Source organism: Phacochoerus africanus, chromosome 5, assembly GCF_016906955.1.
Source record: "Phacochoerus africanus isolate WHEZ1 chromosome 5, ROS_Pafr_v1, whole genome shotgun sequence".
Lineage (NCBI taxonomy): Eukaryota > Metazoa > Chordata > Mammalia > Artiodactyla > Suidae > Phacochoerus > Phacochoerus africanus.
The window spans coordinates 46,755,952-46,900,130 of NC_062548.1; the positions used below are offsets into that span (position 1 = coordinate 46,755,952).

Sequence of the window (144,179 nt, forward strand, 5' to 3'; positions counted from 1 at the left end):
AAAAACTATAACAGAGAAATTATGGGGAAATGAGGTATGAAGCTAGTAGAGGCTTTGGCATGTTGGCTGCCCAGATCCAGTGGGTCCCAGAGTTAAGACATCTGTCTGGCATGAGTCAGGACATGGCCACTCTGGTTGCTTCCAGTCGGTGGCACAAGAAGACAGACTACACCCATGTGTTTTGCAGAACCCCTCACTGTTGTCCAGAGGTTCAAAATAGCAAGTCCTCTTTTTAGTTGATGCTAAGGAGGACCTGGGGTTGGAAAAGTACTTGGAATCCACCACCAAACACGAAGCTGCCTCATTGTTAATAGGAAAAGTTGAAAATGTTCACATGGAAATGTAATATCTTAATGATACTAATCAAATTTAGATTTAAACCAGCAGCATTTTAAGAGGTGTTTAATTAATTTCAGTGAGGACATGATTCCTAGTGATAGAAATTAGCGACAGACTCCATGGGACTATTAACCATTCCAATTTAAATTTTGGCAAAAAAAAAAAAGGTTTCAAAGCTGGAATTCCCTTGACAGCATGCAAACCCATCTCTGATTTAGAGCTTAAAACTAACTTCTGCAGGGAATGAAAATCTGAGAGAAAAGAAAAACTGCGGTGAACAGAAAGCCAGAGAAGAGGGCATGTCTGTCCTCCCATCAGAGTCATCTCCCCTTCTGTCAGCTGCCAGGTCTTTTTGTTTGTTTGGGTGGGTGGGTGGTTTAAAAATCTTACAAAACAAATGACTACCTGGGAAGGATTTCTAGCCTCCATAGAGGAAGAGAGGTTAGAGGTAACCATGTCTTTTTTAAAGTTTTTAAAAATATTATAACTATTTCTTAAAAATTGAAGTACAGTTAATTTACCATGTTGTATTAGTTTTAGGTACACAGCAAAGTGATCCAGTTATATTTATACATTCTTTTTCAGATTCTTTTCCTTTATGGGATATTACAGGATGTTGAATATAGTTCCCTATGCTATACGGTCCGTCCTTGTTTTATCTATTTTATATGCAGTAGTGTGCATCTGTTAATCTCAAACTCCTAATTTATCCCTCCCCTTTTAAAACTTTAAAAATATGTTTTTGAGAGCAATATTTTTGTTTGCTTCTTGTTGACAGCTTTCTTCATCTCAGTTTCTTCTTCTCACTGAAAAGGCAAATGACATTTGTGTTCTTTCATTTCAGAGGATGTCCCTAGAAAGGGCTGGGACAAGCATTTTCAGTTTTGGATTTTCTATCCTATGAGCTTCACTGGGTCTCAGTCCACAGAGTAGAGTCTCGCCCTCTGTTAATTAGTCCATCCACTCAATAAGTGTGCACAGTTCACACCAGATTTGACATTTCACCCATAGTCTTCTTAACTAGGAGATTTTCCACTCAGTCTTTCACCCTTTTCAGAAATTAATGGTGGTTTCTTTTTAGACTCGTGTCAGATGAGATTAGCACTTGCCTAAGCCCAGTGTCTCTTTCCCTGTTTCACAGATATTACTGTCCTGACTAAACATAACATAACTCTGGGGAACAGCAGCACCAAACCCTTTGTATGGACCACCAGAATATGGACCATGGGAGGCACAGCATTTGCTCTCAGTCTGCAGCCATGCCTCATGTGGTTAACAGGTCACCTGGCTGGCCAGGCATGCAGCTCCCCTGGCTGTAGGCTACTCCTGTCCATTCTTGCAAGCACACATGAAAGACAAGACAGTGGGGGTCTTGGTGCTTATGCTTCCCCAGGAGCAGATTTCATCACTTCCTGTTTGAGAGTGAGGCCTCTGGGGCTTTCTTACTGAGCAGATGTGCTCAGAATCTGGGATGAATGGCTCTGTAAAACTAGGCTAAGGATCATCCCCAAGCAGGATGGTATCATCCTGGGAGCCCTGAATGAGAGCAGGAGAGAAGAAAGCTTACATTGTCTCTTCTGCTGTTTGTTGGGGGCTGAGAGCTGCATACACCAGGCCCCAGCTTCTCAAGATGGAATGTATTATGTTACAGGAACCTGGGGACCATCTTCCCATAAAGGTGTAAGGACATTAGGAAACTGCACCTTGTGGGTGGGAAACCCAGTCATGGGAAGTAGACAGAGACAGGCACAGGTTGTTGGGGGTGGGGAGATCTGAGGAAAACTACAGGAACCAGTCACACTGCCTGAACGATTATGGAGTAAAAAAGCCCCTCTGGCTGCAAAAGAAGACCCATACAGCATGGGCAGCAATGCCTCTGAGCCTTTCCCAGAATCCAGCAGCAGTGGTGAGTGACCCACGTGCTACAGACCCACCTGCCACTTAAGGTTGGGTTTATACCTACCATAGTGGTAACTAAGTATGATTCAGGGAAATGGAGGGCCATATCCTTGGTCAAAGGTCAATTAGTGGTCAAGGTAGGACTGAAATGCATGCCCATCTTGTTAGCTCCAGAACAGCAGAGTGTAGTGGTGACTACGGCAGGTTTCTGCCTGTGCAGACTCCCTCACATTTTAAATCCCTTTATAAAGCAGCATCCAGCCTGAGAGTCTGCTAAGAGGAGAAAAGACTCTTGGAACACTGCTGTGATTAGTCTCCATCTCTTGGCCTGGTCTAGAAACACAGATACCACAGCAGATGGGGACACACTGGGAAGACGTGAGTTATGAGCAGTCAGCTGGTCTGCTTAGACCTCTGCATCATCACTTCTTCTGGAAGTGCTCTTGGAAATCCATACACCTGCTGTTCCTTTCCACAGAGACCTTCCTCATGCAGGGGTCCAGAGTGGAGGCCTGAGTACATCAGCCTCTCAGACATGAACAGCATTTCAAAAGCACCCTCTCCCCTCCTTTTACATTCGCTGCTTTACTTTGACTTGCCTAAGGAACTCTAAGCAATATTTTGTTTTGATATAAAGAAATTGCTAAGTCACTAGGACATACTCATTGTCCTGATTCAAAGGTGCAAGCAATCACACAAGTTTAAACTCACTTCAAACCAAATCAACATTATGTTTCTACTTTTTAATTATTGGTATATACTTTGTTACAGAGCTGTGGGGGTAAATGTTTCTAGAGCTGAAGGTTTGAGCTTTGCATATTTTCCCCCATTAAAGACCAAAATTAAAGCTTGTCTAAAAGACAGTTATTTCTGCTTTGGGCATTCTATCAGCTGTCTCTTAGGGTCTTAAATAAGATGGTCTGTCCCACAGGGACCCAGTTGGTAAGAAAGATGGGGGTTCATGATGCTAACAATGGAACAGGGTGTGCAGAGAGTGTATGAAGGTGTTTCTCACAGTCACTGATAATTTTGTTGAATAAAAGCATTTGTACTACCTGAGCCCCAGACTTAAAGACAATAACAGACAGCACAGGACAACCACTGCCAGCACTCAGGTGAGTCTTCTCTCCCCTCTGCACTTAAATTTCTCAAGGCCCATCTGCTCACCCCCAGCCAGCAGTCTCTCCTGACCTTCCCATTAGCATCCTGCTGTGAGGTTCTTTTTTTTTCTGCCATAACTTTCACTCCACACTCCACAACAAGAAATGGCTTCCCTCTGCCTTCTCTATTGGATCTGACCCCCAACCCAAGGGTGAACTCATATATCCATCATGTCATATGTTGGACCTGGCTCCAGGGTCATTTGGACTGAAATGCCATTAATTGAGTTCTTTTACCAGGCCCTGCAGTGCAACTCAGATGATAAGGTAAAATCTCAGCTTCTGGGAGAGTCTGGCATTCAAATATGTTAATGACAACTCAGCCTGGGAAGAGCTCACACAAAGGGCTGACAGGGACTGATCCACAAGTAGGGCCTGGAGCTTACAAAATCATAGGGATCACCTTTAGGAAAAATATTATAGAATCATGACTCCAAAATTCTAGCCAAGCTTTACAAGGGAGTTGTGCAGATGAGGCCTGGGCCCAAAAGCTCAGCTTGAAAGACACCTACTTCCAGGTGTGTTTCTGGTGGGGGGGACTGCAATGCAGTGTCTATCCCATGCACCACCATCCTTGCACTTTTGCTCAAAAAAGTTTGATCCACACCATGGAGAGTCCTCAAAAAATTAAGAATAGAACTACCACATGATGCAGGTATCCCACTTTTGGGTATTTATTCAAATACTACAAAAATACTAATCTGAGAAGATACCCTCATGTTCTTTGAGTCATTATTTACAGGAGCCAAGATATGGAAGCAAACTAAGTGCCCATCAACAATGAATGGATAAAAAAAGATGTGGTGTATATACTTAGTGGAATGCTATTTAGCCACATAAAAAGATGAAATCTCCCACTTGTGACAAGATGGACGTAGCTTGAGGGGATAGTGCTAAGTTATTTAAGTCAGAGGGAGAAAAACAAATACTGTATGCATTCACTTGTATGTGGCATGTAAAAACTAATAAACAAACAGAAACAAACTAAATGAACAAACCAAACAAAAACAAATAAGAAGACACAGAGAATGGAGTAGTGGTTACCAGGAGGGAAGAGTGGAGGGGCTGGGAAAGAGGTGAAGGGGATCAATGTATGATGATGACAAAAACTAAACTTGGTGGTGAGCATGCTATTGTTATACACAGAAGTAGAAATACAATGTACACATTAAGTGTATAATGTTATAAATGTTATAAATCAGTGTAACCACAAGAAAATTGAAGAAGGACTTTGATTCAGTAGGTTCTATCTGGAATCCCCTCTTCCTTACCTAAATTCTACCAACTTGACCTGGTCTCATTTGTCTCAATTTCTCCATAAAGACATTCCATTTTTTTATTTTCTTTCTAGGAGAGGAAAATTTTCTTAAAGATTTTGTTATAGTGAATGCTTTAGTTTGTTGGTTTGTGGTTTTTTTTTTTTTAGTTTCTCTTTTTAAAAAGATTATTGGAGTATAGTTGACTTATAATGTTAGTTTCAGGTATACAAAAGTGAATCAGTTATACATATATTCATTCTTTCTCAGATTCTTTTCCCATATAGTGTTGGAGGCTTGCCAGATATGCATGTATAGAGGCCATAGCGAATCAAAGAAACTAGATGGTTCTTGAGGAATGATGCTAATCTAGGCTTGCAAAATATATGACTTTCCTAGACCCCTGGGGGAAAGGGAGTGAGACAGGAAATGTACATCATATGAGTGGCTGCTTGAAAGCCAATTTCCAAATACTCCAGATGTCATCGATGGAAATCCAATGACATTCTTGTTCTCATGACCAGGACCCTAAGGGAGTTGGAGGAAAGGGCATAATAGCCTTAAGCATAAACAGTATAATCTTCCTCTGGAGGGTTAATCATTTATAGCATCTATAAATACAAAGGGTCTGTGCCTTGCATATCTGTAGCCTTGATCAGTAACATTGTAAATGACATAATGTGATTTTGTATGTACAAGAAAGTAGAAATTAGCAAATAAAAATCATGACTTGGCTCAGAGGGTTGCTATTGCCTCTCACAGGTGGTGGCCCCCTGATCCCCACTCTATTTCTTTGTCTCTTCTTTCTTAAATCTGTGGCACCACTGGCTTTGGGACCTGGGTTGACAAGCAAGTCTTGTCAATATAGGTTATTATAGAATATTGAGTAGATTTCCCTGTGCTATACAGCATGTCCTTGTTGATTATCTATTTTATACATAGCGGTAGGTATATGCTAATCCCAAACTCCTAATTTCTCCTCCTATCCCTACATTTCCCCTTTGGTAACTGTAAGTTTGATTTTGAAATCTGTGAGTCTGTTCCTGTTTTGTAAATAAGTTCTTTTGTATCATTTTTATTAGATTCCACATATAGGTGATGTCATATGATATTTCTCTTTCTCTGTCTGACTTAATTCACTTTGTATGATAATCTCTAGGTCCATCCATGTTGCTGCAAATGGCATTGTTTCATGCTTTTTTTTTTTTCCTATAAAGTCATTCCTGATTGCATTGTGGTTTTCACTTAATCATGTTCAGTGTCTTGTTGTACTGCTTTGGTGACCCTCATTCTGGCATCTCATAGCATCTTTCAGTTGTTTCAGGTTAGATTTATGTTGGCAAATAAACAGTAAGTCCCAAGAGGGCAGGGCTTTGTTTTATGGCACAGATAACTGTAGTGTCTGGCACAGTGTGGAATATATGATGGATGTTTATGACTTGCTTGAGTCACAAGTGGAAGGAATGACTGAACCTGATAATTCCACCTTTTGAAATGAATGTTTAGTAGCACCAAGGGGCATGTTTTTTATGGTGCATCCCATATAACCAGATGATTCACCTCTGACTATAAATTGGTATCCTCCTCAAATTCATCTTTCAAGGCACTTAAAATCTCTGAAATTACATCCTTATTCTCTTGTCATTACACATATTCTTCCTGGGTCATCTCAATTCCTCTGATGATGGTAACTTTTTCTTATGTGTAAGGACTTACAAATGTGTGTTTCTGGCCCAGAATTTTCACCCTGAGCTCCAAATGTATATATCTAACTTCACCATCATCTCTCTGTGTTCCTGTAGAACTTGTACAAATCACATCCACTATTAAATACAGGAGTGTACATGTGGGAAAGAAAAAACTCCAAATACATTTAAAACCATTTTCATGTCTATGTCCCTGTACTAGACAAGGCTCTCCTTGAAGGAAGAAATGAGTCTTGTTCATCTTTAAATGCTCAGCATACAACATAAGCTGAAACAAAGTAGGAATTTAATAAATCTGAATGAATAAGTAATGTACAAAAATATGAGCTGGTTCCTGCTGTAAATGGCTAAAAATCAACATGGTATGTAGAATGTTTACAGAACATTCTCACTGGGCCATAGTTCTACACAATCCCTTCACAGGCATCTCTGGATGGGTGCTTGCTATCTCCCTCCCACCATGCTTGCCATCTCCCTCCCACCATGCATACTCCATACACACAGGTGCAGTTATCAGAATGAGGGCTCACCTTGCTACCTGGTGTGGTGGGAGGAGACAAACCTGAACTTGGTCTGCACCCTGATATGCTCCCCCACTGAAGAGCTGGGTCCTCTCAGTGTACCCCCATCTGCCTCATATGTGACTTCTTCTGCCCTCTACTTTTCTCTCCTTTTCTAAATGAAAAAACCATCATTTCTGACACCAAGAATGGAAAAGAAGATGCTTTCGAAGAAGGAATTTAAAAAATGAACTAGGGAAAAACCTACATTTAACCAACTGGCATATTTTTCAATTTAATTTGGCTTTATGGGTAAAGACATTGGTTTTAAAATTTAAATACTAAGAAATCAGGAAATAGGTGTGTTTGGAGGGTGCACTGATGGGGCAGATTGATAGGAAAGGTTTAACAGGAAATATTTTATCAAAACAATGACTCATCCTGTATTCCTAGGTCCTCAAATTGTAATAGTTTCTTCTAAATCCACATTAAATGTTGACAACTGCTATGGGAATGTGCTTCAAATTCCATCCTGATATTCTAATTTTCTCACTTTCAATCATTTATTTGTCTTCAGTTACTTTGTTTTTTGTTTTTGGTCCCTGCACTGACAAAGAAGACAGGAATGTTTACACTATTTTATCAAAAGCTGGGTGGGGGGCACAGCTCTTCTGACCATTAGAAATGCAACCAGGTGATGGAGGCCAGCACAGGAAGATGGGCTCCTTGACCAAATGGTCAAGGTTTATTTCCACTGGATGGCCAAGAAGGCCACTGAGAACCTAGGGTGCAGTGCATAGGGAGTAGGGGGCAAGGATGCTGACTGGTAGGAGACCCAGTGAGCAGCAGGAGAATGGGGGGAGGGAGCCAGGAGCACTGCAGTGTGAGGGTGGGAGGGATATGGGGCAATCCCTGAGAGGTGGAGCTCAGCAGCCTTTGTTGTGCAGCCTGGTGGTGGGGAGGGTCATGGTAAGGGGCAGGGCCTGCAGCCAAGGGTAAGCTCCTGTGCTGCAGAGACAGCTGAACCTCACAAGTCTCCCCAAAGTGCTAGGTCTAGGTGGGTTTCTGACTTATTCTATAAAAAGTGGGATCTCTTCTGTCTATTTTTTTTTTGTCTTTTGTCTTTCTTTTGTTGTTGTTGTTGCTATTTCTTGGGCTGCTCCCTTGGCATATGGAGGTTCCCAGGCTAGGGGTTGAATCGGAGCTGTAGCCACCGGCCTACGCCAGAGCCACAGCAATGCGGGATCCAAGCCACGTCTGCAACCTACACCACAGCTCACGGCAACGCCGGATGGTTAACCCACTGAGCAAGGGCAGGGACCAAACCCGCAACCTCATGGTTCCTAGTTGGATTCGTTAACCACTACGCCACGACGGGAACTCCTCTTCTGTCTATTAACATTCAGACTCTCACTTCTCCAATTGTTCCTGATTGTGTCTGTTACACTTACATTAAATAAATGACTACACTAAGTGGCTTCATTACAGTAATTCTCCTTCTGATCTTTGGCCTCAACTCTTCGTCATCTTTTTAAGTTTGTTTCTTCTAGAATACAACAAACAAGTACCCAAATGATAATACAGTGGGGATATCAACAAGTCAACACCTGACCATGTTGAAACAAGCCAACAGAGCATTCAATGGGGCCACACCTCCCTCTTGAGGAAGGCCCTGAGAGCAGGCAGAAGGAATCCAGAGCCCTGAGACACCCATGTTCAGCAGGAAGCAGCCAGAGTCATTGACGCCACTTTTCCCTTATAATCTGGGTTCCCAGATGCCATAGATGGAAATAGTAGTTAGACATCAGCAGGGTGTTCAAAGGGGCCAAAGACTTGGTGCTCAAAAGAAAGAAGGAGGAATGTTGACTTCAAGTCCCCTTCAAAAAGATCACACTCAAAACCTCTGGCCAAGACAAGAATTTTCAGATCCTTATCATTGCCCCACAGGTGGCATTGTAATGCCCCACCCTGACCTTACTAGCAAAGGTATGTGGCTCACTCCTCATCTTATTGTTGAGGCAATAAGAACACAGGAACTTCCCTATAACCCGTCCCACATGCAAATATGGTATCTTGCCTGAAACCAATCAGATCAAATATGCCCCATGAGAGACCAATCAACACTCAGTTCTTACACTTGTGGTGGGCCAGGGTGGGATGAATCACTGGGCTGGGGTGGGAGAAGCAGGCCCCCACTCAGGTCCCTAGCATGGGGATACAAGGAAAACCCACCTGTGAATCAGGGCCATTCCCTACTGGCCCAGCAGCCCCCACTCTCGCTCTGAGTGTACTTGTGATTTAATAAACTTGCTGTAACGTTCCACCATTTCAAGTCTTTGCTGCTGAGGAAACAAAGCAAGCCTAACATTCTGGTGTCCTGCCTGTTAAAGGAGAGAGCTCTGAACCACAGAGCATTTCCATTGATCCAAGCATGAAAAAGACCCATCTGTCCTGGAGGATAACTTCCCAAAGAGAAGCTCTTGGCACAGTGGCTGTGAGGACCTGGACAGATTCACCTGGTCCATGGGTCCCAGGGGTAATACCCCGCTCCAGCCACCCTCCCTGTGGGCGTCTCCTCCCCACCTCACTTTAGAGCCTAGCAGGCTTGCCTCTGCTCCCCACAGGGTACAAGAGGGAGGTGAAGAGGGTCAAAGAGCCAGGGACAAATGAAGACAAATGAGTGTTTGAAAGTGGGAAAGTACCCCCTGGGTGTGGGGGTGGGGTGAAAGAGGCAACCCATCCCCAAGGATGATAGCAGAGAGGGTAGGCCTTTCTTCTGGGTCACCTCCCCTTCAAAGGATTCATTCTGCATTTCCAGACCTTGTCCCCTCTCGCTCCAATCCTCCAGCCCATAACCTCCTTGGCTCTGAATCTATTTTAACTCTATATACAAGTATATTTAAATATTTTTAAGGGGACAGGTGAGAAGAGAAGGGGTCCTGAGAGGCCTGAAATGGAAACTGCAGCAGGGCCCTGACCTGGCTCTCTCCTCTACATCTTATTCTTAGCTCCTCAACTTGAACTCCCAGGGCAAGTGAACAATCCTTACTGTTCCTATTCAGTTAGATACTATTTGGCAGGGTAAAGTTTGTCCTTTTTGGAATGTACAATCTCTATCATACTTAAATGTTTAAAGAATTGATTTTAATGGTAGAGTCTGTGAAGCAACCCACAGGAAGTGAGGAACCTGGGCCTGGCTGCCTGTAGGCACCATAATATGGAGTCAGAACCCTGGGCCCAGTTCCCAAGCTCTGCATACACTGCTCACATGATTTAATCTCTTAGCCAAGTCCCTTATCCCCTAGAATAATAATAGCATTGTGTAGCTCAGGCTACTTCAAAGAGTTCAATGAAAAGGCACATTTCCCATGTTCACCATGGAATTTAATACATATCAGGATTTGTAGTGTTAGCTCTTCCACTGTTCCCTCCAACCACAAGGCTTTCTGTGGAGTCTTGTTTGATGGCCTGACAAAGATGGATCACCCCTTCTAAGAATCCTTTAGAGAGCAGGAATTCTCAAACATCCACACTCCTTAGACTCTTCTGGAATCCATGCACCTGGTCCCATCTGAAAAATGAATGAAACTGTTTCCAACTTAAAAGGTGTCAGCCTGCTTCCAGAACACTGAGATGTGATTAGAAGGAAATCCTTGCTGCAACTCTGAGAGCCTGGCCATCACCCTGGCCATCTGCCCCATCAGCTTGCCCATGCTCCAGAGCAGAGCACTGCCTGCTTCAGCTTGTCCAAAGGGAGGGGAAGCCCTGACACTTTTTGGTCACTTTGGTTGTTCTTGTTCATCTGGTGGGAACGTTTCATTAACACATCCAAAGATCTGTGAGAGGATAAGCCAGCTGGACTCTCTGCTGTCATTGGTTGTTTCCTCCTAGGCTTGTCTGAGTCCTTCCTAGGGTCACAGAGACAGAGCATAGCAATGTACAAGGAGAATGTGGGTCACCTCCCCAGGGATCTGCTCCTCTGGATGCCCACAGGAGGCCCTTCTGCTGCCCCAAGGGCATGCTTAATCTTGGCTGTCACCTTCATTGTATTCACATGTTGGGAGATTAGCAGGTGCTGACTGGGAGATTACGGGTGCTCACGTCAGCAGGTCTGCTGTCAACCCTAGTGAAGTGGCCTAGTGACCCTTCTCATCCAGTCCCACTGGACTGGGGAGACATGTTTACTAAACTTGGAAATTTGGGCAGCATACTCATGTTCATTCAACTGATCTGAAAATAAATTTTAGGATTAATTTTAGGTCTTTGATTTGCTTCAGTGGTCAGTAACCATTACTAAAACATTTTTCAATTTAGAATATAAACATCAATGGGGGCCTAATTAATTGCTGATTTCTGACAGATTACAGATTTTATGCATCATCTACAGATGGCCATCCTTTGCTACCCCCAGGGGTTACTTCTTGAAATGTTTCATGCCTGGCAAAACCCATGCTGCTGGCACAATGGATCATAAAACATAGCATGTCAGAGAAAAATAATAAAAATAGCATCAAGGATATTTTTATGAAAAGCAAATCATATTTCCAGAGATGGCAATTTCCAAAAGAAAACCGATTTTTCAGGAATAAAAACTGACCCCAGTAAATAACATTTCTCCTGAAACATAGCTGAGGTATTCTGATTGAGGCTGATTGTCCTTGTCCTTGCAAACTGTATATGAAATATACCACATTTGATTCAGCCGTTGTTGGACTGAAATGTAATATCTTTACAATTTTCACGATCCCCTGTTAAAGAGTTAAAGGCTTGTCAAAAATGATTGTGTAACTGTTTGGCCTTTAAAAAGAGGATCAAATGAATAAGAACATCTTTTTTTCCAGGCTTGCTTTCTATCTGTGTATTCCAGGGCTAGCGTTTAAATAGGCAGTTTTCTTCCTTCCTCCCTCCTTATCCCCCCTCCCTGCTGGCTTTCCCTATCTTTTCTTTCCTTTTCTTCTCAGTGCTTCTCGAAACAGTTCAGACACTGCTGTTCACTGATGTTTCTTTGGACACTTGGTGGACATGACATGTGGCTGCCTCAGCTCCCAAGACCTTCCTGAGACTCAGTGGGGATTCTTCTTAGTGGGGCTCCCTGCTGCCAGGGCCTTCCCTTAAACACTGTACGCACAGCCTGCTGGGCCATGGTCATACATTGATGGCAAATGTACCTCAGAGTCAGAATCAACTGCTTTAGATTTGGGGTTTTATTCAGTAAATTTAAAAGGCATGTTGATTATAAAACAACAGGAATCCTTATCATCAACAGGCTTAAACAGTCCTCTTATGATCTCATTTCTTTGCACTTAATAAGTGCACCTACATGGACTACCTCTCCCATCAGGAGGTCTGTTTTCCAATAAACCCCACAGCTTCCCAGGCTTTCTATGGCCTAGAGTTCCTTAGGACCTGCACATACTCTTGCTGCTGAAGTCATGACCCTGTCCAAATGTAAAAGAAAGCTTGAGATGAGGAACTGGAAGACAGCCTTCAGTTGACTATTAATTTTTTTTTAATGTGTGCATTAGCTTCTCTCTCAAAAACAGAAGATTTTCCACAACATTCGTAAGTTAAATATACAAATGTTTTCATGCCTGCCTGTTATCCTTCTTTGATATCAGTAGCATGTGTGTTGATGGTTCAGGAAGTTGATTCATTGGCTGGGATCTCCACTTAATAAACAAAGGCAATCACTTTCCGTCTATACCCAAGCATCTCCCTTTGCACAAAGTAGTGTTGAGCCCCAAGTACACACTCTTGTTCCACACTTCACTCCTTATTTCACTCCCATCAGCTGCCTTTCTGCCCCTCCCACAGCACAGCAGGCCTGGATTACAACCTGTTCTCTTGGCAGGAAAACAGTGATAACAGAAGAAAGAGGGGGGTTGTGGGGGTGACTTGGGGCCAATGCTTGAGGGAGACTGGGGACCAGGGTGGCACGAGGTCAAGTGAGTCCTGTGATCACAGAAATGTTGACAGTAGATTGGAAGAAGAAAAGGGCAAATTCAACATCAACCTCCAGTTATTTAGAGCTTTTACACATTTAAAAAGATTGTGCTTTGACTCCCCAAAGTCCTCTTAGAAATTGAAATTAAAGCTGAAGATACAAAAGCAATTGCATTGCTGGCAGATGATCTCCTCAGGCAGTGGAAGCAGTGATGGTCACATTTTCAGTTTGGCCGGAGTTTGATTGTTCTTGAAGTTTGGTATGCCTTGGCTGGTTTCCATATGTGTCTGTCAAGCTACATTCCTGTTTTTTCCTGCCACTAACTCCAATGCAGGAGTTAGGAAGATGCTGAGAACTGAGAATTTCTGCAGGACTGAGCAAGGACGAAGGACACAATATAAAGAAAAGGATTCATATTTCTAAAGCCAATTGTGAAGACTTTCAGGAAGGCAGAGGGCCCCCTCAAGTGCACAGCCAAATTCCCACAGCCTCATTTTCACTGCCTTTGTTTTCGTTTCTCCCTTCTGCTTGTAGTTGTATTGCTGAATCATTCCATAACTCCAGATTCCCTTCTTAGCTCTTTCTCAGGAAGCATTCATCTCTTGTTACTTGTCATGGCTTATGCTGTTGTTTGTTGTTGGGAACTTACTATTCTGTACAAGTCTAGATAAACACAGGTACTCAAATTTCCTGGCAAAACAGAGATGCCTTTCACATGTACTTGCCTAGGGCAATCACGGCATAAAGCCACCACTTAGGTCAACTGATTTATTCTATGGCCTTTGCATGGGTCAACATGGAAAGTACTTTTTAAATCCAGTTGAGAAAGCATTCTTCTCCATTTACAATGATGAAGGTTGTGTATTAAAATGACAGGCTACAATTTTCTTTCATGTGAAGTAAAAGACATCATTGCTTGGTAATATTCTTTGACGTAATACTGGCAATGTGGACATTAAATATAATCAGTTAAGGAAGTAATTAACTCCTGTCAGCAAATCAGCCTCAGTTTTAGGACACCACAGACTTGAAACAAGTGATTTCACTCTTAGGATTATCTGCTAATCAGGACTAAATTATCTGCTAATTATCTGCTAAACAGGACTAAAATGCAAGTATAGCCGGCTCATGTAGCAGAGAACCACAGGTTCTACATCCTGAGTCCTAAAATCTGCCTGTCCATCGAGAAAAGGAGAGGCCAGTTGAAAGGTCACATGGGATGCTTTACCCTCTGCAGATCTGGGCTTACAAGCCCTCAGTGCCTCCATTGGGCCCTGGCCCCATCCCATCCAATCTACCCCCAACCTGCTGCTCTCTTGTTTTTGTGATTCCTTGCAGCTTTCAGAGTCCAGTTCAACAGCCCTAGTTTAGGAAGCCAGGCATCTCCTTCACTGTCCTTTAACCCTCTATATCTCTTACCCACTTCACAGACTAGGCCCCTGAGTTCCAAGCTGCTGCTCTAGCCCCTGCAGGAGCATCTCCATACAGCCCCCACAGACCACATGCCTGACCCCCACTTAGTGCTTCTCCCCATGGCCCTCAGGACCAGCACAAATCCCCAGAGCCCCTCACACTGCAGGAGCAGTTCAACTGTGCCCACAAGCAGACATGCATTTCTGGCTGGAGCAGGCAGGTCCCACACTGCATCTGGTTCCCAGTGAGCCTACTGATTGCTTAATAGACAAACCTAACACATAGAAAATGATGCCTCAGGTCCACGTTTTAATATTTGTAGGAAACAAGGCTGAACTGCTTGGTTCCTACAGGCCCTACCAGCAGGTGAAGTGCTGTGGGCATACTGGGATCAACCCTGTCATCTGTCACAGGGTGCAGGTGGGGAGCAGGGAACTCCACAGAAAGAAGGAATTATACCACTTGGGGAGCTGAAAGCACAAAAATGCCTCCCTCTGAAAATCAGACTTGATTATTTTCCACAGAAGATAAATAAATTCACTTCATGAGATATGATTGAATTTGTTGGTGGCCCTATCAGAGGCTTGGCCATGTGGCCTTCCTAGCAGCTCCTCCTGGGGCCCAGGGTATGTCCAGAACCTGCCCCAAGGGGGAGGCCAAGGAGTTCCATGTCCGCACTTCAAGCCTCAGAATTGACAGGGCAGGTGGTTCAGGAGAGGTGAGCTGGAATTACTCACTCTTGACCCTCTGTTTCAACATTAAATCCTGACAGACCAGCAGAGAGAGAGAGAGGACAGACTGGCTCTGGAACCAGCATCTGACCATCCACTGACATCCCTTCTGGCGACTCTATAAGCAAATGCCCAAAGTTTACTTGAACCTGACTATGTAGTGTGGGGTCTGAGAGCTCAGAATAGTTGAAGAACCCTGCTGGTCACTGAGGACACAGGGCAGGGGGGAGGCTCCCCCTCCCTGCAGCCATCTTCACCCTGTGATCTTAAAAGCTACCCATGGCCCAAAGTCTTGTGCTTGCCTTTTATCCACTCCAGGTCACTTCCTTGGAATGCTTTCCTGTAACTGACCAACTATAACTTTCACATCAATAATTCCTAAACTATACTACCCATTGCTCTCTGTGGCCCAGAACACCTGCATCTGCCTCCAGGATTCTAGTGGATGACTGAGCTCCATCCCATCAAAGTCGACCCTCTTCCACAAAAGTCTTTCCTTTCCTCAAAAAAGGACTCCCTTTTCTCTCATCTGGTGGAAGCATGGCCTCCTATTTATCCTCCTCTTTCCGGCTTCTGGCTTCTCCTGTCCATAACCATTGGGGGAGCACTCCTCACATCTACAACGCCCCTCACAACTCACTCCCTTCTCTTCACTGGACTGAAGCTGGGTTTTGGGCCCAAGTGCCTTTCCTACATCTCAGAACTGCTACTAGATTAATCGTTTTAAGACACTGTCTTCATTTAACATTGTTTTCTGGTTAAAGGGGAAAAAATAAAAAGCCAGCAGGGAATGGCCCAGAAACTACAGTTCAAGCTGCTTAGGCTGGACTCAAAGTCACTGATGCTTGCAGCTAAAATCACCTTTTTGGCCCTTCCTCTCACTTCACCACTCACCTCCTTTCAGGCCAAGCTGGCCCATCTAGAATTTCAGGAAGTACCTGTTTCTGTCCCCAGATCCTCACTCAAATAAACCATTTTCCTAGAAGGTCTGCTCAGCTAGTTCTCCCCTCCTCTGAGTTCATATCCTGGGCCCTGTCTCCATGGTCTCCAGTCTGGGTCTGGTGAAGGTGATGGGCTGGGGCCTGCCTCCTCTGGGAGGAGGATGCACCCTCTTTGCATTTAACCCACCGCTCTTAGCTCTCTGCCCTACTGCTGGGAGCCTGGGGCAGAGAGAGCACTGATAATGTCTGTCCCAACTTGAAATCTCTGCACAAACTGCACCCTTTACCACCTCTATGTGATTTGCCCACTTGTAATTTTGTCTTACGCCAATGGTATTTGATCTTAATGGGACAATGTTTTGATTGTAAACAACTTCAAGTTCTCTTGGGAAATGGTAAAAGTATGAACATATTTTCTGTCATCCACTTATTTTCTATCCTCTTAGATATCATGTTACAAATATTTTTGAGAAGATAGTAATATTTTGAATACAAGAAATAAGTTACTACTAATTTCTAATTTCCAAGTTCAATAGTTTTTTTTTTGGTTTGTTTTTGTTTATATTTTTATTTTTTAGGGCCACATCTGTGGCATATGGAAGTTCCCAGGCTAGGGGATGAATCAGAGCTGCAGCTGCTGGCGTACACCACAGCCACAGCAATGCCAGATCCTTAATCCACTGAGCAAGGCCATGGATCAGGATCAAACCCACATCCTCATGGACACTATGTAGAGTTCTTAACATTCCATATTGGGAACTCCTCCAAATTCAGTGTTTAAAAAAATATTTTTAATAACACCAGCTAAATTGACCAGTGGTCAATCAAGGAACATTGAAATTCTGGAGGAGAAAAGTGCCCTCTCACTAAATGAATATCCTACCAGTCTAGGTGAAATAGGAAAGCTGACTTTTTTCATACAGCCAGCCAAGCTATTTTAAATGTGAACAATGGCTTTTTCAGAAGTTTCAAGTTGCTTTAATAAAGTTTTAAGATAACAAATCATAATTAATGGTTAGTGAAACACAAGTTAGCCAGATCAAAAATTTAACAAGGAAGCATGTTTGAAACTATAGGTTTTCTCTAAATATTACTACCTATTGAGGTACAATTTATTGATCTCTTTGAGATTCTTTGTATTCATTTCTTCTGGCTACATAACACCCTGCAAAGAGGGCACAGTGATGTTGGCCTTTCAAAGAAGAAATTTAATTTGAGAAAGGTCAAATAACTTCTTACTAAGATTAGTTCTTATACGCTCTCTATATGGATCAGGTTGGCATAAATCCCACAGAAATTTAATTTTAAATTGATGCTCACATGAGGTACTAGGTCCATCTAACAAGATACATACAAGTTCTATATGAGGAAAGCTAAAAAATTCTGATAGGTGAAAGCAAAGAAGAACTAAATAAATGGAGAGATATTCCATGTTCATGAATAAGGAGATTCAATATCATCAAGATATCAGTGCTTCCCAAATCGATCTATAGATTCCATGCAATCCCAACCAAAATTCCAGCAAGTTATTTTGTGCTTATTGACAACCTGATTCTACAGTTTATATAGAGAAGCAAAAGACCCAACACAGTATTGAAGAAGAACAAATCTGGGGAACTGACACTGCCTGACTCCAAGACTTACAGTAAAACTACAGTAATTAAGACAGTGTGTATTGGTGAAATAATCAACAAATCAATCAATGGAAGAGAATACAGGCTCAGAAATTGACACAGAAGTAAAGGCAGCACAATGGAGCAAAAATATTCTTTGACATAAATGGTAGTTACAATACCTGGAAATTCATAGGCAAACAAAGAAACCTAGACAGAGATCTTATATCCTTCACAAAAATTAACTCAAAGTGGATGACAGATCTAAATGTAAAATGCAAAAATATAGAATTTCTAGAAGACAACATAGGAAAGAACCTTGGTGACTTTCAGTCTGAGGATGGTGTTTAGGTACAACACCAAAGACATGACCCATGAAGGAAATAATTGATAGGCTGGAGTGCATTAAAACAGAAACATATGCTTTATGAAAGACAATGTAAAGAGAATGAGAAGACAAGCTGCAGACTGTGAGGAAATATTCACAAAACATATCTGATAAAGGACTTTTTCCAAGATCTACAAAGAACACTTAAATCTCAACAATAATAAAACAAACAACATAATTTTAAAATAGGCAAAACAACTGAACAGAGAACTCACCAGGGATGATATTCAGATAGAAAATAAGCACATGAAAACATGTTCAATATCATATGCCATTAGGAAAATGGAAATTAAAACAACAAGGATATGATAAGTGTGTCACTACACATCAATTAGAATGGCCAGGAGTTCCTGTTGTGGCTCAGGGAAAATGAACCCAACTAGTATCCATGAGGATGCGGGTTTGATCCCTGGCCTTGCTCAGTGGGTTAAGGATCCAGCATTGCCATGAGCTGTGGTGTAGGCTGCAGATGCAGCTCAGATCCTGCATTGCTGTGGCTGTGGGGTAGGCTGGCAGCTGTAGCTCCGATTTGACCCCTAGCCAGGGCACTTCCATATGCTGCAGGTGTGGCCCTCAAAAGACAAAACAAAAACAAACAAACAAACAAACAAACAAAAAGAATGGCCAAAATCTGGAACACTGACAACTCCAAATGCTGACGAGGATGTGAAGCAGCAGAAACCTCATTCACTGCTGGTGGGAAAGTACAATGGTACAGCTACTTTGGAAGGTAGTGCAGCAGTTTCTTTTAAAACTAAACATCAGCTTAGGTTATGCACCAATCACACTCTTTGGTAGTTTCCCAAATGAGTGAAACACTTGTGTCCACACAAGGACCTGCACACAGCCGCTTTATTCACAATTGCCAAAACATGGAAGCAACAAAGATGCCCTTAAGTAGGTGATGGATAAGTGAACTATGGAACATTTAGACAAAGGAATATTCCTCAACACTAAAAAGAAATGAGCTCTCAAGCCATGAAAAGGCACAAAGGACCCTCAAATTAATACTAAGTGAAAGAAGTCAAATCTGGAAAGACTACATGGCTGTGGTAAGTTGACTTGAATGGACCCAAGGGTGCCAAGGGTGTTATGAAATATATGGTATATTTATTGATTTTTTAAAAAAATCTTGGAGCTCCCACTGTGGTCCAATGGGATCAGCAGCATCTTGGGAGTGCTGGAACTCATATTTCATCACAAGCACAGTGGGTTAAGATCTGACATTGCTGCAGCTGTGGTTTAGTTTGTGGCTGTGGCTCAGATCTGATCCCTGGCCTGAGAGCTCCATTTGCTGCAGGATGGCCAAAAAAAGAAATCTAAAATTCTGAACTTGGAAGTACATTGAACCTGTAACAGCGGGATCTGAGCCAGCATTGGAAAGAACACAAAGGTGGTTAGGTTACCTGGTTTCTCACCGTACTGCTTGCTACCCAGGTGGCTTCTCAGGCCACCGGGCAGCTCCAAACCTCCCTCCACTGACCATGTAGTGGCATGAAATGACCCCAGCCTTGCCTTCCACATAGGATTGACTATCATATAAAATACTAGATAAAAGCCTATGAAATGATTCATACATTTTTGAAAAGATTTTATCCTAAAGTCAAATTATTGGACTAATGGAGAAAAACAGGGAGTCATATTTATTTTTGATAAATTACTTCACAACAATTTCCTCCATGATTTCCATATTCATTAATTTTTTTCTTTCCTTTTTAGGGCCACTCCTGAGGCATATGGAATTTCCCAGGCTAAGGGTCAAATTGGTGCTGCAGCTGCCAGCCTACACCACAGTCACAGCAATGCCAGATCCAAGCTATGACTGTGACCTACACCACAGCCTGTGGCAACACCAGATCCTTAACCCACTGAGTGAGGCCAGGGATCAAACCTTCATCCTCATGGATACTAGTCAGGGTTATTAACCTGCTGATCCACAAATGGAACTCCACTCGTTCTTTAAAATCTTATTCACTTAATATGATTTGAAAATTCCTACTTCATTATAACACAAGAATACAATAAAGTAGAAATCAAAATCCAAAATTTCTAAAAAACTGTTCAAATAGTCATATTTTTCAGTTTGGTGGCTTTTTTTTTGCTATATCCAAAACCAAAGTACCCCAGAAAAGAGCCAAACCCATGTGTAGAAAATGATTGTAGCTTGACAAAAAATAAGCTGGCCCATGATGAACAGCAAATAGCCAAAGATCTTCTGTCATCTGGACAAGGCTAGCTGGGCATCAGTTCTGCTCCTCTGCCTGTGCCCCAGTAAACCTGAAATTAGAAGGCAACTGACACCTCAAATATTGAGGCTTGGGTGCTGTTTCTGCAGGTGGTCCTTGGTGCCAGAAAGATGAGTGAGTCACATGGTGGAAAGGGCCCCTCTATGTGCACCTATGATTCTGAAAGCAGACTGGGAGTTTAAAAAATGCATATGATTTTATCTCCCATTGTCTGTTCAAACAATAGAATAAACACAGTCAGGGTCATTGTTCCATGCAGAAACAGATAAAATAAGCAGGGAACGAATCTTTCTTATCACTGTACACTCCAGTGCCCAGTGCCTAGCTCCTTCAATGCTGAATGTGCTCCATGAATATCAGTGGCAACAGAGAAGGAGAAGGAGAAGGAGGAGAAGGAGAAGAAGGAGAAGAATGAGAAGGAGAAGAAGGAGAAGAAAGAGAAGAAGGAGAAGAAAGAGAAGAAGGAGAAGAAAGAGAAGAAGGAGAAGATTCCAACAACAGTAATGGAAACCTCAAATGCAGAAATAACAACAACAATAACCCTGGGTAGCATCGGCTGTGTAAAATTGTCACCTTGGCCAGAATTCCTTCCATGGATGTTTCTGGGCAGAGTGGGCTACCAGAGTCCTATCTGTGCACGATTTGCAGGTGGAGTGCAGCACTTTGGTTTTCACACTTGGAAAATCGGAGCAGGGGCTTCTGCAGCTCACACTAGCGCTGATGATGTGCTGCTCGCCTTGGTGTGCCATGGCTCCCCCTCCCTCCGATCATTCCTCCTCTCCATCTCCAGGGCCAGGTGGCTGTTCAGCTCCTTGGCGAAGGGGACCAGCTTTTCCCTATTTCATCAAGGCTGGAGGCAGTGAGATGGACCTGGGTTTGAGCCTAGTCTTGTGGGTTTGGCTTGTGCTCATGGGTTCCAGCTCCCTCACTTTATATCCATCTTTACTTCCTGACTGTTGGCCCTGCAGACTTCAAGCTCCAGCATAAGACACAAAGATGACAGCCTTGCAGACTGTGTAGCCTGCTTCCACAATTGCATAAGACCAACTCTCTGTAACAAACCTCTTATTAAATACATGTTCCTTCTATTGGTTTTACTTCTCTGAGGGCACCATGACAGATACAAGGGCTTTCTATGTGCTCGATGATGCCACAAGCCAACTGCTAACAACTCATGCAGTCTACACAGGGATGCTATCAGGTGGGTATGGACAGGTACAGAGGATAAGAAACTTACCCAAGATGATGCAGCTACTAAGTGGCTAATAAGATGCCCATGTTATATTGTTCGTTAGAAAAATGCAAACTCCCAAGCAAATGATTCATAAAATGATTCAACTTTTTAAAAACAAAACAAAAATAATAAAAGATACAAATGCATACATGGAAAAAGTTTGAGAAATATGGAGCAACCACTTAAAGTGATTATTGCTGAAGGGTCAAATTCTGAAGCCTTTTATTTTCATAGCTCTTTACTATTTGAAGGTTAAAATAAGCAGTTATAATTATACTTGCTGGAATTTATCCCAAGGAAATAAAGGATATGCACAAAAATTTGGCTACGAGGTTATATACTATGCTATTCTTTGCTATAGCAAGAATCGGAGAAGAAACGTAAATGTCCAGCAATAAAGGATTGAGCAAACAAATTATGGCATATTATTACAATAATGTTCTAGAATAAGATTTAATGGCAGGTAAACAGATGATACTATTTTAAGTGAAAAAAGTAGGTTACAACCTAAATATCCCCATGGGGTTGCTCTCCTCAGGTTACAAAACAGTGTGTCCTAGTCTCCTTGTTTTGTGGAAAATAACTTTCCTACCAATTGCTTTTCATCCATTATTCACAGACGATGTATAGAACTGGCATCCCTACTCCCACATCGGTCATAAGAAACCAGGTTTAGGGAAAGTTAAATAGCCACTTTCCTGTTTAATTCTTGGACGGCATCTTTTGTTTCTTTTTAAAATCTGGCGTTTGTTTTTTCTACTGACTTTCATTCATGGTAACCAGATGCCTTGTGTTATCTGGTGATTTTTGTTTTTAAGCTTTTATCTGATGTACGGGAGTCCTTAATATCTAAACTGAAGTTGCTTTCTTTCAGAGATAATGTAGATCTTCTTAGAAAGCTGGGGCTGAATTTGAGGAACACCCCAGCTCCTTCGAGGTTCCCAGCCTGACACTAGCGTCTCTCCTTCAGCTGTCTTACCTTGTGGCAAATTTCCTTAGCGTCTCTCGAACCTGGGGTTGCTAGCGTTATCTGCCCATTGACCGAGGAGTTTGTTTAACATGCATTGCTTTTGTTTTGCCACACTGCATGTTTGCCCAAGGGCTTTCTCTTGCTTTGTGAGCAATGCTTCAAGAGCCATACTTATTATATAGGTATAAACTACTTCTCATAGATTATTTGGGATCTAGTTGTGTTAAGACAGGAGGAGCATGTCATCTGGGAGAAGAAGCAGTGAGACAACTGTTTTTTATTGCACCCGAGTGAATCCATTATTCATTCATATATTCTTTCATTCACTCACTTACTCAAACATTCATTTATTCAGTATGTATTTGCTGAACACCTACTGAATGCTGGGCCCTATGCTAGAGCTTTCTACTAGAGCAGAAAGTAAATTTCTGAGCTTAATAGTTTGCATGAATGTTTGTATATCTTTTCAGTGGTTAGCACCACCACCTTTTTCTTAAGACCCATGTGAAACATTCTGAGTGACACAGAAATAAGAAGCATTGGTTACTGAAGTTTAGGGTATGTAAGAAGATCATTTAAGTAAGAATCTTAATAATAATCAGAATAATTTTAGAAAAAAATATGACAGCTCATGTCCAGTAGCAGCCTGTTAATAATTAAGATGCCTGTAAGTACTTGGATCTTCTTTGAAGAAAATCAGCTGATAAATACAAAACACCAACCTCATTTTAGTTTGCATTTTGTGCCAGTCATGCTCAAGTTAGAAAAGGAAATCCCATGTATATTTCACAGGCATAATTCATAGGCAATCCATTCACTCGAGAAGCTTTTCAGGGGCACCACGTGTTCCAGAACAACCAATAATCCCTGCCCTTAGGGATTCCACACTCTAGGAGTTCCTGTCATGGCTCAGTGGTTAACGAACCCAACTAGTATCCATGAGGATGTGGGTTCGATCCCTGGCTGTGCTCCGTGGGTTAAAGGATCTGGCGTTGCTGTAACCTGTAGTATAGGTCATGCAGGTGTGGCTTGGATCTGGCATTACTGTGGCTGTGGCACAGGCTGGCAGCTACAGCTCCAATTTGACCTCTAGCCTGGGAACCTCCATGTGCTGCAAGTGCAGCCCTAAAAAGACCAAAAAAGAAAAAAAATCCACACTCCAGCATGAAAGGCAAACAAGAAGATAAACGATTAGAATACAGTGTGGTACCATACATGACCTTTTGAGATGGAGTTTACTTGAGTGGGGATAGAGAGGACACCCAGTGGTAAACAAACCTGCTGATACACTCAGTGCTGGTTAGCTCAGGAGGAGATGACCTCTCTGCTCCTCTTACCTCTTCTGTTGTTCTTCCTGATAGTTTTGCTTTATTTTAGCTTCATTTTCCATTGCTTCTTTTATCCTTTCCTCTAACTGCTTCTTCCCCAAAATACAAGTGTTTGTGAGACAGACTTTATGAGCATGTTCTAATTTCTGCTGCAGATCCGAAATCCTAAATGAAAAAAAAATTTACAAATAAAACGTTTAAGTGTGACCTATTTTTCCAATTAGGGGAATACCATATAAATAGCAAACAATAATGCTAACATAAAAATCTCATCTAGGAGTTCCTGCTGTGGCTCAGCAGGTTAAAAATCCAACTAGTATCCATGAGGATGCCAGTTCGATCCCTGGCCTCACTCAGTGGGTTAAAAGCTCTGGCATTGCGGCAAGCTGTGGTGTAGGTCAAAGACACGGCTTGGATCCGGAGTTGCTGTGGCTGTGGCATAGGCCAGCAGCTGCAGCTCCAAAATGACCCCTAGCCTGGGAAGTTACATGTGCCACAGATATGGTCCTAAGAAAACAAAAAAATAAAAAAAAAAAATAAGAAGAAGAAAAATTAAAAGAAAAAATATCATCTAAAGCACAGAATGTGACTAGATTTTTTTTTTTTTTGGCAGCGCCCATGGCATATAGAAATCCCTGGGCTACCGACCAGCTGGAGCTGCAACCTATGCTACAGCTGTGGCAACACCAGCTCGTTTAACCCACTATAGCATGCTCGAGATCAAATCTGTGTCTCCACAGCGACCTGAGCTGCTGCAGTTGGATTCTTTTTCGTTGTTTTTTTTCCGACAGGGGTCAAATTGGAGCTGCGGCTGCTGGCCTATACCATAGCTACAGTAACTCAGGATCTGAGCTGCATCTGCAGTGTACTTGCAGCTCAAGGCAATGCCAGATCAATAACCCAGTGAGCAGGGCCGGAGATGGAACCCGAATCCTCATGGATACTAGTCAGTTCAATATCACTGAGCCACAATGGGAATTCCTGCAGTTGGATTCTTATCCCACTGCAACACGGTGGGAACTCCTTGACTAGATAGATTTTAATTTTAAAATTAAATTACTTAATTTTTGCAATATATAATACATTCACATAGCTTAGTGTGTGTATAAGGTAAGCTACATAATGCAATGTCTCTTTCCTGTCTGTATCAAGTCTTCTTCCCAGTTTTCCTCCATCAAATAGGTAATCACTGGTATTAGCTTCTTGTGCACCCTTCTAGAGACTTATTCATGCATATATAAACAAATACTGCTACACAGTTCTCCAGCATACACACATTTTTTACACAAATGATGGCATATTATGTATACTTTTGCAACTTGCTTTTTTTAAAAAAACAATATATTTGGTGATTTCTTCATATTACACATAAAACATATAGAATTGTCTTCTCTTACAGCTGCAGTGAAGGATATACTATAACTTCTTTAAAACTCTACTGAAGGACATGTAGTTGATTCCAATCTTTGGGTAATATAAACAATACTATTACAAACCATGTCTTTAGAACAACTTATGAGATGTGACTTTGCTAGGACAAAGGTCATTATTTATTTAATAATAATGTCAAGCTGTCTCCACAGGTTTTAGACCAATTCACACGTCTAATAGGGATGTGTGAGAGTGGCTATTTTCTCCACAATAGGACTAGATTCATGAATAATATCTCAGAACAAAACAGAAGAGTCTCTTACAAACCAAGTGCCTACTGGCATAATGCCCAGTGCCAGCAGTGCCGTCTTCACTGCTCTGTTAAAACTGAAAATAAGGGAGTTCCCATCATGGTGCAGTGGTTAAGGAATCCCACTAGGAACCATGAGGTTGTGGATTCAATCCCTGGCCTTGCTCAGTGGGTTAAGGATCCGGCGTTGCCGTGAGCTGTGGTGTGGGTTGCAGATGTGGCTTGGATCCCACGTTGCTGTGCCTGTGGCGTAGGCCAGCGGCTGCAGCTCTGATTCGACCCCTAGCCTGGGAACCTCCACATGCCTCAAGTGCAGCCCCAGAAAAGGCAAAAGTACAAAACAAACAAACAAAAAAACAACTAAAAAAAACCCCCTAAAAATAAGATTTATGAATCTTAAAAAGAGATACATAGTTTTATTTTAGAATTTATGTGTTAAACCAAAAGTGTCGGAGTTCTCGTTGCAGCTCAGCGGGAATGAGTCTGACTAAGATCCACGAGGATGAAGCTTTGATCCCTGGCCTTGCTCAGGGGTTAAGGATCCAGCTTTTCCATGAGCTGTGGTGTAGGTCACACATGTGGCTTGGATCTGGCATTGCTGTGGCTGTGGCGTAGGCCGGCAGCTACAGCTCCTGTTTGACCCCTAGCCTGGGAACCTCCATATGCTGCGGGTGTGGCCCTAAAAAGACAAAAAAGAAAGGAAAAAAAGACTAAAGGTGTCATTAAACTTTTTTTATTAGCTCTCCCTTTAATTTGTTTATATAGTTTTATAAACCCTTGTGTCACCTAACATTGTGACTAATATGCAGTATGTGCTCAATAAATACTTCTCAGATGCATAGTTTGCAGCAAAATAGTTGTTCTCCCTCTACTGTATTCAGGACACAACACCACATTCTTTACAATGGTCTGGCACCACATTCCCCACGAATGCTCAGTGGATGCCAGTGAAGAGCAGTCCTTTTCTAGGAGAAGGGCCACCTGCATCAGCCGTAGGTCCCTGCAGAGCCTACTCACTACAGGAGCGGCCAAGATGCAGTGATTCAAGGGCAAGGGCAAGGGCAAGGGTGGCCAGTTAGCTGAGGCTCAAGTTCCTTCAAGCTGCCCCCTTTAGTTCTGCTGAGGGCAAATGCTTCCTTAAAGATGCTCAGTCCTAATTGCACAGGTCAAAGTATTACCCCGTTGGCTTCTCTGTCAAGGGCAAATGAAAAACTTTTGAACCCACCATCCAGTTTAGGAAAGAGAAGCTTTCCAAGTTCCCTGACGGTCAGCAGGTTAAGGATTTGGTATTGTCACAGTTGTGCCTCAGGTTGCTGCTGTGGCGTGGGTTCAATCCCTGGTCTGGAAACTTCCGTATGCCACAGGCACAGCAAAAAAAAAAAAAAAAAAAAAAAAAAAAAAAAAAAAAAAAAACAAGGAAAAGAAGGAAAGAAAGAGAATGTTTCCAGGATGAAGGCTACTCTACTCTGTGGCCCTCTTTGACCATCGCTCCCGTTCCCTCCTCACCTGAGAAAACAAGCATCTCTAATTTTATATTAATCATTTTTGTGCTTTTTCTTACAATAAGATCTATCTTCATATGACACGGTTGTTATTTTGTATTATTCTGACCCTCGATATCAGTAAAATCATACTGTGTTTATGGTGACTAGGTTTTTTATTTAACGCTGCACTGGAGTACAGCCAGCACCTAGGGTTCATGCATTTTCATCATCATGTGCTGTTCTGCATAAATACGCAATTTATCTACTCCACCTCATGGGAGCAGACATTTGGACTGGTTACAATTTTCTGCTATTTGGAACAATGTGACTATGAAAATGATGGCATTTCTGTTTTCTGATGCATATGTGCAGTATAATAGCTCCCTCAGTGTTCACACCTAGCAGTAGAAGTGCTGTGTTGTGTAGTATATATATATATATACATATGTATATATGTATATATATATACACACACACGCCAAATTGCTTTCTGAAGTGTTTACCCTAATTTACTCTTCCAACTGCAGTCAGAATATGCGTTCCTGTTGCACAAAATCCAGCTCCAATATTTAGTACTATCTAAATTTAAAAATTTTTGGAGTTCCCATTGTGGCTCAGCAGTGACAAACCCGACTAGCATCCGTGAGGATGAGGCTTTGACCTCCCCGGGCCTCGCACAATGTGTCAAGGTTCTGGCAATGCTGTGAGCTGTGGTGTAGGCGGCAGACATGGCTCAGATTCTACGTGGTTGTGGCATAGGCCGCTGGCAGCTCCAGCTCTGATTTGACCCCCAGGCTGAGAACTTCCATGTGCCACAGATGTGGGACTAAAAGGACAAAAAAAAAATTTTAAATGACACCAGTCTTTATCAACTTTACCAATTTCCTTTTGTAAGTGGAGGAATGACACACATACAGTCAAGTACACACATCTCACCTGTCGATGAAGCCAACAAAGTTTTACTTATATAACCAACTTCTCCAGACTAAAAGAACGAGTACTTTCAGCACCACGGAAGCTTCCCTCATGTTCCCATTGATTTTATTTTATTATTATTATTTTTTATTTTTGGCCACACCTGAAGCATGCAGAAGTTCCTGGGCCAGAGACTGAACTTGAGCCACAGCAGTGACACCAGAGAACCCTGAACCACTAGGCCACCACGGAACTCCTCCTCCTCCATGTAACACCCTCATAAAGACACCCACTTGCTTATCACCATAGGTTAGTTTTGTTTATTCTTGAGCCTCAGATAAACGAAAATACATAGTGTGAACTCTTCTTTGCTGGCTTCTTTATTTAAAACCGTAATTAGGAGTTCCCGTTGTGGCTCAGCAGAAGCAAATCTGACTAGCATTCATGAGGACAGAGGTTCGATCCCTGGCTTCACTCAGTGGGTTAAGGATCCAGCATTGCTGTGAGCTGTGGTATAGGTCACAGAGGTGGCTCGGATCTGCTATTGCTATGGCTCTGGCATAGGCTGGCGGCTACAGCTCCAACTTGACCCCTAGCCTGGGAACCTCCATATGCTGCAGGTGCAGCCTTAAAAGGCACACACACACACACACACACACACACACACACACACACACACACACAGCTATAGTACCTACATCGAGCTCCATATTCCCTGTGTGACAAAGGTACCAAGTTGTAACATCTTGACATGTATTGGAATAAACAACTCCAAAATTGTTTTTATCAGCAGCTGTAGCTCTGATTTGTCCCCTAGCCTGGGAACCTCCATATGCCACAGGTGTGGCCCTAAAAAAGACAAAAAAACCCCAAAAAACAAACAAAAAAACAAACAAAAAACAAAGCAAAAAAATAAATCTGTAATTATTATTTTAAATTTTATATTTAATTTAATTTTTATTTTATATTATATTTGATTTACAATATTGTGTTAGTTTCAGGTATTAAGCAAAGTGATTCAGTCATATATGTATATATACATATTTCCATTCTTTTTAAAAATGGAATTATTTTAATTTTTTATTATTTTTATTTATTTATTTATTTTATTTTTTGTCTTTCTGTCTTTTCTAGGGCCCCACCCATGGCATGAGATCCCAGGCTAGGGGTCTAATTGGAGCTGCAGCCACCAGCCTACACCACAGCCACACCAACGCCACAGCCACAGCAATGCCAGATCTGAGCTGCATCTTGGACTTAGACCACAGCTCATGGCAACGCCAGATCCTTAATTCACTGAGTGAGGTCAGGGATTGAACCCTTGTCCTCATGGTTCCTAGTTGGATTGGTTAACCACTGTGCCATGACGGGAACTCCACATATTTCCATTCTTATTCAGATTCTTTTCCTACACAAGTTATTTTAGAATATCGAATGGAGTTCCCTGTGCTATACAGTAGGTCTTTGTTGATTATCTCTTACACAAAACAGTGCAGACATGTTAACCCTAAACTTCTAAATTTATCCCCCCCGCCCCTCTCCACTTTGGTAATCACAGGTTTGTTTTTGAAGTCTTTTTTTTTGGGGGGGGTGTCTTTTTGCCATTTCTTGGGCTGCTCTCGCGGCACATGGAGGTTCCCAGACTAGGGGGTCAATTGGAGCCATAGCCATTGGGATCCAATGGTTCTTAGTCAGATTTGTTAACCGCTAAGCCATGACGGGGACTCCTGTTTTCAAAATCTTTGAGTCTGTTTCTGTTTTGTAAGTAAGTTCGCTTGTATCATTTTCTTAATATTCCACATATAAATGATATCATACGGTATTTGTCTTTCTTTTTCTGTCTTACTTAGTATGATAATCTCTAGGTCCATCGATGTTGCTGCAAATAGCATTATTTTATTCTTTTTAATGACCGAGTAATATTCCATTGTATAAATGTACCACATCTTTATCCATTTCTCGGTCGATGGACCTCAGTCGATGGACATTTAAGTTGCTTCTGTTGACAGTTGGCTACTGTCAACAGTGTTGCCATGAACAAAGAATGCATGTATCTTTTCAAATTACAGTTTTATGCAGATATATGCCCAGGAGTGGGATTGCTGGATGTTATGGTAGTCCATTTTCAGGATTTTTTTTTTTGTCTTTTTAGGGTTGCACCCATGGCATATGGAAGTTCCCAGGCTAGGGGTCCCATCAGAGCTGTAGCCATTGGTGTATGCCAGAGCCACAGCAATGTGAGATCTGTGCTGAGTCTGCGACCTACACCATGGCTCACAGCAACGCCAGATTCTTAACACACTGAGTGAGGCCAGGGATTGAACCCTTGTCCTCATGGATTCTAGTCAGGTTTGTTAACAACTGAACCACAAAGGGAACTCGTATTTTTAGTTTTTTAAGGAAGCTCCATATTGTTCTTCACAGTGGTTGTACCGATTTACATTCCCACCAACAGTGAAGGAGGGTTCCCTTTTTTTCCACACTCTCTCCAGCATATACTCTTTGTAGACATTTTGATGGTGGCCATTCTGACTTGTGTGAGATGATATCCTCATTTTAATTTTGATTTGCATTTCTCTAATAATTAGGGATATTGAGCATCTTTTCATGTGTTTTTTTGTGCTGGCTTCTTTAGCTCAACATCAGGTTTTTGCACTTAAGCCAGATTGCTATCATCTAATTTTAATGTTTGTTTTATCTTTACATAATGCGATTATATAATTTTTATGTAATATTTGACTCTCAGGCAAACCTGCAGATCAAAATGTGCAAGTGTTACATACTACTGCCACCTGGTGTTAGGCAGCCTAAAATGCAGGGTCAGGGAGTTCCCTGGTTGCTCTGCTGGTTAAGGCTACTACCTTGTTACTGCTGTGGTACAGGCTCGATCCCTGGCCCAGGAACTTCCACATGCCACAGGTGTGGCCCCAAAACGCATTCAGGAACTATATTTCAAATGGTTCATTTCACAACATCCATCCCTCCAAAAGTTATGAAATAAAAATGTCAATCCAAATGAGAGAATAAGCCCTTTACAATTTGAAACTCATTTGGCCTCAGTGAGCTCTTTAAGTTTATACTATAGCTTTAATGAAACTTACCTTTTTGAGTTAATGTAGTCTTAAAAAACACACCAGATTTACTGGAGCTCTTGGAGCAAGTGGCGTCAAAAGAGAGGAAAGCGTGGGAGGGTAAAAAAACAAAAACTAGGGAGTTCCCGTAGTGGCGCAGTGGTTAACGAATCCGACTAGGAACCATGAGGTTGCGGGTTCGGTCCCTGCCCTTGCTCAGTGGGTTAATGATCCGGCGTTGCCGTGAGCTGTGGTGTAGGTTGCAGATGCAGCTCGGATCCTGCGTTGCTGTGGCTCTGGTGTAAGCCGGTGGCTACAGCTTCGATTAGACCCCTAGCCTGGGAACCTCCGTGTGCTGTGGGAGCGGCCCAAGAAATAGCAAAAAAGACAAAAACAAACAAACAACAACAAAAAAAAAACTAAACCCCTGGAATGCTATCAAGTTTGCACTGTACCTATTTCTTAAAATCCTTAGAGAAATGGTATTTCGGTCACAGTATCCCAGACGTGCTGTTTATTGAATAATCACCTTTTCCTCTGCTGCAGTAATGTTAGATTTCTTCCGAGCCAGCTCTTCCTTGAGGCTGCTCAGTGATTTACCGCTCTGAGCCTGTGTAAGGACTTCCAGCTCCAGTTCTTTGATTTTCTGCTGACAGTGCTTCCACTCAGCTGTGAGTGAAGAGCACATTTTTGCGCTGTCCAATAACTTCTGCTGGGCGTGCTTTAGTTCAGTTTTGATCTAGAGATGGGGCATAGATAAAAGTGACAAAAATAAGCACAGGATGAAGGTGAACATGAGCCAGAATAAGCAGCTTGCGAAGGAGTGGAGTCCCCCAAGAGCTGACAAATACCAGCGTCACGTGGCTGCCTACCTCTCTGCAGCTGCTCTGGGCTGGTAAGGTTTGCCAAGGTCTAGCTATAGCCAGACGGTGGCTGGACGAAGGAATTTTCCTATGAGTTGCTATACGTGCACAGTCTAAATGGTTTCTATTCTCTCTTTTTTCCCCGGTCTACTCCAAGCTGGCTTTCATTCCTACTTCCTGACACTGTTTTTGCCAAGGGCACGACTGACCTCCCCAAGGCCAGAATTTAAGTCCAGTGGACACCTGATCTGTGAGCAGCAGTCATGCCTTCCATCTCCGAAAGTTCTCCCCTTGGAGCCTGTGATGTCATTCCCTCCCGGTTACTAACCTCTGCTGTCACTTCTTGGTTTCTTGGGGAGACGATTCCAGAATACCAGCTCTAACGCTACTATTGGACTGTCGGACGCCTTCCCTTCTAATCTGCTCTCCGCACTGCAACCACAGTGTTCCTTTAAAAACACATGTGGCACTACCTCACCCCCTGCTCCTTAGATCTCTGAGTGGCTTTGCCATCACTCAGGGAACGTATCCCAGCAGCATGCCTGGCTTTGAAGGATCTGGCCTTTGCGAGATTAAAATCATCTTGTCATTCCTCTTGCTTCCACGGGTCTCCTGTCATGCTGGTTCCTATTTAAGAGTTTATAACAAGTAGAGGCCAAAACAAAGAAATCAAAGAGAAGAAGAGACTGAGTGTTGGGGCTTTGGCACACTGAGTTGGTTCAGGACTGTGAAAATTAAACTTATTGTACATGGAACGGGGACACAGGCTTCATATATATTATCCACTTGCCCCACAGACCAAGAAGGCTAAAGGTCTCTGAGACCTGTGGTCATTGGTCTCTTAGACACAATGCCCAGCATTTTGGCAGTGCTGGTAATGATGAAATGAGACAACACTGGGGCAAACACTGCCACGGCCAATGATGTGTGCATCTAGGGTGGCTTCTTCAGCTTCAGGTCGGGACGTTTAAGGACCAGGAAGAGAATTCAGTACAGTGTCTCAGTGTTGGTGGTGGCAGAACTGCTCTCGGCCTCAAGCTCTGCAAGCCTATAGCACTCTTCTTTATATTCTGAACCAGAAACATGCAAGATGCCCATAAATCATAAAAAATACATAAATTGTAATATTTTCTCACAGTGGAATACTCTACTGCTAAAAAAAAAAAGAACAATGGTCACACATCACATGGATGAAGCTTCCAAACAAAGTAGGTTGTTTTTGTTTTTTGGGTTTTTTTTTGGTCTTTTGTCTTTTTAGGGCCACACCCACAGCATATGGAGGTTCCCAGGCTAGGCGTCTAATTGGAGCTGTAGCTGCCGGCCTAGGCCAGGGGCACAGCAACGCGGGATCTGAGCCATGTCTGCGACCTACACCACAGCTCACGGCAACGCTGGATCCTTAACCTACTGAGCAAAGCCAGGGATTGAACCAGCAACCTCAAGGTTCCTAGTTGGATTCAGTTCCGCTTCACCAAGATGGGAACTCCCAAATTAGATTGTTCAGAAGATCGCTTCTTGGCCTTTTGGCTAAGATCAAGTGTAGATTGTTCAGAAGACAGAAGGTGTGTATTTTGATTATATGTGTAAAATATTCAAAAACAGGCAAAACTGAACTATGCTGTGTGGGATTCATACATAGGTGATGAAACTATAAAGTAAAGCAAGAGAGTAATTACTTAAATGAGTGGTTCCTGCTAAGATGGAAGGAGATGGGATTTTGATGGGAAAGAAATCTGCAGGGGTTGGTGGTACCCAGGCCGTGCGTGATTTCTTTCCCTAGTGGTGGCTACATGGGTAATCACTGTACAACAATTCCTTGAACCATAAATTTATGTTTTATGTACTTTCTGAATGCTTCACAATAAATGGTTTAAAAGCCACCAAGTAGGACTCCTGTTTCTTAACCAGTCTTATAAGTGCGCCTAACATTAGCCAGAGACCCAGAGTTTGATCATCTCTGAGTGGATTTTAAAAAGTCAGCTCCCAGTTTGCAAAGGTGAGGTTCCAAAATAGCCCCCAATTGGAGTTCCCGTTGTGGCTCAGTAGTAACGAACCTGACTAGTGTCCATGAGGATGGGGATTCCATCCCTGGCCTTGCTCAGTGGGTTAAGGATCCAGTGTTGTTGTGAGTTGCCGTGTAAGTCACAGACGCGGCTTAGAACTGGCATTTCTGTGGCTGTGGTGTTAGGCCAGCAGCTGTAGCTGTGATTTGATCCCGAGCCTGGGAAGTTCCCTATGCTGCAGGTGAGGCCCTTAAAAAAAATTTCCCAAATTGAGGAGAAGATTAATATGGAAAGATAACTCTACAGGAAAGAGAGCAACAGACCTGGGTTTAAATTCTGACTCCACAAAAGCTAACAAGCTCTGCCAGCTTGAACTGTTATGTCACCCAGAAGATGATGGCCCTTCAGGGCTGAGTGGTTCATAAAAGGTGAAGAGGACACACTGCCACTCTAAGGCAGTTGGCGATGGCACCTGACTCTGCTGAGGTGCCTGGCCTAGGGGGTCAGTCCAAACACTGATGTTACGTTCCTGAAACGGCCAATGGTTTACCTCACCACCAAGGAGAGTCACAACAGAACAAAACATATCTTCTCCTTTTATCAAGTTATCATTTACCCACCCCTTAAGGACTTGTTCGTTAATTCAACAAATGTTTATATAGTGCCAACCACATATAAGATATCATGATCTGCTGCCATTCTGGTCACTGTACCTTGATGAAGATCAGGTACTGCCTGAGGATGCTCAGAGTGGACAGTTAAAGTGATCTAAGAAAGGTGTTCGAAGGGAAAGGTAAAAGCCTGTCCTAAAAGGAGATGTGAGAAAGATTTGGAATTTCATTTAAAACTGCAAAGGCTCAGACCTCCCGCTGTGGCACAGGGGGTTGGGATCTCGCGTTGTCTCTGCAGCAGCTCAGGTCACTGCTGCAGCTTGGATTTGATCCCTGGCCCAGGAACTACCTTCCTCCCCGCCCTCCAAAAAATCTACAAAGACTTGAGGGAATATGTTCAATATTCAAAAAATCATGAAGGGTGAGCAGAGGGAAAAAGTTTATCCAAAGAATCCAGGAATGCTGCAACTGCCTAGAAGGGCTTCCCTTAGAGTTTGAGATAAATGACTATTTGTTTTTCTCTATATCGCCCCTATTAGACTGTGAGCTCGTAAAATGTAGAGACCTTTCTTAATACATTTTTATGTCACTTCTTGAATAAGGTCATTGATCCTGCTATTCCAGGGATGGCAAACTTTACCTCTAAAAGGCCAGAGAGTAAATTCTGTAGCCTTTGTGGGCCATATGGTCTCTGCTGTGGTGCAAAAGCAGCATCAACAAGATGTAAACAAACAGGTATGGCTGTGTGTCGATAAAACTTTATTTACAAAAATAGGAGTTCCTATTGTGGCTCAGCAGGTTAAGAACCCAGCATTGTCTCTGTGAGGATGTGGGTTCGATCCCTGGCCTCTCTCAGAGGGTTAAGGATCCAGCACTGCCACAAGCTTCCAAGGAGGTTGAAGATGTGGCTTAGATCTGGTGCTGCTGTGGCTGTGGCACAGGCCTACAGCTGCAGTTACAATTTGATTATCTAGCAAGTGTGGCCATTTAAAAAAAAAAACAAAAAAACAATAGAAGGCAGGATTTGACCCATAGGCCAAAGTTTGCTGATTGTATCTGTTTTGTTTAAACTCTCAGTATTGATGAGATTGTCTGCCTAGTATAGGACTGATAAGTATTTGTTGAGTCAAATTCCGGAACATTAGGGCAGGGTTTATAAAAACTAGGTTCCTAATATATGTTTACAGAATTGAACCACATTAAAAGAAAGTACAATTCCACATGGTTTGGAAACTTGTGCCACAGCAGCCACCCGAGTTGCAGCAGTGACAAAACTGGATCCTTAACCTGATGAACCACAAAGAAACTCTTACATAGATTATTTTAAAATAAGCATGTTTAGGGGATGTTTCCCTAACTTGTTGATGCTCTGATGCTCTCCTGCCAGGAAGAGCAGCTTTGCTCTCTCAGGCTTTGTATCTTGGCACAGTTGATATTTCATCTCGCCAATAACAATGAATGCATCTAAGATGGATGAATCTTTCCAGAGCGAGAATGAGGGCAATACTCCCATATATCTGGCTCAGGTCACTGAAATTTAGTTAAGCGCTGAAAGTTCTTGGTAATGATTTCAAATTACTGAATAACTTCTAAGCTTTTTACATTTGGAGTTCCCATTGTGGCTCAGTGGTTAACGAACCTGACTAGCATCCATGAAGACGTGGGTTTGATCCCTGGCCTCGCTCAGTGGGTTAAGGATCCGGCGTAGCTGTGAGCTGTGGTGTAGGTCACAGATGCAGCTTGGATCTAGCGTTGCTGTGGCTGTGGTGTAGGCCAGCGGCTACAGCTCTGAGTGGACCCCTAGCCTGGGAACCTCCATACGCCGCAGGTGGGGCCCTAAAAAGACAAAAAAAAAAAAAAAACTTTTTACATTTATAGGTTGACAGCACACACCTCCATGTGGGAGCAAATCACTGAGCTGTGATTTCTCAACTTGGCAGAGGGAGAAATTAAAGGAGGGACCCACCAGATGTCTCACACTCTCTACCCATTTCGGGGACTCTGTAATGAATGATCCGACTGAGGAATTTTGAGTCTTTTATCCCTGGCTCAAATAAGGCTCCTCAGGAAAGGCCATGCCCACTGGCTTACCTTAAGGCTTTCTCCCTGCAGTAAGCTGTTGTGCTGCTTTAAGTCCAAGTTCTTTCCTCGCTCGTAGCGAATCTCTTTTTCTGTTGAGCTACACAGAACCTGGAGCCAGTGCAAATCCTGGTGAAGTTGTTGTAGTTCCTCTTGCTTGCGGCTGGGACTTTGTTTTGTCTCCAGATGATCGATACTAAAGCAAGCAAACATTTTACAAGAGACACATGGGCACTTTGAAAGAATGTTGACAAAACATGCGTTCTGGCTGCAAGAGAGTGATTATTCCCATGCACATTTTTTGGAGTTAGCTTAGTTACAAACCAATCCCTCTTTCACCTTTATGGCAGGTTGTACATGTTTATGGTGTTATATATATTTTCTCTCCTGTTACAGTGGAGAGAGAATACTGAAGAAATTATGTGAACAGCAGCAGTTGAGCATAGAAAATTAACTTTCTTGTTTTTCATATCAGTGACGTATGGACAGTTTTAAAGTAATATGGGCTTTAAGCAGAGTGTTCAAAGAGTCAATATGTGAAGAAGTGGAATGTAAATGTGTACCTGGCATGTGTGTGGGGGGGGGGGAGGTGTGTGGGGGGGTTTGGGTGAGTGTGGGTGTGCGTGGTGTCTGTAGGCAAAGGTAAAGGGATCGTTTAGCCAGTGATACTAAATTCCCAGCCTCCCTCATCACTTTCCCTTCCCTACCTGAGGATTCTTTAGTTACTCAGCAGCACAATTTCCTGCCAAGTCTCTCCAGCACAATGAAGCTACCAGGACACAAGGAGTTAGATTTTCTAAAAGGTACGCATACACAGGTGCGCTGAGTAGATAAAGCATTCAACCTTATCCGCTTCAACAGACGAGACACTTTGAGTTTCCTGAGTCCTGGTCCAGATGCTTCCTGTCCATGACCTTCTCAAAAGCCCCCGTCATTACTCTAGTTTATCTTGCTTACAACAGAATTGCCACAGAGAATTCCCCGAGTCCTGCTAGCCCTTCAATTCCTATCTTGGTTTTGTCAGACAGGCCATCTAAACCCAATGTGCAAGTGTCTAAGATCCCTACAGAAAATTCTTGAATGTAATTTTGTTACACTTCTTAAGAACCCTAGCTTTGGAATTAGATACATCTGGGTTTCTGTTCTGAATCTGTCACTTACTTAATTGGGTGATCTTGGAAAAATTACCTCACCTTTTTGCGTTTCATTTTTCTCATCTTAAAATGGAAATAATAATGATAACTACTGGATAGAGTAAAGGGTACGTAAGATAAGCCATGTAAGCACTGAGCACAATGCCTAAAAATACATAGTAAGCATATGCCAAAATATTACCATCACTGCTGAGCCTATCTGACTTTCCCTCCTTTGTTTGCTTCCATTTGAAGACAAGACTCCTCCTCGGGTCTGGAAAGTCTTGATCAACTCTCTAGCTCCTTATTTAACCATTATAGAGAAACTTTTTAACTGTGAATAAGCACCAGTCTATACAGCCATTTCATACACCCAAACAGATCTACAGAGAAGCCCCTATTTATACCAATGAGACAAAGGTACAGAAGTTTTTAGCCTGTTTCGAAGGTGAGAAAAGTCAGAATGGTAGTTCTTTCTGCCTACATTTTCCAATGAAGTCACTTTGCCAGTGTAGAAATGTAAATTACTTTTCAAGAAAAGCAACTATTAAAGAAGCTACCAGTTCACCAGTCAAGCTGTGAACGCAAAGTCTCTGTTTTTTTCCTACCGTGTAAACTACTTCCCTCATGGAAGTTACCACAGAAGTGTGAAGACATACAGGCTACTAGGAACCAGATCAGAGCACAAAGCAGAGTACACAGGATCCTTTTTGGGCCATTTATCAGATTTATTAAGCCAGTCATCCTGAGTCTCAGTTTACTCAACTGCAAATTTCAGGCATAAGAGCAAGTAATAGATAACATAATTTCCATCTTAAGGACTTTTTTTTTTGTCTTTTTGCCATTTCTTGGGCTGCTCCCACAGCATATGGAGGTTCCCAGGCCAGGGGTCGAATCAGAGCTGTAGCCACCAGCCTACGCCACAGCCACAGCAACGTGGGATCCTTAACCCACTGAACAAGGCCAGGGATCAAACCCGCAACCTCACGGTTCCCAGTCAGATTCGTTAACCACTGAGCCACGATGGGAACTCCTTAAGAATTCTTCAATAATTAAAATGAAAGAGTTATTATCTTAAATTTATAGGCTTAAAAACTAACTTTTAATATTTAAAATATTATTGTAATAAAAGACAAATTAATATGAACCAAGTGGCATATAGTGGCCCCACGTTCATATACTGACATGATTTCGCTCCTATTGCAGAAAGAGTAAGGGACCTGCTGACTTTGGATATTCTTGTCAGGTCAACATGGGTGCAACAGGCTGTCACACTCTGTGATCATCTACAGTCATGCAGATTTTGACTTGTTTCTTAGCTCTCTCCTGGTAAACGCACTGTGCATCTTAGCATGTTCAGGTGATATTAATTACTATAGAAGACCAAATAATTGACATTCTGATTTTATTGAAGAGTCTTGAATGTGTGGTTTAATGTAGATGTATTCCCAAGACTATTCTAGGGGGCTAGTAAATCAAAGCTTTGGAGCCTGCGAGCCTAAGGGCCAGACCCCCGAAAAGTTCACCAAGAAAATCTATGACAGACACACTGGGAGGGCTAATGAGAGGCAGCTTGTCAGCCTCCTTAGAAAATTATCCTGACATGAGAACTGCCTTCCTTCCTGCCTGCCTTCCTTTCTTTCTGTTTCTTTTTTTGTTTTTTTTTTTTCTTAAGTTTTATCAGGTGTTTTGTTTGTTTGTTTCTGGCTGTGCTCATGGTATGTAGAGATTCCTGGGCCAGTGATCAAACCCGGAGCCACAGCAGTACCAATGCTGAATCCAAGAGAAACCAGAGACTCCAAGAACTACATGCTTTCTCTGCATTTCTCAGTAAATGGAATGCAGATGACAAAGCAGTTAAAAAGATCAGGCTGTAAATGAGACAGACCCAACCCAGGTTCCACCAACAAAGCATTAACTAGACCAATTATTTTAACCTCTCCGAAGCCTCAGTTTTCTCATCTATAAAGTGGCAATATTCCTGCCTCACTGTATTGCTTCATAGCCACAGGGTATTTAGTATAGTGCCTAGAGCATAGCTAACATTCAATAATGTTATGCAAAATGCTAACCTACATTTCAAACAGATAAAGTTAAGATAATTAACGGTAATTCAAACTTGTTTCAAGAATGGTGGGAAAGTAATGTCTAGAATTCAGCTATTGAAGCCTCACCTGGAATACTGCTGAACAGCAGAAATTAAGCCTGCAAAGGCCATCGGCAGCCACACATCATGTGACAAAATACTTATGAGTACTAAAGCTTACATACTTACTCATGAGAGATGTTTTCAGAGTTCTTTTCTATGTGTTGCCATTTATAAGCATTCTTTAAAGTCTGCTATCTGCTCTCAGCCTGCAGTCACCCACCTTGGCACGTTATGAGATTAAAAGACACGGTACACAGGGATAGCAGCCAAGTACCAGCGCTGTGTTCTGACAACAGAGGTGAGGACGAAAAACCATGCACACCAGAACCAGGAAATGGAACCACCTACAGCCATCACTATATCAAAGAGCCCTACACACAGAAAGAGGTTCTGAAATCACCACTTCAGAGCACACAGCATAAAAAAAAATCTGTCTAAAACGTGTTTTCTTCCTTGCTTGGTTAAAGAAGCAGATGAAATAGTGTTTAAGTGTTTCGGGAAACGTGAATTTTAAGATGCAAGTCTGTCATTTCCCCATGAAAGCCCACATCTACCTTGTTTAACTGCCGTAGGTACCTTAAAACAGGGCCTAGCACATCATAGATATGTAGTTAATACGGGCTACATAAGTGAGTAAGAATAATGTACATTTCTTTCAATAATTCAAAGTCATTATTACGGAACAAAGTTACTGGCTATGTGGCTATGTGGTGTGTATATATATATATATATATATATATACATATATATATATATTTGTCCTTTCACAGAATGGCTCTTCTCTCGATTTCCCATAGAATTTTTATATATTTCATCATTTTCACCTTCCCACCCCGAGGACTCTTCAATGATTCTTCAAATAATGGGAAGAGGTAAATCAGATAAAATTAATCAATTAACCAGGGCATTACTTCTCATACTCTGAATTTTATTATTCTAAAAGCACAGTGATCATTTTACTCTCATAAGCAAAGGTTTTATCATTTTTGTGATTGGTGTTCAGCCTCTGCCCAAGTCTCCTACAGTGGCCCACTGTTCAATAAAGGGATTGTCTGAGAGACACAAAATTAACCTTTTTTTGAATATTTGCTGTCCTACTTCCTTTTGGTCTTCTGAATAAATCCATTGACTCCTTAGTCAAATGTATCTGAATCTTCTTTCAGGTATATATTTTCCTTATTTATTATTACTGGCCTAGTTTTCATACTCTGTGCAACCTCTCTTCAGATATGTTTGATTTCTTTTACTAACACCTTCCTTGCTTTCTAAACATATACCTGAAGCACTTCTCGAAGGTATATTATCAGTCTTTTGAGGTTGGTTTCCTTACCAGTACAAAGCCTCCCGCTGTGGGTCTCAAAATAATTCCTAGAAAGGGGTGCCTAGGGAAATCTTAACCTGTACAAGAGGGAACCTGCAAAATTGAGGTAAAAGAACTGAGGTGTGGATGGCAGTCTCTCCCTTTATTTCTCCTGCAGGCAGATTTCTAGTATTTAAAGCAATTCCAAGTAGGGGGCCTCTTCCCCATCAAAACAAAGCATGCTGTACCTGTAGGCCGGGTTCCGGGACTAGAAAACATTCCCTATCCCACCTGCCCAAGAGAGACGCTGACAATCAGTCAGCATCCTTTTCGGCTGAGCCTGATGGAGCCTAGGAACACTTTATAAATAAGCAAGCATGCCAACCGCTGGGCTTAGCTGAGATTGTGGTTGCTATTTTACTTCCATTCAGGCCATGGTTATGAAATTGCTCAACAAATATATCATTTTAGTCATGGTATAAAATGAAGCTCTATCCACAGCTGGTTAGAGGAGATGGAGCCACCTACCAGGGCACTACCATCATTGGAGCTATCTCTAAAGCTCTGAGAAGGAAGGAGGCTCTGAATCACAGGGCTCAGCTCTTCCCTAAGCCCCACAACTTCCTTAGGCTTCAAGGTCATCTGCTCTCCTTCCCCTTTCACGTCTTGGTTCTGCTGCAAGTCCTTCTCCTCCTGTCCCCCTCCTGGAAAAGCGCCCTCCTTTGCGGCCTCCTCTGGACTTTCTTTCTGCTTACTTTCTCCTAATTCGGCACTTGGCACAAATATAATAATACAAAACTCTCAAAATGCTCATTGTAGTCATAGAATATGCAAGAAAAAAATACCTGTAAAGCAAGTACAGGAAGCAAGATTTTCAACTTGAATTCTACAGCATAAGAGCCGTTATCGTTTTCTTAGAAATAAACTTTAAAAACAAATGAGTCATGTCACATTCACGGAGATGATCCAGCATTTTGATCTACAGGTGTAGGCAGACAACCAGTGTGAGGGAGTTTTCCACTTTTCCAACTTTTAGTATGGCCTTGGGCAGACACAGCTTACAAAGATTTTCCAAAAAATCACTCAGTAAGCAGCCGGGTGCCTCTTCGGCAGGCATGAGGGCTACAATAGGACATAATCCCTGCCCATAAAGAGCATACAATATTGTGAGATATAAGGATAAATTAACAAGTGATTATATTGAACTAGGCATAAGTCCCAGGAGGCCTGATGGATGAGTAGGCACAAGGGAGGCAGTGTAAAGGCAGGGTGTGTGTATACTTGCTCATGTGTGTGTATGTTGCAGGAGAGGGTGATGTTTGACTTAAGATGGGCAAAGCCCAGAGGCAAAAGGGAAGAGTGTGCCTTAAAGTTGTTTGGAATCTGTGTGGCTGGGAAACCACAGACTGAGAGATGATGGCAGTGATCCATGTGCTTAACAACAGGATGAGAGCAGCGTGGTGGGGATGGAAAGGAGGAATGGATGCGAGAGAGATTCACAAGGCTCCGTGAATAAGATTTGTCATTTATGGGATGGGGCAGGTGAGGGAGAAAAAGGAATAATGAACAACACCTTGGTTTCTGACCAGGGCAAGGGGGTGGTGGCTCAAGAAGGCCTGGAGAGCTCCTGCGAAACTTGAAACCACTTTTTTTTTTGTCTTTTTAGGGCCGCACTTGAGGCATATGGAGGTTCCCAGGCTAGGGGTTGATCTGGAGTTATAGCCACTTGCCTACACCACAGCCCAGCAACCTCAGATCCGAGCCTCGTCTGTGACCTACATGACAGCTCATGGCAACGCCTGATCCTTAACCCACTGAGTGAGGCCAAGGATGGAACCTGCATCCTAATGGATGTTAGTCAGATTTGTTTCCACTAAGCCAGGACAGAAACTCCTAAAACTACTTTTTAAGAGAGTATAAAATTCAGGGGCCCCAAAGCCACAAAACAACCTCTTCTATTTTAGAACATTTACAAAGATAAAAGTTTGGCTACACCTAGGCCATACTGTTTCAATTCACTGATGATGTATCCTTTGGTATGCTATATAAGCAAAAATTGGCATCTATTGTTTCCTTTTTTTTTTGTCTTTTCTGTCTTTTTTTTAGGGCCACACCCACACCCACAGCATATGGAGGTTCTCAGGCCAGGGGTCTAACCAGAGCTGTAGCCATTGGCCTATAGCAGAGCCACAGCAATGCCACATCTGAGCCGCGTCTGTGACTTACACCTCAGCTCACAGCAATGCCGGACCCTTAACCCACTGACCGAGGCCAGGGATAGAACACGCAACCTCGTGGTTCTTAGGTTTGTTAACCACTGAGCCACAAAGGGAACTCTCTATTGTTTCCTTTTGATACCTAGTCAGGCAAAATTCAATTACATCAATTAGTATTTGTGCCACAACAGAGTAATGCATTGGTCTAAGTATCAAAAGTTTCTGTGAAAGATACATTTGGTGGAAAAGTAGAAAATATAAGAGTTGGGGGCAAGATTGACAACAACAGCAAGAAAAGAGAGGAAGAAAAAACACATTCTCAAAATAATGATCAGATACAATGTTAAATAAAAGCCTCTGTGTATAGTCTTAATTATGTAAAAAACACATACATGTATACCGAAAAAAGGTAAGAAAGAAAAATCAGGAAGATTACTATCTCTGCCCGGTAGGAATCATGGGTTTTGATAATCTTGTATTTTTCCATGCTTTCCTGGTTTTCTAGAAAAGCATACAGGTACGTTTAACAGCAGGATCAAAAGTTTAAAAATGTAATTACATATCAAAAACAAAATCTTTGGGGAATACTCATGACTAATTTGCATACGCTCATCATTTGAAAATGAATGTCAAATTCTTATAATAATCACGCCAAATAAAATGTACCCCCTCCCCTGAATAATTAATGTAACGGGGTTTTCTCAATTTACCAGAGTTCTTTTCTCTCTTCCTTTGGGTTTTGAATCTCTACTTCCAAAACTGGAACTTTAGACACAAGATCTTTAGAGATATTCTCACTTGGAATTAAATTAGCATCTGCAGTTTTTCTCCCTAAAGTAATACGATTTAATTGTTCAAATTCTTGTGAAAGCTTCAAGACCTGCAAAGTTAAGTGAAAAGACAAATATTCTATTTTGCATACGCTTATGCACGACTGTGAAAAAAGTGTATTGATTCCATTAAATGCTTAAAAAATTATTGGCCTAAGTAATAGAAACTGACATCCAAACCAAAGTCTTATTCCAGTTTAGTTTAACAATTTGCAGTTGCTACACATATACTCTAATCCATTTTTACCACAGGCATAAGGGTGCATAAGTCCATTTTTCTTTTTAAAGAAGCTATTTTTGGTCTCTGGGATTGGCTTCTCAAGGCATATTAAGGGTTTTGTTCTCTCTGTTTATAAGCAAAAAAGATGTGATACACTAACATTAGAAAGAAAACATTAGAAAGAACATTAGATCAACATTACAGAGAACATATTTCCTCCAGTCTGCTCCTATTTGTCTGGAAACGCTTGAGCATGCAAAGGCTCCCAGATAATTGTAGTGATTCTAAAACCTTAGTGGATGTGAGCATCTCCTTGGAGTTTAAAAAGGCAGTCTCGGAGTTCCCGTTGTGGCTCAGCGGAAATGAATCTGATTAATATCCATGATGGAACCTACGTCCTCACTCAGTGGGTTCAGGATCCAGCACTGCCATGAGCTGTGATGTAGGTTACAGACGAAGCTGGGATCCTTCGTTGCAGTGGCTGTGGTGTAGGCCGGCGGCTACAGCTCCAGTTCGACCCCTAGCCTGGGAACCTCCATATGTCATGAGTATGGCCCTAAAAAGCAAAAAAAAAAAAAAAAAAAAAAAGGTAGTCTCGCATTGCCACCCCATTCCTGAGATTCAGGATCAGTGGTCTGGGCTGGAAAATGGGAATTTGTACTTTAAGTAAGTCTGACAGGTCATTCTGAGGCAAATGGATGCTTTAGGAGTCACTGCTCTGCTGTGTGGTTTGGCAAAACCTTTGTGGAGGATTTTGTTGTTTTGTTTTGTTCTTTGACAAACAGACTCCCTTCCTTGAAGACTCTTCTTTGTATCTTTGCATAAAATGAAAGAACACCTACGAAAGCAGTAAAAAGGGTGGATGGGGCACCATGCCAAGACTGGGAGATGAATCGCTGTGAAAGCACTTTGCATGCAGATAGACAGCGATCTGCCTGATCCACTCTGAGCCTCTCTGAAAATGCCCTGTTCCTCTAATTACTGCGTTTGATTCTTCGAACACAATGGACTGAATCCTAAAGCTCAGCCTAAGGTACTTGAAGGACTCTTTCTGGTTTCCTAGGCCTTTTCAAATTTCTGAAGAAAAACTCCTGTGTGTGATATGGGTCTAAATCTCATGAATGCACATCATTTTATGCAGACTGTCACCTCTCCAGGGGCCCCGGGAGGTGGGAAGATATGTACGGGTGAAGAAGAGACTATAGCATCTTGTCAGTGAGATCAACACGGTCAAAGGCAGAGTGTGGAGCTGAGTACCGAGTATTTGTGCAGAAGTGAGGGGAAAGGTCGAGACGAGATGCTGAGGAAACAAGACAAGATAGAAGAGGCGTCAGACTATGAGGGACCTGAAACACGATGCTTTCATTAATGAGCTTGCATGACTTTTTGTAAGCAGGAAGACAGACTCCGAAATGCTGCTTATTCACTGATTTCTTATAGTCACGGTAAACATTTAGGCATTACAAATAGTACACGTTAGTTTCTTAAGAAGTAAAGGAAGCCACATGGAATTTCCACTTGACGTTCTAGCAAATTGGGAGCTGCTGAAGGTTTCTGAGGAGGAAGACGACTTTGACACCAAGAGCTCTCAGGGTTTTCTGGAGTCTTATGTGACAAAGTTGCTGGATGTCAAGAGGGAAGAAAAGCCAGAGCCCCTTTCATGACACAGGTGATGTGGACCGGCTCTGTTCCACAGGCTCCTCCCTCCCCAAATCTTATCCTCATGACAAAGCTCAATCACATCATCAGCCGCGTTTAAGCACCATGACATGTTCAGCTAATTGTTCCATGTTCCGCTTGAGGCCCGGGAGCAGGGAGGACAAAGCTTAGGCTAAGAGTCACCAGGCGGCTTGGCAGGTGTTTCATATCCCTGAGGCTGGCGTTCCTATCTGTGAACTGGGGAAGCTGGCCTACCCCTTCTGGCTCTAAAACTTTGTGGCCAAAATAAAATGACAGCCTATAAAATAGGGCTTTAGTATGTAGTCAGTCTTGCCAGGACTATCATTAAGTCTAAAGCACTCTATGTTTTAAAGAGAAACTGAGACATAATTAAAGCGCCACAGCTTCAAAACAGAAACCTTTAATCAGTAAAAATTTTATGAGAAACGGAATACATACAGTCTCAAAGTACCTCCCTGTAAGATATTTATAAATTTCAGAGGCAACAGTGATAACTTCATCGTGGCGAACAAAATGATATCCAGGAGTTCCTGCTGTGGCTCAGTGGTAACAAACCCGACTAGTGTCCATGAGGATGTGAGTTTGATCCCTCGGCCTGCTCAGTGGGTTAAGGGTCCAGCATTGTCACATGCTGTAGGTCTCATATATGGTTCAGATCCCCTGTTGCTCTTGCTGTGGACAGTAGCTGCAGCTCTGATTCAACCCTTCGCCTGGGAATTTCCATATGCTGTGGGTGAGGCCCTAAAAAAAGAAAAGAAGAAAAAGAAAAAAAAAATAAAGTTATCCAGGAGTTCCCTTTGTGGCACAGTGGAAACGAACCAACTAGGAACCATGAGGTTTTGGGCTCCATCCCTGACCCTGCTCAATGGGTTAAGGATCCAGTGTTGCTGTGAGCTGTGGTGCAGGTCACAGTCCCGGCTCGGGTCTGATGTTGCTGTGGCTGTGGCATAGGCCGGTGGCTACAGTTCAGAGTCGACCCTTAGCCTGGGAACCTCCATATGCAGTGGGTGTGGCCCTAAAAAGAAAAAAAAAATCCACTGTCTTTTGATGGAATGCACCGAGAAGGCGACACCACTTTTGTAGTGTTCCTGCCAAAATTGTGTAACTGACGTTACATTATGAGGAAACATGAGAAAAACCCAAATCGAGGGACATTCTTTAAAATAAATTATCTGGACTCTTCAAAAATAGCAAAGTCATGAACAGCAAAGACAGAATGAGGAAGTGCTGCAGATTCAAGGAGCTACAAGATGTGGCAACTCAATGCAATGTACAGTCCTGGACTGGACCTTGAACTAGAAAAAAAAATTGTCCCTTTTTATGGAGTAGAACGATTAGTGAAATTTGAGGATAAGCTGTAGATTAGATACTCGTACGATATTCATGCTAATTTCCTGATTTTGAGGCTTGCCCTGTGACAGAGCCATGTCACTGTTTTCAGCAAACATACACGGTAACACTCAGGAGGAAAGGGGGATTGCGTCTCCCACTTATGCTCCCAGGGTTCAGAAAAAAAGGTGAGTCTGTGTGTGTGTGTGTGTGTGTGTGTGTGTGTGTGTGTGTGTGTGTGTGTGTGTGTGTAGTGAGAGGGGGCAGAGGATGATACCGCATGTGTGGCACCACATTGACATGTGCAGGGTAGAGATATATGGAAAGTCTGTATACTGCTTTGCAACTTTTCTCTACGTTTGAAATCGTTTCAAAATAAAGAGTTTTTTGTTTGTTTTGTTTGCTCTAAAGAGAGAGGGAAAGCCAGATTACGAGGATAGCGATCTGGATCTCTTTTGCATTCTTCTCACTTCATTTCGCTCTCCACGCTGTTTTCTGATGGTATTTAGTGGCACACTGTGATGAAAACGCACCTTGTTTGTTGACAAGGTCCCCCAAGCAAACCTCAGATGTCGGCTGTGTCCCACACACCCACCTTCCCAGGCAGGAAGCCCCGTTTGCTGGACCTTCCCTTCCCTACGTCACATACTCTTTGATCTGCGCCCCACTCCCTCAGCAACTCACTCTCTGATTTCAGGGCAGCAGCTTCTTGTGGAATAAATTAGGCCCTGATGTGGTCCTGCACATCACATTAAAACTTAAGTCCAGGCATTTTCATTCAAGCATTTGCTCCTTCCTGCCGCCTTATCAACATCAAGAGAATGATCAAGGAAGGGAATTTTCATCCAGGAGTTGGTGATAACCTAAAAGGTAGGACTCTAGAAATTACACACCTGGAAACCTCTCCATTTAATGTTGGATTGACTCTGGTCAGGCAGTACCATGTTTATATTTGGGGAAAGAATTGGGGCTGGGACATTTAAATATTTTCCTAATTCTAAGTATGAGCCTAATTTTCAGCATATTTGGAAAGATGCTTTGATTCTAAATTTTGAACTTGAAGACATTTAAGTAAACATTTGTTTTTGCTTTTTTTTTTTGGTCTTTTTAGGGTTGCACCCTCAGCATATGAAAGTTCCCAGGCTAGGGGTCAAATTGGAGCTGCAGCTGCCAGCCTAAACCGCATCCACAGCAATGCAAGATCCAAGCTGCATCTGTGACCTACATCACAGCTCAAGGCAATGCTGGATCCTTAACCCACTGAGTGAGTCCAGGGATCAAACCTTCGTCCTCATGGATACTAACTGCATTCATTACTAATGAGCCAGGACAGGAACTAAGTCCACCTTTTTTTTTTTTGTCTTTTTAGGGCTACACCCTTGGCATATGGGGAGCTTCCCAGGCTAGGGGTCTAATCAGAGCTGCAGCTGTTGGCCTACATCAGAGCCACAGCAACCCAGGATCCGAGCTGCATCTGTGACCTACACCACAGCTCAGGGCAATGCTGGATTCTTAACCCACTGAGGGAGGGCAGGGATCAAACCTGCAACCTCATGGTTCCTACTCGGATTTAATAACCACTGAGCCACGACAGGAACTCCAAGTCCACCTTTTACATCACAACTTGTGCTCTAAAAAGTAAGCCATTGGGAAGCTTATTTAAAGCAAAAAATTCATAGATTAATCCAAGTGAAATATTGGCTGAGGGCTGAATGTTTATCCTGAAATACATCTTGATTTATAATCTACACTGTAAGGCAATTTATTTTATAATAATAAAGGAAACTTAGAAAAAATAATAAAGGAAACTCCAATTTCCAATATGTCACTTAGTTTCCTTTTTATCTTCATAAAAGATATGTTATACATTGAACACTTAAATGCATAATAATTCAGTCTCACCTTTGTTTCTAATTCAGAATTCTCTCTTTGTAGCAGGTCATATGCCATTAAAAAAGGGTCTCTGTCTTCTGCTTCCCCTGGAAGACTTTGAATTTCATTATAAAGGCATGTAAGTTCTGACTTTAACTTTTGCAAATCCTGATTAAGAGATGATGACAATATTTAGGAGAAAAAAATGGAAGCATATGGAAGTTCCCAGCCTAGGGGTTGAATCAGAGCTACAGCTTCCAGCCTACACCACAGTCACAGCAACGCCAGACCTAAGCCACATCTGCAACCTACACTGCATCTTGCAGCAATGCCGGATCCTTAACCCACTGAGTGAGGCCATGGATCAAACCCGAATCCTCATGGATACTAGTTGGATTCTTAAACCTCTGAGCCACAATGGGAACTCCAGAAGCGGTGTTGGTCTGTCTTGTCAAAGATCTCCTTCCTGAAGGCATCCAGGAACTGGGCTCCATGTGCCCCAAAGGAGGCCAAGCCCAGGCGCTGGCTCACTCTGGACAAGATGCTCAGGCAGCAGAAAGCAACCCCTGGACTGGCCATGGCTGTGGCTGTGAATGGTCACGAGCCATTAGTATTCTTAATATCTATCATTTATAGTTTAAAAGGCAGTTTCTAGACATCCCAACTTTATATAAAGCTTGGATAGAGAGAAGTTCTTCAGCAACTCCTGCATCAGTTATAGTACCTATTTTAAAATGCATCTTTTTAAAGTTACATCTTATAGGACAGGTGCTACGTGGTGTACCTTTAATCTTGTCACAACCTCATATAGTGTTATTGAAACCGCAGCCCAGAGAACTTAAGTGAACTGCCCACATTCACATAGCCAGGAAGTGGCAAAGCTGAGATCCAAACTTTCTGACTGACTTTAAACAGTCTATTCTTTCCTACAGATTAGCTATCTCACTTCATAATGTATGTGCAAAGCAATGAGATCCTGCTACATGGCCCAGGGAACTCTAGCTAGTCACTTGTGATGGGACATGATGGAGGATAATTTGAGAAAAAGAACATGTATGTATATGTATGACTGGGTCACTGCTATACAGTAGAAACTGACACAACACTGTAAGTCAACTGTAACAGGAAAAATAAAAATAAAAAATAACGTATATTCAGTGACTTCATCAACTCATTTCCTCTGGCTTGTTTGTTTGTTTTTGCTTTTTAGGGCCACACACTCAGCATATGAGGTTCCCAGGCTAGGTGTTGAATCAGAGCTACAGCTGCTGGCCTACACCACAGCCACAGCAACACCAGATCCTTAACCCACTGAGCGAGGCCGGGGATCAAACCTGCAACTTCATGGTTCCTAGTCGGATTCATTCCTGCTGTGCCACAAAGGGAACTCCATACACTAATTTTTTTCTATATCAATAAGAGAAAACACTTTAGTTAGATGTAGGTTTTTAAATCAAACTTGTGCATTGATGATATGGAATATGCAGTGTTTGGTGGAGGACAGGGGCCTGAGAGTCAGGTTGCAGTGCCTTATGAAGGGAACAAGTGATAAAAAATTTACTAAAGGAAAGGAGATGCCTGGTATTAGCAGAGGCTTAAGAGCAGAGAGGGAGGGGCGTGTGGATGAGGAAGGCAGCGCAAAAAGGAGAACAGGTAGGGAGTGGTCCCCCAAACCATGGTCAGGTGGCAAAAGCTGCATCAGTGTCCTACCCTGTTTCATGGAAAAGTCCTGAAGCTCATCAGGATGGGATTTGGCATTTGCACTGGCTTTCACCTACCCTGCAAACTGGTTGTCCCCTCCTCTAAATCAGCAATCTAGACTTCCATGAACTCACCTCCAGGTCACTCTTCCACATCTCCTGAAGGACCTTTCCAAGACGGTAGGACCAGGGGTTAAAGGAGAGACAAGTCCAGGACTCTATGACCATGACAATAATTAAACCCCTGCTCTCTAAAGGATTCTCTGTTGAGTATCGGAACTCATTATTATTAATGAGAAATAACAGTCATCTCATTATTAGTAATAGAAATACATATCCTTTAGCTACAATTTATTTCAAAATCAAAAATAAACAAATAGCATGAAATCCCTAAATTACGAATGTTTAAAAGAGGAAAATAACATCCTAAATGGCAAAATACCTCACTTTCAACTTTCAAAGAGTTTTGTCCAGTAGTAAGATCAGGTGTCAAGGGCTTTTTCCTTTCTCTCTCTTCTGTCAACTCGCTTTCAAAATATTTCAATTTTTTCTTGGCTCATTTTCAGTATCTGCAAAAGTATTTTACACTATTAATACCAGATACAATCCTCAAGTTCCCTATAAATTCTGATAATGCTTTTCTGTCTAACTCAACTGTAAAGTCATCCTGGGGAGGGACGGACCTGAGTAAACTTGGTCATGGGACCATAGCTCTAAGACAGGCTTTTCTCTCTAAGCCTGTTTTCTCAACTGTAAGACAGAACTGATACTTGTCCTGCCTGCATTATAGCCATTCAAATAGGAGCCCAACGTGGTTTTGAAAGTATTTTGAAAGTATTTTAAGCACTTACTAAATATAAGGTATTGTTATTATCCTACCAAATTGGTGAGGAGGCAGAGAACTTCAAAAATAATACTGAGAGCAGCTACTATTTACTGGGTGCTTACCATAGGTCAGACTTTATAGTAAAGGCTTTACATGCATTATCTAATTCCGTTTTCCCAGGATCCCTATGAGGTTAGAGCTATTATTTTATTCTTTTTACAGAGAACATAGTAAGGCTCAGCTAGATTAGGTAATTTGCCCAAAGCCACACAGTCAGCATTAGGATTCAGACCAAGTCTAACTTGCAACCCCTTGCTTTTACTTTTATTTCATTTTTTATTTTTATTTTATTTTTTTGTCTTTTTGCCTTTTCTTTTTTTTTAATAATTTTTTTTACTTTCCCACTGTACAGCAAGGGGGTCAGGTTATCCTTACATGTATACATTACAATTACATTTTTTCCCCCACCCTTTCTTCTGTTGCAACATGAGTATCTAGACAAAGTTCTCAGGCTGCTCCCATGGCATATGGATGTTCCATGGCTAGGGGTCTAATCGGAGCTGTAGCCACGGGCCTACGCCAGAGCCACAGCAACGTGGGATCCGAGCCGCGTCTGTGACCTACACCACAGCTCACAGCAATGCCAGGTCCTTAACCCACTGAACAAGGCCAGAGATCGATCCTGCAACCTCATGGTTCCCAGTCGGGTTCATTAACCACTGTGCCACGATGGGAACTCCTATTTCATTTTTTAAAAATTGAGGTATAATTGATACAGAACATTGTATTAGTCTCAGATATACAACATAGGAGTTCCCGTCGTGGTGCAGTGGTTAACGAATCCGACTAGGAAAGGTGAGGTTTCAGGTTCGATACCTGGCCTCGCTCAGTGGGTTAAGGATCCAGTGTTGCCATGAGCTTTGGTGTAGGTTGCAGACAAGGCTTGGATCCTGAGTTGCTGTGGCTGTGGTGTAGGCCGGCAGCTGCAGCTTCAATTAGACCCCTAGCCTGGGAACCTCCATGTGCCGTGGGAGCGGCCCTAGAAAAGGCAAAAAGACAATAAATAAGTAAATAAAAACATAAAGTAGGAAACAGGTATGCAACATAATGACTCAATGTTTGTATGTTCTGCAAAATGGCCACCACAATCATGCAGTTATCAGCCCTCATCACTCATAGTTGTGATTTTTCCTCTTGTAATGAGAATTTTCAGGATCCGCTCTCCGAGCTACTTTCAAAGATGCAGTGTAGTCCATTACAGTCACTGTGTTGTACGTTGCAGCCCCATGATGTGTTCATTCTACAACGATGTGTTTGTACCTTTGGTGGACTTCCTTCCCCCGTTCCACACACGTGCAAACCCCTGCCTCGAGCAACACCCATCTGTTCTCTACAGCCATGATTTTTTGTTGTTTTAGAGTCTACACGTACGTGAGAGCACATGGTATTTCTCTCTTTTTGTCTGGCTTATTTCATTTAGCATAATGACCTCAAAGTCCATCCATGCTGTTGCAAATGGCAAGAGGTCACTATTTGTTAATGGCCGAATGACATCCCACTGTGTGTAACACCCTGTTTACTTTACACACTCATCCACTGATGGACCCTTGGGGTAATCCCAGGTATTGATGACTGGCAACAGTGCTTCAGTGAACATGGGGGTACATAGATCTCTTTGAATTAGTGGGGCTTTTTTTTCGTCTTTGGTCTTTTGTCTTTTTAGAGCTGCACATCTGGCATATGGAGGTTCCCAGGCTAGGGGTCAAATCGGAGCTGTAGCCGCCGGCCTACACCACAGCCGCAGCAACATGGGATCCGAGCCACATCTGCGACCTACACCACAGCTCATGGCAACGCTGGATCCCTAACCCACTAAGCAAGGCCAGGGATCAAACCTGCATCCTCATGGATGCTAGTCCGACTTGTTTCTGCTGAGCCATAATGGAAACTCCGATACTACTTATTACTTCTATTCAGAATTAGTTTTTAATGGAAATTTCAATTTGAAGTTTTTAATTTAATTAAGAGATTAAAAACATTCCTTTATTTAGGCTGAAAAAGGAAAGAGCTCATTTACCAAAGATTTTTATCTAATTAAATTTGCAGGAAAGTATTTCGGAGCTTTGCTTATTTTCTTGGTTCACGACCTATTGCCAGATGTGTATTAATTTAACCTACAGATTAAAGAAAATAAATTTGTTAGTAAAGTTGGTTATCAATAATTTACCTTTTTCATTTTTTTTGGGGGGGTGCACCCACGGCATATGGAAGTTCCCAGGCTAGGGGTTAAATCTGAGATATAGCTGCCAGCCTACACCACAGCAACGTAGGATCTGAGCCATGACTGCAACCTACATCACAGCTCACAGCAACACCAGATCCTTTAACCCACTGAGTGAGGCCAGGGATCGAACCATGACCTCATGGATCCTAGTCAGGTTCACTACCGCTGGGAACTCCAACCTCTCTCTTGTTTAATATCAATAAAACATAAACAGCAACACCAATTGATGAGTTGGAAAGAATGGGGAATGCTAGTGGAAAAACAGATGCTAAAACCCGAGCATCCTTCTGTCCAGCAGGATGGACAAAAACTTACTTAAGAACCATGTTTTTATAGTTGTACAACTATACATGTAATAAAATTCACTGAGTTAAAAAAAAGAACCATGTTGACTTCTTAGCAGCAGTGCACAAGGATATAGGGAACGATGTATTTTGCCCCCAGAGTAGCTTCTCCCTCTTCACCAGCTGCCATCTGCACTGGTGGATGTTTCTGCACACCCACATCCGACACACTGGTGCGTTCAGCACTCAAGGCAGGAGTCTGCTCAGCCCACCCTTACACCACCTGAGACGCCCCAGTGCAGAAATGTCCCAACTCTTAAAAATGAAAACTCCCCTCATTTCTTTTGTTTACTCAGTACAAGAACGTCATGTATTTTAATGCTGTAACGTTTTTAAAAATTCAGTGAATTTTATTATATTTATAGTTGTACTGCCATCATCACAATCCCAATCCCCCCCCCCTTTTTTTTTTTGTTTTTTAGGGCTGCACCCATGGCATATGGAAGTTCCCAGGCTAGGGGTCCCATTGGAGCTACAGCTGCCAGCCTACACCACAGCCACAGCAACGTGGGATCTGAGCCTAGTCTGTGACATACACCACAGCTCATGGCAATGCCAGATCCTTAACCTACTGAGGGAGGCCAGGGATCAAACCCAAGTTCTCACGGATACTAGTTGGATTCATTTCCCCTATGCCACATGGGGAGCTCCCACTACTTAGAACATTTCCATCCCAAATCCCCAGCCCTCCCCCGCCTGCAACCTCTCCCCTTTAGTAACCATAAGTTTTTCAAAGTCTGTGTGTCTGTTTCGGTTCTGCACATAAGTTCATTTGTGTCCTTTTTTTAGAGTCCATATATAAGTGATAGCATATGATGTTGGTGTCTCACGGTCTGACCAACTTCACTTAGTATGATAATTTCTAGGTCCATCCATGGTGCAGCAAATGCACCCCCATGACCACTGAAGCACCATATACAACAGTCAGGACGTGGAGGCAACCTGCATGCCCATCGACAGAGGAATGGATCAAAAAGACCTGGGACACAGACACAATGGAATGGTACTCAGCCATAAAATGCTAACACTTTTAAGAGCAAGTTTTTCAAAAGAATGTATGTTTAAAATCTACCCTAATCATACCAAATACACTCATACATTTAGATGATTCATATATTTCTTGAGGTCGATGATCAAAATTCAGAGCAGAGAAACACAGGATAGGGGCCTCAATATTGTGAGAAATGAGCAATGGGACATAGAGACCTCTGGGCACTGAACAGAGCCTACCTCACCAGTCAGCCAGCAGCCGGCAAAGAGGAGAACGAAAGAACTGCCAGGGAATCGCCTGCCTGGCACAGGGCGGCCACCAACAGCTCTGCAAAACAGTTTAACAGTTCAGAATTTTCTACTTTCAGCATTCTACTCTCTGAACGGCGGGCCCATTTTCTCTCTGAGCCAGAATGAGCCTCCCAGGCCCTGTCCGACAGAGCTACTGCCATCCACCCATGTCTCGTGTGGTGCCATCCTCTCTCACGGGCACAGTCGAATGAGGTAGCTGATGTGGGCCTTGGAGAGAGTAAGACATTCACTGCCGGGTCGTCACCTCCCCGTGGAGACAGTTCACACGCTCGTCCTGGGCATGCTGTTACCCGCACGAACTGGCACATACGGCCTCTCGAAATCCTCACGAGAGTTTGTCTGGTGCAGAAAATGAGCTCTGGCTCCAGACAAAACTGCTTCAGTTACTGACTCTGCCTCTGCCTCTGGTCTAGTCCCTTAGTTCCTTCAGATACGAAACAGAACACACCTGCTCCCCTTGGGGAGGGCTGCACAGAGGTTATACAAGATTTTTGTTTGTAAAACACCTCGACCAGATGGCAGCCCAGGACAGATGCTCAACATAGCATGACGACTGTCACTCCTGACGGGAACCCAGCATTTCTTCTGTTTCAAGCATTTTCTCTGAGAACATGCCTACTAGCAGCACTGAGATGCCCTATTTAATGGTAAATCTGTCTGCATATAATGATGGATAAAGAACACCATCATGGAAGCTCCCGTCGTGGCTCAGGGGGATATGAACCCAGCTAATATCCATGAGGACTCAGGTTCGATCCCTGGCCTCTCTCAGTGGGTTAAGGATCTAGTGTTGCCATGAGCTGCAGTGTAGGTCGCAGATGCGGCTCAGATCTGGCATTGCTGTGGTGTAGGCTGGCAGCTGTAGTTCCAATTTGACCCCCAGCCTGGGAACCTCCATATGCTGCAGGTACGGCCCTAAAAAGCAAAAAAAGAAAGAAAAAAAAAAGAAAGAACACACTTGTACACTGAGAAGTCTGCTTGATTTAAGGGAGCGGCTTTCTAAATTTGTCATTTAGAAGTCACAGGACTCTGACCTCCCTTTTATTTTCAAAAGCATATTCTTATGGGGAAACAGTGCCCACAAGTGGAGGCTTCTCTGATTGACGTGGAGGCAGAAGGCCTAGAAATCTGCATCTGTGGATCAGCACAAATCCCTGAAACATGGTTTGGAAATCACAGTGGCAAAAACATAGTAGTCAGTTGAAATTTGAAATCTTTTTTCTTCTTTTTTTAGGGCCACACCCAAGTCACATAGAAGTTCCCAGGCATGGGGTCGAATTGGAGCTACAGGTGCCGGCCTACACCACAGCCACAGCAACGCCAGATTCGAGTCTTGTCTGTGACCTACACCACAGCTCACAGCAATGCCAGATCCTTTAATCCCTGAGCGAGGCCAGGGATCGAACCCTCATCTTCGTGGATATGAGTCAGGTTCGTTACCATGGAGCCATGACGGGAACTCTCAAGATTTGAAACTTTGACTCACACGTTTGTGCATCTGCGATCTTGGTTTCCTCATGTGTAAAGAAAATTTACACCTTCTCCAAATTTCTGTCACATTAAATGAGTTAAGTCAACTCATGACCACATTACAGGCACTCAAATCTTAGTTGTTATCCTTTTACTTACTTTTTGTAGGATACAGAAAAAAAAATGTGGGACATCAAGGCCTCTCTAAGGAGATAAAAAAGCCTCTGTCTGAGATAAAAATTTCCAGACCCTTCTCACCCTTTCCGTTCCCTTGCAGGGGCTGCAGAGTTCTCAAGCTCCTCCAGTGAGTCCTGGCCCACTCCTTCCTGCCCCTGCTAGGAAAGGTATTTGGCCCACACCTGACCCCACCCCTATAGGGACAACATAACCCCCACCCAACCAGCAGGTGTATCCTAAAACCCCTCCTTTCTCCTTCGTCTCCAGGCAATAAAAACACACTGGAACAGCGCTCTGGATCAGGTCAGCTCCCCCTGACTATCAGGAAGCTCTCCCGCTGCACTGGAAGTGTCCCTTATCTCAATAACTTCTTTCTTTCTACCTTGCTATGCCAGAAAATAGCGACCCACGTGCACAGGTTATGACATAAAGTAGTTAGAGATCAGGCATAATTACATGAGGCAGCCGAGGACCTGTCTAACAGCTGAAACGTGAAAGCAACCCTAGTGCCCAAGGATAAATGAACAGGTAGCCAAGATGTGGTGAATACATACAAGGGAATATTACCCAGCCTGAAAAGAGAAGGCAATTCTGACATATGCTACAACACAGATGAAAGGACATGAAGCAAGTCACAAAAGGACAAATAGTGTATGATTCCACTACGTGAGGCACACAAAGTCATCAAAATTGCAGAGCTAGAAAGGAGAGTGGCAGTTGCCGGGGCTGGGAGAGAAGGGCAGAAAGAGCAGTTAGTGTTTAATGGGTAAGTGTTGCAGGTTTGCAAGATGAAGAGAGGATGGTGAGAATTAATAGTTGCACAATAATGTGAATTGCTTAATATCACTGAACTGTATGTTTATATAACTGTATACTTAAACATAGTTTCTGTTCTGTGTATTTTACCACAGGAAAAAAAATTGAAAAAATTAAGTAAAACAAAGACTTCGGCAGATAAACACAACCAGAGAACTCATCACTAGTAGATCTTCACTGGAATGAATTAATCGTGTTCTTTAGGCTACAGAGGATGGTACCAAATGGATCATGGATCTGTACAAAGTGGTGATGAGCTTGGAAAATGGCCAGTGAGTATATGCAAAGATGTTCCATATCATTAGCCATTTAGGAAGTGCAAATTAAAAATATATTGAGGAGTTCCCTGGTGGCCTAGAGGTTAAAGATCCAGTATTGTCAATGCTGTGGTGTGGATTTGATTCCTGGCCCGGGAACTTCTGCATGCCACAGGCACAGCCAAAAAAAAAAAAAAAAAAAGCAAAACACTCACCAACTATACGGAGATACTCTTCATATGCTCTGGGACAACAATAAACAGACAAAATACCAGGAATGTTGGAAAGGATGTTGGAGAAACTGGAACTCTCATACACTGCTGATGGGAATACAAAATGCTGTAGCTGCTTCTTGCAAAACAGGCTGGCAGTTCTCCAGAAGGTTAAACACAGAAATAACACATGACCCAGCAATTTCACTCATATGTACACATCCAAGAAAAATGGAAATGTCTTCACACACACATTTGTACACGAATGATCATAGCGGCATTATTCCTTACGTCCACAAAGTGGAATACAGTCTGGCAGTTTCTTATAAAACTAAACAAGCATTTCCTATGTGATTCAGTAATTCCACTGCTAGGTGTTTATCCAAGAGGAAAAAAAACCCAGACTGGTATGTAAATACCAATAGCAGCTTTATTCATAATAGCTCAAAATCTCCTGACAGGATGTTAACCAATAGATAGACAATTTACAGTATATCCATATACGCAGGAATCTTACTCATTAATATAAAGAAGAAGTACTAACACAGACAACAACATGGATAAATCTCAAAAGCATTATTCTAAGCTAAAGCAACCAAACACGAAAGAGTATATACTAGACGACTCTATTTATTTGAAATTCTAGAAATGGTGTGGTCATAGGAAGTCATGAGGGGTATTGATGGCAAAACTGCAGGGCATTTTTTAGCCTAATGAGTATAATGCTTGCTTTCTTGATTACCGTGGTTATGGTTGCACAAATGCATGCATTTGTCAAGACTCCTTGAACTCGCCTCTTAAAATATGTGTGTTCATATTGCACTAAATATTTCAATAAAGTTAATTTTATAAATGAAATATAATTAACTTTTAAACATTTAGAATAGATTTACAAGGAGATCCTGCTGAATAGCATTGAGAACTTTGTCTAGATACTCATGTTGCAACAGAAGAAAGGCTGGGGGAAAAAATGTAATTGTAATGTATACATGTAAGGATAATCTGACCCCCTTGCTGTACAGTGGGAAAATTAAAAAAAAAAAGCATTTGAAAAATGCTCAATATCCCTATAAATAAATGATTGACAATGAAAACTACAGAGATACTCATTCTCACCTATCATTTAGTGAAAATACAAAAGTTTAACAATACATGTAGTTGGTGCATTTTTAGTAAACTAGCTTTCTCATACATTCCTGATGGAAGGGGAAAGTGATACAATTTCTACTGAATAGTAGCTGGCAGTATGGACCAAAGTTACAGATGCATCTACACTCTAAACTCACCCTTCCACTTCTGTGACTCTATCCTTCAGAAATACCTGCATAAACATGCAAAAGACTGGGAACTGCCCAAGTGTCCATCAACAGCGGACTGGTCAGGAGTCCCCGTTGTGGCACAGGGAAAACAAATCTGACTAGTATCCAGGAGGATTCGGGTTCGATCCCTGGCCCCACTCAGCAGGTTAAAGATCGGCCATTGTGTGAGCTGTGGTGTAGGTTGCAGGCACGGCTCAGATCCTGCATTGCTGTGGCTGTGGCGTAGGCTGCCAGCTGTAGCTCCAATTCAACCCCTAGCCTGGGAACTTCCATATGCTGCAGGCATAGCCCTAAAAAGGAAAAACAAACAAAACCCAGCAGACTGGTTAAATAAATTATAGTGCATCCACACAACAGAATGCCAGCTGCTCTAAAGACTGCGGATGATCTCTTTCCATGACCTGGAAGGATCTCTAGGAACATTTTAATTAAAGAAAAAAAAAAAAGGAAAACAAATACTGGAAGGATACATAGGAAACTAATAATAATAGTTGCTAAGAAGTCAGCTTCTTTAAATTAGAGCACCACTGGGTTCTTTGGGATTAATTTTGGTAAAAGGTATTGAAATCCTGCCTAGAAATTTTCTTTCCCCCACCCCATCCTTTCCCCCCACCCCACACTTCCTTCTTTCCTTCCTGCCTTCTCTCCTTCCCATCCTCCCTTCTTTCCTTGCTGCAAAACGCATTATTTACCTGCAAAAGGGTTTGGGAAGGCAAGAAGGATGCTGGCTCCTTGGGTGGGGAACAAAGAAACCCGATGGCTATAGTTTCCTTGAAACCTAAGAGGTCGGGGGTATAGGGCCCAGGGAATGACAGTAGAAACGAGCTCTGGCGAAGGAAGTTTCTCAGCAGAAAGGGATGCCACGCATCTTAGGGGCGCGAGAGGAAAGGCAAAGCAGTCAGAACTGAACGCCTGACTTTGCTCTATCGACAACACACTGGAACTTGCTTCAGTCTTCCTTGTGTCTGACTACCTCGCTCTCCACTGCAGAGGCTGCTTATGCTGAAAAGATTAGATGCTGTACACACTGGAACCAAAACCATCTTAGTTCTCTACGATATTTTATTGCATTCACTGTGGTTCCAACGACACACTCCCTACTGCTGGTTGATTTTATAAATCAACTTCATCTTGATGACTAAAATGCCCAAATTGGTTGTATCTGTACATTTTTTTTTTGGGGGGGGGGGCCACCCACAGTATGCGGAAGCCCTAGGCCAGGGACTGAACACCCTTCACAGCAGTGATCTGGGCCGATACAATGACAGCTCCGGATCCTTAACCTGCTGAGCCACAGGGAAACTCCAGGATCCTTCATTTTTCTTTTCTTCTCTCTCTCTCTCTTTTTTTTTGTTTTGTTGTTGTTGTTGTTGTTGTTGTTGTTGTTGCTATTTCTTGGGCCGCTCCCGCGGCATATGGAGGTTCCCAGGCTAGGGGTTGAATCAGAGCTGTAGCCACCAGCCTACGCCAGAGCCACAGAAACGCGGGATCCAAGCCGCGTCTACAACCTACACCACAGCTCACGGCAACACCGGATCCTTAACCCACTGAGCAAGGGCAGGGACGGAACCCACAACCTCATGGTTCCTAGTCGGATTCATTAACCACTGCGACACGATGGGAACTCCTCTCTCTTTTTTTTTTTTAATTTTTGTGCCCACACTTAGAGCATATGGAAGTTCCTGGGCTAGGTGTTGAGTTAGAGATGCAGCTGCAGGCCACAGCCACAGCAACTCAGGATCGGAGCCGCATCTGTGACTTATGCCACAGCTTTTTTTTGCTGCAATGCTGATCCTAAACCCACTGAACAGGCCAGGGATCAAACTCACATCTTTGCAGACACTATGTCAGGTTCTTAACCAGCTGAGCCGCAACAGGAACTCCTCTTTATGTTCTTTAAAGAAACAATGCGTTATATTTTTCATATTAATTGTTCCTTCCATACCCCAATTTCTTCTCCCATGCTCATTGGCAAAGCCCTAGAAAAGAGGCAGGTGATAAGAGCAGCAAAACACTCAGCCTCGGTTACTCTGGTGTATTCGGAGATGGAACACGCCTAAAAATGGGAAATCAGAAAGAACTGAACTTTCTGTTCCGCACCTACCATTTTTCCGGGAGAGTAGTTTCCAAGGTGCTTCCTCTCTGGAGATTCACAAATTTCTCCTCTAAGCCGTTCAACCTCAAATACAAAAGCATTTTCGATACAAAAGTGAGGGGCACTGCTTTGTTTTAAAAATATACACATAATACATGAATATTACACAATACCTTCTTAGTGTAAAAAATTTAAACAACATATAGGTACACAGAGTGAAAAGTGATCTTCTCCTCCACATAAACTTCCCACGATCCTGCTCCCCTTTCCAGAAGCACAACTATTCGGAATATACACTACCTGGACTTTATCTCACATACACACATGCATGTTGGCTGATAGTTTATCTCATAGATGCATTTTATATGTATGCTTATATATATGTTTTATATCACATATGTGAAATAAAACGCATTTGAGGTATATGAGATATATATGAGACAAAACGTTTTTATCAGTATTAGATATATAAATTTAGAGATTTAGACAACTTTGACAGTTTTATTCTTTACGACTGCATTTAAAAATTATGATAATATATACATAACACAAAATTTACCGTTTAACCATTTTCAGGTATTCAGTTTAGTAGCACTAAGCACAGTCTCGTTATTGTGCAACCACCACCAGCATCCATCTGTAGAATTCTTTTCAATGCAAAACTGAGACTCTACACCTATTAAACAGTAACGCTTCATCCCGCCCTTCCTCATGGCCCCTAGAAACCACCGTTCTACTTCCCAAATCTAGGATTTTTGACTGCTCTAGCTGCCTCGTATACATGGAATCATATACCAGTTGTGTTGTTGTGACCCAGTATTTATTTCAATTAGCATAGTGTCTTCAAGTTTCACCCATGTTGTAGCCTATGTTAGGATTTCCTTTCTTTTTAAGGCTGAACAGTACTCATCGTATGCATATAACACATTTTGTTCCATTTATTTGCCAACTGCTACTTGGGTTGCTTCAACATTTTGGCTGTTGTGGAAAACACTGCTATGAACACGAGTGAATAAACACCTGTCAGAGTCCCTGCTTTCAATTTTTTGGGTATGTATACCTAGAAGCAGAATTGCCATCACATGGTAACTATGTTTACTCTTTTAAGAAAGGACCATACTGTTTTCTTTTTTCTTTTTTTTTTCTTTTTTTTTTTGGTCTTTTTTGCCTTTTCTAGGGCTGTACCTGTGGCACATGGAGGTTCCCAGGCTAGGGGTCTAATTGGAGGTGTAGCTGCCAGCCTACACCACAGCCACAGCAACTAGGGATCCGAGCCACGTCTTTGACCTACACCACAGCTCATGGCAACGCTAGATGCTTAACCCACTGAGTGAGGCCAGGGATCAAACCTGCAACCTCATGGCTCCTAGTTAGATATGTTAACTACTGAGCCACAACGGGAACTCCCGCATACTGTTTTCAACAGAGGCTGTACCATTTTCCATTTTTTTTTTTTTGGCTATGCCCATGGCATGCAGAAGTTCCAGGGCCAGAGACCGAACTCATGCCACAGCTGAAACTAGAGCCACAGAAATGACAACACTGTATCCTTAACCCACTGAGCCACGAGGCAGTTCCTTCATTTTACATTCCTAACAACCATGCACAAAGGGTTTCAATTTCTCCACATCCTCGACATTTGCTATTTTTATTGTTTCGATGATACAGCCATCTTAGTGAATAGTAACGCCTTCTTGCAACAGCATTTCCTGGGCACTTAGTGTGTCCCAGACCTCACATTAGACGCTAGAGATGGGACTGTGAAATGAACACAACGTAAGCTGAGTGACATGTCGTATATATAGAACCTGGAAGCACCTATGAAAAAATCAGTAAATTCCTAAGAAGAAATGGCTCAAAAACCTAACATAAGAAAGGGTTTAGTATTAATAATCTCAAGCGTATCCGATAGAGTAATAATTTCTACTTGCAGTAACTATAAACTATTATCTAAATCCTCATAAAAAGAAGAGAGCCTAAATGGACACAATGACAATGTTACTGCTCAGCCTGTGTAGTTACAATGCATAAAATATGAAAGAGAAATGTTGACAGAATGCAGCCAGGAAAAGCATACGATCTACCTGTGATGCCACAGCCCCCAGAATCAGCCTTCACCAATGACAATGGACAATGGACATCCAGGTTGCTCTAGCTGCTGACTGTTACTCTACACACATTTAAATCAGTTCCAAGAACAAATTAGACAACTTACCTCTTCTCCAAGTACTTTTTTTTTCTGAGTCAAGTGATCGAACCCGATTTCTTAAAGCCAGAATTTCCTCATCCAGTCTCCGGTTATGTTCCTTCGCTTTCCGTAAGTCAACTCAGCCTAAAACAGAGAGATCCAACTGGATCAAGGTTTTAATTTGGGGGCACTAACTCTGAAACTAAGTTTCCTGACCTTCTTGTCAACCCTACCCTGTTTCCACCTTTGTGATTCTTTGTGAAGAAGAGCTGCCAAACTCTCTAAGTCCAGCCCGACAATGTTCTACCAGCTAATGAAATGGAACGGAATAGTTTTTCGTCTCACATCAGACTAATGAGCTGGACTTTTTTTTTTTTCTTTTTAGGACCTCATCCGTGGCATGTGGAAGTTCCTGGGCTAGGGATCGAATCAGAACTGCATCTGCCAGCCACAACCACAGCCACAACAATGCCAGATCCAAGCCTCGTCTGTGAACTATACCACAGTTCATGGCAACGCTGGATCTCCAACCTACTGAGAGAGGCCAGGGATCGAACCCATATCCTCATGGATATTAGTTGGGTTCATAACCACTGACCACATTGGGAATGCTAGGCTTGCTTTGGATTTAATTTGCTCTTATACTGGGTTTTTAAAGTAGAAGCTTAGATTATTTTGTGTCCTTTTTTGATTTCTGGAATAAGCATTAAATGGCATACATTTCCTTCTTAAGCACTGGCTTACATGCATCCCACAAAAGCTGATATGTTTAGTGTTTTCATTTTCATTCAAGTAAATTCATAGAAAATATTTTGCAATATCCCTTGTAGTTTTTTCTCTGAAGGCACGGCAATTTAGAAGTATTTTATTTAACTTGCTACTTGGCAATTTGCTAAACATCCTTCCATTATTGCTTTTTGGCTTAATTCTATTAGAACATAATTTGTATAATTTCATTTCTTCTGCAGAAATCTGTTTGATGGCAATGACCTCTTTTTGTGACTGTTGCTTATGCGTGGAAAGAGTATAACCCTTCTGGTGGCGTTCTCTATCAATCCCCCCATGCTGGTTAGTGGTGTTACTGGGTCTTCCACATGCTTACTGATTTTGTTTACATGCTCTATCCATTACTGTGCAAGCAGTGCTCTTTTTTAATTATACCCACATATTTTTTAAACAATCCTGATCATCAGTTATGAGGGATGGAGGTTCCCCCACACACACATCCCAACAATTCTCCATCACCGGCTGGGTGTCCAGTTCAACTCAACTCTGATACTGTCCCTCTGGGGTTGGCATCATTCCACAGGCCAAGGGCTCAGATACACAAGAATGTCACTTCAGACACCAATCACTAGGGCAGGTTGTTGTCTGTGCTTCTGACTGACTGGCTATAAACCAGAGATTCCTATGACCTCCTCCTCCAGTTTGATTATTTGTTAAAGCAGCTCACAGAACTCAGAAACATTTCATTTACAAGATGAGCCAGTCTATTATAAATGAACATAACTCAGGAACAGCTAGATAGAAGAGATGCATAGGGCAAGGCATGGGAAAGAGGTGCAGGGTTTGCACACCCTCCCTGAGTGCACCCTGCTTCCCAAATCTCCACGTGTTCACCAGTCCGGGAGCTCTCTGAACCCTGTCCTTCTGGGTTTTTATATAGGCACAACTGATTAAATCACTGGTCACTGGTAACTGAACTTAATCTATAGCCTCTCTTCCCTCCTGGGAGGTGGAGTGGGGACATGGGAGGATTGGGGTTACCGATATGGAGGGGGTGGAGTTGGAATTGAAAGTTTCAACCCAGAGTTCCCTTGTGATGCAGCAGGTAAAGGATCTGGTGTTGACACTGCAGTGGCTCAGGGTTGCTGCTGTGGCAAGGTTTGATCCCTGGCCCCGGGAATTTCCACATCTGCTGCAGGTGCAGCCAAAAGAATAAAAACAAAAACAAACACAAAAAGAAAGCTCCAACCCTCTAAGCATGCACTTGGCTCCCCTGGCAACCAGTACCAATCCTATGGTTACCTAGGGGCTTTCCAAAAGTCCTTGTCATCATAACCAAAGCCACCCTTATTCTTATCCTTAGGAAACTCCAAGGGTTTGGGGCTTAGCGCCAAAAACAGGGTCAAAGACCAAATATATGCTTCTTACTGTAAATCATAATATTACAGGATAAATAAGCCTCTTTTTATAACCACTTAAAACCACTAAACGTATTTTAAATTATTTTTGTAGTTACTACCACTGTAACACTCAAATTTCACTACATTTTTTACAGCTGATATCTTTACAAGGTCAATCAGGGGTCAGATAATTCACCACTTCTTCCAAGCCTATCAGCTTCGCAGTAAACAAAAACTGAGGTGTTGTTAAATGCATTACAAGGTATCTTGATCCCAGCGGCCCCAGTAAAATATGTATTGTTTGTATTGACCCAAGGTTTTGGAGTCAGATATACATGGGTTCAAACATCAGTTCTAACACTTAATGTAGCTATTGGATAATGCATTTAACCTTATCATGACTCAGTCTCTTTACCTATGAAATGGGAATAATAATAGTCACAACTTGGAATTGTTGTTAGAGTTAGCGATAACAGTATGGCAAGTGCCTGGCAGAGTACCTGTTAGTAAGAAACAAATGGCAATAATAGTAACAGCAGTAGAAATAGTAATAGTAGGAGTAATGTTATTATTAAATTATTAAATAACATTATCATTTAAAAACATTATATAAATTATATTATTGTTTAATATTTTACTATTAAATATTGCTATATCTGTTAAAATGTCTCACCATTTTCTTTCAGCTTTTTCAAAAGTTCTTTTAATTTCTCAACTTCTAGTTGAGACTCCTCAAATGCAGAATCTAAAAGAAAAAGAGAACAAAATACTTGCGTAAAGAGCAAATGGTTAGTAAAATAATCAGGTTTCAAAGAGCTCTTTCTCTTTGGAACATTTTCTGGTGGCTGTCCTTGGAGTTTCTGCATAAATGTCACCTCCTCCAGGAAGCTTTTCCAGATTGCCCCCACTTTGTCTTTTTAGGGCTGCACCCATGGCATATGGAAGTTTCTAAGCTAGAGGTCAAACTGGATCTGGAGCTGCAGGGCTACCCCACAGCCACAGAAATGCCAGATCTGAGCCGCATCTGCGACCTACACCACGGCTCATGCAAGGCCGAATCCTTAACCCACAGAGCAAGGCCAGGGATGGAACCCGCATCCTCATGGATATTAGACAGGTTCGTTAGGTTCGTTATCACTGAGCCACAACAGGAATTCCCCATATTTCCCTCTTCATGTTTCTATGCACCTCGTGTTTAACCACCCCCCGCCCCGACATCTGGTCGTGTGACCTTTCCCAGTTTCCCTAAGCAGATGCTGTGCACTTAGGGCCTGTAAACAGCAGGAACAGATGGAAGTTTTTCATCATGGTCTACCAGTCTAGTAGAAAGAAATATTACACACTGAAAATACTTAAAATTAACTCCTATAATTAATACTATCTAGAATTTTGCCAGCAGTTGTTTGAAATATCAAAACAGCAAAATTCTAGGCAGTAGCTTTTGGTACTATTCTAGAGTTGTATGAGGGTAATAGGATGGCCCAGGGAAGGAATATGGGGCATTGGAATCTTTTGGATTTGAGTCTATAATCCAGGCTTTATAACTTTGCCTCCTGTGGTCTACTCATCACCAATGCTATGGCTGAAAGGCCTCCTGTGATAGCAAGTCGAGGAATCTTCCAGAAGTGACAGTCTAATGGGAATCTTACAAATGAGCATTCCTAATCACATAGAAAAGATATTGGAGGTAAAGGCCAGGGGAAATCAGGCACGAACTTCCAAGCATCTTCTCCCACTGGAGTCACATAGGATGTGCTTAATTTCTCCAGCAACAAATGGACAATATGAAAGGTCCACCAGGAAAAGTCATTGCAGACTTGATGCCCAAGGTGTTTACTGGGAGCTGGTTACATAGATGCCGTCTTCTGCCTGGGATGCACCAGAGTGCCAGACTCTCAGAGGGAAAGCAGGTTTTCCACATAAACCACGTGATCTGTACAAAGAGCTCAGGCACAGAGTCACTATTATAAACCGGGGCATGGTGGGACCCTTCCCACATTCACATTCCCAGATGTCATGCAGAGCTAACCTGATAAGCAGGACTTTCCAAGGACAGCAGGGTCAGGGCTTCTATGTTAACTCTTTTCTGGGCAGGATGGATGTACCATGTTGTGTTTATCGATTTGCCAAATGAAGGGCATTTGATTTTTTTTTATTTTTATTTTTTATTTTCCCACTGTACAGCAAGGGGATCAAGTTATCCTTACATGTATATATTACAATTACATTTTTCCCCGACCCTTTCTTCTGTTGCAACATGAGTATCTAGACAAAGTTCTCAATGCTATTCAGCAGGATCTCCTTGTAAATCTATTCTAAGTTGTGTCTGATAACCCCAAGCTCCCCATCCCTCCCACTCCCTCCTCTTCCCATCAGGCAGCCACAAGTCTCTTCTCCAAGTCCATAAGTTTTCTTTTCTAAGGAGATGTTCATTTGTGCTGGATATTAGATTCCAGTTATAAGTGATATCATATGGTATTTGTCTTTGTCTTTCTGGCTCATTTCACTCAGTATGACAGTCTCTAGTTCCATCCATGTTGCTGCAAATGGCATTATGTCATTCTTTTTTATGGCTGAGTAGTATTCCATTGTGTATATAGACCACCTCTTCCGAATCCAATCATCTGCTGATGGACATTTGGGTTGTTTCCATGTCCTGGCTATTGTGAACAGTGCTGCAATGAACATGCAGGTGCACGTGTCTCTTTTAAGTAGAGTTTGCTCCAGATAGATGCCCAAGAGTGGGATTGTGGGGTTATATGGAAGTTCTATGTGTAGATTTCTAAGGTATCTCCAAACTGTTCTCCATAGTGGCTGTACCAGTTGACATTCCCACCAACAGTGAAGGAGGGTTCCCTTTTCTCCACACCCCCTCCAGCACTTGTTATTTGTGGATTTATGAATGATGGCCCTTCTGACTGGTGTGAGGTGGTATCTCATGGTAGTTTTGATTTGCATTTCTCGTATAATCAGCGATGTTGAGCATTTTTTCATGTGTTTGCTGTCCATCTGTATATCTTCTTTGGAGAAATGTCTATTCAGGTCTTTTGCCCATTTTTCCATTGATTGATTGGCTTTTTTGCTGTTGGCTTGTATAAGTTGTTTATATATTCTAGAGATTAAGCCCTTGTCGGTTGCATCATTTGAAACGATTTTCTCCCATTCTGAAAGTTGTCTTTTTGTTTTCTTTTGGGTTTCCTTTGCTGTGCAAAAGCTTTTCAGTTTGCTTAGGTCCCATGGGTTTATTTTCGCTCTAATTTCTATTGCTTTGGGAGAATGACTTGAGAAAATATTCATGATGTGGATGTCAGAGAGTGTTTTGCCTATGTTCTCTTCTAGGAGTTTGATGGTGTCCTGTTGTATATTTAAGTCTTTCAGCCATTTGGAGTTTATTTTTGTGCATGGTGTGAGGGTGTGTTCTCGTTTCATTGCTTTGCATGGAGCTGTCCAGGTTTCCCAGCAATGCTTGCTGAATAGACTTTCTTTTTCCCATTGTATGTTCTTGCCTCCCTTGTCAAAGATTAATTGACCATAGGTGTCAGGGTTTATTTCCGGGTTCTCTATTCTGTTCCATTGGTCTGTCTGTCTGTTTTGATACCAGTACTCACTGTTTTGATGACTGTGGCTTTGTAATATTTCTTGAAGTCTGGGAGAGTTATGCCTCCTGCTTGGTTTTTGTTTCTCAGGATTGCTTTGGCGATTCTGGGTCTTTTATTGTTCCATATAAATGTTTGGGCATTTGAATTGTCTCTATGCTTTGGCTCCTGTAAACATCAGTGCTCTGAACATTCACATGTGAGTTTTTAGTGGACTTGCATTTTCATTTTGCTTGGGTCACTTAGGAGCGGAATGGCTCAGTCACGTGATCATGTTACACTGAACACCCTGAGAAGCCACCAAATTGTTTTCCAAAGTGTCTTCATCATTTTACACTCCAGTCGGCAATGTTCCAATTTCTCCACATTCTTATCAGCACTTGTCACAGACTTTTTTATTACATCCACACTAGCAGGTGTGAAGTGGGATGTCACCGCAGTTTCACCTGCACTCTCCGAATGACCAGTGATGTCGAGATCTTTCCTTACACCTACTGGCCATTCACATACCTTCTCTAAAGAAATCTCTACTCGAATATTTTGTTCATTTTAAATTGGGCTGTATTTTTAAATAATATAATCGAATATATGACTTCTATTCTAGATATGAGTCCCATATCGAACATATGATTTGCAAATATTTTCTCAGCCTGGGGTTTGCGTTTTCAGTTTCTTGTTGGTATCTTTTGAAGTACAGAAATTTTAAATTTTGATTAGGTACAACTTACTAGGTTTTCTCTTATCACGTTTGCTTTTGGTGTTATAGTTCACATATGATTGCCTAACCCCAGATCATCAGGATTTACTCCTATATGGTCTTCTAAGCATATTACAGATCTAACTCTTACATGTATTAGCTCTGTGGTCCATTTTAAGTTAATTTTTGTGTAGGTGTGAAGTAGGGGCCTGTATAATTTTGAAACATCTTCCAGACATCATATCACACATCTCTAAATATTTCACTATGTATCTCTCAAAGGTAAAAACTCTTTTAAGCTATAAACCTGGAGTCCCCACTGTGGTGCAATGGGATTAGCAGTGGCTCTCCAGTGCCAGGATGATTCAAGAAGTAACACATAAGTCACACAGTGACACTACAGGTGCTATTTTCTTTTTTCTCTCTTTTTTTTTCTTTTTTGCTTTTTTAGGGCCACACCTGTGGCATATGGCGTTCCCAGGCTAGGGGTTGAATCAGAGCTGCAGCTGCCGGCCTACACCACAGCCACAGCAATGGCGGGATCTGAGCTGCACCTGCAACCTACACCAAAGCTCAAGGAAATGCCAGATCCCCAACCCACTAAGCAAGACTAGGGATCAAACTCGCATCCTCATGGACTCTATTCAGATTTGTTTCCGCTGCCCCACAACGGGAACTCCACATATGCTATTTTAAAAGGACTTGCTAACTCAGCTTCCCAGCAGTCCCCAGGGGTATATTCACCATGTAGACAGTTTTCAGTAAGCAGTATGGGACCTACCAGATGGACCTTGTGCTGCTGCCCAGGGTGTGCCACTGAGTTCTGCTGCATCCAGGGGTAATGAAAGGGAATGGGTGCCCCGCTTTTTCCTTTCTCCTTCTGTATTGCTAGCAGCAGACTGCTTCTCATCAGACTCACATGGCCAAAATTCCTTTTTTTTTTCTAATTGGGTTTATCAAGGTAAAATTTGCAGACAGTAAAATTCATCCTTTTAAGTATGTAGTTTGATGAATTTTGACAAACACAGCCAGGTGTGTACCCATTAGTCCAATTTTCCACCGTTCTTATGTATAGATGAGAACAAGAATATTCACAGCAACACAATGCAGAACAGCCCACAACTGGAAACAGCATAAATGTCTATCGACAGTCACATGGACAAACAGAACACACCAGATGTGTTTATTCAATGAAACACAAGAGTACAAACAGCAAGAACGAACAAACCGCTATCACGTGAATGAAATGAAACAGACGAAACAAACGAAAGAATGCATGTTCTCTGTGGTCAAAACTAAGAAATAGCCTCAAAAGTTAGGATACTCACTCCTTTGGGGAGGAGACAGTGGGTACACACAGGAAGAAGAAATGGGGCTTCCAGGGCAGTAGACATTCCCTGCACAGGGTGGTGTGCACGGAGGAGTTTTGCACTTCTGGGTAGGTGTGTTATGTTACACTTCCAATACAAATTTTTAGACACCATAGAAAATGAGGCAGTATATCAGACTACTATGCGTTTTTCTTAAAAGATTTGTTTTTCTCAGGGTGCTCAGTTCCACCCTGAGTAGGATTATTATACTTCACACCCGGTCAGAGGTGGGCCTCAGTGGGCATCAGCGGCCTCGCATTTACCTAATTTGCGTTGCTCTTCACCCTGGCCTTGCAGTTCCTCGGTGGTGAACCTGTGAATCTCATCGTGGGCCATCCCCAGGCTCTTTGCAGCATGTTCCAAATCTCTCTCCAAGCAGTTTTGTGACGTTTTATCTTTTTCTAGGTCTTCATCGTGCATCTAAAATAAGCCCAACAAAAATCAAATGGACTCTTAGGCCACTGCGCTATTTCCTATAAACGTCTGGAAGCCAATGAAGAGTGGCAAACAGAACATTTCACTTGTGTGCCTTTCATTTATTAGGTGAAACCACATAAAATTGGTGGTATTTGATTGTTTTTTAACCCATAAACATGTAATTTCACAAGGTTCAACGAGATTATGGTTATATCCATTTTAAAGAATAGAAATTTAGGCGCTCTCATCGTGGCTCAGCGGAAACGAATCTGATGAGCATCCATGTGGATGCAGCTTTGATGCCTGGGCTTGCTCAGTGGGTTAAGAATCTGGGAGTTCCCGTGGTGGCGCAGTGGTTAACAAATCTGACTGGGAACCATGAGGTTGCAGGTTCTATCTCTGCCCTTGCTCAGTGGGTTAAGGATCAGGCATTGCCGTGAGCTGTGGTGTAGGTCGCAGACGTGGCTCGGATCCTGCACTGCTGTGGCTCTGGCATAGGCCAGTGGCTACAGCTCTGGTTTGACCCCTAGCCTGGGAACCTCCATATGCCGCAGGAGCGGCCAGAGAACAGGCAGAAAGACAAAAAAAGAACAAAAAAAACCCCCAATAATTCTTAAAAAAAAAAAAAAAAGAATCCGGTGCTTTGATCCCTGGCCTTGCTCAGTGGGTTAAGAATCCGGGAGTTCCCGTGGTGGCGCAGTGGTTAACAAATCTGTTCTTGCATTGGAATAATCAATATTGTTAAGATAACCACATTACCCAAGGAAATCTACAGATTCAATGCAATCCCTATCAAACTATCAATGGCATTTTTCACAAAACTAGGGCAAATAACTTTAAAATGTGTATGGAAACATGGAAGACTCTGGATAACCAAAACAATCTTGAGAAAGAAGAACAGAGCTGGAGGGATCAGGCTCCTTGACTTCAGGCTATACTACAAAGCTACAACAATTAAAAAAGTATGGTATTGGGGAGCTCCTGTTGTGGCTTAGTGGTTAGAATCTGACTAGTATCCACGAGGATATGGGTTTTGAGCCCTGGCCTCACTCAGTGGGTTAAGGATCTGGCATTGCCACAAGCTGTTGTGTTAGGTCATAGACACTGCTCAGATCCTGCATTGCTGTGACTGTGGCATAGGCTGCAGCTGTAGGTCTGATTAGACCCCTAGCCTGTGAACTTCCATATGCTGTGGGTGCAGCCCTAAAGAGACAAAAACAAAAACAAAAAACTCCAGCATGGTATTGGCACTAAAAAAGACACATAGATCAAAGGAAGAGGTTAGAAAGCCCAGAAATAAACCCACATACTTATGGTCAATTAACCTATGACATAGGAGGCAAGAATATACAATGGAGAAAAGACAGTCTCTTCAATAAGTGGTGCTGTGAAAACTGATCAGCTACATGTAAAAGAATGAAATTAGGACATTATCTAAAACCATACAGAAAAATTAACTCAAAATGGATTAAATACTGAATAACATAATAAAACTCCTAGAGGAAAACATAGGCAGAACACTCTGACAGAAATCACAACAATATTTTTCTGGATCCATTTTCTAGAGTAATGGGAAAAAAAGCAAAAATAAACCAATGAGACCTAATTAAACTTAAAAGCATTTGCACAGCAAAGGAAATCATAAACAAAATGAAGACGCAACCTGCACAATAGGAGAAAATGTTTGCAAAGTATGTGACTGTCAAGGGATTCATTTCTAAAATATGCAAACAAGTCATATAAGATTCAGCATCAAAAAACCAAACATCCTAATAAAAAAAATGGGTAGAAGACTTAAAAAGACATTTCTTAAAAGAAGGCATACAGATGGCCAACAGGCACATGAAAAGAATGTTCAATATCACTAATTATTAGAGAAATGCAAGTCAAAACTACCATGAGATACCACCTCACACCAGTTACAACTGCCATCATCAAAAAGTCTACAAATAATAAGCACTGGAGAGGATGTAGAGAAAAGGGAACACTCCTCCACTGTTGGTGGGAATGTAACTTGGTACAGCCACCATGGAGAACAGCATGGAGTTTCTTTAAAAAAACTAAAAATAAAAATACCATATGATCAAGTAACCCCACTCCTTCTGGGCATATACCTGGAGAAAACCATATTTGAAAAGATACATGCACCCTAACATTCATAGCAGCACTATTTATGACAGCCAAGACATGGAAGCAACCTAAGTGTCCTTTGACAGAGAAATGTAAAGACAATGTGTTATATACAATGGAATATTACTCAGCTATAAAAAGAATGAAATATTTTGCCATTTGCAGCAACATGGATGGACCTAATGATTATTACACTAAGTGAAGTCAGACAGAAAGACAAATAGCATATGATATCACTTATATGTGGAATATAAAGAATGATATAAATGAGCTTATTTACACAACAAAAATAGACTCAGACATAGAAAAAAGACATAATTCTCAAAGGTGAAAGAGGGGAGGGATAAATTAGGAGGTTTGGATTAACAGGAAAACACTACTATGTATAAAATAGATAACCAACCAGTACCTACTGTACAGCATAGGGATCTATATTCAATATCTTTTAATAGCTTGTAATGGAAAAGCATCTGAAAAAGAACATGTATATACCTGAAACACCCTGCTGTATACCTGAAACACCCTGCTGTACACCTGAAACTAACACATTATAAATGAACTATACTTTAATTTTTTTAAAAGGTATTAAGTAATTTCAGAGATGTGTACTAAGTTGTCTCAGTGTTATTTAACCTACCCGTTTAATACTGTATTCAGTAACCTAAAGCAGTATTTTAAAAAATATTTTTTTTGTTGTCCCAAGGCACATGGAGTTTCTGGGCCAGGGATCAGATCCAAGCCACAGTTGCAACCTAGCCTCAGCTGTGACAATGCTGAATTCTTTAACCCACTGTGTTGGGCTGTGATCAAATCTGCATCCTGGAGCTGCAGAGACACCGTCAATCCCATTGTGCCACCGTGGAAACTCCTAAAAAATCTTTTTTTAACCGTCCATACTCAAATTATAATATAAAATTCAACAGGGAATTTTTTAAATAAATATCTTTTGAATCTTACAAATTATACTTGACAAAATGTATGTCTGTTATTACAAACACAATTATTAAAACAGTATAGAAAATATTTGATATATTAGATACAAAATAGATAAGTATGTATGTTTTCATTTATTTATATATATATCTCACAAAAACCTATAGTAAAAGTTTCTAACATGATTATTGGCACCAATGTAGGATTAAGTATGCTTTTTCAATTTTAATATTTACTTATATTTCAAAAATGTCCTATAATGCATGTTAATTTTTATAGAAGACAAAAATAGGAATCTTTTGTAAGCTTCTGCCACAAATCATCAGGATCACTTCAAAAGTTCATCATAAATAATCATGTGTTTCCTCTCCTTTATCCTCTTACTTCCTGAGGTGTATATTTCTCTTTATGTTTCCTACAAGTGAGTGGTATTAGCCCTATAATTAAATGTGAATTTTGATCTCTATTTATTTAAATGACTTCACAAGGAGTCCTGTGGCTCTGAGCATCCAGGGAAAAGAAACTGCCAGCAGGGGCCCCATGAGGATGATAGGGACTCCAGGATGTGGCCTTCCTGCAGGCTGAACTCTATGGAATGTTGCTTTTGCACAAGAGGTTATTTCAGTCAAAGCAAAACAAAAATTACAATTTAACATAGAGGAAGCAAAACGATGTATTAATGAACCTCAGTTCTTCACTAATCAGTCATATTTTCAGATAGCTCTTCCTGAAAACATTCTTTCACAACTGTGATGCATTTTGTCCAAAGCAATCTCTTTACTATTCATAGTCATATTCAATGCAGTAACATCCAATGGCTTTAAAATTGGGGCAAATATTATGATTTGGTGTGCAGAGAAAACAAATCTGACAGGCTATTCTGTAATTTGGGATCAATACACATTAGAATAGTATTCCACTAGATTTAAGTCAAATTAATGGCACTGTCAACATGTTAACCTTAGAGACCATTCAACGATGGCTAAAAGCTATTTATTAAGTGCTAATCAACTCAACCAATTAAAACTAAATATTTATCACATATGGCATGACAAATCTACTCATGCTTTTGTCAACTGAAAAATAGCTAAGACTATATAATGCCTGCAGATAGCATTGTCCTCAAAATTTGTAGCCCAAGAAAATATTGTATAAGTGGATTTTATATAGAACAGAAACTTAGAACCATCTTTTTAAAGGAGGAGAAAGAATACTTTAGTGTTGAAGGGAGAATATTTAATTTATAACAATGCATATTAGCAATCAAACACCCAGAAAATAAAACTCACTCTTACAGTATTTCCTAAAACTTCCACCCAACTTTTGGGAGGCTTATTCAATGATTAAGTTTTGCAATAAAGCCAGCTGCCCCAAAATGTTTATAAACATGTTCATATGAAACTAAAGTATTTAACCACATCTAGCAAAACTACAGTGAGATAATTGTGAAAAGGAATTTCTTGTTCCACTTTAGTTAGCTGAACTTTAGTTAGTAACCTAGATAGTACCAGAGAGGCCCCTGTAATATCCTTTCTCTGGATTAGTATTTTGTCTATATTTATTCTGCTCACCTTGGTCCAACCCCCTCAGGACAGGCCTGGGTCTTGTGACAGCATAGCAGAAACAGCTTTCCAAGTGCAAGGCACTGAGTAGAGGTTCAATAAATTGTTGAATAAATGTAGCATTGGAAATTAATTTTTTTAGAGATTGGCTGTCTCATTCAGCCTTCACCAACTGGGGAATATGTGAACCCTCCAGAATAACTTTTTGTCCATTAGCTTTCCTATCGCTCCTCTATGGAGGAGGATTTTGCTTTTGAATGAGTTTGAACAGATAAGTCTGTTCAAACAGAGAAGCAGACCTGGAATAAAGACAAGCCATCCTTTCTCACTGCAAAAACCAAAAACAAAACTAAAAACCTGGGGAAGGCTACGGCCGTGCTTCCTAACTTGTTCTAAAAAATAAATCAGTAGCTCAGTTTCACACATTCTCAGTGCAGTATTTAGCATGGCACAAACTATCATAAACTCAATGGAAAGACCTGGAAGAGAGCCCAGCAGATAGTAAGTGCTCAATAAATACTTGGTGAAGGAGCAAGTGGATGTTGCAGATTTATACAGCTTGATTTATGATCTCTCTTCCAAACTCATAGGAAATTTCCCTGTCCTCTCTCTTGCTTGAAAATATAAATAACTGGTGGATAGAAGTAATGAAATGGTTTGAAATTGGCTATGATGGAGCAGGTGGTTGCTAGTTAATGCTATTCAGCAAATAAAATATTGAGTGACTGCTACCTGCTTGATCATTTCCCAGAATTGAAAAGGACACAGAGCAGAAGCAACTCATTTTAGACTCAGAAGCCTTAGATTCCGACAGGAGATCATGAGCTGGATTCCTGACCGGGGCTGATGGTGCTTCACTGACGATGAATTAGCCTCTTCCAGTTCTGCCCTCACATCCAGCCTCCCTAACTGCTTCTCCCCAGCAAGCTCACTCCTTTCCTTTGTCCCCTTCAGAAGAAAAGTGAAAAATCATTATCTTGACAGCCTAGAGAAAAAATGGAAACCACTTCAATGATGAAGCATTTAACATTTTAATTACTGATAATTATGGTACTGCAAAACATAGAAGATGACATTATTTAAATGTAGGAGACAAGGTTAAATTATGCTGTTGTATTCTAGCCTGTCTATAATATTTTTGACAGAGTATAAAGATTAGAATCAGCTACCTGACTTGAGTGAGTTGCTGGATTATCTCTTGGCCTTGTGACTAGAAGTGATGACATTCCAGTGCTGAAGGGTAGGAGGTAGGGTTAGGAAATCACTGGCAATGCAGTGAAATGACATCAGAAAAGTCAACTTTGGGCATGAACAAGTCAGAAAGTGTTCTGAGTTTGAAGTGTCTAAACTGTGCAACAACTTTCCCTTTTAATGTAGTATTTCCAAACTTCAATATTTATACTTAAATGACATGTAGGTGTCCCAATATGTCCTGGTTCATCAGTGGTGATTCTTTTTACTTCTACCTAAAAATCACTTGCTGTTTAAAAGTCCCATGGATTTTAAGTTTAGAAATACCTGGATCAAATCTATGTTTCTGCTATTTAAGAGACTTGAGATCATTAGAAGGTTATTTAATCTCCTAGTGACTGAAATCCTTCCTAACAGGATTGATGAGAAGACAGAGAGGGTGCCTCGCATATGAGAGGTGTTTGGAAATCATAGCCTTCTTCACCTATGACAAATTATGTTCAGCAAAATTTAATTTTTGATAGTTATTCAATCTTCAAAAAGTTTGAGTCCTTCCCTGGAGGATGACGCATTTGGTCAAATCAAAAGAGAAAAATTGCTTGCAAAAAAAAAAAAATCAATCTTGGAGTTCCTGTAGTGGTTCAGTGGTTAACAAATCTGACTAATAACCATGAGGCTGTGGTTTCAATCCCTGGCCTTGCTCAGTGGGTTAAGGATCTGGCACTGTGGTGAGCTGTGGTGTAAGTCGCAGACATGGCTAGGATCCCACATTGCTGTGGCTGTGGTGTAGGCCAGCAGCTGTAGCTCTGCTTGGATCCCTAGCCTGGGAACCTCCATATGCCATGGGTATGGCCCTAAAAAGACAAAAGACAAAAAAAATGAATCTAAAAATATCAGGCAGCATGACCAAATTATTAATAAGCTTTTTGACTGGGGTGATATGGGTTTAAGGAGTTCTTGCTTTGGGCAAAATTACTTAAGTATTATATCATTCATATGTGCAAGCATTAAGAATTCACTTTCCTTGCAACCTATGTTTCTCATCCTCAGTCTTCTTGTCTGGATCATCCAAGGGCTTATTCATCTTATATAACAAAATACCTATGATCCTGATGTTACACAAGTGACTTAACCTTAGTCCTCACCTCAGAACAAAGAATGTACCATTATTTGTATTTTCAGATAACAACCTGGCTCAAAGACCCTTCTTAACAGGTCACCATCACAAAATGCTTGGTGCCATCTTCATATTTCTTGGATGGAACTGTTCAGCAGCATTTTGTCTTGATTTTTCCAGGGCCATCTATGGTCTTTTATTTCTTGAAAAAATTTGATTTTCCTTTCATTCTTACCCACTGAATTTTTTGAACAGTTGCTTTCACTCGATGTCAACTACTTATCTTAAATCTATTGAATCACAGAGTGCTTACTGCATTATTTAGACATTTCTTTAAATTAGCCCCTCTGTGGATGCTCTCAAAACAATGAAGTATCTGGACTGGTCTGTCAGACTCATGGAAATGTGCCATGGATGAGGAAAGAAATCTATGGACACCTGGGCCAATCATGTTTTTATGCTGCAACTTGACTCATTACAAAGAGAAAGTCCCACCAACCCCACTTTTGGCTGTTCATGTCACTGCCACAGGTGCACAATGATGCATCAAGAAGGTGTCCCCCATGTGCTGAGTAACATGAACACACCTGTAACAAACTAAAACCCCTCTTGGGTTTTGCCCTAATGCTGATTAGCATTGACAGTACACTATGCATTACTTGTTCTGGTTTGTACTGGTTTGCTTGTCCCCCTGGCTGAGAGGGCTGGAGAGCAGGCTTTGTCTCCTGTGTTTAAGCTGCACCCCTCAAATCCCACAAGTTTATGGAGCAGGGCTCAGTGCATGCCTGTGGGTGACTGAGTCATCTAACCAGAAGCAGAAGCTTCTCCTCAAGTTTCTGACATTTTAAGAAGGGGGATTGGCAAGATGAAGAACACAGCTCTCCTCATGGACTGAGTGAAGCGGCATCTGGGAGGGTGGCAGAACAGCCTTCTTCACCTCTCCTGTTGTGTGCACATTTCCACAGCTCCACACACCCCATTTCTGATGACTGGGGAGGTCTGGCTGGTTTGTGGCTGACTTAGGGTAGCTATGGTTGCCAATCATCATATCAGGACTCTCAGGGCAGGTAGCAGGACCATGTCCCTGTGTCCATCTGCCCCAACAGCATGGCTGCTAGTGATGGAGAAGGCACCTAGCACAGGCCCTGGGGGCCAGCAGGTGTCAAACCCCTACTTGTTCACCTGAAAGCAGGTTGAGCCTTTGGAGTTACTGGCTCAAGGCGGCTCCACCAGGAAGTCAGAGACCTGTGACCTCGCCCCGGGGGGAACTACCATCAGTGTGTGAACTGATGAGGATGGCCAGCAAGGAGAAGGATCCATGGTGAGCAGGTTGCTCTTTCTCCTTTCTCAGAGTGCAGTGGTTCTTAGTGACACAAGAAGGATGAGTTACATGAGGGTGCGAGCCACTGCAGCAGCCATAGCAGTGGGCCTCAAGCTGTGTGGTCTCCAAACCCCAATTTAAGTCAACTGAGTAGAGTCCAGTGGCACTGTAGTTCCCTGACATTTAAGGAAGGAAAACCCTAGGCCAGGGACTTTGGAGCCCACCCCACTCTATGCACTCTAAAGATTCCAGCTGGCTCCTCAGGCCACTGGGGTGACCACAGAGTCAGAAGCAGCAAATGTAAACCACTGGAAAGCTGGCCTGAGGTCCAGAGGGAAAACAGCAAGACCCTGGACTGCCTCCATCTCCTTCCTGCTGTTTTGCTGGCCTCCAGGGCCCTCAGTGAGTACCTTTGGCCTGTGGCCCCTGTGCCTGGGCAGCCCCCATGCAGGTGTCTGCTCTCTAGGGGGTGCCAGGGAAGTGATGCACCTGAGTCTGGGGGTCTCTCCTCCCACTGCAGTGGAAAACTCACCTTCCAATCACCCAGACCCAAGTTAAACCTCAAACCCCAAGTAACAGCAGCATCAGCCACTCCCAGCCCTCATTTATCACTTCTCATCTGTCTTCACATTTTCCTGAGGAGGAAAAATTAATAATTTTCTCCAGAAATTCTAAAATATTACAGTCATGATTTTCATCAAAACACAGTTTCAAAAGAAAAAGAATTTTCAGGCTTCTTAGAAATGAACCCCATACACCTAAGTTCCAACTCCCTATTGTCACAAAATTTCAAAAGGATAGTTTTCCTTTGTGTCAGTCTTTGAAATTTCCTGTTTCCCTCCCAGTGTTTTTCTGAATTTGGATTTCCTTATTCACAGAGATGATTCACCTTTGCTTTCTAATTTCCTCCAAAACAATGCTACTGCAGAGCCCCAGGTACTGAGCACAGAACTGCAAGCAGGTGCACGACTTTTGGTGTTCCTTTGTTCCTTTGTCCATATCCCCACCTGCGATGTCCCCTAGGTGTGCCCAGCCATGCAGGCCTGAGTGGGGCATAGAGTGAGAGGCAGGGTCAGGGGCACCATGGGGCCATGCAGGGAGAAGTAACTGGGAGGGGAAGGGGGAACAGGACAGAGGGAGAGGAGGAGGGTCTGGAGTGGGGACTCTGGTTCACACCTCTGGGGCCCTAGGACCGGCCTGGGGTGGTGCCACCTGCCTTGGCCTCTCTGCCTGCCCTGGAGGTGGCCAGACATGCCTAGTTAGAGGTACTCGGGAAGCCCAGTCAGAAGCAGAATGGAGGTGGCCTGGCAGGGAGACACAGGGCCACATGCTTCCCGGCCAGACCTGCACTTCCTACAGGCGCAGGGCAGGCTGGGCACATATGTCCCACCACGGCCAAGGTCCTGTGTCCCTGTGCCAAGCTGTACCCCAATAAGAGTGTTGCAGAAGGCCACATCTGCATCTCAGACCCGCACCTTGCCATCCAAACCTTCAGCAAGGCAACAGGAACTGCACTAGTGACACCAGGTCTGCACCCCACACTCCCATGCCAGCATTTCCCTCTAACCTATGATGGCACTTATCTTCCCTTCTCGCTCCCCATGATGCCTCCCCCAGATACAGCAGACCACTAAACCCAGCAACCTATGGAAAAAATTGAACTTGGGAACAACGATTTTCAGTCACTAAGTGGATCCAAGTCCAGTGATTGCTAACAAGATGAAAGTATTCCTAAACACACAATTTTGATACATGGCTTTAAGTCTATTTTCTTTCTAATGCATTTTAAAGGTTAATCAGAAAAATTGTCCATTAACTCCTAGCAGTAAGAATCTGGTCCAGCCTGGCCCAGGAAGATGCAGGTCTCAGTTCAAAGCCAGAAAACGCCCTTAGTGAATCCAAGCCTGCTGGAACCAACCATTTGCAGGAGAGAAAAGATAAAAATTAAACTTAAGAAGTAGAACCTAACAAGAAAGAAACAATTCTGTTGATTGAGAATGGTCTGTTCTAAGGTATGCTCTTACCTTAAGAAGGTAATTGGAAGCAGCATCAGTCTTTAATTTACTGAATACCTACTTTTATGTGCTGGCCCCTCCAGTAGGTAACAGGTAGGGTAAACTCTTTGCTGGGAAGAATTTCACAGTCTAAGGCACAAAAATAATTCCATACCAACCTGAGAATAAATTGTATGAAAAATAAGTATGCTATCTGGGGGCTCTTAAAAAAGGCTAAAAAAACATGAAACTCAGGTAAATACATGTAATACATACATTCTATACATATAATATTATACAGGTATCATATATAAACATATTGATAAGTATATGCACACATTTACAATTGCATATATAATCACAATTACATATAATATTGCCATTTTATAAACAGTCCTGAGGTAAAATACACAAGAGGGCACTGCCAGACACACTGCAGTTTGAGAATCTGAGTGCGGGTCTGTCTGTTTCTTAGAGTTGCACTCTTTTCACTCGACTTATCAAAGCTGGAACTAAACTTGCAGCAGTTATAACTAGTCTTAGGGGAAGGGGGTCATTGGGGGAAAGGACTGCCTGCAAACCCAGCACTGGGTGAGTTTTCTATTCTGGCTGGATACAGAGTCCAGCTCTCTCCCACAAGCATCTCCTTACTGACTAACGCCTGACATTTCCTTAACAAAGAAAAAATGCTTTCACTCTGCCAGGAGACAAAGGCTTATTTAAGGTAATGCATCAATGTTAGTGAGTTCAAGTTAGTCAAACTGGAGATCCTGCCTCTGCTGGATTTTAATTGGGTTAGTGCTGGTCAGGGTGAGGGCAGGAGGGGGTGTGGTGAGAGATGAGAAGGGGAGGCAGGTGAAGTGGTGAGGGCCCCACCTGAAGAGGAAATGTAAAAAGGTCTTAAAAGGCATGCCTCAGGATGTTGAGGCTTCTTTGGAGTCCTAGATATTGGGACAAGCAGGTGGAAGCTCAGCAGGGCATGCTGGTTCCGTGATGTCACTACTCTCCCAGTCAAGCCCCTTTAAGGAGCTAGTGATTTTGTTAGACAGGCAGTCCCACTGTGAAAGCAAGCACTAGGCTCTAGCATGAAAACTAGGAGCCTGTTTTCTATATTTACACAACACAGAACTCACAAAGCAGCCCAGCTTTCTCACCCTGTGAGAGCACAATGTGGCATTTTTTCCCATCAGGATTGTGATCAAAATCAAAGATAAGTTATGATTTTCATCTTATGGAGAGATCCTATCCTAAGGCTTCTGAACATTTTTTTCCCCCAAATGTCTCTGTTGGCTGACCTGATCCCATTTTATATTGGTAGCTACCATGGAGGACATCTTTCCTTGTTCTCCAGCAAAAGAAAGGTCATCCTCATCTGACATTTGTGGGTGCAGGAGCAAGCAGAAGCCCCCATTCTTTACTCTGGGGCTCAGGGAAACAGCAACCCCCCCCCAAAAAAAAAGAAAAAAGGCCATCCTTGCTACTGTAGCAGCTAAGCACCTCCATGGAAGAAGCTGTGCCCAGGCAATAGGAGACACAATAGTAGATGTAGGTTTGCTTCCCTGGCAGCCATAGTAAGCTGAAACTCCAGACCCCTTCCCTGCAAATATTCTGGAAATCTTCTTTAACAGATGAGTTGATGGGACAGGGAGATTCAATACCTTACCTATATATGGAAAGCTGATGAGCATTTTGTTTATCAGAAGTGCTCTTTGAAACTAGAGGTGGAAAAGTAAAATTTGTGGATGAGTTATCATGAAAACAGAATCATCACTCTGTCATATCGCTTGTACTGTTCTTGGAACTAATTCTGTGAATCCTCTGTAAAGGTTCCTCCAGCTCCAACTTGGTTTCCAAACAGACTCTCCCCCTGCCACCCACCCTCTGCCTGCAGAAGGTGCTCCCAAAACACTGGAGAAATAAGCAAAAGTACAACAGCCTCCAGAGTAAATAGCGAGTAATGCTCTCATCTAGAACACTTCTCAAAGCCAGCTTTCTGTCCTTTCCAAAAATAATTCCCATGGACATCAGTGCAGATGCCTCCTCATGCCATGTTATGAAGCCTTGGAAGCCATGTAACCACCACATATGGGTTCTCCACATGTTCAGGAGTTGGTGGGGGCTCCCTCTGTGCACCTCATGAGCTGTCTGTGCCACACTGGAACTCACTGTCTAGGGAGTCAGACCAGCATCCCAGTTCTCTCTAATGACCCATCCTTTTGCACAGTTGATTAAAAAAGAGATGTACAGTCTCCTGTGTGAAGAGGAGTCTCTTGTGTCTGCACACCTGAGACTATTAAAGCCAGTCATGAAGAGCTGATCAAACTCCAGTTCTCTGTCCTTGTGCCAATAATCTACTTCTTCCTATAGGATCAAACTGATACAAATGGATGATTCTAACAAAATCCAGATGCTGATTTTGAAATATTCTTCCTTAGCAGGTTGAAGCTGTCAGATGTTTAACATCCATTTTTCTATTCAAACCTAAACAACCAGCAGAAAATCATCTTACCTTTTTTCTGAAAACCTCCAGTCACTGATCCTAACTGGCAACCAGATGATGATTTATCTACATAAATAGCCCCACATAACTTTTCAAAAACAGACAACTATCTCTCAAACAAGTAGCCAATTTCTTCTGATAAGAAACAATGGTCCAGGCTAGGAATTAAAAATTAAATTCACCTTTACTATTTTATGTTTTGGTATATTTAAAAATTGCAGGAATAATTTTTTTCTTTAAAAATATTTTTTACTGTTTTCCAAGATACTTATTGATACTTTGTACTCTGCATTTCTTTAGTACCTCACAAATTTCTCCTCTCCATTTTGTCAAGGCACCATGTTGTTTTGTTCAGTTTTTTTTGTTTTTTTTTTTTTTTTTTTTTTGTTTTTGTTTTTTGCTTAAAGACAAAAGCTAGCAAACAAAAAACACACAAAGACATCCCACACCAGGCCAAGGGAACGTCAGAAGAAATATCGCAGAATCATGTTTGTTTTGTCTCATGATGGAAAACTATGGAACTTTAAGAAAGAGAATGTGTTTTTAAGGACTTTCAACTTCTACACTAGAAAAGCGTAAGAGTTTGTTTTAAAGAGACATACATGAATATCTTAAGCCAAAAAGGAAATCCTAGGTTCATAAGACAGACAACCACATACCCCCTGGGGCCCTCTATAAGCAGGGCTGCACAACTCTGGGGACCCCTAGACTAAAGGGGCAGGCAGCACCCTGTCCCCATGTACCCGTTATGTCACCTGGCATGTGGAGACAGCCACTTTGCCTACTGACCTGAGCTGGCCTCTGAGGCTGTCCTGCCAAGAACAGGCAGTTCAGTGCCATCTCAGGGGCAGACAACCTGTAGAGATGCTTATCACACAGGCACCAGGGCTGGTCTGGAGAGGCACCAGAGCAGGCAGGTTGGCCCCAGAGTGGCTGGAGAGCCAGCAGAAATCACAGACTTGAGTGCAGAGCACTGCAACCTGAATCTGATCCACATTCCAGGGCTCTGGGGGCACATATGAACCCTCCCCTGTGACTCCACAGAGCACCTGACCTGGGCAGTGCCTGAAGCCTGAGTGAGGCAGGTGGGACCCAGACCCCATTGTAGGTGGGGTGGGAACTCCTGCCCAGAAACAGGGAGAATATCAATAAACATGCTGTTCCTCATTCATGGCCCACCAGGGCCAGACATTAGATTTCCTAAGGAGGGTCACAGTTCCTCCTCATACTCCCCCAGCAGCCACAGGGAGGGGATGGGGGCTCCAGGTGCTACACAATAGCCACCAAAGGCTGGCAGCTCTGCAAGCCCCAGTGCTCAGTGGTTAAGTCCCAGGGCATAGGGAAGTGTTACCTGGAGTGGGGTCTGACCATGACCCCTGTGAACTACCCAGAGTCTGGAATGCAGGGTCAGTAAGACTTCAGTCCCACCTGAGCCATGAACAATGGCAGAAAGCATGGCTATGAAGGTGGATCCTGGGCCAAGAGGGCAGACAGATGCCTGACCATGCAGTGGCTGAACCACTTTTGTGGGATATAGACAGCACTCAGAGGTGACACGAAAGGAGGGGTGAGCCCGAGGTGGGGAAGAGATGTCCAAGCCTGGAAGAGTCTAGGATGTGTCATCAGCTAGGCAGGGCATTTCAGTATAACTTTCTTGTATCTGACACCCATACCACTGTCCCCAGTAGCCTTGAGCTATAACAAGAGTATAATAATATACTTATGACACTGAAATGATTTTTTAACTCTTATTTTTCTTTGCAGTTCCTCTTCCAGTTGCCCCCAGACATCCCTTTATAAGAAGAGAGTTTTGTAGCTCTTTTTGTGGCACAGTGGAAGCGAATCTGACTAGTATCCATGAGGACACAGGTTTGATCCCCGGCCTCGCTCAGTGAGTTAAGGATCCAATGTTGTCATGAGCTGTGGTGTTGGTCACAGATGTGGCTCAGAGCTGGTGTTGTTGTGGCTGTGGCACAGGCTAGTGGCTACAGCTCCAATTTGACCCCTAGCCTGGGAACTTCCATATGGCTTGGGTGTGGATATAAAAAGCAGAAAAAAAAGGGGGGGGGGGAAGAGAGCTTTTCCCAATGTGACCAGCCTAGAAAGCTCCAGTCACTGACCAGCAACTTACTTTTATATCCTAGGCTCCTTTCTGTACATCAAAGGCACACCTGCTCCTGTGGGAAAGGCAGGGACAGAGGTGGCTGGGATTCCTCTTGAGATCAACTTTCTTCTTCTCCCACTGGCCTAAGTACTTGGACACAGCAGAGCCTTGGAGAAGCCTTACAATGTATGGAGTCTGGGTTAGCTTCCCACCACCTTCCAGGAAGGGCTTCCTGACTCTCAGCCTGCTGAACATTGGGAGGGGGCTCTGACAGGGTGTGGATGCAGCAGCTGTGCACCTGGAGCATGGAGCACCTGGGGAGACACCACCTGATCAGGAGGAGAGAAGTCAGAGGCTGGTGTATAAGGAGGGGGAAGGGAAAGAGGAGGTGGGTTTCTGTGGGTAAGGGCAGAGGAACAGGAAGAAGGAAGGGCAGAACCAGGTAGAAGGAGTTTCTCCTAAGGTGACTCCCCAGGGACAAAGACTCCTTGATGACACCAAAGAATGAAAACCTTCAATTTCCCCCTCCCCACCCCTGCAACCCCAAACAAATAAAACCCAACTCTTTGGCCCATTCCAGAAACTCAGTTGAACTGAATATGAAATTGCCACTTTTTGTAGGTCAAAAAATTGTCAAATATGAGTGAATCCATGCAGTTCAGCCTGAGGCAGTGCCACCTCCAAGGTCTGGACAAGCGACTCTCTCACCACAGGAATCTTCCTCTTCTGAAACATAGTCTCATCCCTCTCAGGGAAACATCAGTCCTGTGACATTGCTCAGACCATCTGCCCAGTCTAAATTGCTCATCATTTTTGCTTCCTGTCCATTCTGAGCTGGTGGTCAAGCTGCAGTGATTAACAGGGAGCCTTCCAAGCCCACCCCTGCCCAGGGCTCCTGACTTCCTGAGTGATTTCAGAGCCCTCTCTTCCAGATGTCAAGAATTTTGTACTCACTACACTTATGTTGTAAAGTTGATTCATGCCCTCTCTAGGGTCTTCTGTAGTTGCTGGAAATGAGCCCTTTGATCTTGAGGCCTATAGGCAGATGCTCAAGCTACGCTGTGGTGCTTCTTGGCCACAGCATCTTTATGCTGCTGGTTATTCTTTGCATCACTTTAGAACTGATCCCCTGTTCAGCGCCCCCTACAGACCAGGCTATTCTGAAGATAGATCATTGGGAGATTCATGGCACAGGACATGACTATCTACCATCCTCCCTATCCCAGGCCCAACATTAAAAATGGGGTTTTCTGAGTTGCTGGATCCTGAGGAACTTGCTGCCTTCTGGGGGCTTCCTGGGGATGGGGGAGTGTGGAAACTCCCCCATCCTCAGGAGGATCTTAAAAGCCTCCCTGAGCTTCAGAGTAATGAAAACACCAAATAAGGAAGCTAAAGGCCTGGGAGAAATGAAATACTGGAAGGATGGATGTGATTTTAATGCTTGCTAAGAATACAACTAACACACTTCAAGCTGCACTTGTGAGACTCAGCTATTTGCATAACCACGTATGGCCACAGAGATAAAGTATATTTTCCTACTTTGTAATCTTTTCCCTTTTTATTATTTTTCCTGCTCTGTCTTCAAACATTCCTTTACTTGCTGCATCATAAACTATGTGGGTTCTACGTTTTCTCTTTTGCCCAAGTTTTTCCTTTGCAAATGTAAGTAAACATTTTCTGCCAGAGGTTATTAGATTGATCCAGTTACCTCACTAGTTGGGAATAGTGTTCAACTCAAGGAGTCCTGAGGTTCCTCTAAGAAACCTATGGATTTAGGCATCACTCACACCTCTTCATTTTAAAAGGCAGATTAGAGCCAGTAACACAGAGCAGAAGCTGGGGATAGGATGCCTTCCTCTGCTGAGGACTGTAGGGGCCAGCAGGTGACCTCAACCTACTGTAATCATGTGGTTCAAGTAACACAAGAAACCAGTTATGCTCCCTTCCCATGATTTATAACCTCACTGAAACAATTGGGAGAATAACTTTAAAATCATACCATCCCATTCATTATTGCCTTTAGTTACGAAAAAGCCCACATTCATGGAAAGCCTTTCAGCCAAAGGGAAATTAAGCCATGAAATGATGGATATAAATGAGGGCTTTCTGGGATTTTTTTGACCTTTGGTATTCTTTCTAAAATACCTCCTGACATAGTATTTTTCTATGTTTTTATTGATACAAATTATACACAAGAAATTCACTGCTTTACAGCATAGACTTTGGTGGTTTTAGGATATTCAGGAGATTGTGCCACTTCCACCACTCTCGAGTGGTAGCACATTCCCACCAGCCCCAGAGAAACTTGGAGCCCAGCTGCATGCACTCCAATTCCCCTCCCCCCACCCTGGGCAGTTGGTTTCAATCCAGTAAGTGTTTTCAGGGATGTGTGTCTGCTTTGGCTGACGTGTGGCACTGTGAGTGGGCACTTATTGGAGTCTTCTAGAACTGGGTCCTGGTTCCAGCAATGTTTCTGCTACCTATGTGAAGTCAGGTGGGTCTCCTGTCTGTCCTCCATCTCCCTATCTGCCCATTGGGGATCACAGTGCCAGTTGAGTAGGCTGTACTGAGAGCCAGATCAGGAAGTTCATGCCAAAGCCCCTCCTGGCACACTATGATGTTTCTCATCCTTTCAAGAGTGACATATGTTAGAGGAAGGATCAAGATGGTGGAGGAGCACTACATCACACTCACCTTCTCCCACAAAACACATAAAAAAAATCTACATGTAGAACCATTTGCAAAGAACATCTACTGAATGCATCAGAAGGTCTTAAACCTCCAAAACAGGCAAGAAACCCTTCCCATAACTGGGTAGAACAAAAGAAAAACAAAAGAGAGAGAGAGAAAAAAGAAATCAGGACAGAACTAGCACTCCTGAGAGGGAGCTGTGAAAGAGGAAAGAATCCATACACTGGGAAGCCACCTAACCAACAGAGATATCAGCTGAGACAGAAGGACCTGAAAGTTGCTGAGAAAAATGAAGCTGCTGGGCTGAGGAGGGCAAAGCAGAGAGCCACACAGATCATATGCACCACTGCCCTGGACAACCGAGCCTGAGACACTTGGGAAGTGGCTGGGCACTGAGACTCAGCCTCTGGAGGTTGAGAGAGAGGACTAGGGTTGGCTGCATAAAGATAGCCTGAGGGGCTGCAGAGTGGTGCGCCATGGGCTGGGGAGTGGAACACCACAGCTGAGGGAACCAGGAGGAGGTCTGGGCCCACAGGAGAAGCAAGGCTCCATTGTTGAGGAGAGCAAGAAGAGGAGGGGTGGATGGCCAGGGAAATCTCTTTCACTGCACACACTCAGACTTTCAGATGCTGGAGTGCCTCTGGCATAGGTTACAGGTATCCAGGTGCCACTTGCTTGGGGTACAGGCAACCAGGTGCCCCTTGTGTAGTCTATGGGTGTCCAGGCACCCCTTGTTTGGGTTATGGGCAGTGGGACGTTAAGCCTGACACAGCACCTCTTGTGTGATCTACAGGTAGGGACAAACCACAGCAGTCATCTCAGACACAGAGAGGGGAATGGTCCACCACCACTAGGGGTCTGTTAACAGGTACCACCTGCAGTCACAGTCACCTCAGAGGTCAGCAAAGAGGGCAAAGGAACCAAGTACCACCTGTTGTTGCTTTCACTCCCCTGGGAACACACCTGCCCTGCTGCTGCCACTGCCAAATGCTCTGGGTGCTGCCTACACATGCCTGATCATTGTCACTTCCCAGGGCCTGGAAAATAGGAGCAGCCTGTGCCACCTTCCTGTGGGTCCTTGCCACTGTCAAGGGCCCAGAAACCAGGCACTGGCTACTCGCCCTGCCCATTGCCTCCATCTCCCTGGAAGTGCACACAGCACCCTAAAAATAAAAAGGAAGCCCTAAGAAAATACCCAGGGGTGCTCACACATATAAAGAGCCTTCCAAGATTACAGCAGTTAGTTTCCCTAAATTCACAGAATAAGAAAAATATAAGCAAAATGAAGAAGCTCAGGAACCACTCCCCATTAAAAGAACAGAATTCACATCAAGGAGCAAACAATGAAACAGACCTCTGTATTCTAAAATACACTGAGTTCAAAAAGGAAATAGTGAAAATACTGAAGGAATTAAGAGTGAATATGAGGGAATTAAGAGTGGATAGGAACAGTACTCCAGATTACTTTAGAAAGGAACTAGAAAATATAAGGAGGAGCCAAAAAAATTAGAAAATTAATTCACAGAGACACAAACTGGGTTAAAGGCTATGAAGAGCAGAATGAATAATGCAGAGGAATGAATTAGTGACTTGGAAGATAGAATAATGTAAGTTGCACAATCAGGACAGCAGACAGAAAACCAAATGCAAATTGTTACCAAAGGCAGAATATCCTCCTAGTTTAAGGCTGACCGATATCTCACTGTATGATATACTACACTTTCCTTACCCATTCATCTCCCAATGGACTCTTGCATTCATCCCTTTGCTGTTGAGTATAATGCTGCAGTGAACAAAGGAGTGCAGATACCTCTTTGAGATACAGACTTTAATTCTTTTGGATAAATAACTAGAAGTGGGATTGTTGGATAATAGAGCAGTTCTATTTTCATTTCTCTAGTAAGTAATCATTTCTTTCTCCAATTGTCAATATTTATGGGCTTCATGGACCATGACAGAGATAAGCCTGCTATGTTGTACTTCTCAAGTAGACTGGGTTGGATAGAGTCCCCTCAAAATTCACATCCACATGGAACCAGTCAATGGGACCTTATTTGGAAAAGAGAATTGGCATATAGAATTAAATTAAGATGAGGTCATATTGGATTGGGGTGAGCCCAAAATACCATAAACTGGTGCCTGATAGGAAGGCCATGGGAAGACAAAGACAGATTGGAGTGATGTAGCCACCAGTCAAAGGCTTCCAGGAAACTGCAGAAGATGGAAAACAAAGCAAGAGCCTTGCTGGGGCCTCAGAGCCGCATGGCCCTGTCCACACTTGGATTTCAGAGTTGCAGCCTCCCACAACTGGAGATAATACATTTCTGTGGCTTTATACCACCCAGTGGGAGGTTCTTTATTATGGCAGGTGTGAGAAAGATGGACCAATATTTTCCTCACACTGTGGAGGCTGAATGTATCAAACCAGGTGAGAATCAGGAGGCTTTAAGGCTGAGTGATGCAGCTGCATGGACACTGCAGCAGGAGGCACTTGGCCACACACTGGACCCTCATCTGGATGGTGATATGTGTTCCTGAAACTTCAGGCAAAGCTCCCTGACTTCCAAAGTGCCTCTTGGGTGCCAAGCAGACCCAGTGTTGACCCTAAAAATACAGAAGATGAAGCCTGGCCCAGAGTATGTACAGGTGGGGTCTCAGCCTGTTGTAACCTCATCTCCTATATAGCTTTTGGCACAAACTGTGGGTTCCTGTGAAGCCTGATTACAGAAATGAATATATCACTACTCGGAACAGCTACATCAAAAGTCATCTTTGGAGGAATCCCTCCAGCAAAGAAAAGGATACTAATAGTTTTATTATTATCTACAGGGTTTTGGGTGATGTGTTAAATACAGGGCACCTGGCTTGTTGTTTAACCCCAACAATAAGTTTATTAGGTAGAAATGTGTCCCCCATTTACAGATGAGAAAATTTAAGGTCAAATTAAGTAACTTGCTCAGGCTTAGAGGTTGTAGGAGGTGGAGCCAGAGTTTGAATAAACATCTATCACTTTTTCTCTTAAGTCATGTGACACTCTGCATGGTTTCCTTCTTGCTTTTCCAAGGAAAATATGGGAGAAAAATCGTGTTGGAAAATATTCATTGTACAGCTCATACTTGGTTTACATTAGTTGATGTGCTGTTACACTGTAGCTATCTTTACTTCAAAAACCAAGGATTATGTGTCTGTGAGGTGAAGACTGGTTTACAAGGATTCCAAAATGCAGGCCCAGGTGGGGAGGACAGGCCAATGAGGCTGCTTTATACCCAGGAGAGGAGGTGGCTGGGCGCCCCTCCTGCATCTGTTTTGAGAGGCACACATGTGACTAGGTTCCTACAGAAAGTGGTAGGTGAGAGCCAGGTGTGCATGCAGCTGTTGCCTTCCCAGCCCAGGCTATGCAGAGACCCAAGAATGGGGCTTGGGAGGGATGCTTGCAGGGTGTGTAGGGCACATGCAGCGGTAGGTCAGGAGCTTCACTTGGGTTCTGAACTAAAGAGACAGAGAGATCTAAGTCATATCTGAGTTACATATTATGAATCCTACAAAGACAGGGTTTAAAATCCAAAGAAACATCAAGCAAAGAAATCCCATATATTCCATGTCAATGCACTGCAGTTTTTTAGGAAGTCTGCCATGATCAGTGATTTCCCAAACCAAGTTCAATGTTCAAATCTGAGGCTCCTCAAGTTTGCTGTCCAGGGTGTGGCATTCTCAGGGTCTCTAGGGGCTCAGCTGGGCACCACGTTGATGATCCATCCCTAGGTGAACAGGCACCAAGCACAAACCCCAGGTCACTTTGTTGTAGATGGATTTTTTCAATTGTCCTTTTGAAAATAACAGTGATGCTGAATCCTTGGAATTCCTTACCTTTCCTAATGATATCATTTGAAGCAACATGTTCTGTCTGCCCTCCCTACTGAAACAAGTGGACAATACTGCCAACATGTGAGTGACTTTCCCAAAGCCGATCCTTAACAAAATTGTGAATTAACATTACTACTCATGCACATCCTCCATATATGTTTTTGTGAATCCATTCCTCAGCTACCACCCTCCCCATACAGGGGTTTGAGTCCATGTTTTGCTTCATCATATGGTAGAAGTCTCTCAAAAATAATCCACAACCTCATAAGTGTGGAACAAGCAATTCAAGGTATGCTCCCCAGAAATGTGTTTGCATTTTATTTCCATTTTAAAGAAGATCATTTCTATTTTAAAGTGTTTTTAGTTTTTGCCTCTGAAAAACACAGTGGAAAAGGCAAGATATAGAAATAAAGAATAAAGAAGTGTTAATGGCAAGTAGGAGAATGGGGAAAAACACTTTCAAATCTTTCTGTCATCTCAGGTCACACAAGGTGGGAAGGGTTTACTATACAGGTAAACTCGGTAAACTCAGACCTGGCTGGTCCCGTCCTCATCAAGGCAGGTTCCTAGCTTAGTCAGGAACATGCTAGAAAATGAAAAGAGTAGCAGTATGACACTAAGCACATTTTTAAGTCCTTCAAATAGGCTGTCATGACAATGCAGAATAAGATGGGTATGGCCACATTCCCACTGTACACTCAGAGGGCACGTAACAGCCAAAGGTCTTGCTCTAGTGACTGGGCTGTGAGCCCAGGCTGATGTCTCTGGGGTCAGCCTAATCATCATGCTGTATGGCATCCTTGGGGTCCTTCTTTGGAAGCAGGTGTAGAGTCAATACTGTACATTACCTTCACTGTTCCAGCTCAGCAACAACCTGAATTCGACATTTGAAAGTGTTGCTCTGGCCTAAATTTCCCCTGTTCAATTTGCTGTGTGTTTTCTCTTGCTTGACTGGACTCAGACTGATACAGAGTTCGTCCCAGAAATGCGGTGTGTGTCTACATGGGCCTCTGACCCTGTTCCTGGCAGGGTGTATGTATCTGTTTTCAGAGTTCAAAATGAGACCATGCTGGGCCCCCTGCTGGCTGCAGAGCTCTCCGGACACCTCTACTACCACTGAGATTACCAACATGAAAGCACCTTTCCTGACCACACATATTCTACCCATTGAGTCTGCTTACATTTCTGAAAGTTTGGGGTCCTCTGTATGTTCCCCTATGTCTATCCCCATGCTTCCCAGCCCCCCTCTGGTGGGTGGTGATGCCATCCTCCTCTGCTGTTGCTTCAGTTTGCAATCACAAAATCATACCACTTGAAGACTTTTCATTGAGAACAGGCTCTGTGGGTAGCTGGGTAGGTTCGGCAAAACACTACAAGTCATTTATCAAACTTTCCGGGCCAAGGGAATCCCTAGGCACACTTAGCCAAGAACTTTTCCCTTCTAATTTTTAAATCCATGAGCATTTCAAGGGAAATTTAATCCATATGTTTCTGATCCATTCACACTTAATTCATCCTTTTGTCATTTTGTAAGAGGCTTTTGATGTTCAAGAAGCCTTCTGTGTAGTTTCATAAGCCTTTCTTTTTGTTCTTTAAAACATGAAAGCCACATTTTTTTTCCCACAAAATTTAAAAGAGCAAACAAAAGCAGTTTTAAGGCTCGGCGTCAATTGTACATTCAGAAGATGTGAGTTGCCCAGATGGATTCTAGGCTTGTCCAGGGCATTTTACCTTCTTTCCTAAACCAGAATGTTGGGCAACACTCTGGCTAATGGGAATGGAAAAATCTCAACTAAGTTCAAAAAAGTCAACCCTTCAAAGCCAGAAACATTGAAATAAATAACATCTAAACTCCATCCAGCAAGACAGTAAACACTCTCTAAATACAAACAAATCACATCCTTTAGAAATAGTTTCCTAGCTGAGCACAGAGCCAAAAGCAACTTCCAGTTTTAGAGAGATGCATGTGACTAAATACACATTGTGCAGGAAATGATGATGACATTACACCAAGCAGCCATAAGTGAATTATTATTGTTTCTATCCCTGCCCACTTCACTGTCCCCTGACTCCATCAGACATCTTCATGGCTTTCCTCATTGTTCCCAAAAAAAACTTTCCAATGGTATTATCTGGACTGCATGTGAGATATAGTACCCAGGCAGCAGGCAGTGTTTACCCACGGCTCATGGTAGATCTCAGCACCCCCCTCACTCACCCAGCCCCCACTCTCATGCCCTCTGAGCTCCATCTCCTGATTCCTGAGCACCATCAGGTAGAGACTAGCCCTCTGGCCAAAACATCTGCTGATTTTGGTGACACAATGCAAGCACAACATACACTGGAATATGTGGCTGATTTATATTCCTCCTACTACCGCTGACCTTGTCAGAGATGCAAACTTTGATTCTAATGGTCACCTGACAGATTTCTCAGGGAATGTCTCCAATTTTATTACACATTTGTTGGCATATCTGACTAAGTCACCAGACAGTGAGGTCCTCTTTGCACCTCATATCAACCGGGTGCTCAACAACATCCAGCATATAATGGCACAACTTTGGTCTTGAATGAAGCAACGTGTGACATCAGTTGTGCCAGGTGAACTGTACAACCAGGTGTAAAGGTAGTCACTCAGATGTCTAAGGAGCGTCTAGTCCTAGGATAGGCACAGGTCAGGTTTTCCCTCAGTGTGAAAGGACAACTCTACTGCTGAGACCACCTGCCCCCTCATTTTGGTTAGGGGTGTGGTAGCAGCACAAAACAAAACAGTGTGGCCAGGAACCTTCACACCCCACACCCAGAGGGTGACAGGCCAGAGAGGAGGGAGAAGTGGGAGGGCTCCAGAATCTCAGAATTTCGGTGCTTTGGTTTTGAACAAGCAGGTTTGCCATCAACTCTCTGGGGCCCTTGATGGAACTTGGGGGGAGAAGGGGTGCTGGTGCTTAGTGCATTCAGAATGTGGAAAGGGTTGATCTAGGTAGACAGTAATAACATGACCTGGAGCTTCATCCCCATCTAAGCTAGGGACCTGTGTCAGGTTTAATATGTCCAGGCCTAAAGGAGAGGCCAGCCCACAGCATCACAGGTCTGGCTCCAACCCCAGGTCTCCCTGATTGGATCTGCTTATCTCAGGGGAGCCTGCAGGATAAACCAGGGATGCAGACCACAGAGACCATTTACATGCTTGAACAAATACCTCCTCCCACCCAGCATAGCTCTCCAGCCAGGTGAGTGGCCAGGGGAGCCCTGAGCAGACACAGACTCGTGCTTACCTGGCGTGGAGAGGCTGAATGGAGAGTGTGGAGGTGCATGCTCCAACACAACTGCTTTCCCCAGAACTGATGACTGGCCTGCATGTCACTAGAGCATCTGCCTTTTCTGGGGTACCAGAGTGGGGTGGGGTCCAGAAGGACTTGGGAGTGTGCATTTAAAAAAAGTATTCTGCTCCAAAGTTTCAAAAATCTGTGATTGAAAAAAGCCTCTTTCATCACATTTGACTCCCAAATTAGTCACTACTCAGGGAACCACTGGAAGGAGGCTTCCAGGAGTCTGGAGACTGACTAACTGCAAATCCTGTTTGGGATTGACAGGCAGGTAAGTGATTTGCTCGGCCCAGAGCTGGCGGTGGTAGAGTCAGAGCAAAAGCTTAGGTGACCTTTATTTTCTACCCTTCACATTTTGTCTCCCCTCTGAAATCTTCAACTATGCTATTTTTTGCAAATATGCCACACACTTAATTTCAGTCCATTTGAATCACACCAGTTTGTCCGAATCTCACAAAGAAATCTAAAGTTGATATAAACTACTTAGTCTTAAGGTTACGGGAATGAATTTCATGTAAAATGTCCTTTCAAACAGTTAAGAGGAACCCAGGAATTAACCCACATCACATGTAACTGATCTACTGATAAGAGCCACAATAATGGGTCCGATTAACTGAATGAGACAATGGCATGGGCTTTGAGAAAATTACTGCAAACATGTTCAGTGATGGGGCTCAGGGATAACTGGAAAGAACACAGCAAAGAACAGAGGGGAAGGACATAAACATACATAGAGAAGACAGTGGTAATCACAAGGTTGACCTCTGCTGTCCTGTGGGGTATAATTACAGAATTTGGTGGTGACTAGGCAGCAGGGGCTATAAGCTTACCACCAGATAGAAGTATACACCCAGTAAAGTAACCACGTCAGGCAGACAACTGGAAGTTTTAGGTGTGGATGTTGTGATTTTCCAGACTTAAGATTCCAACTGCATGTTAATATCTCTTATAAAATCCATTGGAAACATAGGTGAAGATAAGGTAAGAGCTGCAGCAAAGAAAGGTAAACTGGGGCCCAGAAATGAACAGATGTATACCAGGTCGGGGGGAGATTTGCAGGAGGGTGCCCCTTGGAGGGAATGGAGACTAGTTTCCAGTTAGGGAGATAGAATATATGAGCTGGCTGGGTGGATGGTGACAGTCATGATTTTATAAAGCTCCCCAGGTTCTTCCAGTGCTCCTCCTCTCATGCCACGGGACTGCAGCAGAGGGATGTGCTGGGTGACTGTGTTCTGTTGGTCTCCTACACCTGACATGTGTTGTAAATGCAGGTCTATGGATGCAGGTTATATTCAGAAGGACTAAACAGAACCAAATATTATGTCCTTCGGTCTGATGCTTCTTCTTTATCTACATCTCTACAGTCATCCCCAGTACCCACAGGGATATGTTCCAAGACCCCAATGGATCCCTTAAATCTGAGGTAGTTCCAGACCCCATATATACTACAGTTTTTCCTGTACATGTGTACCTATTTAACTTATAAATTAGGCACAGTGAGAGATTAACAACTAATAATAATACTATATAACAGTTATTACTATGTGCTCTAATAAAAATTATGTGAATGTGATCTCTCTCTCTCAAAATATCTTAATATACAAATTTAATGCTTTTTTCCATCTTAACTAAGCACATACCACAGAATGTGGCCGTAGCTTTTTCAGTTTGAGGTGTGACAGCAAAACTAGTATAGATTTCTTTTTCCTTCTTCACAGTTTCACAGAGAAGATTCATTCTTACTGTACATCTTAGAAACCTCAGCATATGATTTTTTTTCTTTCAAGTCAAGAATTTCCACATTTCATTTAAAAGACGCAAAAGAAAAAGAAATTACTAAGTTTAACTATGAGAGTTTATCTATTTCCTATTACTTTATGTGTGTGTTTATATAGTAACCTCCTCAAATATTTATTGAATGTCTTTAATGAGTTGTGCACTATGCCAAGGAAACCATAAAGATAAATAAAATCTCATTCATCTGTCAATAATTACAGTGTAGTTGGATAAAATGTTTTAAAAATCTTATAGGAGTTCCCATCATGGTGCAGAGGAAATGAATTCAATGACTGGGAACCATGAGGTTGCGGGTTCAATCCCTGGCCTTATTCAGTGGGTTAAGGTTCCAGTGTTGCTGTGAGCTGTGGTGTAGGTCACAGACACAGCTTGGATCTGGCATTGCTGTGGCTGTGGAGTAAGCCAGCAGCTACAGCTCTGATTGGACCCCCTAGCCTGGGAACTTCCATATGCCACAGGTGTGGCCCTAAAAAAAAAAAAATCTTCCTATGTGCCAGCTGCATTCATAAGTGAGGTTGTAGGTAGGGTGGGGAGCCCTGTAAGCCCTGAATCCCAAAGCTGGAGCAGCACTAATGGTGTCTGCTGTTCCCGATGGTTTAGTGAGCACAGAGGAAGTCCAGAGAAAGGCTTTGGGCTCACCTATGCGAAGGGAATGGAGGACCGAGTCCACCACATAAACCCAGAACCTAGAATACGCTCAGTGAGACTGTGAACAAGAAGAAAATAAGACCCACAAAAGGACACAAATGAAAAAGTCCACTGTGGCCTTGGTCCCTTGAGGGGAAAACATGCCTCCAATGACCATCTGTAATCATAGGCTGGTATAGGGTTCAATTTATACTATGAGCACAAACTGAACCAGAAAATGATTTTGAAGCATTGCCAGATTGTTAGCACCAACAAACTCCTGGAAAAATCAAATAGAGAGCATTAGAAGGCAAGTTAAAAGTTATGAGGACTCATCTGAGTCTCAGACACACAGAGGAGAAGGCTGGGGGAAGATGGGGGCAGGGAGTGAAGGGATGCAGCTGCAAACCAAGGACCATCTGGAGCCCTCAGGAGCTGGAAGAGACTGGAAGGAACCTCCCCTGGAGCCGTCAGAGGAACCTCAGCCTAGCACACCTTGATTTTGGACTCCTGGCCTCCAGAGCTGTGGGAGCTTAACTATCTCTTGCTCTAAGTCACTGAGTTTGTAGCATTTTGTTACAGCCACTCCAGGATACTCACACATCCAGAGAGGATTAACAGTTCCTGACCTTTGACCCCACCCACACTCCATGCCAGTAAGAGGAAGACTCAGGTCTGTAGCTCTGCCACTAATTCCACAGGAGGAAGGCCAGGGGTCTCTCCTTCATGGCTGTATTAGTGCTCTCTCTTAACCACACCACCATTTCTTCTCACTAGTGTCAGGATAAAGACCCCTCTTACTCACTTTTTCTGGCACCAAACACAACAATGCTAGTGAATGAAGGATTAGGAAAGCCCATGAGATGGGCCAACAAGAAAAATAGTAATATTTATGAAATCAAAATTTGTAAAACTCTCTTGTTTGCCTAAATTAAACAAAGGAGCATCTGTAAACAAATACATTGGAGGCTCAAATGGGGATGAGTCAAGTTGTAATTATTCCTGTCCATGGTGGGGCCACAACACAGGATGCTAAAGGACTGCTGAATCCTGCCAAAAGGCAGTTTTAAAATCCAAATATTCATGGAAGGATCTAACTGTAGGAAATCAGTAGGTTTTAACTCAAAAATGTGTTTTTTCCCCATCCTAGCCCTTTTGAGAAGACTGTATGAGACCTCTATGAATGTGTTTATAATAAGCTTCTATTTGAATTTTAAGACATCAGTATGTGCTACTTAATGATTATAGTTCTATACTACAAATTAGATAAGCCTTTGAAATGTAGTGTATTAATAATTGTATATGGAGGTTAAAAGATACAGATTTGTAACACATGGATTTACATGAAATTATCACAAAACTTCAATAGAGTTCTGGACTGACTCAAAAAAGCAAGTTTCATATGAAGCTGTTTCCTTTTTGAAAGTGCCTTTATCTCTGCACAGTCACATATGAATTATACCACATATAATTAAAAGAGTTGCAATATGGGAAAATATGGAAGATAGAGTGAAAGCTCCAACATACATTTAATTGAAGTTCTTCCCAAAGGAGAGGAAAAAACTACCTGAGTCTGAGATAGGCATCAATCCTCAGATTCAGACATATAACAGACAACAGGTATAATATACATAATTATTAAGACACCCACACTTAGAAACATGGCAGAGATCAAGCAATGACTCCAAAGCCCCCCCCCCCCCTTTCACAGTGAGCTCTGTACCACAGTTTCATAGCCCTGAACGTGCACATGTTTTGTGTATCTTCTAAGAATTCAGTGTCAGTGCTACCTGTGTGATACCCAAGAAAACCCAACAAGAGAGGTGAAATACTAAGGAATGAGACTGGGAGGGATGGGGCTCCAGCGGCCATGGAGACAGCTCAAAGTTTTTGCCCCTTTGGGGTGCACATCGCCCCCTCGGAGAATGCATGACCTATGGTGCACGTCACTGGGCCACATTGCCTGCTGAGAGGTATGGGCTACAGTTCCCCCCAAGAAGTCCTGGCTAAGTCACTGTCTGCAGAGTGCTACCTATTCAACAGCACACTCTTGCAGTTGTTCCCTAATGTGTCCGTCAGGTACGGCCTACACCTGAGCAGGGACATCCCCATTTCTTGGTAAAATATACAAGGTCACCACATAAGGGAAACAAATGGTCCTGGATACCCTGGTTTTCCTCTCATGTATGTGGGGATGGAGGGGGCTCATCAAGCCTGGAGGGAGGGCCCTGGTACATGAGGCACTTTCTGAGCAGCTAAGCCCACAGTACAAGATCCAGATCAAATGGGTACTTCCCTGGGCTTCTTTTGTTCTTGCCACAGGAAATCACAGAAATTCTCTACTTCATCACCAGTGCCCTCTGATCAGGATGATGTCAGGTATGGGGAAACCCTAAGGGCCCCTGGACCAACTTTTCTTCACAAGGAACCCAAGATTTCTTTTACTCTTTGGATCCCTCCCCCACAGGCCTTCCTGAGCACTTGCTCTGTGCCACATGCTGGGGCCCATGGACACCCTAAGAAATGGTGACCAGCGCACACAGGAGGATGCTTCAGAGGGTGACTTCAAACCACAGTCTACCATGACTTTAGCTGAACATAACATGAGGAATCGTTTATTAAGTGGAGTTCAAAGTTGTTACTTCTTTTTTCCCACTGGATGGCAGCAAACACTAGAAACATGACCCTCATGAGAAGAAGCAGGAAGGTGGCCTGATAGTCTGTCCATGGTGTTTAGTTTTCAGGCAGGAAAATTTTAGGTGCATGGGGAGGGAGGGCAAGATGACCAGTAATCAATCAACGGCCTTGGGATGATGGTGTCAGCTACTTAAGTTCTAAATCCTCAGTTTTTGACTCTAGAGGACTATGTTTGGACCTCATGAGAAACTGATTTTTTCCAGATTTTGAAATAAAACTTATGGCTATCCTGGGGAAAACCATGGAGGGGGGAGAGATAAATTAGGAGGATGTGAATAACATATACACACTACTGTATAAAACAGGTAATTAACAAGAAACTACTGTACAGCACAGGGAAACCTACTCAAGAGTTTTTAATAACCTTTATGGGAACAAAGAACAGATCTATGTATGTGTATGATTGATTCACTTTGCTGTACACCTGAAAATAATACAGCATTGCAAGTCACCTGTCCTCCAAATAAATTTTAAAAAAAGAAGTTAATAAGTTTTGTCAGGAATGACTTTCCTTCATTCTCCTTATACAAAAGCACTAAAACCACCAATAATGACATATTGTATTGGTTCATTGATTGTAACAAATATGGCAGATAGTGAGGGAATCTGGTGGGAGGTGTGTGGAAAGAACTAGGGTTCCATGGGAGCTCTGTATTTTTTGCTCAATTTTCCTGTGAACCTAAAACTGCTCTCAAAAAAAAAAGTCTATTAACTACTTTAAGAACAAACACAGTTATGGATGACTGCTTTGCTCTGTTGCACTCCTGCTTCTTTAGTGGTCCCTGGGTGTACAGAGACCTGCTGCACTCTGATGAATAACTTTAGAAAGGCAGAGGATGGAGTTCCCATCATGGCGCAGTGGTTAACAAATCCGACTAGGAACCATGAGGTTGCGGGTTTGATCTCTGCCCTTGCTCAGTGGGTTAAGGATCTGGCGTTTCTGTGAGCTGTGGTGTAGGTTGCAGACGTGGCTTGGATCCTGTATTGCTGTGGATCTGGTGTAGGCTGGCAGCTACAGCTCTGATTAGACCCCTAGCCTGGGAGCCTCCATATGCCATGGGAGTGGCCCAAGAAATGGCAAAAAGACAAAAAAAGGGGGGGGCAGAGAATGGATGGATGGACTTAAAAGAAGAAATTGGTGTGATAGTGACAGGAGAGCCCTATTACTTTTTTTTTTCTTTTTGGGGCCACACCTGCAGCATATGGAAATTCAGAGCTGCAGGTGTTGGCCTACACCACTGTCACAGCAATGTGGGATCTGAGAAGCATCTGCAGCTTATACCACAGCTCACAGCAATGCTGGATCTCCATCCCATTGTACAAGGCCTGGGATCAAACCCACAGCCTCATAGATACTAGCTGGATTCATTTCTGCTGTGCCACAAGGGGAACTCTGAGACCCCTATTACTTTAACCATAACTCTATCTAAAACTGAAGGGTCATCATTATCTCCAAATTAAGAAAGAAACAAGGGATTTAACTTTTATGTTTCTGAAGGGAGTTCCACCATGGTACCATGAAGACATGTTTAAACAGTATTTCAGGTTATTCACTAACCTCTGTCCCAGATTGTTACATCCACTTTCAAATTTTAGATGAAAACAGGAGCCCTCCCCTCCATTTTCTCTCGATGGGCAGCCATATCTGCACCCCTGCCCGTCACCTTTAACTGTTCACAGGGTACCCTATGGTGAGTGTACAGCCTCACCCTTCCAAGGAATATCCAGGGGAAATGCACTACCATCCTCATCATGTTTTTAAAATAGCAAACATTGGAGTTCCCGTTGTGGCACAGGGGAAATGAATCTGACCAGAACCATGAGGTCGTGGGTTTGATCCCTGGCCTCACTCAGTGTGTTAAAGATCTGGAGTTGCCATGAACTGTACTATAGGTTGCAGACACGGCTCATAACTGGCATTGCTGTGGCTCTGGCATAGGCTGGCAGCAACAGCTATGATTAGACCCCTAGTCTGGAAACCTCCATATGCCTCGGGTGTGGCCCTAAAAGGACAAAAAGACAAAAGTAAATACAATAGCAAACCTTGAACATGTTGTAAGTGGCTGATAGCCATAGATAGTATTTTCAGCTCCTTTTAATGTTCTGAAAATATATCCTCCATTGTGTTCTATAATGGGTTGTGATTTTCTGTATCATTTTAAGGATGTTTTGAAGGGCTCTTGCATATAATACAAGGGCAGATTTACATTATGACCATTGGACATTTAAAGTATTTGTTTCTTTATGTTCTGTCCTTGTAGCTCTTTTGAGATGTATTGGTTCATGTCATTGAGAAGTTCACATCAGAGCTTCAGGTGTGAAGGGATGTGAGGTTGAAAGTGCCTGTTGTCACTCAGCTCTGTGTCCTGTGATGGTGTCAGGAGGTGAGGCCTTTGAGTGTCGATTAGGTCAAGAGGATGGAGCCAGAGACCTTCTGCGTAAAAACCTCTCCAGGGCTGCTTTCCCCTCAACTTCTGTGGTAAATGGGGCTGCAGGAAAACTTCCCATGGGAACCCATGGCAGCCCTGGTTAAGAGAAGATGCTAGCAGCAGTTGGTAATCAGCCTTGCCAACTCCTCCCAGAGGCCCAGCATTCATGCTCCTGACTCTGGACTCTGGCCCTGGTTCCCATTTGTAAGATTTGGAGCCTGTGCCTCTGCCCTCGATGGGCAGCCATATCTGCACTCCTGCCCATCACCTTTAACTGTTCACAGGGTACCCTATGGTGAGTGTCCAGCCTCACCCTTCCAAGGAATATCCAGGGGAAATGCACTACCATCCTCATCATATCCAAACCTCAGACATGTCCCCAGTGCATGGCAATGATTCTGGTCAAGGGCCTACTATGGACTTGGGAAGAGTCTCCAGGCACACAACATGGGGCTCTAGGTTGGTGAGTTACAGTCTCTGGCTGCCTCCAGCCTTTTTAGCCTGCACTGAATCATGGTAACAACCATGTATTGTCCTATAAAGGTATCATTTTATACCGGTCTCCCCACTGAAGATGGAGACACTGATATGGTGTGATAGACACACACATTGAAGGAGTTGATAATTACATTTCTTTAAGCTCATATTGAAACAATCACACCCTTACAAAATGGTTGCAGAAAAAATATAAAGCACTGCCATGTGTCCTTCAGTATCCCCAGATGTCACACATTCCAATGACCAAGATCAAGATACAAACATTGATGCAACTACCTTAACTCATCGAGAGTCACTATTCAATATTTGCCATGTCTCCTACTAACATCCTTTTTCTGGCTCAGGATCACATATTACCTTTACTTGTCAAACCTTCATAGAAAAGTCAGCGTGTCTGACCACTATGTGCTGGGACTGCTCCTAAGTCAGACTCCACACATCTCATTTCATCCTAACAATCTTGTTAATTTGGCTTCTGTTATGGTTAACTGACAGTCAGAATGAGGTTCAGAGAAGTTCATTAACTTGACGGAGGTCACACTGTATACTAGTGTTTGAATCAGATCTGTCCTTCTCAGGAGACTCAACTCTTCACTTCATGGTTCTGCAGAGCCGGGAAGCAGATCTCCTCCAGCCACCCCATCTTACCATGTCCTTCTCTTGTCCCAGGTGGCCATGTGCCACTATATTCCAGAGCATGCAGTATCATGATAAATGTGCAGGAGGCATTCCAAAAAGAGACTCTGAGTGGACATACTGGGTATTTTTTAGAACATAAGTTTGGGTTATGTTCTAACCCAAACATAAGTTGGGTTTGGAATTGGCAGCAAACATAATATCATGCTCTAGCTTCTAGCATCAAAAATTCTATATATGTACCCTGAATTTGTTTCTTAGCATATAGTCACTCGATGCTTAGTTGACTCACTAATTGCTTTTGGCTCAAAGTTGACAATAAACATTCTTTGTCTGTGGCTTGAATTTACGCAGTACAGCCCAAATGACATATTCATGACCACGGTCAAATTTGCCTGTCATTATTTGGTCTTCTTGGCCTTTACTTCAGGGACTAATTATGAATTTGCAACACCTCCCAGATGAATGAAGTTTCAAAGAATTTTTTGAGAATAAAATACAGCTTGATTAAGAGCTGGACCAATGACAGCTGATTTAGGAACGAAGAGTGTTTGCCAATTGAGGTCAGACTCTGAGGACTATCATATACCTCTCTCTCAGACATGTTAATCCTGGTTTACAGCAATTTGGACAAAGCCAGAAAAGGCATGTTTATCAAATCTGCAGATGACAGACTTATGAGATGTTGCTAACATGATAAATGACAGACTTGAACCTTTATAGCCTCAACAGGCTAGAACACTTGACTTAAACCACAAGATGAAATTAAACAGATGTATTGTCAAGGCCTGCATTTAGGATCCAAAAATCAATTGCACAAGTACAGGCTAGTGAAAACCTGGATTTATAGCCATTCATGTGAAAAGATGTGGGAAGAGTTTCAACAGAAAACTGCATGGAGCCAAGAGCAGATCTGGCTACTGTGGAAAAGACCACCATTTGTACTGCATCCAGAGAGGATGAATAAACAGAACAAAATAAGTAATCATCCCAGTGTGCTTGGGCTGGCCACACAATCTTGTAGGGATTATACTCAATTTGGAGGGCACTATTTTAGGATATAAACTCTAGAAAAAACTTCTGTATGACAGTTTGAGTCTTCAAGGTGTCCTAAAACTGAAATCATAAGGAGGGAAACAGGTCCTGGACAGCCAGATGAGTGGCTCTAAGCCTAGTTAAGTGTCAGAAACACCTAGGCAGATTCTGATGCAGGTTTGGTGTAGAATCCAGACACCTGCATTTTGAAAAGATTTCCAGGTGTTTCTGATGAACAGCCAAGACTTAGAGCCACAGGCCTAAGGAATAAAATCTGAATTCCTTAGATTGGATTTCAAAGAAGTATATGTTTGCCTTGAGACTACCCTCCTACCTAATTTCCACTCTCCATTTGTTGTAGATTGAACTGTGTCCCCCTAAAAGATATGGTGGAGTTCTACCCTCCAGCAACTTCATTTGGAAGTAGGGTCTTTGCAGATGTAATCAAGTTCAAATGAGTTCACACCTACTGAAGTGAGTCCAATTCAACATGGTTGGTGTCCTTAAAAGAGGAGAAAACTGACACACACAAACACCAAAGGAAGGCTTCCATGTGAAGATGGAGGCAGAGACTGGAGCAGTGATGCCACAAGTCCAGGGATGCCTGGAGCCATGGGAAGCTGGAAGGGGTAGGGCAGGGCCCTCCTCAAGAGCCCTCAGGGAGCACGGCTCTGCTGACACCTGGATTTTAGGCATCTGGCCTCCAGACCTCAGGACATTTCATTTCTGTAATTGAAGCTGCCTAGTTCATTACAGAGGCCCAGAGAACTACTAAGACACCCAGGGTCCTCACACAGCAAAACAGAGTTCCTCCTGGCACCTTGTGCCAGTCTTTCCTACCTTCTCCCACATGGTCTCTCAACCTCCCCAGTCTCCCTTGTCTGAGTGCTACTGACCCTCCACATCCCTGCTCTACCCTGAGACCACATGGACCACCACCTGGACACCCCTCAGCAGCACCTCATCTGATTGACCCCCTTGCACTTGGGGTCAGTTCTGCAGCACATTCACCATGCCCTAGCTAATATAGGACAAAGCCTGTTGCCCCTGAGCCACAAGATGCCAGAGGACAGATTCTGTGACCATCATTTCAGTAACCAAAGCACCTAGCACCATGCTTTACACTTAACATGCATTACCAAATATCTATTAAAGGTCTGGAAACATACAAGGAAGCAGCTAAGAATACACACAATAGCTACCTTGAGATGTTTTAACCATCAGTTGGACAAGAATGTGGGCATTTTGTGGTTCCAGAACCAAAAGTAACTGGGAGAAGTGAATGACACTCCTGAAAACTCAGAGTGTCCAAGAATGAAACAAATTGCCTAGAGAAAGGATGAACCCTCTGTGTTTGGAAGCTTAATGCAGAAATCATTGATGTTTGGCGAGGGCTTCCAGCACCTAGGTTTATAAACTAAAGTTTGGAGATGAATTCCAGGAGGAAGACATTTATGTTTGGATTGAAGAACTCGAGTCTGGGTGAACCACCCAGAGACAGGTGTGTGTAGACAGAGGAGAGAGGGAGAACCCACCAAATGGCAGAGCAGGGCCTCCCAGCATCTGCTGGTGGGAAAGATGAGGAGCTGGTGAAGGAGAGTGAGGAAGAAGGCAGTGTTGGTGGACAGCCAGGGCCAGGGTCTGCTGTGTCTGCACACAGCCCTTCCCTTGCTTCTTAGGTCTCTTCTCTGAGGCGCCTGATCTGGAGGCCTCCCCCAACCACACAGCTACTGCTGCCCCAAGTGGTGGGCACCCCAGGCCCTTCCCCTGCTCATGCCTGGCTCATCTTCTCTTTCCCAGCTGAGCTCCAAGGTCATATAGCATGGTGACTCACAGATCTGGATGCTCCCAGTGCAAGCATGCTGGCTAATTTAGGGGACAGCACACAGCAGGTACCAGCATTTAGGTATTTTGTTATTTAAAAATACTTCTGTTTGCAACTTACAGAAAAACCTTTGAGATCCTAATGGTCTCCCACATTTTGACTAGAGATGACATTTCATGACAATCAGATCCAATGTACTAATATCAATCTAATTTCCACTCATTCACCAATTCATTCTACAAAGACTGAAACCTATTGTGAATGGCCAGTGTAATACGTGCTGGTGATAAACAGTGATGAAGAGAAGCAGACCATGTGCCTCCCCTCTGCCAGCTTCCAGTCCAGTGCAGAGAGAGAGATTTCACAAAACCCAATAAATACCTTTGTAATTACTAATGTTGATGTGTGCCCTGCAGGAAAAGCACAGGGCACTCTGGGAGACATAATTACTATGGAGCTCTTTCTGAATAGGCCTCATTTCATCAGAGACCTACCCTAGGCAGTTGGTGGCTCTGCAGTTCATTGGGAGTTCTCCAGGAGGTCACTCCAGTGGTTGAGGCCAGGAGTTTGCTAAAAAATCAACTGCAGCCACCTTCCTGGTGTAAAAATAGCATCTCCCTCTGTTTACTGCTTACGGAGTTGGGCTGCTCAGCAACCTGTTTTTTTCCTCTTTCTTTTTGAATCTCTTTGTACACTAATTTTTCAGTGGCCCTTTGGGTAATTAGTCAGGAAGGGCTGATTGGTAAGAGCAATCTGATAAGTCATGATGGCAAGAGTGAAGGGGACTGTGTTGCCAGGAGGGTGGAGACAGGATTCCAACCAGCTCACTGAGGATGCCAGCCACCTGGGCCAAATCCTGGGACCTTGCAGCCTCAACCTCACGGGGAAAGGCATGGGCTGAAGGGAACCATAGGGCTCTATCCACTTATCACTCAAGAGTAAAGACATCCAGTCAGTGGTCAGGAAGTTGTTTTTCTCTCTTGCATGCACACACCTAACAGGAAAGGACAAGGCCTTGAGGGTGGAAGTTCCCAGCATATGGGTTAAACCAGAGCCACAGCTGCTGGCCTACACCAGAGCCACAGTGATGCGGGATTTGAGCCTTGTCTGTGAACTACACTACAGCTCATGGCAATGCCAGATCCTTAACCCACTGAGCAAGGCCAGGGATCAAACCCACATCCTCATGTATACTAGTTGGGTCCATTACCTCTGAGTCCCAATGGGAACTCCAACCAAACACAATTATTATATGATGTGATAAATACTGTAGAGGAGGGGGGAAGACAGATTCTAACTTAGCTTGGGGGAGTATGAACATCTATGAGTGAGTGTGAGTCTTGGAAGACCCTCCTTCCAAGCCCAGTGAGTATGATTAGTAACATAAAAAAGAGTAGAGAACACATCAATGACAAAGTTTAGTCCCCCTTCCAAACTCTATTCTCAAGGCCAAATTTGATCATGGCTCTGTAAAGCAAAATTGCAAACGTCATCTTTCTTTAGCACGTCTCATACACACAGTTGGCTACTAGGTAACACAGAAAATGTCACATGGATTGAACAGAAGACATTCCATGGACTAAGCAGAATACTGACAACAGGGTCTGATTAAAGTTCTGAGTAACCTAGTGATTAAAACCAGGCTTTGGTCCTCTCTTACCTGGTAGAGATCCCATTTCAGGTCCCTGTCATTGTGTGTTGTCAGCAATAGAGTGGGAAGTGGAGAGTATGAGATGAGAATGTTAAAGTCCCAGCCTGTTCAGCCCCTGCACACATGCTGAATTGTCAACCTAATTCTTGATGACAAGTTTTGGTGATTCCACACTCACCCAGCTGGAAGCACCTTCTCTACAGGGATGGGACCCTGTTGTTTTCATTTTCCATCACATCTTCAGCACCCAGCCAGCATGACACTGATGTTCCCTAAAACTACCTGGATGAACCGATGCCTGCACCAATGAATGGACTCCACACCAAGCAGCAAAGGGCAGGTTTTCTTTCCTGTTATCCTGACTCCACGCCAAGGATCTCTTCAAACACACTTTGCAGAGCAAGCCATCTAAAATATAACAAATGGGAGTTCCCGTCGTGGCGCAGTTGTTAACGAATCCGACTAGCAACCATGAGGTTGCGGGTTCGGTCCCTGCCCTTGCTCAGTGGGTTAACGATCCGGCGTTGCTGTGAGCTGTGGTGTAGGTTGCAGACGCGGCTCGGATCCTGCGTTGCTGTGGCTCTGGCGTAGGCCGGTGGCTACAGCGCTGATTCAACCCCTGGCCTGGGAACCTCCCGCGGGAGCGGCCCAAGAAATAGCAACAACAACAACAACAACAAAAGACAAAAAATATATATATATAACAAATGACCATGTTCTCTTCTGTTTTAAGACATCCAGTAGCTCCCATGCACACAGACTAAAGCCCAAGGTCCTGAGCAAAGCTCTGGCCTGGCCTGGCCTACCACCCCATCCCTGTGCCCCTGCCCCCTCCTGTCACTGTCTACCCTGCACAAATATAGAATGGCCCAGTGCTCCCACACTGATTTTTCAGCTGTATCCTGATTTCAGCTCTTCTCTGCATGGAGTGGCCTCCTACCTCTCTCAGCTATTCCTTTAAGACTCATTCTAGAAACCAAGTCTGCCAGGAGTCCTTCCCTTTCTGTCCCATGGTGCTCTGCTCAAGCCTTCTTACCTAGCCTTAGAAATTAGCAGAGAGCATTAAGATAATCATTTTGTCCTGTTACCTCTCCACCAGATGGTATGATTCCCCAGAGTGGATGTGTTTTTCTCATTTTATTTGTTCCCACTACTAAGTACAGTCCTGTCACATAAAAGTGTGCAAAGATATTAGCTGATATGATATTCATTGTTAAAGTCTGAGTATCTAGAGATATTTTTACATTCCATTGTCAAAGTTGCTTTCCAAATAGTCTCAGTCTGTTACTAACAATCAATCACTTTTTTTTCCTACATCATTGGTGTGAGCTGTAGGAAACAGTGATCAATATTTATTTCCAAATATAAAAAAACAAAGAAAGGTCATTTTTCAATTCAGTGACTGCACTGACCCACATATGCAGATTCCACTTCTGTCTTACAGCTCATGGTCTTTCCAGAATCTTTGTTCAGGGAAGCCCACCCCATCTTAATCACATGTCCCTCCCTCTGATTGCTGCTCTAGTTTCTGAGATCCACAAAATGTATGCCATGATTTGAATCTGGACTTCAGTGGTTGAACTTATGTGATGCTGAAATAGATAAGAAGCAAAACAGCTTCTGGGAAATGCATATTTTCCTTTGATTTGTGTTTCTGGCTTCAAAGTCTCCAACCATCAGTTGAAAAAATGCTTTTTACCCAAATTGGTGAGTTTTGGCATCAAATCCATAGATAGTTCACCCCAAATATGTTCTTTTTCTTGCACCTTGCTTGCTGTCACATGAACTCATGATGCTCCCTCACAAAACTGGCTCTCTGTGGTGGTCCATGTTATGTGTCAGAGACAGTTATCTGTGACAGAGCTGGCTGGATGACCACTGGAAACACTCACATTCACTTTTGGACCAAGACATACAAGCACATGTGCTTTCTCCACACTCTCTCCCACCACAGTCTGAGTGCAGGTATATGAGACCTTCAGGGGGCAGACTTGAAGGAAAGGGCCTGGATCCCCAAATCTCTGAGTGGGAGACATCTGCCTGGATTAGGAACACACCTTATGTGAATGAGAAATAAATTTCTATTGTTTTTGAGCTATTTTGGTGGCCTATTTCTTACAGCAACAAGGTTAATGTTACTAACACCCTATCAAATCAAGCGAGGCAGAAACCCAGGTCATTTTGGCACTCCTTCCTCATGTCCTGTGTTTAACTCATTACCAAGTCCCATTGCTGTACTTCCTAAGTAAACCTGACATAGGGTGAAGGAGAGTTACAGCTTGTTGATGAATTAGGTGGGGTCCAGTTTTTACAGAATTTTATGGCAAGTAGTAAGGTAAAGAGTTTGAATGGTCATTCTTGTTCCTAAGGATTCCATTGGAGAATATTAATCAGTGGAGTTTCATATGGTTTCCACCTCCAAAAATATGTCCCTGAGTGCTCTGACTATGCTGTGATAGGATAAGAAGAAGAACAGAAACCAGAAGGAAGGCTACTTCAGACAGAGTCAGACATGGATTTTAGTACTGGACACAGAGTGAAGTAGATGGATTTAGGATTGATTTTGGAAGTGAAGACAATAGGTATTCTTTAAGGTTTGACTGTTACAAGTAAAGGAAGGAGAGAGACCAGAGATGCTTACTAGTTTTGGATGGAGATTTAGTGCCATTTATTGAGATGTACAAGACTTCAAGAGAAAAAAGCAACTGAAATACAAAGCAAGAATTCTCCTTTGGACATATTATGTGTGACATTCATGTGGAAAGGTCCAGAAAACCTCACAGGGCATATCCTTATATTCATTGAAAAGATGAAGGGTGGAGGTAAAATTTTATAAGTTATTTTCATAAAAATAATATTTAAAACTGTTATTTTGGATGAGATCCTCTGGGGAGAAAGTGTAAATATCAAAAATGGTTGAGTATTCCAAAATTCAGTGAAGAGAGACAACTGAGGACAATAGCTAGGAAACAGAGGAAATAGGAAGTGAGATGTCACAGAAACACTTAAAGGAAGAGGAAGTGGTAAACTATGTTGAAATGATGAGTTGAGAAGAGGACCAAGAGTGAGCCCTGGATGTGGAAGATGGGGTCACAAAGGAGCTTCATAAGGACACTTCCCTGGAGTGCAAAGATGGAAGATGACACGATGTGCTAGGGTACAGTCCAGGCTGAGGACATGGGGATGGAAATATCTGCCTCCAAGGGGAGGAGAGAGGGAGGAAGTAGTTGGAGGTGATTATGGTATTCAGGAGGGTTGTCTTATCAAAGATGAAAGATACAAGAGCAATGTTTTATGCTAAAGGGCATGATCAAGTACAGGCAGTAAGTGAAGGTAAAGAGGAGAAGGACTGCAAGACAAAGTCCTTGAGAAAAGAGGGGGGATGGGGTCCTGAACAACAGAGGAGGGGTTAGGGGATCTCATGTGTCTTAACAGAAGGGAAGGCAGGGACCTGAGTATGGATGTGTGCAATCTTGGGAAGAGATAAGGAAGTTTCCATGATGGAATCTATTTTTTGCAATAAACTATGAAGGAAGGTCACTGGCCAAGAGTCAGGAAAAGAACTCACAAATGAAACTAATACCTAAATTTGTAGAATATAAGATAAAATGACATGTTTTAATTTTCCAAAGTAAAATCTCACTCAATATTTTTTCCCTATTTATGATACCATTTTGGTCCCTGATTTAGGACGAATATCTCTAAGGGCATTTTTCCCAGGTTCAATGTCTCCTTGGATGGCAAGGACCTCCTATACTCCAGATTATTAAACAAACAAATGTAAATGTATGAAAAAGGTATTATTTTTATACCTCACTTTTTCTCTAAGTGAGAATGTCTAAATTTCCATTAATTTCACTTATTTTTTTCACTTAGTACTTCATTTGTGTGTATCCATGGAATATTATCCTAAAAGAATTTAACCCCATGAGTCCTGTTCTCTCTTTCTTCCCATTTCCACCAGCTCAAAATGTATTCATTCAAAGACTTCTATGGAACAATGACTGCTAAAGAATAATTTCTGTCAACTAATTAATAAGTTTTTGTTTTTGTTTGTTTTTTAGCTCTTCCTTCACATATGTGGCTAAACTCTTTTATCCTTTTTAGATATAGATATTTCACATTTTTCATTATCTTATTAACCATGCTGTGAGCTTCTGCGTAATAGCATGTGTCTACTTTCTGTATGAAAGGAAACACCACCTCTACCACCCAATTTCCAGAGTACCATAATGTTGATGCTCTGAAGAAAGTTTAAGCCTTTTACCCAAAGCCAAACACCTTCACTACGTAATTTATTTTACTTTACAAGAATAATAACTTTATATCAAAACCATACTAATTTCAACCAATAGAGGAGAGTCCTTTGAAATGGGGGAAAGATTAAATTTTAGAAAATTTGGAAGAAATGACATCTTATGGAGTTCCCACTGTGGTGCAGCAGGTTAAGGATCTGGCATTTCCACAGTTTCAGCTTAGATGGGATTCAGTCCCTTGCCTGGGAATTTCTGCATGCTGTAGGTACAGCCAAAAACACCCCCCAAAAAACCTGGCATTTGATTGTACTCATGCCTACAGAATCTAGGCAAAGAGGCTGTTTTCACAACTAGACAGAATTAATTGTTATTCCTAAGTAATTCAGTCCTTAACAGTGCTAATCTTTTATATGTATTAATCTCTCTTTAAAAAACATAAGAATCTTGCCAATACCTATGATTTTATCAACAAACACATTTTATCAACTGTCAGTGCCATGGCTATACATGTAAGAAATCTACAATATTGTTGCAAGACATGTTTCCTTGAAAACTCCATCTTATCCTTCTTTACTTTATCCCATCTTCTTGTCTTACTTTATCCCATCTTCCTGCTTTGAAAAACAGTCACAGTGCTGGTAAATGACTTAAGTTTAAGAGCAAAAACCTAAAGGCATAAGTGACTTAAGCTTAAGAACTGTTATGTGCCTAGAGGTCAGAGTAAGAGCTTAACCCTTTACCACCTAAGTGGCTTTTTAAATAGTAAAAGAACTTATACATAGTAAACAAACCCTGTATCATCCACCCATAGCCACTCCTCACTTGATCTCACAATAAAAGCAGTGTGGTTTCTTGAGGCAGGGCGCTCTTGGTCCCTGAGACCTTGAGTCCCCCGGCTCCCACCTTTACCTAAGATAAATGTCTCTGTGTCTTGTTTTATGTTAACTATTTTTCCTTAAGTTCCACAGCACCCGTTCTTCAGCCCCATCCTGCTGAGCTGGCCCCGGCACAATATATATGTGTGTATCTCATATCCTGAGTTTGCTATTTTTCATTCTTTTGCTTTTTAGAGCCGCACCTACAGCATAGGGGAGTTCCCAGGCTATGGGTCTAATCAGAGCTACAGCTGCCAATCACAGCCACAGCCAGAGCAATGAGGTATCCAAGCCATGTCTGTGACCTATACCACAGCTCATGGCAATGATGGATCTCTGACCCATTTGGTGAGGCCAGGGATCAACCCTGCATCCTCACGGATACCAGTCAGATTTGTTTCCACTGTGCCACAACAGGAACTCCTTGAGTTTGCTATTTTTCATATCACACTCTCCCTCCCTCAATCAACCTGATGATGCTGTGGGGTGATCAGTCTCGACACAGACACCTTTCCTGGGTTCCCCTCACAGAGACCTGTTCGGGACCCCATATCCACCTCAGCCACCTCTCCCTCCACACGTCTTTCTGAAGTGAGCTGCTCTAGGCCCCACTAGACAGCTGCTGACATACTCTACATGGATGAAACATACCAGTGGGTTATGTGACAGCAGGTTATCTGGTAGAGTTGTATGAACCAGAGGGACTCAACACCTGGCCAAGCTCAGGCTGCACACACCCCAAACAGTTCACTACCTGCTAGAAGTGACTTTCAAACAAGATTCTTACCCAAGTCCCAGAGAATAATGAAGACATGGGTGCTAGCTGCATGTACATTTCATAAGAAAGGAGTTATGATCTTAGAATAAATCTAATCACATTATAAAATTTATCAACCAATAAATGAATCATCTGGGGGGCATATACAGTACAAATACTTTCATATCAGTCTTTTAGAAGTTTCTTAAAATAGTTTTGGGATTTACTTGACCAGGGGGAGGTGTTGGTCAGGGGGTTTACAAAGAGCCCATCACACATTCCCCATTGGACAACAAGGTCCTGGAAGGCAGCAACAATGGCTTCCTGCCACCAGCACCGTAGCAGCAAGACGAGGGTCAACTCTGCACCCCCTGTAAACATGCCCAGTGACTGGTAGAGAGTAATTATGCTCCACAAATATGAGACTTCCTCCCCTAGTATGAGGATGCTCCATGAACCACTCACAGAGCCCCATCCTCTCAGTTTACAATGAAGAAACTATGGCTGGAAGTAGTGGAGTCATTTGACCAAGGTCCAAGTAAATAATTTTTTTTAGCAAACAAGGGTCTGGAAACCAGTGCAGTAAAGTCCTCACCATCAGAGTGATTTTATTATTCCTCAGCTGGCCATCTATATATTTGTTCTACTAAACTTTCACCATACAGCCTTGGCTTTAATATTTTCACATGCATTCATCTTCTCTCCCCAAAAGAGTAATGTTCTTCGGCACACAAGCTTCCCTCCAAATTCCATGTTAACTGTCCAGGAGAGCCTGGCTATGCTGGGAGAGGAAGGACCACCATCTGACTGAGTGCTGGTGGTGGCAGAAAGCCAGCTGAGTGACGTCTCGGGTCCTGAGTAGACTCACTGGGAAGGATGGTCTTGTCACCTGGCAGAGATTGTCACAGCACCTGCATGTCTGTCATATCCGCATTAGGTGTCCAGGGCTGGTTGAGGGGCCAGAGTGTGGGAGGAGGCCGAGTGCTGGCTGTATAATTAAGACCTAGGAGAGGTACAGAACAACACCCACACACTCACTTCAACCCTGGGAGAAAGCCTGAGGCCAACGTGAACCATGAATGTCAAGGGTGGATGCTGCAGGAATAAGGGGATAAAGCTGTCTTCCTCATTGAGTGCCCTTGCTGAGTAGATCTCTCCTCCAGGACTGTGACCCTCTCTCTGTAAACCAAACTGTCACCAGTCTGAAATCTTATGTGAAGATGTATCTTCCACATATCAAATTAGGTTTTAGGCTTAACGGGAGTCTTCTTTGCACATACTTAGTGGGACAACATTAGTGATGGGCACCAGAACCCTGCTGTAAGCCATGGCGTTCCATGGCCTGCAGGGTCCTTCGGTGGGGGAGAACTGTGACCCAGTGACTGCAGGGGCCTACTTGTCATGGGCAGAGACTCAGGATGTCAGTCATCACATATCTGTTTCATCAGAGGTGTCATGTGGTTCATGGTGGGCGAACCAGGAAGGAGCATGTGCTAGGAGCTAGGAAGTGAGGGCAGGGCTGAGAACCTCAGTTACTAAAAGCAGCTGCATTTTCCACAGGCCACATGCTGTTGGAACTAGACTTTTGTACAGGCAGCTTTAGAGGGGTTCTCCATGGTAGGAGCTGTGTTCTCTCCTGATGGCACTCTGCCCATGCCAGCCTCGTGGTGTGAAGGCAGAACAAGGATTGGGTGGGCTCAGGTTCTCAGCTGTGAAACCTGCATAAAAGGAGCTGACAGTCAGATGTTCAGGCTTGTCAGTGAGACCATGTTCCTAGCCCCTGATTCTTTCCTTCTTCCTCATCCTATTTCTTCACCAGTGAGACTTAAATGTAAGCACAGATGTAGGGATGGAGGATGGAGGCTCCAGCCCAGCAGCACAGTGGTGCTGACCAGCAAGGCATGGAAGTCTTCATATGTCACTGAGGCTCATCTTCCAGCAGAGATGCAGGAAAATCACAGTGAAGGTTTCAAAATCAAGAGGTTAGTGAACTCAGCAGGCTGTGCCTGGATATCTCTGACTCTATAATGAAGCCTGCTCAGAGGCAGAGGGGAAATCAGTCAGTTGATTAGAGAAAAGCCTTTAGCTCTGCCACTTAAAAACAAACTTACAAATTACCTGATGGGCTTTGGGACAACATGAGGAAGCCTCAGAAGACTAGGGTCAACTTCCTAGCAAGTTTTGTTCTAACAAGAGGGGGAGGAGGAAGCCCTGTATTTCAGCAAATAGCTGGGAGAGGTGGAACGAGCCAAGTGAAAAGTCAGATGAAGTTGGCAGCCCCAGGTAATCTTCATAAAAATTACTGGGAGAAAACCAGGGGGAGGGATGAAGCTGTTGATGGGAGGTTCTGTTCCTGGTGGGGATGGAGGGTTGCTGTTCTGCTGCAGAACTTGGAAAGCCAAGTCAAGCCATGGGGCTTGATTTAGTTTGGCTTGGTCTTTCTCAGATGGAGCATTTGACAGGCACCTGCAGGGCTCTCTCTGGACCCCAGAGAGCTCAGACTACAAATCATCATTAGCAACAGGTTCATAGCTTGGGTTAAGAAATGAGAAGGGAATAGGTCCATTTGCAGCAGATGAAGAAACCAGGAGGCACTATTTTCTGCACAGAAGCCAGACAGCAGCCATATGACAGATTTAAAATGTCTTGGGACATTTTGGAGAATTACAGGGAAAAGAGAAATGGTTATAAGGAAAGCAGGACCCTTAATTTTGTTTGGAAGTTGATTATAATTGTGGATTCCATTGTCATCTTGGGTGTGGGAACCCTTGAGAATAGAAAAGGGGAATTCGGAAGTTTTAACACACAGCCTATACATGGTGAAGAGACATGAAATGCCATGAAACTTGGAGGTGCCACCAATGCAAGTTACACACTTGTCAGCCAACAGTGGGGCTTTGGATGCCATTTTTTCAAGGTGAAAGGCAGTCTGCATAAAGGGTAGAAGGTGTCCCTAGAACATAGAAACTCTATGTTACAACCCATTGACTGGAGACAGCTTTTAATTGAGCATGGATTTTCGAGGTTAGACTCTGGTTAAATTATAGACTTTTAATGACAACTTGGAGGAGCTGAACCAGGACACATGCTGCTCTTTTCTCTTTTCAATTCCTTGTCCATCGTCCTCCTCTACACACCACAAGCCATATGCCATAGTCTGTAACTGGTGACAACAGTACAGATTTAAACTGCAGGAGAGGAATCAGGCTCTGAAAACTCTGCATTTCCAAAATAGCTGTTTGGACTGTAAGCTGACCAAATAGGATTTAGGATTTGGGCTCCTGTTTCCCAGCCAGAAATGCAGGCCTGAAAAAAGCTGCTTCTCTATATTGACACAAAGCTTTGCCTTGATAATTCATTGGAGTGTTGAGAAAATGGAACACAGAAGTCTCAGAGTTGGTGCAGCCCATTTTGGAAGCACCTGGAGGCTCCACATCCATTCCAGGGAAAATGAATTACACTGCAGGTTCTGAAGAAGATCCTGACTTTATCAGGAACCACTCTCACTAGGGCACTTTGGTCAGGATCAGCCAAAGGAAGAAAAAGGAGGAGAGAAGAGATGCTTTTCTTTTTTTTTTTTTTTTGTCTTTTGTCTGTTGTTGTTGTTGTTGTTGTTGCTATTTCTTGGGCTGCTCCCGAGGCATATGGCGGTTCCCAGGCTAGGGGTTGAATCGGAGCTGCAGCCACCGGCCTACGCCAGAGCCACAGCAACTCGGGATCCGAGCCTCGTCTGCAACCTACACCACAGCTCACGGCAACGCCGGATCCTTAACCCACTGAGCAAAGGCAGGGACCGAACCCGCAACCTCATGGTTCCTAGTCGGATTCGTTAACCACTGCGCCACGATGGGAACTCTAAGAGATGCTTTTCAGTTACCATAGGATTTTAATTACTCCAAGAATAGGTCTTGAGTTGATGATGGGAAGGAGTTGGGTGAGAAATTTTACGAAGTTATAATACATTTTTATGATCACTCACCTTGTCAGCTCCTGTCTGCTTGACAAGGACATTATCCCCTCAGGTAAATAAGAAATAAAATGAAAAATGGCTTCAAGATAAAATTACCTGAAGCAATGGGCTGATATGTTACAGAAGTGTGGGGAGTAAGATTAAAATGCATTTGTAACTGGCCACCTCCATGGCTCCAAGTGGAAGCTGATGCAGGCCTTCTCAGTCCCAGGGCTTTTGTGAGAGTTGGTCCCTCATGACCACACTTGGCAACCCAGGCCTGAGACCCTGGGGACCCCACCCGGGAAAAATTCCTTTTAAAGAGTCACAGCCTCTCTAACATGGACATTCTAGCAACAATCACCTCTGGGCACAGGGTCAGATGCATTCACATCTGTGACAGGAGGAAAGAGGAGTCCAGCACCAAAGGGGGTGTAAGTTGGCAACTGTCACCACAATAATCTAATTCTTAGTCTGCTCCTGTCCCTTCCTGAATAACTTCTTTTTTTATTGAAGTAGAGTTGATTTCCAATGTTGTGTGTCAGGTGTGCAGAAAAGTGATTCAGTTATAACCCTGCATATCTATTCTTTTCCAGATTCTTTTCCATTATAGGTTCTTAAAAGATGCTGATATGTTGTATATTTTATGTAGTGTAGTCCTGATAACTTCCTCAATCCACCATAACTGGGCCGTCTGAATGACACCCAAATAACCCCCCTCCTTCCTGAAGGATTTCCTCTCAAACTGGACACCTGTCAAGATTCCTGCACTGTGTGACAGCCCTCTCACTACCGGTACTGCAGTCAGTCCCTTCACTTCCTCTAGCTGTCCTCTCACCTCATCACCATCCTCCACACCTTATTCCCACCTCATTGCCGACCTCCCACTTCATCACAGCTCTCCCCACGTCATTGCCACCCTCCCACCTCATCACCACTCTCCCACTTCACCCCCATCCTCCCACCTCACCACCACTCTCCCGCCTCATAACCGCCCTCTCATCTCATCTCCGCCATCCTCCCAACCTCATCTCCACGCTCCCACCTCATCACAGTCCTCCCCACTTCATCACAGCCATCCTCCCACCTCACTGCCAACCTCCCACTTCATCACCATCCTCCCCACCTCACCGCCACCCTCTCATCTCATCTCCGTCCTCCCCACCGCCCCTCACTCCCTCAGCACCACCACCTGCTCCTCACTGGCTCTTCCGACGCGCAGGACTCCTCTGCCCCACCCTCAGGCCTCATTCTTCTCCTCAGCAGCTCAACTGTCACAAACAAAGACCATTAAAAACTCCTGGGCCATAAAAGTACAGTCTGGGGAATAAAGCAAAGTCTACCTTTTCTTTTCCTTTGTGTTTGGCCTGGTTTCACTTGCTGGCTGAGCGCCTTGCAGAGGCCCCAAGCCTGCACTTTAGACCCCAGCTTGGGAAGCAGCTGCGCCGGCCGCTGACTCCCTTTCTTGAGGAAGCACAGAGCGACGACTCGAGATGGCGGCCGGCTGTGAGTGAGGCTGTGCATGGATTGGGTGTGAGCCGCGCAGCCCCGCCCCGTCCACAGAGGCCCCGTCCTGTCCATGGAGGCCCTGCCCTTCCCGCGGAGGTGCCACCTTGCCCGCGAGGCCCCGCCCCGCCTGTAGAGGCTTTGCACCTGGCATGGAGGACCGAACCGCCAGCGGAGGCCCTGCCCCCTCCCCGTGGACTGAGGAGACCCTGTGAAGTTCCCAGGCCCGCCTGGCTGCAGAGTGCATGCTTGGAGCTCACAGCCCTCTGTCTTCAGATGAATGGATAATGCTTTTCTCTCCTTCTCTGGGAGAGAGCCATGCGGGCAGGAGGACCCTTGATGCAGCCCAGCTGGAAAGTGTCAGGAACACAACCTCCACCTGGTCTCTGTGGCTACTGCTGGAAGCCACCATGTCCAGCTTCCTCCGCCCATCCCCAGCTCTACCTACAGTGGTTACCCTCTGCTCCCTGCTGCTGGATGGGTGCCCCCTAGGCCACCAGCCTAGGGCCTCTTGCCACTCACAGTCCCTCCACCTACCTGCCAGCTGCAGTCCCTCCCTGCACCTGCTGCCTCCAGGCCTCTTCCACCTTGTCCTCTGTCCCACATGGACATACTGTTCCCGCCCCTCCCTCACTGGTCCCCAGCTTCAGTCTTATCCACTCAGGTGTCCTTTCCTCCTGGTCCCTCTCTGGAGCACACTGCCAGGTCCACCAGCAACACTCCATCCCAATCTCTTGTTTGTTTTCTCTTTTCTCCACTAGAATATAAGCCCCAAGCAGGGATTTTTATTCTAGTTTCCTCTTTGCTGTGTTCCCACTACCTCGAATAGTGTCTGGCGTGAGCTGAATGCTCCATAAACACTTGGTGAGTGAAAGGTGATGTGTTGTGATGTGAAGTGATGTGACAGGACAGTCCTGATTGGGAGAAGAGAGAATGGTCACCAATGGTGAGCAGTACTCAAGGAAGAGCCGACCCTTTCATGAGTGGGATGTTGGTGACAAGGTAACCAACTTGGGCAGAAGACTCAGAAAGGTAGAGAGGGTGCCCAGGAGCTGAACAGAGGAATGATATGTTTACATTCAGACTCTCCATGAGGAATAGATGGGAATGTTTTGCTTGCTCATCAGATAGTCAAATGGCATCTAAATAAATTGCTGACAAATTTGCTAAGTACAGTTCTTTTTGCTTGTGAGATGAACAAGGCAACTAGCATATATAGCGTCTACCAGCTTAAAAACAATACTACCAGAATAAAAAAAAAAACTATATTTGAAAATTTCTTTTAATAACATCTTGGGTTTTTTTTTTTTTTTGGAAGTCTAATTTTGTTCTGCAAAATGGATGAAGTGTTGGTTCCTGGTAAAATAAGTTTACTTCCTCAATTTCTTTATTCCCATATACTAGATCTTATAACTACACTGGAGTTAAAAATTGCAAAAAACAATTTCCAAGTTTTGCTAATAAAATCTAATATACATTTAGAGAATTACACTTTGCACAGCCAAAGGAAAAGAATGTAGGTTATAGTACCTGGATACTTGGATTTGAAGAGTGTATCAGACATCCTAGCCATTCTGAACCTTGGTTTCATCAACTGAAAAATGGGAATCCTGTTGTGTCTAGAACCAGTATAATTACAGTGACTAACAGAGTGCACTACAGGCAGGACCTGCTCCAGAGTGCTGCTGACAACCTATACTTTTTCAGTTGCTAAAAACCCAAACAAAATGGCCTACATAATCTTGATGCTATTAAACAATTTTTAAGAATTGTGATGCTGTCACAACTCAAAAATTCTTTTAACTCTGAAAACCTAAAACATTCACAAAAACCATCAAAAAATTTTATGCAAATGAGTCAGCTTTTAAATGAAGAACATAAAAAACACATATTGCATTATCTCCTGAATACTTTCATAAAGAACAGGGCTCCTGCAGTTCCCAATGTGGCTCAATGGAAATGAATCTGACTAGCATTGATGAGGACACAGGTTTGATCCCTGGCCTCACTCAGTGGGTTAAGGATCAGCATTGCTGTGAGCTATGGTGTAGGATGCAGACCTGGCTTGGATCCCTCATTGCTGTGGCTGTGGCATAGGCTGGTGGCTACAGCTCTGAATTGACCCCTAGCCTGGAAACCTCCATATGCCACAGATGCAGCCCTATGCAGGGGAGAAAAAAAAAAAGAACAGGGTTTCTAAAATGGCATGCAAGTACCTTGTTACACAATTCCATCCAAGTTTCTCAGAATTACATTATTAATTTTTTTTCCAAAAAGAACTTTAGAACCATAGAATTTCCTGAAACAAATGATGTTGTTCCATAGATGAGGACTTGAAGAGCAACTCCTACCTGGTTGTACAGGCAAGACCTGGCACAGACTCTAGCCTGATAATTCATTACTCTGTCATCTGCATGATTACTTGAGCACCCAGTAAATCAGACAAAAAGAAAACCATGGAAGGGAGACAGGCAAATAACATCTTTCAGATGAGCCTTGTCCACATCCAGTCTCCTGACACAAGCATTTCTGTATTGCAGATCTTCTCATACGTGGCTCACCCACTAGCTGCAGATAACTGCCCTGAATATTGGGCCCTGGCTTGCCCTCCACATCTTCACAGCCTAAAAGGATGACAGGTCATACACCTGGAGAAAGCATCACTCCAACACACACAGGATGTGCCTTGTGAGGAGAATAATAGCCAGGGCTTGAGGAGCCAAGGAGTGGGGAGATCACTCCCAGAGTGCTCAGAAGGAGGAAGCACTCAAGGGACAGGAAGTGCACTGTATTTTCTCTCTTGCAGAAGTCTGCCCTGGCTTCCTCATGGTTCACCACTGGATCTTCCAGCCAGTGGCAAAACATTATGGAATATATATGTATGTATACACACACACACACACACACACACAATTGGTCCTCATCAGTCACAGATTCCATATCTGTGAATTCACCTATTCACAAAAATGTATTTGTCACCCCAGGTCAGGGCTTCTGGTGCTTTTGCTCATGTGTGGACACACTCAGAGAAGACAAAAATTTGTCTACCAACAAATGCATTTCCAGCTGAGGCTGAACAAAGTGAAAATCTGCCTTCTTGTTTCAGCTCATACTGTAAGCAAATGCCCCTTCTCTGGTCTATTTAGTGCCGCATTTCCCCACATTTTTGTGGTGTGTGTGTGTGTGTGTGTGTGTGTGTGATGTAACTCTTTCAAATGGCCCCCATGTTTGGTGTTGAAGTGTTGTCTAGTAATTTACAGGGAAAATACATTTGTTAGATACATTTTGTTTACACATAGGATTACGGTGCAATTGGCTGTGAGTTCAATGTCAATGAAACAACAGTGTATATTAAATAAGGTGTCTTTAAACAGAAACACACATAAAATAAGTTTTTATATTTATCAATAGACAAAAAAGTGTGACCAGAGGCTGGCAGGAACCGAACCCTGAATTTCCCATGGGTGCAGTGGTTCAGTGTTCTCTGATTCCATGTTTGTGGTGACTACAGAACCAAACCACATGACATTGAGAACTGAATATGTATGTATATATCCACACACTCATACATAGATATGCACTCATCCATGTCCGTATAATAATACAAACATGCGTGGGAGCATATGGCATGTGGCGCTAGTCATGGTTTCATGAATATACTGTCATGGTTCTATAACCTATATTGTGAAAGCAGGAAATCTCAGGAGATGAAAGAGAAACCTGAAAGAAATGCACCAAGACTCTGTGCATAAACGGTTCATCAGTGGCCTGAATCCAGGATTAAGACATGAATGAGATGGGCCATTACACATGGCTTTGCAGGGAAATTTTATATCTTCTTTATAACAACTCTGACTCCATCAGGCCTGTGAGAGTTTCAGCACACAAGAGCATTTAATGCAGCTAGATGGTAATACTTTTCCCCAAAATTTTGATATTCTAAATATTTTGAGTCACAAATTATTTGCTTCCAAATAGTTTATATGAACAAACTTTAAACATTAATGTTTCAAAGAAAACATGCATCCCTATGGGCATGACATAGAAAAAAAGAGAGGCTTTTCCAATTGTCAACCTTTTAAAGCAGCATTATCATCTTTGCAGTTCCCATAGCAACATGTTTCATTTCCTAGGTGACAGTGATCTTATGATGTCACCAGTGAGCTAAACTAACTTGGAAACCAAGTGAGCATTTCCTCCTGAGTGTCCTCACATCTCACAGTTACCTCCAAGCCTTAGAAGGTTGATGTACCCAGTGCAGCTTCATGAAGAGTTATGAGGACATTTCACAAACAAGTTTCTGGGATTTGGGATTTTAAAGAAGCTTTAATCTTCAAGGGCTTTCCAACATGAATGAACCACATTGCCCTTTGTGTTATGCCATGGAGATTGTCCCAGCTGCAGGACAGATACCAAAGGAAGACATGGCATCTTGGGTGGATTTGTAGCAGTTCCACAAAGGACCTGAGGGAGAGGATGGGATGGAAGATGCCCAGTCCTACTGTCACCAAATCAGGCAGCAGGAGCCACTTTGGGAAAAGTGGATGAGATTCAGGAACCATGAAAGGCCAGTTTCTCCTTCCACAAACCACGTGGTAGAGCCAAAATGCAGGGTGGTACTCCCATGTTGGTTTCATCCTATCAATATTTCCATGAGTATGTAATCTCATAAGGGAAGGTCTCATACACACACAGGTGTAGAAGAGATAGTTATAGGAGTGGAGGGGCTATTTTATTTTTATTTATTTATTTATTTATTTATTTATTTATTTATTTATTTACTTTGCCACTTTTTGGGGCCACTCCCATGGCATATGGAGGTTCCCAGGTTAGGGGTCAAATTGGAGCTGTAGCCACCAGCCTATGCCAGAGCCATAGTGATTCAGGATCTGAGCCACATCTGCAACCTACACCACAGCTCACAGCAAAGCTGGATCCTTAACCCACTGAGCAAGGCCGGGGACAAAACAGGCAACTTCATGTTCCTAGTCAGATTTGTTAACAACTGAACCATGATGGAAACTCCTGGAGGGGCTATTTTAAAGTACATTTTAGCCCAGAAACATAGAAAGGATTCCATGCTTTCTCCCAATGCCTCTCACAACTGGCTTGTTTGAATTACAGACGTAGTCAGGACGTTTCTAGAGACAAAGTGAAATGTAGAGAATGGAATGTCAGTTGCTGGATTTGCAGGCACAGACACACTGTCCTATTGCATATTTTTCTTCTGAAATAATCAAATATAGTTTGGGCACTTTAAACCCAAAGGGGGCGTTTAACAAAGAGAACAGTGCCCTAAGTTGAAAACATCCACTTGCAGACTGTGTCCAAAGCCAACTTTGTTTTGCAAAAGGAAAATGTGTCCTTTCACTGCTTGAATTTAAGAAGAAGTGTGCAAACCAGAATTAGAGGAGGAGGCCTAGCCTCTTGGGTCCCTGAGATAGTGTAAGACTGAGTCCTGTGGGAGAAGACAGCATCTCATCTCTCAAATTGTAATGGTGAGATAAGCCAACCCGTGGACTTTTAAATAATTATAAAATAATGAGAAATAATTTCAGAATAAGACAAGAAAATATAATGAAAAACTAAAACCTGATACAGACCATACGTTCCATGTGAAGGCTAGAATGAGCAGTTACAAATCACAGAGGGCTAAAGAAGGCAGGGAGCCTTCTCACACTGTTAGAACTTGTCACACTTCAGGCTATGTTTTCTCTGCAGCAGAGAAGTAGCAATACTACAGGACGAAGGAAGGTGGAAGGCACCTCCCTTGCCTAGTGCCAAGTACTGTGAATTCCTCCTCAATTTCTATTTCCAGTGACTCAGCCAGTCCTAAAAGGCTCCTGCATGCTGAGTCCCCAAGGCATTGCACATAAAATCAGAGGCTGTGATGCTGCATCACTGGGCCTCAGGGTCCAGTGTGCTAGCTTTTGCTTCCCTAAAAGCCAAAATTATTGCTACCAACCTAGGTCATGGCCATGAGCACACTTCAAAGCTTCTTCAGCATTCTTGCCTCTTCAGTACCTTACTTAGTCTGTCTGTTGAGACACTGGGATTCAAAGCCATGGGTACCTTTGACATTTTGATGGTCATTGTTTTTGATTCTTATTTCTGGTTGTACATCCAAAACAATCCAAAATCTAAGACAATCTTGGAGTTAAAATTTATGAGTCCAGCAGAAAAACAAATTTTGTCTAGCCATGCCATTAGGTCTGAAACACTAGTCTTTAAATTAAGATGTAAACCATAACAATCAATGAGTAGTTACTTTTGCACAAGGTGGCTGTGTTAGCATTGCTATGGGAACAATAATTTGGGAATGTATAATGATTCTGCTTTAAATAGTCTTAAAAAATGTTGTCAGCAATTGTGGGAACTAATTCCAGTTTCTAATTTGCAATCCGTTGACCCAAACATGTTTCTGCAAAATCTGCCAGTACCAAAAAAGGTAAGATGTCTGTCAAGCATCATGAGACTCTGTGACCTAATTCCAAGTTTGAGTTCCACATGTTCTTTTTTGCTATAACTGGGTCAGTAAGTAGTCAGATTCAAAACCAGAATTTAATGCCAAGCCTTTTTGTTGGCTACATCTTACATGACAACACAGCCACCAAAGCGAATGACAAAAAGAAAAGAAAAGAACAGAAACAAGAAGCACCAACACTTTCCTCCTGCTGCCTCTCTTTTCTGCTTTGTGCCATATCCACATGTACTCTCAAATCTCATCTATATTGAACGTGATGTTGCATGGCTCTGGGTTAAAAGAGTGTACTAACAAGAAAACAAACATGGATTCCTTTTGGTCTTCAGCAGTTACTAACACTTCTATCTTTTCTGTGTGGTTGTCAAACAAATTAAATATCAACTTGTTCTGTGGGACGTGAACCAACCATACCGTCATTACAATAAATTGAAATAATGTCCTTTGTTAACTGACATGGCCACTCCTGTCTTCACCATTTGAGGATCTTCAAAGAGTCATCTCTCTTGTCCAAGTTCCTTGTTGATAGGATAGTCTCAGTTACAGGTAGAAGAGTGTGTTATGAAAAGTGGTTTAAATAGTTGGAATTTAGCTTCTCACATAAGCAGTTTCAGGATTGGGTAGTTTCAAGGTTGGCTAACTCAGCAGCTCAAAGGCAGGGCTTTGCTGAAATTCTTCCAGATTTCCTTCCATGGCTGCAAGATGGCAGCAGTACCTCCAGCACTGCACTCAGCCCAGGGAGGAAGAGGATCATGGCTCTCACCCCAAACTTTGTTTTATTTTGGAAAAAAAATTTCCCCACAGCCGTGTCTTGCCACAGAGGCTGGGACTGGGTTACATGGCCATGGCTAAAGTATTGCTAATGGTGAACAGAATGGCCACAATTGTCTCAGGTCAGTGATGATTCAGCCCTGGATTAGAAGGTAGCCATGGTCCCAGGACAGTTGGGAGGTAAACACACTGAGATTCTGCCAGTGGCAAAGAAGCAGGGAGAGAGGATGGCTGCAGAGCATCTGCTACACACCTGAGCACAATCTCCATACCTAAGAGATGGTGAACATTCAGAATCAAAGCAAATGCAGGAGTAAGACTTTGACCTCTACAATTGTAAATCTATGTGCTCCCTAAAAGGGAATTCCCTCCATAAAATGAAGGGAGGAGAACCAGTCAGATGTTTTGTGTGTCATTTTAGCAAAGTACAGACAAGTTTGGAATCTGTCCTGAGAACAGGCAAAGCCAGAACTTCCAGGCCAATCTCCCCATCCTTCCCAAATCAACACCATTAAACTCTCCACAGCTTTCAAGACCAGTTGAGACATCACTTCCACCTCTGGATCTCAACAACCCAATGTACCCACTTACTTTAAGTCCGTGATCTGTGTCTTGGGATACTGGCCCTCCTAACTTCTGTTTTCTTAGGGAGGCACCTATCCCCTGCACCCAACTGAGGGACAAGGCTCCATATCCCCAGTCAAGGTTCCATAAATACAGGAAACCCTGTGAAATAAATTCACTTAATGCTCTAAAAAGGAAAATAACCTTGTAATTCAACAATACCAGGGTGGTATAAGAAAATATAGACTGAACAAAGTAAATTTGAATCCCACAAATTAGAAGCCATAGGAATTTTTAATCATGATGGTCTCATCATGGATAGGAATTCTCTGGAAGGTGGAATCACACATGGATGTGGATTTTCATCAATAAACTTTATTTTTTAGAGCAGTTTTAAATTTGCAAAAATCTTGAACAGAAAACATAGAGTTCCCACATATTCCTTGTCCCTTCCCATGAATTGTGTATTCTTTTTTTTTCTTTTTCTTTTTTTTTGTCTTTTATTCTTTTTTAGGGCCACACTTGCAGCATAAAGAGATTCCCAGGCTAGGAGTCTAGCCAGAGCTGTAGCTGCCTGCCTACGCCAGAGCCACAGCAACACCAGATCTTAGCCGTGCCTGTGACCTACACCACAGCTCATGGCAATGCCAGATCCTTAACCCACTGAGCAAGGCCAGGGCTTGAACCTGTAACCTCATGGTTCCTAGTCAGATTCGTTTCCGCTGCACCACGACAGGAATTCCAGGTTTGTGTATTCTTAAATTACAACAGTGTTTGAAAATATGGCTAATTTAAATGTAATATACATGGTCAGTTTTAAAACAAGTGAATTGAATGTTTTTGCTTGTTTCCATTCAGAATGTACTTCAAAGAACCATTAATTACTATGGAATTGAGATTTAATATTATTGATACTTCAGTGATTTCAAATCCCATTATCTGCCTACAGGAGGAGCACCAGAAATCCTTCTTTCCCAAACAATATTTACCTCATATCCAACATTTCAACTGAGATTTACAACTTAAAAAAAGTGTTGCTCAAACTGATTTTTGCACTACTTGCATTTGAAAATAGATTGCATTTGAAAATAGATTTAAATAGTCCATTTGTGAATATATACCTATAGTAAAAGATAAAACTTGATAGTTTACACTTTTAAACTGATTTTGATATGCTCTCCTTTCCTAGAAACATGGCTTAGCAAGATTATTTCTCCTCCCAGGCTTTAAGCCTCCCTAAGGATGAAAGAGTGGACACTTGAAAAGCAATAATGCAGGTGACAGACTCAAATTCTCTCCATGGATGTGTTTGAAACCTTGTGATAAGTTACAGAGGGCTGTTTTCAATGACACATGACAGAAAATCTGCTCCTGCCAAATGGAAAAGCATGAATGTAAATCACATTCCTCTGGGAAGCACTTTGTACCCACAGACATGGCAAATTGTCACAGTTTAAAACAATAGTCTATTCTGGAATAAACATGGGAAGATAAGGGAGTTCCTCTCCCAAAAGCCCACCTTAATGATGAAAACTTTCCCTTCTTTATGCTGTCAGGAAGCGTAGGGTGGGTCTGACACCTGCCTTCTCTGATTGACCAGGTCCCTTAGAGAGGAAATCAGAGACAGAACTTTGTTCCCACATGAAGTCTGCCAGCAAAGATGTGAACAAGGATGTGAATGTGCACCATCCTTTGGAGCAGGGCAGCCCAGGTGGGTCCTGCACCTGGCATGGGGGTGCAGGCACCTCAGTGACAAGTGCTTGCTTGGACCCTAGATCAGCTGCCCCAGACCCCACCCATCTGGCCCCACCCTGCACTTCCTATTAAGGGAGAGGGAGAGCACAAGGTCCCTGCACAGAGCAGTACTCTTCTGTCAACATGGTCTTTGCACTCTCCATCTGGCATGGTGGGCTTCCTCTGCCCTGGCCAAAGCAAGGAGTTGAGGCTTCCAGGGACATGGAGAGTGTCTCATGCTCATACATCCTCCTCCTCTCTCTTGTTGTTCTGGTTCTTCTTATCTTCTCCTGTACCTCCTCCTTCTCTTCCTTCTCCTACTCCTCTGACTCCTCCTCCACCTCCTCTCCCTGCCCCTCCTCCCCCTCCCCCTCCTCTGGCTCCCCACACCACCCCTCCCCCTCCTCCAACTCATGCACCTCCTTCTTCCTCCACCTCCTCCAGCTCCTCTTCTTCCTCCAGCTCTACCTCCTCCTCCTCCTTCAGGTATTTCCCACTCTATGAGAATGTAGAAGCCAATCTTAGTTTGAGGGCTCTACAACAAGAGTCAAACTAAACAGGCCACAGTTTGCCAACCATTGGAAGCTATCTTTACAATTCTATTTTTAGAAATATAGTCACTTAGTGGCTCATTAATCTGATCTTTCCAACATTCCCTGAACTTTATTGTGGGGACAAAAGCAAATGTAATGCTCTTACCCGGGCATAAATTCTTGCTATTGATAACTTTACAAGCCTTGTGGTAACAGGAATACTTCTGTGGACCCATTCTCTACACACCTTGGACTCTGGTATCTTTGTAGGTCTGGCTTCTAACATCACAGGTCATTAGATAAGCTTTCTTCTCCATAGAAAGCAACAGCAAACCCAAAACACTGCTGCTTGTACTCTACTTGTTGGGCAAAGTGTTCTGTGGAGGCAACCATGCTCATTGGTCACATGTTGTCTACAGTAGCTTTCATGCTACAAGGGTAGAGCTGAGTAGGTGCAGTGGAGAGGGTATGACCCACAAAACCTAAAATATTTACTGCTGGCCCCTGACAGAGAACATTTGCTGAGTCCTGACTAGACCAAAGCAGGATCAGGTACATTAATTTGTCTGTTTTCTGCTTTTCATTGTAGGCCCTGTTCTCTAACTCCCCCTATGCACCTGCCCCTATGCATTCTTTGTCTCCAAATAAAAGTTTTTAAAAAACTTATCTCTTGGCCGGTATGCAAAGACTTGTTTCCCCCAGAGGGATGGCTCAGGGATACTGGTTTCCCAAGTGCCTTTGGCCTGAGTGTCCTCCTGAAACTTTCCCTGGCAGAGTGAAGTGAGCGCAGGGTTAGCAACATTTGCTGAGGTGAAGTCCTTGACCATCTGCATGTGAGGCTTGAATTCCAGGCAAGGCCAGAGGTTCAGGCGGACAGAGCCAGTTATGCTTCCAGGTCACCTCACTCTTGCTTGGCACTATGCCATCCCTTCTTACCTCGTGAAAGACACCCCTCAGCCACATTCATGTAGGATTAAATGTGTCTGTGTTTTTTGGTATGGAGAAATCACTGCTGTTTTGATTTTGAAAGGATGAAAGCCTAACAGCCCAACCCCCTCAGAACTTAGGAAGCTGATGGGGGCTGGGCCTGGAATTCGAGGGCATTTAGAGCTTCTTATTAACTCCCTGGGTGCCCTCGAGTTCCGGACCCTGTTCCCTATAAGTAAAAGATCATACTTTTTGCTGTTTTAGGGCTTGCTTTCTGTTCTGTACAAAACTATGTGGAAAGGGAAAAACAGGCCCCTGAGTATGTGCCTCTATGCATGAAACTTCTTGAAACTGCTTGAGATAACAGGGAAAAGGGTTCCTAACCGCTTGTTTGGCTTCTGTAAGGCTGCTTGCATAAGATAAAAAGAGGAGAAGTTAATCGTCTAACCGACCCCAGTAAGCTCGGGTGTGCCACAAAATGTTGAAAATCCTGATAAATATATCTTGGTGACAATATGTCTCCCCCACCCAGGGACAGGCATAAACAGGTAACTCCAGGACAACTTAAAATTAATTGGTCCACAAAGCGCGGGCTCTCGAAGTTTTAAATTGACTGGTTTGTGATATTTTAAAGTGATTAGTTTGTAAAAGCGCGGGCTTTGTTGTGAACCCCATAAAAGCTGTCCCAACTCCACACTCAGGGCCGCAGTCCTCTACCCCTGCGTGGCATACGACTGTGGGCCCCAGCACGCTCGGAATAAAAATCCTCTTGCTGTTTGCATCAAGACCGCTTCTCGTGAGTGATTTGGGGTGTCGCCTCTTCCGAGTCCAGACGAGGGGGATTTTCACTCGACTGGCCTTTCAATTTCTTCCCTGGGGTTTATATCAATGTCGAAATTCTTCCCCAATGCAAATGTTCCACTTTTAATGGAGGTCAAAAAAAAATCCAAATGACCTTTAAAAACTCAGAGTTTTCAGATAATTTGGAAATCCTGGCTGTGAGATTGGACACACCCTGGACATATCCTCCCTGCAGGTCCCTGCACTGCAAAAAAGAACAAAGAGAAAACAATGCAAAGGGAGAAAGAAGCCTGGTTTCCAGCCCTCACCAGTTAGAGCACAGGGTCCCATCCATGATGGATCAGACATTACACATCCTCCCACTCAGGGTTAAACATCCAGGACCCTCAGATGGAGTCAGCTCTCCTCATCCTCCAAGGACATCATGGGCCATGACAAGATCTTTAAACCTCAGAGCTCCCGCAAGTCATTGTTTTCCAATGAAGATATTCTATTCACATCAGAAAGGATTTAATTTTCTAATAGAAAGATGTTGCATTTTTACAGATTTTGCAGTTGCATACAAAGACTTGCTCAGGGCAGGAGGAAGTTTGCTGGGTTTGCCTCCAACTACTAACTATAGAACAAATTTATTGGAAGTATATCCTAAGGTCCTTCAAAAAGTTCAGGCCAGTGCTTAAACCACCAGGAATTCAGCCTAAGAAAGTAATTAAGGATGCAGTTAAAGATGGAGCTATAAGGATTTTTGTTACACTGCTGTTAGAAATAGCATAAAAGCCAACAACAGATGATTGGTTAAGTTATTTACATGTATATATTAAAATGATAACATAAACATGTTATTGACATGGAAGGATAATCATATTAATTTTTTGAAGGCAGTTTATAAACAGTAACCACAATAAAATATTATTTTTGGAAAAACTATAAAGTTATGAATGACTATATTCAGAAGGTTTGAAGAACACACACAAAATTATTCTGTGTGTTAGTTGTGGGTAGAATTCAAAGGGACTTGTGTTTTCTATGTCTATATTTTCTCATTTTTCTTTCATTCATATTCTAAAGGATGGCAATACATATTTATTAATTATATTTTATTATGCATAAAATATACACATATAAATTATATGCAATAGTTAATATGTACATTATATAGTTAATATTTGTGATAGGGATGGAGTAGGTACAGGTAGTTTTAGAAGTCCTGATAAAGGACCACAGAAAATGAGGGAAACTTAGGGGACATTGGGAGGTCACTCTAAGTAAATAGCTTGAAAGAGCCATCAGAACAAGGCAGTTTTGCTTGACTAGTGCAAGTGCAAGAATTGCCTCAGGCCCTTGGGTGGGGCATGGGGTGAGGCCTGCATTCAGATTCAAACCAAGGGCAGGTGTTTGAAGACCCCCCCCTTCTGCTGATTTGAATACATGCCTTACTGATACCCAGGAGGATCTACTACTCCCTGAAAGGAAGAGGCAGCTTTTCCAACCCCCACTCCCCTTGGAGGATAAAACTGTAGCCTAGCAGATCCTCGAGGCAGAGATTCCTTGCCTGCCCACTTGCATCTCTCACAAGAGTCCTATCCTAACAAATCTGTTTCTTGCCTGTCACTTTGTCTCTCACTGAATTCCTTCTGCACAGAGCCATGAAGAACCTCAACCTCAGTGAGTCCAGACACAGGGTGAGTGATTCTAATTCAAAACCATGGGTTTAAGACCCAATTTGGGTTTAGGTTGGGTTTGAGTCCTGGCATGTGGGTTCAGGTCCCAATCTGTGTTCTGGCTAGGTTCAAGCCATTAGTGCTGTCAGTTTCATTTGCATATAATATTTACACAGAATTAAGTATATATTGTATATATTTTATATCAAAAGTAAGTATCAGAAGGCTCTAACTTCATTATGCACAGACCTAAGTAGAAAAGGGAGACACACTGGACATGTATGAACATTCTCACAGACACGTGTCTTAGGGCCTTTGTTTGAGTCAGAAATGAGATGTAAAATTTCTCTGCATGAGCACCATTCATCTCTGCCTATTGAAGGATGAGACTGAACTAGGAACCCAAAAGAGACCAAGAGAGAGTGGGCTGTATGTGCCTGCCACAGAACCTTCTGGAAGGTTCTGCAGAATCTGAGCAAGTGCTTGGACACCCTCCATCTACCTGGCAGAGCACAGAGCTGTGAACCACTCAGCCCCTCACTCTGGACGCAGAGGCAGCCCCTCAAACCTTGCTATTCTACTAGAACTAAAGGATAGAAGTGTTTTAAGAGTGGCAAGGTGGAGGCAAGCAGGAAATGGCTTGCCAGGCACTCACTCTACAGGGAAAGGAGGTGAATCATCTTCATCTTTGAAAGCTGGTTGTGCCAGCACCTGGGGGTCCCAGCCATCACTGGCTCCCCTAGACATGCTGTCACAGGATTTGTGAGGCACCTTCTTCTAAGAAAGTAGGTTCTGTGACTGCAAAGAGCAATGTATATGTTTGCATCTGTTAGTCTCAACCTCCTAACCTATCCCCCTCTTTCCCTTTTGGTAACCATAATTTTGCTCTCTATGATATTAACTAGTCAACAATGACCTACTGTATAACACAGGGAACTATACTTAATACTCTGCAATAACCTATAAGGGAAAGAATCTGAAAAAAGAATATACATATGTATACATTATGTATACATATATACATAAATATATTATATAATATATATATAAGAATATATATAGGTACAGATATATGTGTATGCTTATATCTGAATCACTATGCCATACACCTGAAACTAACACGATGTTGTAAGTCAACTATACTTCAAATTTTTTTAAAATGAAGAATGCAGGTTTTCCTCACAAGCAATTGCTCATTTGCTGAACACTGAGTGCCCAAAAGCTGTGCTATGGAGTGGAGAAGTGTAAGGTACAGACCTTCTGACTGAGAAGCTTCTCTCCAGTCTGCATGGAAAACAGATGGATTAAACCATGGGAAGAGGGCAGGTGGAGCCACAGAATTCTAGTTCCCAGTCCAAACTCCTCTCCTAAAAGCTGTGTGTCCTTCCAGAATGGAATGGCCTCTCTGAGACCCTGCTTCTTCATCTAGGAGGGAAGTAATCCCTCCCTTACCTAGGGTTGTTGGGAGGATGGCCCTAAATCCTGTGTGTCAAGTCCAGGCACACAATAGTCATTCACCAAGAAATTGATTCCATCCACAGCCTTGCTCATTGTCAGCATCCAATAACTGATGATGAGTAAAGTGATCCATGTGGAAAACAAAAGAAAGTGAGATCTTTATCTGCACATAAAGCCTCCTTATCTGTAGAATAGGTTTAAAAATGGCCAGGAAATGAGTGGCAGTCAGGAAAGATTAAGGAGGAAATGCCTCCTCCTCTTCACATTTGTTTGTTTCTGGGAAGGGCACAGTTGATATTGATCCACAGACTATCCTTGCTCTTGCCCTTCTTATTCTGGGTAAGTTCCACATTTTTGATGGAATTATGCTGACATTGCTGGGAGGCAGCATCTGAAACATTCCCATAATTCACATAAAGTAAACTTGGCAACCTCCCCCCACAACATAGCAGCCATCCTGTAATTGGGGAGGTGGGCAATGCCTTGAGTTTGCTATTAGTAGAACCCTATGATCCTTCCCCCCCACCATGTCCTCTGCCTGCCTTTTGTCAGTAGAAAAACTTTGGTCAAAGAATAAGTTTAATCTGAGAAGTGAGAAAATACAGAAACAAAGAAAAGCAGTCAAACAAGTCCAAATGAGAATAGTTTCGACATTAGCAAAGTCAAGGGCTTTAGTTCCTCCTCAAGGCCAATTTATAGATCATATCCTGAGCCATGTCCTGTTAGCTGAAACCCCCTGTAGATACTGAAACCCCCATGTGGAAGGAGTTAACTGCATGATGAGCAGACCCTTGTCTTGACCTAAGCTGTCACAATCCCAAGGGATGGCCTCAAAGAAGTGGGAATAAACCAACCCTGGAACTGAATACTGACTGTACTTGAAACGATCAAAATGACACTGATCAGACACCGAATGGAATAACTATAGAGCTGACTATGCATGTATCCCCTCCCTCCACTTATAGATCCCTTAAACTCCCCTTTAAAAGATCTTTCCCCCCAGTGCTCAAAGGGGAGTTGGCCATTGGACATGAACCCACACTCTCCCTGTCTGGCCAGTCTCCAAAATAAAGCAAACCTTCCTTTCCACCACCCTTTCCTCTCAAGTACTGGCTTTCAAGCAGAGAGCAGATGAACCAACTTTAGGTAAAAAAACCAGTAAGTAGGATAAATCAACAGCAGCCCCGAATTTGCCAGTTTCTTACAGGCTTTACCTTGGGGAAGTCACCTGGTTACATGTTTTCTACTTTAATGTAATGGCGTATTGCCTGTTATATGCCTCATTGGGTTATGTGACCCTAAAATGTGATTATGTGTGTAAAAGTATTGCTCAAACTGAAGTTTTTATCCAAAGTAAGATGTTGCTGCTCAGAAAGCTGCCTGTGTGTCAGGTGCCACACCTGTGGAGCTATGAAGATGAATAAGATGTTGCTCCTTCCCTGAAGAAGCTCACTGTCTGGTGGTGGATGCCGAGGCATAAACTAACAAGTGAGAAGGACCCTGGAGATGTGGAGGGGGTTGCTCAGCTGAAGGAGAGCCTAACCACCAGCAAGAGAAAACAGGGGAAGGCTCATGAGTGAGGCCATGTTCTGGTGGCTTCCTGGAGGAATGAAAAGATGGCCAATGGGCAGGGAACTGGGGAAGGATGGAGGCAGTGGCTCCAAAGGAAGAAAAAGTCTGGGCAAATGTCCAGAGACACCCAAGTACTGAAGCTATGTGTACCTGAGGGTGATGGAGGAGGTTTCTGGCAAACAAGAGGGGCTAACTGACAAAGAGCATCGTGTGTGCACAGAGGAGATTTATCTTACAGCCAATGGGCAGCCACTGAGAGATTTAACCAGGACAAAGCAGTACCAACTTGGAATGTGCAACTATTTTGACAGTAGAGAAAGAGATGGGCTTCTAGGGGATGAGTGGTTGACATGAAGCCCAGGCAGGAGACAATTAGGGTCTAAAGTAATACAGGGACAGTGGAAATTGAGGAGAGAGGGTAGGTTTGAGAGTATTTTCTAGGGCAGAAAAATAGAGGGTCTGTTAATTATTTGGGAATAGATAGTGAGTGAGAGAAAGAAATAGGAAAGATTTAAGGTTTTAAGCTCATACATGTTGAGTGATGGTAATAATTTTAATATTAAGAGGGGAAAAATCAGATGAGCCATGGCATATAGAAGAGCAGGAAATGGGAAAAGAGGATAACTTGGTTTTGAGCAATTGTAGTGGACTGAACCTTTGACATGTTCAGGTGGAGCTGGTGGAGATTGAGCCTGGGGTATAGAATCAAGACTCAGTGAAGCACAATCAGAGGAATGGATATAAACAATTAGGAAGAGGAGTTCCCATTGCAGCTCTGTGGTAACAAATCCCACTAGCATCCATGAGGATGTGGCTTCAATACCTAGCCTCACTCAGTGGGTTTAAGATCTGACATTGCAGTGAGCTGTGGTGTAGATCACAGACACAGCTGGGATCCCTCATAGATGTGGCTGTGGTGTAGGCTGGCAGCTGCAGCTCCGACCTGACCCCTATCCTGGGAACCTCCATATGCTGTAAGTGTGGTGCTAAAAAGAAAAAAAAATAGGAAGAAAATAAAGAATAAGATAACAGATGGTTAAGGGCCCTGGGAATCACCTTTCTTTAAGAAATGGGCAGAGGAAGAGGAAGGGAACAGGGGATAGTGGTGTCAAGTGACACACGAGAGTTCTGAGGAGGAAGAAGGGATGGATGGTCATGAGGATGGATGCTCCTCACACCTATTACACATGCAGATCTGGCACCAGAGGTCCACTGTGTCCAGGCAGGCTGGGGCTGGGAATGAACAAGAATATTTGGAGATGAGGAGACTCCTGGCTACAAAAGAAAGGATAGAAACCCAGGGGCAATCCAAGAAAAAGAAGAGCTTAAGGGCTATTGTAGGAGTGAGAGTCAGCCAGTTGGCCCACTGAGGAAAAGCAGCCAAGGTTGATGGATGAGGGGTAGAGATGGATGAGCAATGTTCTGATCTGGGGACCACCCCCCATTCCCCAGTATCCTCCCTTTTCAGCCCTTGGCATCTCTACACTTCTAAGGTCTGTTCCTTCAGTTGCTTCCTGCCAGAACAGAGGAGGGGTTGAGAGGAGGAGAAAGACCCTTGCCATGATCTGAGAGATGGTTTTGTTGGGGCTAACTCTAACCTATACTGGTGGGGAAAAGTTTGTGTGAATTTCAGAAGACCACTCACCTAATGCTGGGACAAAGTTCTTTTGGGTAAGTAAGAGGTGGCTGAAACCATTTCCTTCACACTCTGCAAGGAAGCACACCAGTGTCCTATAAGCAACCCTGAGGTCTCAGAAACCCCAAGGGGCTTGAGGACAGCCCACCTGCTAGCTAGCTGGGCTCTCTACCCACCACTGCCCACCAGCCATGGCCACTTGTCCACCCTTAATATGGAAGGCCCAGGGCAAAGACTTGTGACCTAATAAGACTTTGATTTGTCTTTTTTTTTTTTTTTTGGCCAGTGTGCCAGAAGACATAAGCTAATATTCAGATTTTAACTATGGTCTTCTATCTAGCTTCTGTTAATTTATGGAATAACTTTTCTCCCAAGCTATTGAAATGTTGAGGTTTTCACTTTCTCTTAAAACACCTTTACATTGGAATTCATTCTCTTATTGCATCCAAAATTAACTTACTTATTAAAAAACTGTTTTTAATAGGTTCCTTCTTTTTCATGTCCCTTAATAATATTTTTACAACTTATGGAATAAATATTTATTGGAAAAGTGGGCATAGTGCATGTCCATATGTTGTTACAGGTCCTACAGTTCCTGGCACATAATGGCACTCAATAAATATTTGTTAAGGAGTTCCCATCATGGCTCAGTGGTTAATGAATCTGACTAGGAACCATGAGGTTGAGGGTTTGATCCCTGGCCTTGCTCAGTGGGTTAAGGATCTGGCATTGCCATGAGCTGTGGTGTAGATTGCAGATGCGGCTTGGATCCTGGGAGTTGCTGTGGCTCTGGTGTAGGCTGGCGGCTATAGCTCCAATTTGACCCCTAGCCTGGGAACCTCTATATGCCATGGGGGTGGCCCAAGAAATGGCAAAAAGAAAAAAAATAATAATAATAAAAAATAAATATTTGTTGAATGAAAGAAAAGTCAAGAGTAATTATACAGTTGATGAATAGTGAACAGTCATTTTGGCAAACATAAAAACCAGCTGAATATGAGCTGCTGTCAGTTACACAAAGCTGTTTGTCAAGAATAGCAAATCATAATAAATAATATTACCCAAGTTGTATAAATAGGATATAACTAGGGATTTACTTTCTCTAAGCCAAACTTGCATTTTAATAAATGCTAATGAAGAGTCTTTCCAATTTCAGAGATTCTTACATGTGAAGTCTTAAATTCATGACCCTGTAAACTAGCTCCTGCTCTGCGAAGTCAGACAATAAATATTTAATGATCCAGACTACTGCACAGATACCATAGAAGGATCATAACTCAGTCTCTCCCTCTTCTTCTCTCTCCATAAAGACTTCAGAAGTTAAAAACTGGTGTTTAAATATCAAAAGTCTAAGTATACTGCATTCTCCCCTCCCCCATAGGTTAAGAACATTTGTGAACTGAGCCAAGAGCTTTGGCCCTCTTGAAGTACAACCTTGAACTCATCAGTCATTTTGAGGTAAAACGTCCAGATGAAACCAGCTCAAATCAGAACCTGATGACATGCCCAGAATAGCCATGTCATCCAAAGCTAGCACTGTTTCATAAAACTGTAAAATAGAATTTATGGGCAGTTATGTGCATCCCTGAATAAATCATAGGGATGTCGTTGTTTTCAACTCAGGTAAAGAGGACATCAGCTCTTATCTCTTGCTGTTTTCATTAAAATGGCTATTCTGTAAATAGGTTACCTATTTTACTGAAATGCAATATGTGTTTTGTTTTTTTTTCTGCAATCATGGAATACAGGAGTTCCCTGGTCCAGGGAATCAAACCTGAGCCACAGCAGTGACAATGCTTTCCTCAGGGAGGGGGCTCTGATGTTCTCCAAAACTTGCCTATGAATCCCTTGTAAGCATGTAAGCACGTACTCAAGAGATAGATATAAAGAAGACTGAAGGTATGCAGGGTATCGCAACAACACTTACTATGAATAACTAGCTTAATTGATCTGCATCTGTGTGGAGGGGCAGATTGAATAAAATGGGAAATGAAAATTCTGTTGAGCGATTGGGAATAAATTTTATTTGGAGACATGAGCATTGGATGTTCATACAAGGCTATTTATTGCAGCATTGTTTGTAGCCTCAGAGAACTGGAAACTAAATGCTCATAGATAGGAAAATGAGTATAATATAGTATATCTATATGAGAGAATATTGTGCAACCACTATGAAGAATTAGAGTAAACCAGCTGACTTAGTGAGATTTCTAAGAAGTACTGTTTCTTGAGCCAGTGTACAAAAAAATCTATGTATATATAACACAAAAGCTATGTATACTATATACAAATATTCCTTTCTCTCCAAATACTCTTCTTGAGTTCATATAATGAGGTTTCACATAGTGAAGAATACTTGGATATGTATATATGTTTATAAATAAATAGTATGAGCTCCCATATTTTGTTTTTATAAAAAATATGTGTAAATACATATAATAAAATTCTATATACGACTTTTAAAAGAAGAGATGAGGAGCTCCCGTCGTGGCTCAGTGGTTAACGAATCCAACTAGGAACCATGAGGGTGTGGGTTTGATCCCTGGCCTAGCTCAGTGGGTTAAGGATCTGGCATTGCCATGAGCTGTGGTGTAGTTTGCAGATGCAGCTCAGATCCTGTGTTGCTGTGGCTCTGGTGCAGGCTCGTGGCTACAGCTCTGATTAGACCCTAGAAATTGCAAAAAGACAAAAAAAAAAAAAAGAAGAGATGAAACATGGATTGTTTTAATTTCTATCCTTTGCTTTCTTCTGGCATTTTTCTTTTTTGTCTTTTTGTCCTTTTAGGGCCACACTGATGGCATATGGAGGTTCCCAGGCTAGGGAGTCTAATCAGAGCCGTTGCTGCTGGCCTATGCCAGAGGCACAGCAACACCATATCCGAGCCATGTCTGCAACTACACCACAGCTCATGACAATGCCGGATCCTTAACCCACTGAGTGAGGCCAGGGATTGATCCCACAACCTCGTGATTCCTAGTCGGATTCATTTCCACTGCACCACAATGGGAACTCCATTCTTCTGGTGTTTTTTCTTCCTATACAATAAACTTCAGCTACACTTTGTGTAGATAATATTTGAAATATTATATGTATTCAATTGTCCTCATGATAAAGCTCAGGAGGAGACTAGATCCTAGGACTAGATAAATGGTCCTCCTTGAGGTCAAGTTACTTGCTTAAGCTTACATAACTCAGCGCCTTCAGGACTGGATTGGTAGTCCAAGTCTGCCTAACTCCAAAATTCTCTTTACAGGCAATAAGACCTCCATGGAGAATGAGACAGGATCAGCTCCAGTAATGGAGCTGAACAGTTTGATGACTCCAACTGCCACCCACCCCCCAAGTGTTCTGGGGACCTGGGATTGAGGCCCAGGGAATGAGAAAGTCATAGGAATCTCAGTTTTCAACAATCCCACATCTGTGCAGTGGAGACAACTGGTAAACCTCATAGTGCCAACAACCAACCTTTCAGCTGGAGAGCCCTGAAGCTGAGCACATGGGCACCAGCTGCTTTATTATTCAAGAGGTTTTACCAGGTGTCTCCTTCACACTCAGAATAAAGGCTCTTTCAGTAACATGTTGTGATGTCTATAGCACATTTCTAGTCTGTAGCACCTAGACTCAAATTCTTATTAGATTGAGTCTTTGCAGACAGGGTTGGCCTGAATCAATGTGGAAAAAGGAATGCTGTATAAAAATGCATGCAGTGGGAACTAATCCAGGGAGCCCACAGACATACTGGCAACTCCTTGACCACAAACAGGCCAAGGAAAAAGTATAATCAGGGAAAATCAACCAAATCCATTTCAAATAGGAAGGTGGAACCAACTGGAAACAGGCACCCTGTCTGTTTTACATTTGTTATTGGAGAATTCATGTGAGATTGGTGCAGTTTTCCATCGTGGAGAATCTGCAGGATGCTTGGCCAGCTGCTCTGCTGGTTATGCTCCCTTTCACACTTATGGCACTGATAGATTTGGGTGGAGGATTTCAGGGGCCCTAAGTCACTTCCTGCAGACATGCCCCACAGAGCACTCCTTTCCAGGCTCTGATGCTCCTTCTGGAGGGCATGTTCAGGCCTGGGCCTCCTGTGGGTTCTTCCAAGAGCTCCAAGACATTCCACCCTTAGCCCATAACCCCCATTCATTAAAAGGTCTTGAATAAAGTAAGATGCAATTTTTTTTTCTTTTTATGACTGCACCTGCTGCAGCATATGAATTTGCAGGCTAGGGGTTGAATTGGAATTTCAGTTGCCAACTTATGCCACAGCTACAGCAATGCTGGATCTGAGCCACATCTGCCACCTACACCACAGCTTATGGCAATGAAGGATTCTTAACCCACTGAGCAAGGCCATGGATTGAACCCGCATTCTCACAGAGATAGCATCAGCTTAACCTACTGAGCCACAGTGGGAACTCTGAGATGAGATTATTGGAATGAATTAATGGTATGAACAATTCAGGAATC

The 144,179-nt window shown here is 43.0% G+C and overlaps 1 pseudogene; it reads right to left on the bottom strand.

The window, feature by feature from the left end:
* Window positions 1-20,842: 20,842 nt before the first annotated feature.
* Window positions 20,843-117,445, bottom strand: LOC125128425 (coiled-coil domain-containing protein 30-like; annotated as a pseudogene).
* Window positions 117,446-144,179: the final 26,734 nt, after the last annotated feature.